At 43.8% G+C, this 124562-nt stretch overlaps 2 protein-coding genes across 2 annotated transcripts in view; both read left to right on the top strand.

The window, feature by feature from the left end:
- Window positions 1–42185, top strand: part of LOC129865329 (ras association domain-containing protein 3-like) — a 55307-nt gene extending 13122 nt beyond the window's left edge. Inside the window, exons 2-7 of the mRNA XM_055938016.1 lie at window positions 771–895; window positions 35570–35677; window positions 37236–37391; window positions 37512–37599; window positions 39188–39303; window positions 39391–42185. Coding sequence (XP_055793991.1) covers window positions 771–895; window positions 35570–35677; window positions 37236–37391; window positions 37512–37599; window positions 39188–39303; window positions 39391–39540 — 743 coding nt within the window. The 3' untranslated portion in view covers window positions 39541–42185. The remainder of the gene's footprint in view (window positions 1–770; window positions 896–35569; window positions 35678–37235; window positions 37392–37511; window positions 37600–39187; window positions 39304–39390) is intronic.
- Window positions 42186–49871: 7686 nt separating this feature from the next.
- LOC129865327 (ras-related and estrogen-regulated growth inhibitor-like) lies at window positions 49872–123846 on the top strand. The gene is made up of 5 exons (XM_055938014.1): window positions 49872–50210; window positions 54357–54521; window positions 117110–117166; window positions 120849–120922; window positions 121997–123846. Exons 2-5 carry the CDS (start codon window positions 54461–54463, stop codon window positions 122405–122407), a joined length of 603 nt encoding a protein of 200 aa, XP_055793989.1. The 5' UTR covers window positions 49872–50210; window positions 54357–54460; the 3' UTR covers window positions 122408–123846.
- Window positions 123847–124562: the final 716 nt, after the last annotated feature.

The raw sequence follows: 124562 nt of genomic DNA, 5'->3' as shown, positions 1-124562 counted from the left end.
CGTGGCGGAGTTACAGTATGCACGGGAGGAAGTTTGTGTGTCACTTGTAGACTTTTCCCAGCCTGTCAGGCAGATCCGATTGAATGTCAGCGGAACAGTTCCTGTTGTTCTTTGTCATTCCGGTGTATTATATAATGTTTACATTTTTCCTGCACTTGGAAGAGTTGGAATCGTAACGTTTGTTTCACTTGACCGAGCTGAATGTTGAGAGCTCAGATGAAAGGTGTTTGAACGGTGACTGCGAACAGGGGGTCAGTCTGAGTGTTTGCATACTGTGGACAACCTCATTTCCATCTCGTCCTCTCTCTCCAGACACAACACAACCTCACCTGGTTATTGCTGTTGCTGGAGACCCGAGCCTGGAGTCCTAGGGAACACTCCCGTAGCCGTTTGGGGTTGCGTTACAGATTAAATACGTTAGTGGCTGGGTTATACATTAGTTATTTGGTTATGGATTCAACTTGTTAGGGGTTGGCTGCGTATTTAACGTAGTACTTGTGACCTGAGTGAATCCACGGGTCTCTGTTAATGATCACGCTGCTATTGAGTCAAACACAGATGAAATACTTTAAATCCTCCTGGCAAGGAAGTGGCAAGAGTCTTCAAGAGGTGGAAGAATAAGTATGAAATGAGGGTATTTGGTGCAGTGTTAAACACTGTCCGCTCCGTTGACACACACCGAGAGGTAATGCAGGCTCTATGAGTCTGCAAGGTCAGGTCAGAGTGTGCTCTTTACAATTATTTAACAAGCTCCTCTCCTCCTGCTCCAGGGTGTAAGTATACGTGTCACCCAGAGTGTCGAGAGCGAGTGTCATTGGACTGTCACCCCGGTTGTCCTGTTGCCGTTGACACCCCCCTCAGCCAGGACCACCTTAACAACAACACACCGGCCATTGTGAGTACCCACCTTCTCTCTCACTCCCTCTGTGTGTCTGTGTTGTCTAATTAAAGGGTCAACACTTTGTTCCTTGAGATGAGTGCTGATGTTATTATATTCTGTGATGGTCACATTATGACTGTATTTCGTGTGTTTCACCACAAGGGGGCGTCAGAGTGCATAGAATGAGTATTCGCCCTGCCTGTGATTACAGTGAGGGACTGAGACGTAGTTCACCAATGTACCACCAGATGACGCTCTCTCTGTCTCTATACTGTATCTCTTGTCATAGAACTCTTGGCTGGAGTGAGTGACTGTTTGGGGGATGTGTTGCTCTCAGGGTTTTTTGGGGGGATAAATGGCTTGGCTCTGAGTACTCTGATGGTATCATACTGAAGGGTGCGTGTTTGGGATTAGCTATGTGGAGACAATGTTTTGAGACCAGCTGTCCATGTCATTCTCTATATAATAGGAAAGAGAAATGGAAAGTGGGGGATACCTAGTCAGTTGTACAACTGAATGCCTTCAATTGAAATGTGTCTTCCGCATTTAACCCAACTCCTCTGAATCAGAGAGGTGCGGGCGCGCTGCCTTAATCGACATCCACGTCTTCGGGGCCCGGGGAACAGCGGGTTAACTGCCTTGCTTAAGGGCAGAATGACAGATATTTACCTTGTCAGCTCGGGGATTCGATCCAGCAACCTTTCGGTTACTGGCCCAATGCTCTAACCACTATGCTAATAGCCCTGGAGTCATCGTGTGTTTGTGTGTGTGTGTTAGTGCGCGCATGTGTGCACATTCTAAACTACCTGGCCCTGTAGCACACCCAACAGTAACATGAGCCGGCTGCCACATATAGCAGGGGTTGTGTCGGTGGCCTCACACACATTTCTGTCCTCTGTGGTCCCAGGGGAATCCAAGGGTGTGTGTGTGGGGGGGCCCTGTCCCTAAGCCCCTGAGCCTTGGTCAACCTCATGTACGCAAGCATGCACACACACACAACTCTCGTGTGGGATGGATGGATGGATGGAATGAGTGAGGGCATTACGCCATATAGACACACCTCTGTGGATCATATTCCATCATGACACAAGGCGAGACCCAGATGCAGACACAGGAGGCAGATGGTTGGAGTCGAACAATATTTATTCATCCAATAGGGTCAGGCAAGAGAATGGTCATCGACAGGCAAAAGGGTCAAAACCAGTTCAGAGTCCAAAAGGTACCGAAGGGCAGGCAGAATCAAGGTCAGAGCAGGCAGGATGATCAGGCAGGTTGGAAAGTAGTCCAGTGTCAGTCAGGGGTCAAAACCGGGAAGACTATAAAAAAGAGAATAGCAAAAGGAGTACGGGAAAAACACGCTGGTTGACTTGACTAACCTACAAGACGAACTGGCACAGAGAGACAGGAAACACAGGGATAAATACACCGGGTAGAATAAGCGACACCTGGAGGGGGTGGAGACAATCACAAGGACAGGTGAAACAGATCAGGGCGTGACACATTCAGCATGTCAGGGATCTTCAACTCTGTCAAAAACAGTCTGGCTTCAATACTGCAGTGAAACAGTTTAGTGGTGAGATGTTAGCTCAGCAGAAAAATGGGACCAGTGCTGAACTGTGCTGCTGAGACATGCAGATGTCTGTCATTGTTGTTGTTTCACAGTGTCGTGTTTCTGTTTCTGTGTTAATCTGTGGTTGGGTGTGTGTGTGTGTTGTCTGTGTCTATGTGTGCGTGTGTGTGTGCGTGCGTGCGGCCGGGTCAGACAGCGGGAGGCATTGTTGGGTTTTGATCAACTCTCCCATGTGACTGCCCAGAACCAGAACCAGATTCCTATATTTATATGATCCTTCATTATCCTTATATAAAGTACTCTGAACCTCCCAGTAGACCGTAGCTCTATCTCTGTCCAACTCTCTGTCTCTGCTCTGTGGTCTGTGGTTCCAACTCTCCTGGAATGGACAGATAATGATATGAACCCATGAGACAGGAAATGTCTCGGTGAAGGAAATGGAATCGGAGAGAGGCTGGATGGATGGATGGATGGATCTTCTCAGCCTCTGTTATACCCAGAGGACACAGACACAGGAAGACAATGAGCTCCCTTATCCCAGTTTAGAAGAGTCTGTAATAAACTAGGAATAAAGAGGGCCTCTACAATATTACTCAGTAACTATCATGATTAATAAATTAACACCTAGTGGTACTCTGTCTGTGTCACATGCAATCACGTGCAATCTACATCTCTGTCAGCGCTAACTAAAGGTCTATACACAACAAGAGCTCACTAACTCAAACATGAACACACTAATGCAAGAAATTACACACAAAGACACCCGAGTACATAATTTGTACTGGGTAAGTTAATGTGGGATTTAGTTAGTTCATGTATAGTAAGTTTAGCTGTAGAGATAGTTGTTCTGACTGAGGGGATGTGTTTTCTGACTGAGTGACTATGCACAGTGCTGAGAGTGACCTCTGAACTAATATGACAATGTCCCCTACTGCACTCTTATAGGCTGAGCCATGCCCTCTGATAGGCTAGCTAACCAGACAGGCGGTAAATAATAGGTCTATTTCCTGTTCCTGTACGATGGGAAAGTCAAACACAGGGACCTGGGGGAAAACAGTCGTTAGGAGGAGAAGAATGTTGATGTATTCCCTCTGGGCTTCTTTGCTGCTCGTTAACCCCAAATATTAGCTTAGGAACACCTGCATAAGATGTTGAACTTTAACCTTTGACCTTTGTGATGTCACCTCTGTTAATATGTGCATTCTTCACAAACCTTCACAGAACTCTTTATCTGTGGCGGAATGATCAGGGACTCGACACCTCTCTGAGCTCTCAGACTAACGGGAGTCTCTCTTATTCCCTTCCCTCTTCTCCTCCTCATCATCGTGCGCGGGGTAATGTACAACGTCCTATAGGGTTGCTTGCGTCATGCCATAGGTATGCTATCTTACCTGCTTCAGTCAGTTTTACTTCCTTATCTTAGCTGGGCTACCTTATCTCATCGCTCCTCTTAAAAACATCCACTCTGACCTGAAGACCGACTGATTACTAAGGTTAAGCTATGGGCCAAGATGAAAGGATACCATAAGTATATGCAAGAGGGCAGGAAAAGCTCTACATTGATCGAACTAAGCTTTAGATCTCACGCTGAATGAAGATTCCTCAACAGCACACTGTGTAGCCAACAGAAATAGCCAACCGTTTCCTTAGTGACCCCTAATGTTAAATACAATTCTGTGTGGCTCAGTTGGTATATCGTGGTGCTTGTAACGCCAAGGTTGTGGGTTCAATTCCCACGGGGGACCAGTATGAAAAAAGTATGAAAATGTATGCACTCACTCACTCTCTTTATAAGAGCGTCTGATAAATTACTAAAATGTACATTTTTTGTGGAAATACCCCCTGAACACTGTCACGACTCTGTTTTTCACTTTTGCTATGTGAATCACTAAAAGGCTGCTCGTGTCACACGGCTCTCGTTATAAGATATAGGCCTACACTCCTCTGATAACAGAACCCAACCTGGTCCTGGAACCATTCTCCAACCCAGAACCCAGAACTTAGAACTCGGATACAAAATCCACTAAATCATACACTGCTCAAAAAAATAAAGGGAACACTTAAACAACACAATGTAACTCCAAGTCAATCACACTTCTGTGAAATCAAACTGTCCACTTAGGAAGCAACACTGATTGACAATAAATTTCACATGCTGTTGTGCAAATGGAATAGACAAAAGGTGGAAATTATAGGCAATTAGCAAGACACCCCCAAAAAAGGAGTGATTCTGCAGGTGGTGACCACAGACCACTTCTCAGTTCCTATGCTTCCTGGCTGATGTTTTGGTCACTTTTGAATGCTGGCGGTGCTCTCACTCTAGTGGTAGCATGAGACGGAGTCTACAACCCACACAAGTGGCTCAGGTAGTGCAGTTCATCCAGGATGGCACATCAATGCGAGCTGTGGCAAAAAGGTTTGCTGTGTCTGTCAGCGTAGTGTCCAGAACATGGAGGCGCTACCAGGAGACAGGCCAGTACATCAGGAGACGTGGAGGAGGCCGTAGGAGGGCAACAACCCAGCAGCAGGACCGCTACCTCCGCCTTTGTGCAAGGAGGTGCACTGCCAGCGCCCTGCAAAATGACCTCCAGCAGGCCACAAATGTGCATGTGTCTGCCCAAACGGTCAGAAACAGACTCCATGAGGGTGGTATGAGGGCCCGACGTCCACAGGTGGGGGTTGTGCTTACAGCCCAACACCGTGCAGGACGTTTGGCATTTGCCAGAGAACACCAAGATTGGCAAATTCGCCACTGGCGCCCTGTGCTCTTCACAGATGAAAGCAGGTTCACACTGAGCACATGAGCACATGTGACAGACGTGACAGAGTCTGGAGACGCCGTGGAGAACGTTCTGCTGCCTGCAACATCCTCCAGCATGACCGGTTTGGCGATGGGTCAGTCATGGTGTGGGGTGGCATTTCTTTGGGGGGCCGCACAGCCCTCCATGTGCTCGCCAGAGGTAGCCTGACTGCCATTAGGTACCGAGATGAGATCCTCAGAGCCCTTGTGAGACCATATGCTGACACATGCACATTTGTGGCCTGCTGGAGGTCATTTTGCAGGGCTCTGGCAGTGCACCTCCTTGCACAAAGGCGGAGGTAGCGGTCCTGCTGCTGGGTTGTTGCCCTCCTACGGCCTCCTCCACGTCTCCTGATGTACTGGCCTGTCTCCTGGTAGCGCCTCCATGCTCTGGACACTACGCTGACAGACACAGCAAACCTTTTTCCACAGCTCGCATTGATGTGCCATCCTGGATGAACTGCACTACCTGAGCCACTTGTGTGGGTTGTAGACTCCGTCTCATGCTACCACTAGAGTGAGAGCACCGCCAGCATTCAAAAGTGACCAAAACATCAGCCAGGAAGCATAGGAACTGAGAAGTGGTCTGTGGTCACCACCTGCAGAATCACCAATTTTTTGGGGGTGTCTTGCTAATTGCCTATAATTTCCACCTTTTGTCTATTCCATTTGCACAACAGCATGTGAAATTTATTGTCAATCAGTGTTGCTTCTTAAGTGGACAGTTTGATTTCACAGAAGTGTGATTGACTTGGAGTTACATTGTGATGTTTAAGTGTTCCCTTTATTTTTTTGAGCAGTGTATATTGCATAACAGCTCTGTTCTATATGATTAGTGGGCTGTAACTTCAGATCGTTTCCAAAATCACACCCGGTCCTGATTTACTGTAGATGTTGATGTTGGATTTTATTGTTACGTGGTTGTTGTGAGGGAGCGGGATCAGAGTTCAGCTCAGATTGGTTCATCATGTTACTGTTTTACAGACAGGGTGTTCCAGCTATTTCAATGGTCCCTCTCTGTGTCAAACTGGACAGATAAAGATGTACGATAACATCTTCAACACACCAGACATTCCCCAGGCTTTCCCCATACCCCAGCTACCTCTGACAGACAGCGTTTCCTCTCAGCAGACATAGCAGACATCACGGTCTGGATCCAAGAATCTTCTGGGACTCTGCAGTGAACTCTATTGAACTAGAATGTCTATCGCTACTAGTCAATATTCATTTGGTCTGCGATACGTGCTGCGATGACCACTGATGTATATATACGTGCTGCGATGACCCTTATAGTTCCAGCTTAGGTCCCCTATCATTCACAGCCCTAAGAAGTCATGTCTATAAAAGAAAACCTTATGTCCAACCACAAGACAGAGTGGCTTCTGTGCCACAATCACAATCAAAATCCCATCACGATCACAGCCTGATGACTTCCAGGTCAGCCTGTAAATACATGATGTGTTATTGTTTCTTATCTGCACCTCCTATCCCCTGTTTCCCATCGTCTCCTATCTTTCCTGCCAGTCTGTAGTGTAATCAGTGAGTCATTGTGTTGTTACCTGAGGAGGAGAGACGTCCATGTTGTTGACAGAGCCAACATCTAATCAGAGCCTGCGTCTAATCCAAGCGGGAAGAGGGATAATCTCACCTGATGTTTATGTTGCCTGTAGTGACTGTGTGTTTTAACTGTAGCGTCTCTGTGCTTCCCGCTCAGTGTCTATAGGTTGTGTTTGCGCTTCCCCCTCAATGTACAGACAGAGTGGGGACCTGATTATTCTAAGCCCTGTGCCCATCTAAGGGCCAGACAAAAGAGCCACAGTTAGTTACTGTATATGGGGCATAAGGCGTGAAGAGAGCAGGTCTATTGTGACTAAGCGAGTCCTGACCTGCCTATAGTATTATACCTGTGAGCAGCAGCTGTTCCTGTGTTGTCTGCAGCTATGAGTAGGATAAAGTTGCCCCATATACATTTATAGATCTGTGCCTATGGGCTGATCGTAGGGTAGCCAATGGTGGGGTATGAATTGGGTCGGTGTGTGTTTATGTTTACAATGCTGCCTTGAACTCTGCCCACCGTATCTACCCGTAAAAATCGCTGCCGCCTCCTCCGCTCCTCTCCAATAAGCTTCCACTGTAAATGACACACATTCATCATTGATAAAGGTATACAAACATGTACAAAATGAGTGTTGAAAGACTTGAGATTCAACTTGATTTGAGAAAAGCGAGAGCGTGTGAAGTGGATAGTGTTGATCTGGCTGTTTTGGCCACAAAGAGTGCAGAATTATGGGCAGCAGCTCAACTCCCCAAAGAGTAAGTATGTTACCCAGTATAATAGTCCCTTTGATCTCTCCAGGGTCAACGTTGGGTGCCAGGTTCTTTACCGTTTGAAGTGCAAAATGGAGGGTGGTTTGTGTAGCTCAGAAACCAGTTAAGTGAAATACAGTAGTCTGCACATAACTAAGAACTTTTTGTTGTTGCTGTTGTGAACTTGTGAAAATTAGGTAACTACAGAAGCAAAGATGGAATATATTACAGTAGCATCGTGTCTGTATCCAAGCATTCCTATGGTGTTTGCTCATGAGTGAGTGGAGCTTCTTGGCTGTCAGAGAATGTTGTGAGTTACTGTGCCTCAGAGGAAGAGAGGCAGCAGATATATTGCAACATGCACACACTCGCGCGCACACACACTCACTCCAATGCACTCAGTGCCTCAGAAGAAACACAGGAGAAGTCAAAGTTGAGTCACTCAGGCCTTATTTGGCTAAGTCAAAGGGGGTTGGGACAGGTATCCAGTACTATTGTGGTGTAATCTAACCACGTATATGGCCACAGGTGTTTAAAGTTGATCCACAGAGAAGGGGCCAGTGTGTGATCCATATACATTGCATTCGGAAAGTATTCAGACCCCTTGGCTTTTTCCAAAATGTTTACGTTACAGCCTTATTCTAAAATTGATTACAAAAAAAACTCCTCATCAATCTACACACAAAACCCCATAACGACCATGCAAAAACAGGCTTTTAGAAATGTTTGCAAATGTATTAAAAATAAACAACTGAAATATGACATTTACATAAATATTCCAACCCTTTGCTTTGGGAAAAAAAAAAGAAAAGGATAACATATTGGTTTATTTTTATGTATTTCTGTAAAAAAAACATTTTTTAACTTTTTGTGTCCTTTGACTGTTAAACTTGTGTTTGTAAGTGATTACAGCCTTGAGTCTTCTTGGGTATGACGCTACAAGCTTGGCACACCTATATTTGGAGAGTTTCTCCCATTCTTCTCTGCAGATCCTCTCAAGCTCTGTCAGGTTGAATGAGGAGCGTCGCTGCACAGCTATTTTCAGGTCTCTCCAAAGATGTTCAATCGGGTTCAAGTCCGGTCTCTGACTGTGCCGCTCAAGGACATTCAGAGACCTGTCCCGAAGCCACTCCTGTGTTGTCTTGGCTGTGTGCTTCGCGTCGTTGTCCTGTTGGAAAGTGAACCTTCACCCCAGTCTGAGGTCCTGAGCGCTCTGCAGCAGGTTTTCATAAAGGATCTCTCTGTACTTTGCTCTGTTCATCTTTCTTTCGATCCTGACTAGTCTCCCAGTCCCTGCCACTGAAAAGCATCCCCAAGCATGATGCTGCCAACACCATGCTTCACCGTAGGGATGGTGCCAGGTTTACTCCAGACGTGATGCTTGACATTCAGGCCATTCAGGCCAGAGAATCTTGTTTCTCAGGGTCTGAGAGTCCTTTAGGTGCCTTTTGACAAACTCCAAGTAGGCTGTCATGTGCCTTATACTAAGGAGTGTCTTCCGTATGGCCACTCTACCATAAAGACCTGATTGTTGGAGTGCTGCAGAGATGGTTGTCCTTCTGGAAGGTTCTCCCATCTCCACAGAGGAACTCTGGAGCTCTGTCAGAGTGACCATCGAGTTCTTGTTCACATCCCTGACCAAGGCCCTTCTCCCCCGATTGCTCAGCTCTAGGAAGAGTCTTGGTGGTTCCAAACTTCTTCTATTTAAGAATGATTTCACAGTATATGATTACACCTGTTGTATTCGGCTCATGTGACAAATAAAATTTGATATGATTTGATGGAGCCCACTGTGTTCTTGGGAACCTTCAAAGCTGCAGAATTGTTTTGATACCCTTCCCCAGATCTGTGCCTTAACACAATCCTGTCTTGGAGGTCTACGGACAATTCCTTCAACCTTATGGCTTGGATTTTGCTCTGACATGCACTGTCAACTGTGGGACCTTATATAGATATGTGTTTGCCTTTACAAATCATGTCCAATCAATTGAATTTACCACAGGTGGACTCCAATCAAGTTGTAGAAACATCACAAGGATGATCAATGGAAACAGGATGCACCTGAGCTCAACTTCGAGTCTCATAGCAAAGGGTCTGAATGCTTATGTAAATAAGCTATTTGTTTAAAATTTTTCATACATTTGCAAAAATTTCTAAAAACCTGTTTTTGCCTTGTCATTATGTGGTATTGTGTGTAGATTGACGAGGAAAATATTTATTTAATCCATTTTAGAATAAGGTTGTAATGTAACAAAATGTGGAAAAAGGGAAGGGGTCTGAATATTTTTCCGAATGCACTGTATACAGTATACTGAAACTAGCTATCCATCACTCTTATGAGTGAGCATTCCTCATCTGTGTTTTATCTCAAGCACATCATATATCATTGCTCACAGGAATATTTTTGTACTTCCTGATAATAAAATAGGGTGAATTATTACAACAATGTCGTCATTCTAGATGATAAAGGTAGGGGAACTCGGACTCCCACACTCACTGATACACCTCCTTAGCCTGAAGTAGAGAGTGTCCGTTTTCTCACAACACTCTCTCCACAGACTAGCCTTTGTGGTGGAAGTCTCATTTATGGGACGTTCCTTACGCCTCCCCGACCTCACCCACTCACCTCCTTACGCACCTACCCCTTTTACCTCACCCTCACCTCTTCTTACCCCTTCGCCTATAACTAACTAAACCTGCCGCTTGTAAACCTGCAGTGTGCTGAGAACCTTAACCCCCTGTCTGCAGAGGAATGTGGGTAATGTCTGCCAAAGGCTGTGGCTCTCAGCCAGACAGACTACAGGCCCAGTGACCGTTCACCTCTCTCTCTCTAGCCTGGCCTGCCTGACTGCTCTCTCTCTCTGTGGAGATCGGGAAGGGGGGGCGGGGTTCAAGCCGAGTGTCCATTGTTTTACACTAGGGAAGGGAGGGGGAGTGTGAGGGGGTTGGGACTGAGAATGAGTTTCCATGTGTCTGAGACATTCTCTGTGATTTCTTTTCACACACTCCCATGCACATACAGGAGCCGATCTGTTGGTTCCAAAGTCAGCACAGTACTACAGAAATACAGGCCACGGAAGCCGTAACAACTAGTGCCCATCACTCCACCTGACCAGAAGCTGTTGGATAGACAGGGTTCTAGTGGACAGTATAGTTTGTCCTTAACAGACACGTGGGCAGTTGGCTCTGTGACTGCAAGAGAACTGGACAGAGAGGCCAGCTGTATGAATCTTCTCTGGCCAGGCTGTGGTGTGGTTGGAGGGTTTGGCTGTTCCAGTGCTCCTGGGTTATTTTTAGGTCGCCTCTGCACTCTGGGTTTAAGTGAGGCCTGTCCATCCATAAAGACCCAAGAAGCCTGCTACAGTATGTGTTGGGTGTGGTCAGGATAAGGGTTGTACGCCTTATTCACTACAGATGTTACATACGTTTGACCCAGTATCTGACATTGTAACAGCCTTTCTAATGACTGGGTGGGCTAGTTAGTTGTATGATATTAGTGTGTAAAAGAACAAGCCACACAGGAGGAGCCATGTAGAAATGTACTAAGAAAAAAGCCTTAGGCAACTAAAATCCTAATAGAAATGAACTGCATGCACTTTTCATTGTGGTTGTTAAAGCATTATAGCTCTGCTCTCTGAGAATCGCAGTAATGGGTTCCATTTGTTGGCTGATGCAAGACGACTTTATCAGACACTAAAAACACCACCACTGAGTTAAAACATGAATCAAACCATATTACACATTTATAACCAAATAAACCCAGGAGCCAGCTAGCCTCTCCACAGTCAAACACCAAATGTGTTTTAAGAATGTTTATTAATACTTACACAACAGATTATCTGACACTGCATGGGGTGGTTGTCGTAACAACAGCATGAGAAGCTGCTGCTGAAATGATTACATTTTAATGACTCGCTGTGATCAACGCCAGTAGGAGAGAAAGCCAACCCACATCAGGGAATGAGAGTCAGTAGCAGAGAGGGGTTTATTCCTGGCTAGAACCCAACCCAATCTCATGTCTAACAGAGAACAAGGCTTTCATTTGGGTGTTTTTATTCAGCTTTTCTTCATCCATGCCAAACATTTACATAACTAATGTTGTCCTCATATGGTAGAGATGGACCAGAGATGGACCCCCAGGTCACTATAACCAATGCCTTGACCAGTTTGGATTGAAAGGTGAGAATGCAGTTGAACCAGAGTTCCTGCGTAGGGTTCTCGTGTCCCATTTCCTGGTTACTGATGATGTCATGTTACCCCTGGCTACAGAATCCCGTCCGAGCACATTGAGCTATGTTAGGGTGGCTCCCATAGGCCTATGCAGAGTTTAGAAAGGGGCAAGACATTTTGATTTTATATATAGGTTATATGTTATATATATAGGTTATATGTGGTTCTGGTAGATAGGCAGGGTTTTTTGACATGTACACACTTAGAGACACACAAACACACACTACCACTACTATCAAGGGTCACTGGAAATTTTAAAAGGTCGGTCTGACTGAACGCCTGATGTTCCACCCATTCATCTGGGCGTATGTCAGTCTAAAGTATTAAATGCCTTTGGTCTGCATTTTTAGTTTAGTTGGTCCTGGAGCTCGGGTAAAGCAGCATGTTGCAGGGAAGGAAAATAAGAAAGCTAGCTTCGCTGTGCTGCATGTTCATTGAGGTAAGTGGCAAGCAGATGTTATGTTGTCTCTTTAGGATGTGTGCATTTATGGATTCATATGGATTATTTGATGATGAGTGGAAGTGCTGAGCGTATAGACCTACAGTATAAAAAAAAAGAATGTCACCTTTATTTAACTAGGCAGTTAAGAACAAATTCGTATTTACAATGACGGCCTACCCTGGCCAAACCCGGACGACGCTGGGCCTATTGAGATGCAGTGCCTTAGACCGCTGCGCCACTCGGGAGTATGTCATCAAGTGCCACACTGACTAAGGAAAGAAAAGTACGAGGCAGGAGGAGATAAGCAAGCAAGAAAGAAAGAATGAAATAACTACGGGTTTCACTTCATTGGTGTGAATGTAATGGTTTATATCTACTTATTCTGATGTATTCAAACAAATCAAAGGTGGACCATGGAGAAGCCGGTGGAAAGTGTAGGTTGGGAAGAGGCGAAGGAGGTGCGATGACGCGAAAGCGCAAGAATGGCGCTACTAAGATCAGAGGTTTGTCTCCTGTGTATAGACCTTCGTTTGAGGAGTACATATTGTAGATACTTACGTCTCCTGATTACAAACCAAGTAATCTTACTTATAGGTCTTCATGTTCTCTTGAGAACCTTGAGGATCTTGAAATGGAGTCAGTCGGCAGTGGCGAGCACTCTGAAGTTGAGCCAGTCCAGGATGTAGTGGGCCTACCTGCGGCAGCAGGTGTGGCAGAGTCTTTCAACGTTTGCCCCGAGAATCCTACCAGAGATGATTTTGGACCGGTCGGAGTGAGATTTTAGAAAAGGGTTAATTCCTGCTTTTTGGGCAACCCTTACGTTGTGTCAAGCTGGGTAAAGGATAAACTGGGAATGGTTACATCTGTGAAGTGGAATTGTTTGGATTTTTTATGTATCCGCCTCCCAGAGGAAGCGGGTGCTTTAAGCCACGCAGCTCGGGGTTCAACCTGTGGTGTGCTTTGCTCTCCGGAGCAGGGCACCGCTGAAAGGGGTGATCTGTGGGGAAGTGTTGAATGTAGAGGTGGATCAAATGAAAATGAAGATTCCTAATGTTTGTGACTTCCGCCATTTGGTGAGATGTAGACCCGATGGCAAGACTGAAAATAACCTGTCTGTTTTGTTGAGCTTTGACCCAGAGTTTCTACCTGTTAAGGTTAGGTTATATTTGCTATTCTGTGAGGGCCTATGTTCCGAACCCGCTACGGTGCTTTAGGTGCCAAGGTTTTGGACATGTTGCAGCAGTATGTAGAAGGGAAATCCCACGATGTGAGAATGTGCATGAGAGCATAGTCAGAGGGAGTGTACAGTTGGGATAGAGAAAGCACTGTGTGTCAACTGTGGGGGTGCCAATGCAGCTGGGGATACAAAGCGCGCTGTGAAAGAGAGACAGGTTGAGATTGCCAGAGTTTGAGTGGGGCAGAAAGTTTCCTATGCTAAGGCAGCGAAGAGAATAGAGGATAGCCCGAGGGTGAGTGAGTTGACTGGGAGCCCCCCAGTGAGCAGGCCTGAAGAGAGAGAGCCAGAGAGGATGAGTTTAGTAAGGTTGGATTTCTTGCGGTTATAGCCATGGTGATCAACTGCACTACACTGATGGAGCAGACACGACTGAAGATAGATGTGGTAGTTGCAGTAGCAGAGAAATATTTGGTTGTGAGAGATTTTAGTGCAGAAGATCTACAGGAAGTTTTGAGAGAATGGGGTTCCATCCATCGGGCAAAAATAGTGGGATGGGGTGGTTGGTTTTTGGGAATAGTGTATAGTTGCATGGTTAGATGGTGGTGCAATTTGAATTTGTTCCATTCCTCTTTTCCCTTTTTGGGGGTGACCAAAATGTGCAATCCACTCTCCGACCTGTAAACGGCAGCAACACAGCGTCTAGTCTACCGGAAAACCACACGAAGAAGAAGAAGAGGAAGAAAGTCAAAGGTGATTTCTATAGAGGATTTTCAATGAGTTCTAGTAGGCGTGTCTTCAGAGCGGCTGACAGACAGCGGCTCCATAGTTGCTAGAGTGTGAGGATTGATCAGTAGTTGGTTGAAGAGTGAACGGAGGATTCGAGCGTTGGAAAGTGTTCTGCTTTTTGCGGTTCACAAAAACAAGTTTGCGGAAGTGTAGCCAACTTTATTTTCAAGTTGTTGCTTTGCTGCAGCCAAATTTGAAGAGATTAGGTTTCTCCTCAAATGACGTGGACTAGCACCATGAGTAGTGGCTACAGTAGTTTAGAGGAGGACTCCGAAGAGTATTTTTTCACCGCCAGAACTTCGTTCTTCAAGAAGCCTTCAGGGAAACCAACCCAGTGCAAGGTACATGGACTTTAATTTGTGCCAACGTCTCACCTGGTAGCTACTGTGTTTTGTCATATAAAGTTAACCTGTTGCTAACGCGTTAAGGAGTTACCAGTTTCGCGTGCAGTATTTCCAACGTAACCAATGGCAGGCAGGCTGGCTAGCCGTCTCATGAGCTAACTTTAGTTATCAATTATTTGTTTAGGCTAAATCCATATTGGTTTTCCCAGGCTTTATGATTTTAGATTTGAATGGAGCTAATCTGATGGTGGACAATTATAGCCGTAATCTGAGTGGCACGTGCAGCTAATGTATTTCAGAACCACTTGGGATCATACTTTGATAGGCTATTGTCAACAATTAAATTGTATAGTTGTATTTTAAACAGTGGAAGAGTTGGTTAATTGGAAAAGTGCATGCCAGAGGAGACCTTTAGCCCCTTAAAGCCCATGACATCCTGACTATGGGGTCTGGAACTCATAAATAGGTCAATTTGTGCTCATCAATACTGGTCTGTCTCCCAGACTCAAGACTCTGCATATAATGTAAGTTATTGTCCTGTCTCTCACACACAACTGCATTCACTATGTGTGTGTTGAGCTTGCAAACTCTTCTCAGCCTGACCTCTCATATTTCCATATGACCTTGACAGTCATATTCCATGCCAGGCTGCGGACAATGTGGCCCATGCAACACACACACTATGCCATGAAGGGACTTGTCCACTAAGCATAATGCTGTGTCTGCCCCCACAATTGTGTTATTGTGGGTGAAACGTCACTCAAAGGGTCTCTCATAGTAGCTCCTCTAGTTAACACTCCAGCAGCTCAAATCCCAACTCTATTAGAGGTCGACCGATTAATCGGAATGGCAGATTAATTAGGGCCGATTTCAAGTTTTCATAACAATCGGAAATCGGTAATTTTGAACGATTTAAAAAAAAATATATATTTTTTTTTACACCTTTATTTAATCTTTATTTAACTAGGCAAGTCAGTTAAGAACACATTCTTATTTTCAATAACGGCCTAGGAACAGTGGGTTAACTGCCTCGTTCAGGGGCAGAACGACAGATTTTTACCTTGTCAGCTCAGTGATTCAATCTTGCAACCTTACGTTTAACTAGTCCAAAGCTCTAACCACCTGCCTCAAGAGGAGCCCGTCTGTTACGCGAATGCAGTAAGAAGCCAAGGTAAGTTGCTAGCTAGCATTAAACGTAATCAATCATAATCACTAGTTATAATTACACATGGTTGATGATATTACTAGTTTATCTAGCGTGTCCTGCGTTGCATATAATCGATGCAGTGCGCATTCGCGAAAAAGGACTGTCGTTGCTCCAACGTGTACCTAACCATAAACATCAATGCCTTTCTTAAAATCAATACACAGAAGTATATATTTTTAAACCTGCCTATTTAGCTAAAAGAAATCCAGGTTAGCAGGCAATATTAACCAGGTGAAATTGTCACTTCTCTTGCGTTCATTGCACGCAGAGTCCGGGTATATGCAACAGTTTGGGCCCCCTGGCTCATTGCGAACTAATTTGCCAGAATTTTACGTAATTATGACATAACATTGAAGGTTGTGCAATGTAACAGGAATATTTAGACTGATGGATGCCACCCGTTAGATAAAATACGGAACGGTTCCATATTTCACTGAAAGAATAAATGTTTTGTTTTCGAGATGATAGTTTCCGGATTCGACCATATTAATGACCTAAGGCTCGTATTTCTGTGTGTTATTATGTTATAACTAAGTCTATGATTTGATAGAGCAGTCTGACTGAGCGATGGTGGGCACCAACAGGCTCATAAGCTTTCATTCAAACAGCACCTTTGTGCGTTTTGCCAGCAGCTCTTCGCAATGCTTCAAGCATTGCGCTGTTTATGACTTCAAGCCTATCAACTCCCGAGATTAAGCTCGTGTAATCGATGTGAAATGGCTAGCTAGTTAGCGGGGTGCGCGCTAATAGTGTTTCAAACGTCACTCGCGCTGAGACTTGGAGTAGTTGTTCCCTTGCTCTGCATGGGTAACGCTGCTTCGAGGGTGGCTGTTGTCGTTGTGTTCCTGGTTCGAGCCCAGGGAGGAGCGAGGAGAGGGACGGAAGCTATACTGTTACACTGGCAATACTAAAGTGCCTATAAGAACATCCAATAGTCAAAGGTATATGAAATACAAATGGTATAGAGAGAAATAGTCCTATAATAACTACAACCTAAAACTTCTTACCTGGGAATATTGAAGACTCATGTTAAAGGGAACAACCAGCTTTCATATGTTCTCATGTTCTGAGCAAGGAACTGAAACGTTAGCTTTTTTACATGGCACATATTGCACTTTTACTTTCTTCTCCAACACTTTGTTTTTGCATTATTTAAACCAAATTGAACATGTTTCATTATTTATTTGAGACTAAATTGATTTTATTGATGTGTTAAAATAAGTGTTCATTCAGTATTGTTGTAATTGTCGTTATTACAAATACATTTTAAAAATCATCCAATTAATCGGTATCGGCTTTTTTTGTCCTCCAATAATCGGTATCGGCGTTAAAAAATCATAATCGGTCGACCTCTATACTCTATGGGGTCTTCATCCAGCACCATGTGGATGGCTTAATGCCTTTTAAATGTACTGTACTTCATGGTGCCATTGGTTATGCCAATGCTACTTGTTTCAAATAGGTTTCATGGGCTTAGATACATATCCTTCCTTTCCCCCCTGACAACACCACCACCAACAAACAACAACAGTTAGGCTACCAGTTAATGATAAAGCTGAGGGGCTAGTTAGTTTCTTCCGTAGCAATGTCTCCCCTTGAGCAATGGTTTTTGTGAAGATTTAGATTCTCTGTTGGCCTTGGCCCATGTTTAACCAAGAGTGCCTGTTCATTGTGGTGTGTCTTTACACGTTGAAGTTTCAGCTTCCACATGCCTCTAGTCTTTCTGTTTACCCCTTAGCACCATGGACACTCAAAAGGCTCCGACCCTGCCTGGGCTGCTGGGAAACAGCTGCAATAGACACACACACGGCGGCATAGCTTCTGAGTGACGGGGCCTCATAACCCTCTTCAGCTAGTCTCTGTCTCCAGAGTAGCTAGCTAATACTGTGGACTACTCAGTAACTCACAGCCCTCTTTCTATATACGGGAGGAGATGACCCTAATGGGTCTGTAGTGGCGCTATGTGATAGTTATATTGATGTATAGTACGTTAATCGTAATAGTAGGTGTTTGGTCTAAGGCATTGCATCTCAGTGCTAGAGGCGTCACTACAGGCATTGGTTTTGATTCCAGGCTGTATCACAACCGGCCGTGATTGAGAGTCACATGGGGCGGCGCACAATTGGCCTTGCGTCGTCCGGGTTAAGGTTTGGTACGCCGTCATTGTAAATAAGAATTTGTTCTTAACTGACTTGCCTAGTTAAATGAATACTTAAAATAGTTGGTTTTTAGTAGAGCTGTGCAGGAGTGAGTCGGTCTGTTTCAATCTAACATGGCAGCCGTGTAGGAAGAGAGGGCTGCTGTTTGTTTCTCTACTCCAAAGTCAACAACGGCAGACGCTTACGTAAGATAATCACCATGCATTATCTCCTCTGGCAGTCTTCCTGTATACAACTCAAACTGTGGGCTGCCTCGGTCACAGAGAGGACTGTTGGTTGGGTTGAGTGGAGGACAAGTGGTGGCTGTTTGTGTGTTTAGGGTGCTCTACAACAATAATGCATTTCAGTTTGTCTCCTTGAGTGCTCTCTGTTTCCAGATGGAGAGGGTGGGAGAGAGATCTGTCCAACAGAGGGAGGGAAAAAAACTGCTTAGTGTCGGTCTTCCTCAGACATCAGAAACACTGCTCTGTCCGGACCAGAGGATGCCCCAGATTACTAGAAGGGGAGGGAATCACACCCATGGTTTCTGTGGTAGCTACAGATAAAGAAGCTGCTTTAGCCTCCCTTCCAGTCTCTGCTGCTGCTGGTGGGAAAAGGCTCCTTTTAGTTGGATCTCAGTCTCGCAGACTATATTCCCGTGAAAGTACAGGAGGGTTTTGATGGCAGTGGCAGTGCCCCCCACACATGTTCAGGGAGGCTGGGTTTGACTTGTCTATGACATTACCTGACAGCATGGTGTGCAAACGCATGTCAGGACCTTGATCAACCACACAATCCATTAACACACCCTCCCTCACGCGTCTCCCCCTCTTCCACCCCTAGTTCCTCAGCTATTGTGTTGCAGTTCCTGATTGTTCTCAGTTTTGTATCTGGTTCTCTGTTTGCTGTCACTTTCAGTTCAATTTGTGCAGCAATGTATTTTTTCTTTTTTGTGCTATCCAATTGGTAGTAACAGTCTTGTCCCATCGCTGCAATTCCCGTACTGACTCGGGAGAGGTGAATGTCGAGAGCCGTGCCTCCTCCGAAACACGACCCCGCCAAGCCGCACTGCTTCTTGACACATTGCTCGCTTAAAGCGGAAGCCAGCCGCACCAATGTGTCGGAGGAAACACCGTACACCTGGCCACTGAGTCAGCGTGCATTGCGCCTGGCCCGCCACAGGAGTCGCTAGAGCGCGATGGGACAAGGACAACCCGGCCGGCCAGCCAAACCCTCCAACTAACCCGTACGGCGCTGGGACAATTGTGCGCTGCCTCAAGGGTTTCCCGGTCGCGGCCGGCTGTGACACAGCTTGGGATCGAACCAGGATCTGTAGTGATGCTGCTAGCACTGCGACAAGTTGTGCATTATTACTAGAGCTGGGACTAACTTCCTTGCCATGTTAGTATTGTGGCAAGGAAACACAACATGAAGAGGATATATCTTTAATGAATCAGCCCTAATGTTGAAAACAAACATCATTATGTTGTCATCCAGAGTCACATTTATTTCCCAAGCAATACTTGGGAAATACAATACTCACAATACTTTACATACTGCAGGTTTTTGAAGGACCAAGGAGTTAGGTCTGCTTCGTGTTTTCATTTTTGCCATCCCAAAAATGTTGCGCTATTGGTATCGTCCTGGTCCTAATTATTACAGTATCACATTTACCACAGTTCCTCCATTTTGTCCTGCTTATCATCTTGCTGTAGGAAATGTAAACAAACATGCAAGTCCAAAGTGCATACAACAGAACTGTTCACCAGGCCTGCTCTTCCTCCTGGGCGGTACTGTGCTAGCGTTTACTTAGCACTAGCTTTCGGGGAGTGGAAAAGGTCTGAGTGAAAGAGAAGACCTCCAGGAGCCCCAGCCAATCTCTAACTCACACTAGAACCTTCAGTCTGCTGTGAGTTTACATAACGGCAGCCAGACCTCTCCAGACGCCTGTTCCAGAAGGAGAAGTGAGAACGCCTGAGAGCTTTGTCTCTGCTATTCAGGGACGGGGTGTCCGTTTTTCCAGCATACCGGTCTGTGTGTGTGAGAAGAGAGAGATGACTCCTCTGACTTGAGTCTTCAGATTTGGAGATGAAGAGAGTTTGGCAGTGGCACACCCAGCCTAGACAAAATGTAGGATCTGCTCCAGGGAGATCTCCAATAGATCTGTGTAATTAACAAGTTAAATATATATATATGTGATGTCCAAGCAGGGAGTGACTGGTGCCACTACAGTTGTACCTTCATCAACCTTACACAAAGCCTTTCTTGTCTCCTTGTGTGTGTTTCGATATGGCGTGTTAATGATAGGAGACAGAATAGCGTGACTAAGCAGTGGCAGAGGGCTCGGGGCACCACTTGAGGTACAGACTGTTTGAAGAAGAGTCCCTGAGGCTTTCATCTGTTTATGTTCACAACCTAGCCAGCCCTAAACACTGCTCCGCTCGACTCGGCTGTGTGTGCCTGCGCACCGTGTGTTTGTGTCAATGGGTGCCATGCAGGCCTGTTTCCTTCCTGCTGTTGCGAGTTTCCTTCTGCTGCAGAGAGGAGAGAATGTCAACTTTCTCTGTTTTCATACTTCAGAATAACAAAGCAAGACCCACACAGCATACTCCACCAATTCAGCCCTCGCAGCTACTGATAAAAAAAAAAAGGCTGATTTATGGACACGTGCTTCTTAGTTTAGAAATGCAAAACGGGGCCTACGTCATTTAGCCTACATACCAAACAGAGCCATGTTGGAAAAAAGACTGTGCTCCAAAGGTGGGTTTTACTGCAGGGAGTTGGCATGGGAGTAGGCTGCTTCATGATTCGTGGCCAGTCTTGCTCTCTTATGTTGCTGTCGCATGACCTGCCTGCATGTTACATAAAGCCCTTTTTATAACTGCCTGCTGCTCTAAGTGTTCTGTTCCAGAGGAAACTCAATTTGATTGTTTTTGCAATGGCCCCGGTTGCTATTGCAGTCCCCCCCCACCCCCCCCCCCCCTACACAGACACACACACACAGAGCAGGCTCCTTGATAATATGATTACCTTTCAGTCTGCCTGCGTCATGGAGCAGATGAGGTGTTTGTTAAACACTGGACCCGTGTGTGTGCTCGACTACTCGTGCATGCACAGCCACATCGGTTATGGAACGGCAGCACTTGATCAAGCTTCCAGACCTACTGAACTGTATCACCTATGGTCCTGTCCCATCGTAGCAAGACAACAGAACAGGTGGTCTATGAGAGACACACCCCTTCACTGTCTGTGAGAGAATCCCTTTTCTCTGGACAACAAACTATCATTATCCTGAATAATGCCCTGTAGAACTACTGAGGCCCAATGGTTCTTACTCATAGGTCCCAGAAGTCACCTGGCCTACAGGTGTATATTACACACTAGGAAGGGTATCCAGGTGGTCATTTAACTGATGGGAGTCGGCCACCACCCTCTCATTTCCCCTGGCTAGGGTTAGAGGTCAACTGGTACAGAGCAGAGGGTTGTGGGTCACTATCCTTGAGGATCCCTGGCTTCCACATGTTGGTTCTGGGAGCAGTTAGAGAAATTGGCTGTGGCTGTAATTACTGTACCACCATCACACACACTACGCATGGTATCTGCACACATCATTACATACTACGTACAAGCGCCACACACACCGTTGCACACTACGTGAGAGGAGAGCGAGAAAGGGAGAACATGCCAACAGCATGGAGTGAATTGGATCTCGTAGCTACTTGCTAGCTATACCCATTGACATGTGTACATTTAAATACATACAGTGTATCGGCTGCTCAATCATGTCACTTGTAGGTCCATGTAAGAGGAAGTGTAACAGGATGTCTTGGAGAGATGTGATTGAAGTTGCTTGGGCCAGAGTGTTGTGGAAACCCATTCTTTACTGTGGGCCTAATGTGTTTATTGTGTTGGTGGGTATCCCAGCACTCTCAATACACACTGGCATGGGTGTTCCAGCCCTCACAGCATACTGAACACCATTTGCCTAATTCAAATCAAATTTTATTTATCACGTGCCGAATACAATAGCGTGAAATGCTTACAAGTTCTTAACCAACAATGCAGTTTTAAGAAAATAAGTCTTAAGAAAATATTTACGCAAGTAACAATAATGAGGCTATATACAGGGGGTACTGGTATTGAGTCAATGTGTGGGGGTACAGGTTAGTCAAAGTAATATGTGGTAGTGGTGCCCTTGACTGTGGTGTTTGGCCCATGATAGTTTGTTGGTGATGTAGACAACAAGGATCTTGAAGCTCCATCTGCTCTACTAAGCCTTGTCAATATGCCCCCCTTTTCCTGTTGTCCACGGTCAGCTCCTTTGTCTTATGTTGAGGGAGAGGTTGTTGTCCTGGCACCAGCCACTGCCAGGTCTCTGACAACCTCCCTATAGGCTGTCTCATCGTTGTCGGTGATCAGGCCTACCACCGTTGTCGCCAGCAAGCGTAATGATGGTGTTGGGAGTCGTGCTTGGCCACGCAGTCGTGGGTGAACCGGGAGTACAGGAGGGGACTAAGCACACACCGGAGGGACCCCTGTGTTGTTGCCTACCCTTACCACCTGGGGGCTGCCCGTCAGGAAGTCCAGGATCCAGTTGCAGAGGGAGGTGTTTAGTCCCAGGGTCCTTAGCTTATTGATGAGCTTCGTGGGCACTGTGGGGTTGACCGCTGAGCGGTTCAATGTATAGCATTCTCACATGGGTGTTCCTTTTGTTCAGGTGGGAAAGGGCAGTGTGGAGTGCAATAGAGATTGCGTCATCTGTGGATCTGTTGGGGTGGTATGCGAATTGGAGTAGGTCTAGGGTTTCCGGGATGATGGTGTTGATGTGAGGCATGACCAGCCTTTCAAAGCACTTCATGGCTGCAGACGTGAAGTGCTACGGGGCGGTACTCATTTAGGCAGGTTACCTTTGCTTTCTTGGGCACAGGGACTAATTATGCCTATGGATTGTGACATTGTAAAACAACAGATAAAGGTACAATTACTGGTGTCTTCACTGAGCCTTGTTATTTTTCTCTGGGTTTTAGTCACCGCCCCGCTATGGCTGGCTGCTACAGTCACCGCCCCGCTATGGCTGGCTGCTACAGTCACCGCCCCGCTATGGCTGGCTGCTACAGTCACCGCCCCGCTATGGCTGGCTGCTACAGTCACCGCCCCGCTATGGCTGGCTGCTACAGTCACCGCCCCGCTATGGCTGGCTGCTACAGTCACCGCCCCGCTATGGCTGGCTGCTACAGTCACCGCCCCGCTATGGCTGGCTGCTACAGTCACCGCCCCGCTATGGCTGGCTGCTACAGTCACCGCACTGTGTGGCTATAGCTGCTGGTCTCCGCCCTGGCTAGTACTGTAGCTGTGTCTGTGATTTTAGTGAAGGATTTGTCTACGGCTCCTGTCGGCACAGTCCTCTGCATCAGCCAAGCCATTCATATCACACTCCATTGTGCCAGAGATGGGTCTGTTCAGGTTTCTATTGGTGCTTAGAGGTGACTGAGCCTCGGGGGTCTGTGACCTGTCATGTCCAAGTTGTATGGGTTTATTCAGGGTAGGAAAAGCAACCACACACCCCCGTCCCATTCCCTCAGAGAGCGTGGACAGGTTGGTAAGTGTGGCTTTGTAACCCTATAGAGCCTGTGTGCTGTGTTTCTGCACCTGGTTAGTGCCTGACTATGGTCTAAGCATGCATTAATGAGTTACACAACCCCGCTATCATTTCTATTTTGAATGGGTTTAATTCAGCACTTTTTGAACATGCTCATGGTAAAACGCGACCTCTGTGTTTCTCGGAACAGGGACGCAATAGTTGTAGTAGGCTACTGGCGCTTATCTGTCTAATGTCTCTCACGCTCACACACACAAAGACAGGCTGAGTTAATTATTGTCACAGGAGAGTAGCGTATAGTTAATGCCGGTTAGCTAGCTGCCTTTAGGCCAATATTATTAACAGACCTTCAGTTTCACTGAGAGGCTTGTCAATGTCTCAACTCTCCATACTCCAGGTTGAGAGCCTTTCATCAACGTTGATTTTAAAGTAGTGCAGTTTTGATCGTCAGAGTTTAGTCTACAGTTATAGTGTTAGCATGTTTTGACTGGCTTGGAACTGTTAGTACAGTAGCTTCTTGTTACGCTCTCTGCAGAATGGTTCCAGTCTGTCTTTGCTAAGTGCGGGTTACAGACATGATAGAGAGTGGGTCAATGCTACTCCCCATAGACTAGTTCTACAGGCTAGCTCCCTGCCGCGTCATACCTCTGTGCCAGTTTTTATGGTAGATACTGTATGAGTGTTAGTCAGACAAGTCTACTTCCTCCCCGAGTGAACCACATAGCATCACATCTGCTCCGTCTTCCCCATATTTCACATTCTGCTCTCTTGTGTGTTCTATTGTATTCCTGTCTCTTGCCACAGACACACCTGTTTTTCATCCCTCTTTGTTATCCGCATTGTGTTGGTCTATAGGAATGTTTTCCATGTTACTGTAATTAGACCTGTCTGAAGCCAAGCCTGTTTTGTCTCTGAGATGGAGATCCACTCTAGAGCGAGAAGTGGATCAGGAAGACAGAGGAACAGTGCTGGGACTAGTGCTATTTGTTACACTGTATTCCCTATGTGTCTCCTATTGCGCAATGCCATGTCATAGGCCTAGGCTACATACTATAGCGAGTGTGTATTGTGTGGGCCTCTCTCACATTAGGTTAACAACAAGCTGACCCCGCACAGTGGTTTGAGGCATGATGAATCCTCCCCAGGCAGTTAATGTGAACTGTCAATCATCCCTGTTTCCCTAGGTAACAGGCCTGTGTGTGTCTTGGGTCTGTAGTGCAGAGTCCAGGTTTCCACAGAGCCAGCTAATAAAACTCAACAGTGGAAGTCTGGGTTATTGTTGACCTGGGTTCTCAAAGGACTGGTGTCTTTCAGTGCTGTGAAATGTTCTATTGCCTCACACTCTAACATAGCTACTGAAGAACAGGGAAGTCTGCCTTTCATAATGTCACATCTCACCACGCCATGCTTACTCCCCATTGTTGAAAAATACACAGAGTTGAGTAACAGTGGCTGATCAGATGAAGAGATTGGGGAGGGTGAGGTGTGGTAAAAAGCCTGAGGAGCTGAGAGGCTTGACGAAGTAGAACAGTCTTGTTATTGGACCACAGTGATGTAATGTCTTTATTACAGGCCTAGGCTACGTGCTGCAGTAATGAAACCTGTCTGCCCAGGCAGTCGTACTCCGCACACTGATATTAAGCCTAGATTTTAGGAGTCTTAGAAAACCAACAACTGTGCTGGAACATCCTGGCAAGAAGCCACTTGGGGTTGAGGGGTGAAGAGTCTTGTGTGGTGAAGCTATACAGCCGTGTTGACGGAGGACTGTACTTGGGCTGACCCCCTTTAGTCAACTGGTCGATTTAAAAATATATATATATATTTTTTTTTAAGGGCAATAAGCTTTTGGTCGGCCACTGTTACAACAACTAAAACGTCTTGATTGACGCCTGTCTGTGGACTAATCCATTGCGGAGGCCGCGCCAATGGCTCACCAGTAGGACATTACAGTTAATTCCCATTTCATATCTACCAGGTTTGTTTGGTTACCGTCATTTTTGTTAATGCGTTCAATATATATTATTAGTCTTGTACAGTTTTCATTGTCGGGGTGGACACGTTGTTTGCAGAGCGAACAACCTAGGCTACACTTGTGAGAAACAAGTTTTGGTTTGTTTCATTCCGTTTACGAGTTATCAATATATTCATTGTTTTGTTTGGAGCGCTCTTGTTAATGTTGAGTAAGGACGCGCATCTGATTACGTGTAGAAGTAGGCCTCGGCTACCTGGCCTGCGTGCAAATGTAGGGGATCTGATCGTATTTCTGATTTGTCTTAAGCTCCATGGCTCATTAGTGGTGGTGAGTTATCAAATGAATTGTTTTTTCACCTCATACGGCAAGTAAACAAAGTCTGTTTTTACATCCATTGAGAAAGGCTGCATTGAGGAACTATTGTCAGTTTGAAAAATCTTTCCATCTCTCTCCCTCAGCTTGGGGGGGGGAAATAAAACAAAATCATGCTCTTATCCAGTGGAAACGTCATAAAATAGGCCTACCTGATTACTTCTTATCCCTTGCGCAAATAGGCTACAGATGTGTCTGTCTGGTGCTCACTGGTGTGGGATAACTCTGAGGGCCCAGAATATTTTACACAATGCTGAAAGTTTGTTAGCACCAGCTTCCTGCCTTGTTATCGGGATATATTCTACCTGCAGGCTGCAATATTTTTTTATTTTTGGGGGCTTTATGTAGTCTATTTTTACAAAGTTGGCAATAGAAGTTACTTTTAGATTCATATAATTTTCATTTAGATACAAAGACTTTATTATAAAATAAGTTACTGTAATCAAAAAGAATCGTGGTCGACCAAGAGTCGTCCTGTTCTTTCGACCAATCGATTGGTCAATGTTTAACTGTATTGTTCCATATATAGACACACACTCTGTTTGAATAAAACCAACTGCAAGTGCACTGAGCTTGTCTGTTTGATTAAATAATAAAGATCCACAAATGACTCCGAGCCCGATGGTCAAACTGTGTTTAAATGACAGCGAGTGCCTGTGACTGGTGCATGTTGTCTCGCTCTCCTCCCTACTGCAGTGAAAAGGCACCACAGCACAGCGTTTATTCCGCTGTTCTGTTACCAGAATCCCCAATTTGTTTAGAAAAAACGTTCCATTAACCCTTGCTCTCTTTACGTGAAACATGTAAGCATTGCATGCATGTGACCAATAGGGCCTGACCTATAGCCTATCAAAAGATTCTGTGAAATTGCTTCAACATTTTGCACTTGCATGAGGCTTGGCGCTCACGGAATCAGTAGGCTAATAAACAAACACTCAAACAGGCAACAGAAGCAAGCTAGGTCTTATTTCTGTAGATGTACATACAGTACCAGTCAAAAGTTTGGACCCCTTATCAAAACTGTCATCAAGGCAAAGGGTGGCTACTTTGAAGAATCTAATATAAAAACAAATCAAATTTTATAACACTCTTTTGGTTACCACATGATTCCATGTGTTCTCATAGTTTTGATGTTTTCACTATTATTCTACAGAAAATATTATTCTGTAGAAAATAGTCAAAAATAAAAACCCTTGAATGAGTAGGGCTTTTTACTGGTACTGTATATGTGGATGACTTATGATAGGCACATTTAACAGTTACACTGTTGATTATAGACCTAATTAAATTGGTTTGCGCTCTCAATTTTCTTAGACAATTAGGCTAAGCCGCATTCGCACGGGACTAGTATTACTAGAGAACGTTGGTTATGTAATTATTAACCCAAAATGCCTGTTATTCCACAGGATGATTCTGACTGGAATCGTTTTTTCCAAACTGCCCCCTCAAATTCTTTATTTTTTCCAATGTACAGGTTTTTTTTTTTTTTTTTTTTCTAGGGCAAAGATATTCAACAAGTCCAGGCGATAACAGGACTACACTGATAACTCGAGCTTGGTTCCCAAGTTTCTAAACCATACCAAACCATCATTGGTACAGTGTCGCCATAATATTTGAATTGAGGAAGTGCGATCATAATCATTAGGATATTTTAGCAATTCGCAGTAGACGTCCTAAATGCCCCCCGGCCTTCAGATGTACGCTAAACAGTGCATTTGCACTTGAGATGCGTTTTAAGGCTATGGATACAAATGTGAACTTTATCATTTCCAAACGTTTAGGTCAGTTATATGCTGCTTTGCGGCCTATTAACAGCAAGGTTTACATTAAATAGCCGTAATATTTCTTTACTGATGCATTTGGCAATATTCAAATCATACAACGTATGAACAAAAACATTCACTGTGAAAGTTGATACACATAGACCCTTCATATATAGGCTATGCTTCGTTCAATTGATCAAATCAGTTCATGTTTTCTTCCTCAAACGGCGAGCAACAGCTGTCAAACTCAGACATTTCTCTCAAAACACAGGGGATGTTTATTCGCGCGGGACTAGTATTCTCAGAGCACCTTGGAGTTTGACAAAATACAGTAGGGTATTCCTGCAGGAATTGTTACACTCCTGCCATGTACAAATTACTGACATGGCAGATTCAGATGGGACCAAAATTACTGATGTGGTGGTTTGTGCATGTGCACATAATTACATTACCCGACCACCCCCAGTAATACTAATCCTATCCGAATAGGGCTTAAGGCAAGGGCTGTTTTTTAATCTCTTCTGCCTCCGTTGCATTGTTCTCAATCCCAATATGCTGGTGAAATTTGATATTATGCACATAGCAACATAGGGAAAGGTGCCAATTCTGCAGCGCACTAAAGATTGTTTCAGAACAGCGGACAGTAACCGTATCCAACGCGGGATAAAGCACGTGTTATAAAATATGGTATAAATGTTGCACCATTATATTTCTATAATATAACCCTATACAATTTCCGTATCACAAGTCTAAGTGATGGACTTCAATGGATTAGGCCACTGAGACAGGCGTGAATCAGACAGGTGTCTTGTGCACCACGAAATTTGTTTTTCGATTGGTTGAAATAACAGACATTTGTCAGTCGATTGGTTGAAATAACAGACGACTCCTGGTCGACCAAGATTTTTGTTGTCGGGAACAGCCCTAGACGGTGGGACCAGAGGACATGGTAATACTCATCAGTTTGACAGGGAGGACCTGACTGATGTGTGGAGCACACGGATGCATGCAGACTAGAGAAACCGTGAGAGGGAGATCATCAAGAAATGGCCCACAAAAAAGCACAAGCCTAGGGTCTGTCCCTCAGTCATCGTCAATTCCCTTGGAATTGCCACGTACCTCACGATAGGATATCACGATGCTTGGGTGGTGATACGATATGTATTCCGATTCAATAGTGTGATTTTTATTTTCTTGTGCTTCACTGTTTCTAAAATATTGCTCAACATATGTCTGTGACAGAGGGACAAGCGAAAGCCGTGATGAGTTTTGATAATTCGTGGAAATAAAACTACTTAAAGCTAATTGGCTCCCTATTTTTTTTTAAAGACGGAGAACAATTAAAGAAGAACAAATACTGGATTCTGCATGTACAGCCAACTAGCCCAAAAATATTGTAATCTCATCAAAACAATATATCGTCCCCAAAAAATCCTGACATGTAACTCTCACTTTTTTCTTAGCCCCCCCCCCCCCTTCACTACCTCAGACCCCTCTCTCTCATATGTTTGACTTGGTGTGGAGCAGTAGACTAGTGCAGTAGACTACACAGGAAGCGCAGACTAGGAGAAACCGGCACATCCCAAGTTTCATATTTTACAATCTTCAGTGTTTTTATACCTCAGCTAGATAGGGGGTCTGTGGAGATTTCTATCAGCAGTGTGCTTTCCAGGCCAGCAGCCCAGGGGTCTGTGGGAAGAGTCAGCAGTTCTGCCGGGATGGTTTCCATTCCTCGTTTCTTTTTGTTCAGCCCAGAGTTTGTGTTCAGCTCAGTATTTTTTTGTTTTGTGTGTTCAGCAGAGTGTTTCAGTCCTGACCTCCTAAGTAAAGCCACTTTCAGTTATGCGAGTCCATCGACACCACAGGAGGCAGGATGGACTCGCTCACTCTGTCACCCTCTCACTCTGAGCAGGAATTCACTTCTGTTCTACCCTGTGGGACACTAAGGGATGGATCAAACTCTCCTGCTGCAGTCATTGGAGTGGTTTAGTCTTTCCTATGCTATTCTGTGTGTTTGCATGCAGTACTGTGTCAGACTCAAGTACAGTAAATAGCTGCTGGAATCCCTCCAGGTTAAAATGAATACTGTGTTTGTAGTGTGGTGTCAGGGAATTGGCTGTGGTTTAGTGGTAGTATAGGAGCTCTCCGAGGGGGATTGTACTGAATGAGGTGTATGCAGTGCTTGGTTTAAGTCTACAGAACCTGCATTAGTTGAGGAATAGCGATGTCTGTTATGCGGAGGAAAGGTGTGGCTGCTGTGGACTTCCCCTCTAAGCTGAAGAGGAAGTCTCACGCGGGGGGGGGTGTGTAGTTGCTACAGCGCAATGGCACTGATTGAGACGGTCATCACAAAATACCATAACACATGGTCATACTGCTCTTCCCATACCGAATCTTTATCTAGAACAAAATCCACGCCCATCCAGATGTAGATTAAGTTAAGTCTGGGGTGTTTAGTCTATTTTTAGCTTTTCCTATATTTTTTTAATATTTTTTGCTTGAGAAGCATGGCTGTCTGGATCTGTCCGTCTGTAAACGGATAACATGTAGGTAATCTGAATTAGTCAGTCAAACCTGTTCCTCGCCTGACTGAGAGAAGCACTGGAGAAACCAGTCTGACAACACAAAGCATAGCCTAATCTCTATTCTTAGAACACGCCACACACATTACTTCACACGTTAAGCTACACCACCTCTACTTAACCCAGCACTGAACTCATTGTAACTCTACTTACTAAGGCTTACTCTAAGCAGTCAATCCCAGAGCATCTTTACTGAACACTATCCCACGTTGCTCGGCCTACTGACTCTTCAACCTAAACTACTCCTCCTCTTTATCAGTCCTGCTCTGCTACCGCTGCCACCCCAGCTAACCTTGTCTGCCTCGGGAAAAGTTGCTTAACTGCTTACTTCAATCCGAGTACAGAGGGAGAGTTTAGGCTTGTCGTTCATTTAACAGAGTCTAATCCGACTGGCATTCCTTAACCTTGATGCTGCAGTAACTACAGTGAAGGGAGTGTAGGGGTGTGTGAGTGTAGGGTGAAGATGTAAAGAGCAGTAGGTTGAACTCTCAGGGAGAGTCTGTTCTGCGGTCTTTCTGCTCGCCCCCTTACCGGCTGCAGTGTAGTGGCCCGTGGCTATAACAAACACTGTGTGGGAGTGAGAAGGCTGTGTTTTTTTTGGGACGTTACCTCATTGGGACGTTTGTTTTGCCTTTTGCCTGTCACGCTCCGTCTCACTGGTGCTCCTCTTAACCCTCTCCTGTCTGCCCCGTCCTCATCTGTCTGTATGGACTCAAATACACTGCCTTTTACATACTCTGCCTCGTAACCCAACGTAATGATACTGATGTTAGTTTGTTCAAGACCGCGGTCATGAACTGGCTCGGTGCGGAGTCATCTGATGTAGTTGATCGTGACCTCTGCGAGGTTCTGTTTGAAATCGAGGTAATCCTATAGAGCTGGTTGGAGAGGGTGAGAAGACAATTTTTTTAGCACAGTAACCAACCCAAATCTGTTCTCTCTCTGTCACACAAACCCCCAGACTGGTCATGGCCCATGCAATAGCGGCTAGCAAGTGTTGTCATAACCAACCTCTTTCTCTGTGGCTACCCATAATCCCCTGGGTCTTACTGTGAGCCACCTGAATCAGCTGTGACCTGTTGAACCCGGTAAAGTACTTCAGGGATGACTAGCTCTATCTGCCGTGGCTACTGTGTGTGTGTGTGTAGATAAATCGTAGTCTGTCCACCATGTAGCCATCTTATGCAACGATTTTGCTATCCCTGACAATTGCAAAGTCGTAGGTCGTAAACAATTGTCGGTCGTCTTGGCGTGTTCAGTGCAACAGGGTCTACATCTGACGATTTTAAGTACAGCTACAGACGGTCGAAGGCTCAAACCAAAATTTTGCCAGTATCAGAATTCTTTTGCCTTTATCGTACAGTGCGGCTCGTAACACCAGCCAGTCTTGGTGACTGACCAATAGGAACACAACCAGCACTGATTATGCACACAATAATACCATTATTGGGAGTAGTCAGAATAATATAAAAGTTTGATTTAAAGGTTTGCATGCTGTGCAAGAAGGATTTCCCTAATAATCCTGTTTACATGACACATCTGAAATCAGGCTACCTGATGGTAAATGCACAAAATTGGCAATCTAAATACATGTTCTACCACAGGGACAATGTTATTTTGGGGTTTTGACTTCAGACATATGACGTTTGTGAAGACTGTGCATGCTTTCAGTAAAAGACAGTACGTCAGATTGTCAGCAAAGGCCTTGCGTTATCAGTGCAGAGCCACTTTCTCCTATCCATATCAAGGCTTCTGTTCGCGTTGAAGTAAGCTGTCTTGTCTGTGAAGTGCTAACCGTGCGGTTGACCTAGTAATCCTGTAGTGAGTCACTGGGCTCGACCAAGCTGCAGGTCAATGTCACCTGTTTGGGCTCATACACTGCAACCCATAGTCTCACGAACGTACTGGGTCACACCATGGGCTAGGTGGACTGGACCACCAGTTCTCACTGGCCCATCCTACTACAGCTCCACCCAGCCCGGTTCCCAGTCTGTGAAAGACAGCTGGCTGCGGCAGGAGTCTGAACCACGGCATTAGACCACATCCATTGCCAACCGTAATAGTAAGGAACTCTGTTCTGTTACTTCATGACCCTGTTGTCCTCTGTGGTAGGCAGTAAAAACAAGTCAATCAGAAGCACCTACAGAAGACCATACATAGCATGCCTTTTACTGCCTTGATGTTGACATTAAAGAGAACACTAGTAGGTCAGGAATATGCTCCCAGTCAGCCCGGTCTCCCTGAGGTAAATGCTAGGCTATTGGAACCATACCACTCCACTATCAATGTTATTGCCTTCTGTGTGTGTACAAGTTGCCACCCTGGTCTCTCGTGCAGTGTGGCCTTATAAGGTGTCCAGTGCCTGCTTGGTCTTGTCAGGATACTGAGTGGGGTTTAGGTTTGTTTTTAGTAGCAAGGAGCCTTAGAGCAGAGAAGCACTATGCCCATGTAAGAACACACAGTGTTGTCTGGACTTTAGCCCTTCAGGCACACACGGAGGATGACGTGTGTCTGCTATAACTGCATGATCCAGGGTGATATGGAGAGGAAGCTGCAGTCATGTCCATTAATAAATAATACTAACATTCAGTTATTGTTATCGACAAACTCTGAAGTCAGATCCTTCTGCTTTCTTTGAGTTTAAACTGTGTGTGTGACGGTCACAGCCTTCAGCAGAATGACTCTCTCTGGATCTGGGGAGAACATTCATCACATAACTATGACCTCCTCTCTCCCTTGGGTTGGGCCTGTCGCACTTCTGTCCTATGGAGTCGTCTGTGCTGTGGTGGACCCTTGCCTTGAGGGGGAGACCCAATAAGATAAAGGGTGTGTGAGATGCATGACGGTTGTATGCGTGTGATTCCAGTGTTTCCCCTAGATTCTTTTCCAAAATCAACTTCTAGGGCAGGGCTGTTCAACTACTAAACAAAAATATAACCGCAACATGCATCAATTTCAATGATTTTACTGAGTTACTGTTCATATAAGGAAATCAGTCAATTGAAATGCTTTCATTAGACCCTAATTTATGGATTTCACATGACTGGGCAGGGGTGCAGCCAATCAGAATGAGCTTTTCCCCTCAAAAGGGCTTTATTCCAGACAGAAATAATCCTCATCAGCTCTCCGGGTGGCTGGTCTCAGATGATCCCGCAGGAGAAGAATGTTTATTAAAAAAAAAAATTGTATTGCCTTTTTTACTAGGCAAGTCAGTTAAGAACAAATTCTTACTTACAATGACGCCCAAACCCGGACGACGTTGGGCCAATTCTGCGGCGCTCTACGGGACTCCCAATCACGGCCGGATGTGATATACAGCCTGAATTCGAACCAGGGACTGTAGTGATGCCTCTTGCACTGAGATGCAGTTAGACCGCTGTGCCACTCGGGAGCCCAAAGAAGCCGGATGTGGAGGTCCTGGGCTGGCACGGTTACACTTTGACTTACTGCCAAATTCTCTAAAACAATGTTGGAGGCGGCTTTTGGTAGAGAAAAAATCTCTGACAACAGCTCTGGTGGACATTCCTGCAGTCAGCATGCCAATTGCACACTCCCTTAAAATGGAGACTTCTGTGACATTGTTGTGACAACTGCACGTTTTAGTGGCCTTTATTGTCCCCGGCACAAGGTGCACCTGTGTAATCATGCTGTTTTAATCCGCTTCTTGATATGCCACACCTGTCGGGTGGAAAAAAGCAACGCACAACCACAAATGAAGCACTTTTCTTAAATTGAAGTGTTGCCAAAAGTAATTAGGAAAGAAGTGGTGGGTGCTCAACCAACGTGAGCCAAGGTGCAACACACATTGATGCTCACTTTTTGTTTCATTTAAACAAATATTAAAAGGTTCTAAAAGTAAATAGGTCGTTTTAAAATCATCTGAAAACTAAGCATCTCAATAAATAACAAAGATGCAGTGTGTCATTAGGTAATGCAAAATTCCAGTCTGAAGGAAGTATGCTTTGAATTAATTTCCCTCAGTCATTAGGCATGCTTTTTTGTTGTCACACTCCCTTTTAATGAGTCCTTGTGAGTCCTTGTGTGTATGAGGGAAATAGAAGGCACGTATGTGGTCATAATATTTTGTAACTTAATCCGCTAGACTTGATATGAAGAATCAACATGCCACATAGGCGCTAGAAACCACACTATAGACAACCACCATATTGCTAGAAACCACACTATAGACAACCACCATAGCGCTAGAAACCACACTATAGACAACCACCATAGTGCTAGAAACCACACTATAGACAACCACCATAGTACTAGAAACCACACTATAGACAACCACCATAGCGCTAGAAACCATACTATAGACAACCACCATAGCGCTAGAAACCATACTATAGACAACCACCATAGCGCTAGTAACCACACTATAGACAACCACCATAGCGCTAGTAACCACACTATAGACAACCACCACAGCGCTAGAAACCACACTATAGACAACCACCATAGTGCTAGAAACCACACTATAGACAACCACCATAGTGCTAGAAACCACACTATAGACAACCACCATAGTGCTAGTAACCACACTATAGACAACCACCATAGTGCTAGAAACCACACTATAGACAACCACCATAGCGCTAGAAACCACACTATAGACAACCACCATAGCGCTAGAAACCACACTATAGACAACCACCATAGCGCTAGAAACCACACTATAGACAACCACCATAGCGCTAGAAACCACACTATAGACAACCACCATAGTGCTAGAAACCACACTAGACATCCACCATAGGCGCTAGAAACCACACTATAGACAACCACCATAGGCGCTAGAAACCACACTATAGACAACCACCATAGGCGCTAGAAACCACACTATAGACAACCACCATAGCGCTAGAAACCACACTATAGACAACCACCATAGCGCTAGAAACCACACTATAGACAACCACCATAGCGCTAGAAACCACACTATAGACAACCACCATAGCGCTAGAAACCACACTATAGACAACCACCATAGCGCTAGAAACCACACTATAGACAACCACCATAGCGCTAGAAACCACACTATAGACAACCACCATAGCGCTAGAAACCACACTATAGACAACCACCATAGCGCTAGAAACCACACTATAGACAACCACCATAGCGCTAGAAACCACACTATAGACAACCACCATAGTGCTTGTCGTTTTGGAACTGAACGTCCAATATTGGCATCTATTTGGCCTTGGTCCCGCCAGTTGAATATCCCCGATCTAGGGCCTCCAAATGAAGGTCAGGACAACACTGTAGCAGGCCCAGGGCTGGAGGCCTGTCAGTGTGTATGCTCTTTGTCGATCTGTATCAGCTGATCTTACCAATCTCTTCAGGCCATAACATATGTAATAACACCACTTAACGCTCTCTGTTTCTGTCTATCAGGATGTGGAGCAGGAAAGGGAGTTACGGACTCATCTCAGCAGAGAGGAGATCCGACAGAAGGTCGAGCTGTACAACTCCTCCTCCAAGGACCACCTCAAAATGACCCTGGTAAGTGACCTCTAACCCTTAACCCAACTCCTCCATCAGACATTAGGCTACCTCAGTTTATTGTCCCTTCTGACCTAGCTTCCCACTTTTGACCCCTCATCCCTAAACGAACTTGTATGACCGTCAGGCTGAGATGGTTATCTCTGCCACGAGTGTGTGCGTGGGTCTGCCAGCCCTCAGAGCTGATCTGTAAAGGCTCATTCAGCGCTCACGTGTTGTGTGTTTATCTATCCCCTCCTGATCCACAAGAGACGTGACACACACGTTTGCTTGCTGCATGCTTCCACCGCATCTCTCCTTCCTTCCTCTGTTTACTAGGGCATGATGGTGGCACACAACACATGTTCACCAGGCTAGCTGTCTGGAACAGGCCTGTCTGAGAGAGATGTATCAAATGAATAACTGTAGCATGCTTATTTCCTTCTGGGGATGGGTCAAAGTTCGAAACCACTGTTCTTTTGATTCACATTGATGCCCATCTAGTCCATGCGCTCAGACCTGTCAGTCATCTGAAAACATGCAGTCAGGCTGGCATAATGACTCTACTGCGGTCTTGTCTTCTTTAGAATGTCTTTGTTTTCTCGCCTCTTTTTTTGTCCCTGATCTGTCCATCTATCGCAACCACAAGTCACTCTTTGTTCTTTCTCTGTAGAACCATAATGCCGTGATGGTGCATTTTAGTAGTGGCAGTCAGCTGATTTGATGCGTTTCATCTCTTCTCCTTTAATGACCTTCTCTCTTCTCTCTCACCCTTCTAAACACCAGTGGTGGAAAAAGTACCCAATTTGTCATACTTGAGTAAAAGTAAAGAAACCTTAATAGAAAATGAATCCCATAAAAGTGAGTCACCCAGTAAAATACTACTTTAGTAAAAGTCAAAAATTATTTGCTTTTAAATATACTTAAGTATCAAAATTAAAAGTATGAATCATTTCTAATTCCTTATATTATGCAAACCAGACGGCACCATATTTTGTAAAAAAGAAAAGTAAGATAGCCAGAGGCACACTCAGACATTTACAAACAAAACATGTTTAGTGAGTCTGTCAGATCAGAGGCAGTAGGGATGACCAGGGATTTTCTCTTTAGAAGTGCGTGAATTGGACCCTTTTCCTGTCCTGCTAAGCATTCAAATGTAACAAGTACTTTTGGGCGTAAGGGAAAATGTATGGAGTAAAAGTACATTCTTTTCTTTAAGAATGTAGTGAAGTAAAAGTTGTCAAATATAAATAGTAAAGTAACCCCAAAAAACGACTTAAGTAAAAATACTTTAAGGCACTACTTAAGTAACTTTACACCACTGCTAAACACTCTCTCACACACACAGTGCTGTCCCATCCACTGGGGGATGGCATGTGAAGTAATGGGCTTAAAGATGGGCCCACAAATCTGGGCTCCATCTGGTAACTAATGTTAAGCTCCCACCCACCCCATCATCTGGTCATCTCTCACACAGACATGACAGAGCTTACTGTGTGTGGTGTGCGAACATGAGTGCTTGTGTACCTGTTCTGTGTTGCCCTGCAGTATCCTAACCGGTCTCTCTCCCTCCCTGTAGAACCCCAGTGGTGTGTATACGGGGTTCATCAAGGTGCAGTTGGAGTTGAGGAGACCCGTCACAGTACGAGGAGGTGGGGGAGGAGAGGAGGCCTTCTACCTCCCCCAGGGGGCGATTAACACTCTTCACATCAGCTCCAACAACACCGTACGACAGGTGGGTCTCTCACACACACACACACACAGAGTTACGTACATCCTGTGTGCAGTGATTTGTAGAAAATGGCTATGATTATATATGAACACCGATGCTAATCTTTAACGTTGTTTCTATCAGGTGATTCAGGCCCTGTTGACCAAGTTCACCATAGCTGACAACCCTGCTAAATATGCCCTGTACAAACGCTGCCGCAGGGATGAGCATGGTAGGTGTGTGTGTGTGTGTGTGTGTGTGTGTGTGTGTGGTGTCTGTTTTTCTGGCTATAGGAGACATTGTAGTTGGTTTGTCATGCCATAGATACCAGTCTGTGTTAGCTGGCTGGATAGCATGCATGCCAGAACTGGGCTGGTGTCTGAACATAGTGTGTGTGGGTATCTGTAGGGTTTAGGGTGTGTATTTTTAGACGCCTCGCCTTCATGTTGCTGAATGCCACAGGGCTGTCCCCACACACACACCGTGTACAGCAGCAGCTGTTCTCAACCAGCCAGCCTGTGGAGAGAACTCCACAACAGGTTTCAGTACAGTTTACAGTAGCAGCCGGTGTCTTGTTCTTCTGTCCCCCCCCCACTACTGTTTTAGTTCTTCCTGTTTTAAGGCTCTGCTAGATAAGATTGAGAGGGCAACTCGCTGGTGAGGTTCAGCGTGGGCCTTCACCCGGCTCAGAGTCCGAGACCCCCAGCAGACAAGCAAAGCTGGATCAGTCCCTATACCACAGAGCAGGAGATAAGCCCATCTTACTGAAGACTAGGTGGGGGTGGGGTTAGGGGTAGAGTAGTCGGGAATAGGAGTGCAGGTAGCGAATAGGTCAGACTTCCAGCCGAGTTGCAGTGCAGTCGGTCACGGTCTGTCTAATCTCACACTGTTGTAATCCGACAGCTCTTCATTATGTCAAGGGAAATGCGCACACCCGCTATCCACGACCTCTGGGACAGCGTGACTCGAAGGCTAGCTCTGACGTGTGTGTGTGTGTGGTGTTTCCCCTTCGTTAAATGAAGAGGGGAGGTCTAGACAGTCTACTGTGGTCCAATTAAAAACACAGGGGGGTTTGTGTGTGCTGGGCTGTGTGGGGCACGGACTCAGTTCGTAATGGTTAGGATATGTAGCGTCATAAGTCTGACCCTAGATCTGTGGTTTCTGCGTGATCTATGAGGAAGGGTAAATGTATGCATGTCTATGTAACTTATGACCCATTGCGATGGTGGCGTAAACTTAAAGCCCCTGCCTGCAGCAAGAAATGAGGTCTGAATCCGGCATGGAATGCGGGTCTCTCCCAGTCCTGCTGAGATGGACGGCTAAAGTACTGTACCACCATGGCACCATCTGGTACATAGCTGTGTAGAGCTATTCCCCTTCACCAGCTGTGTTTTTAACTGGGGTGCCTGAAGGCTAGGCCTAGCAGGCAGGCGGGAGCCTCTACTGTAGAGGGACAGGCGGGAGCCTCTACTGTAGAGGGACAGGCTGAGAGCATGTGGTGGTGTCTCTGGATATGGAGCATGCAGGAGGGTTTAGCGCTGCCTGGTGACTTGACTCGCATGAAAGACTTCGGTCTCTGATCTGACAGGGCCGGTGTGGTTATTTACCCGTATGCGTGTGTATTTCTGTGTGTGCTTAATCAATGGTTGTTTTCCTTGCGCACACACCACTTTGGCCTATCCCCAGTTTCCCAAGCTCTCATTAGTGTTTTTACAGTCCCCCCCCCCCCCTGACTTGACATTGAACCCTTTTGTAGAATGAACCCTAATAAATCATGCATTATAACCACAGAATATTATTGTGTGTGTTTCCTCCTGTAGAGTACATGTGTAGGCTGTCGGAGGGAGAGCATCCGTTGTTCCTGCGTCTGCTAGCAGGTCCCAACACCGACACGCTGGGCTTTGTCCTGAGAGAACAGCAGACTGGCGAGGTCATGGTAAGACACACACTGAACTCCCACACACACACACACTAAATACACACTCGCGCTCCCTGTATTAACCATACCTCTCTCCTCTTCCAGTGGGAAGCGTTCTCCATCCCAGAGTTGGGTAACTTCCTAAGGATGCTGGAGAAGGAGGAGACTGAGCGGGTGTGTTCCGTGACGCGTCGCTACGACAACTACAGACTAAAACTGCAGGAGGCCATGAGAGCAGCTGGGGGGCCGGGGTAAATACTGCCCCTGGAGGAGAGGGGGCTGGGAACCAGAATCCAGTCTGAGGGACACTGAGGGGGAAACTGGTCCAACCTGATTCAGAAACTGGAGAGAGACAGACAGCTGGAATAAATTCCAGATTATACCTGTGGACCCTATGTGCAATACACTCGATGGACACTAGAGGGCATCAATGGTTCCACTGCATTCAGCCTGGACTTTGCATTAAGCACTCAAGACTCAAGAGACTACCTCCATGTCTTTACTGAGTAGACCTACACCCCGTGTGCCATATCCACGCTTCTGTTCACTCTCTTTTGATCCTTTTGGTTATTGCAATTTTTTATTCTTTTGGAATGACCTTTTTGAACACGTGAATGATTCAAACGCCCAAATATTTGAATCAATTTATTTTGCATTTTTATTTAATTGGTGGATGCAAGGGTTTGTACATATTGTCGTTTTTAATTTATGTGGGTGAAGCTTTGTTCTGTTTCTTTGCTGAAATAGTTTTATTGTGTTCTATGAAGGCGTGGCAGCAATCCGACCCCCATAGGGACCGACTCGTGTGCTCACTGATTTCTCTCACAGGGGTTAATGCACCGAAAACATATCGGCAACATAAAGGCTAGACTGGTTTATCATGGAAAGGACACAGTATTAGATGGACAAGATGAAATAGAAACTAGGAAAGGCAAATGATACAAACCAGAATAAGAGTGGTGTATTTAAACGGAAGGTTGTGATGGTCTTGAAAGGCGAAGCATTTTTGGTGCCGTTTGTAGAGTCTTGACAGTCACAAGCTGATTGGGGTTTAGAGGTCAGGATGGAAGTGTGACAGCTTGTGACCAGAACGACAGTGGAGTTTGAGCTGACCGCTCACCTTTGACCTCTGGACAGAGACTAGTCGTATCAGAGGAGAAGAGGTTAGTGCTGTGAGAATGGAAAGATTTTAGGAAGTTGACTAATGGTTTTAGAGGAAGTAGATAAGTAACTAAAGACTGTGTAAGAAAACAAACAAATGAAATGGATGTGACAAACACGAGTTTTTGGAGTTCCGTGTTAAGAGATTGTCTATGCCGAGAAAGTTCAGGGCCTCTGTTGGAGCCAGCGCCAGGCCGGTGGCCACAGATAACATGGTCAGGAATAGCAGCAAAGGACAACGGCTATGTTCCTGTTCCTCTGGTAGTCATTGAACATGGCTACATCTGTCCTAATCTGCTTCAGGGCTGGTAGGATAAATGCTTTTAATCAGTCTTACCAGTGTGTGAACCCTGAAGCAAAGCTGCATGTCCCATGCAGAAAGCATGACACATCAGGGAATGGATGTGCTAACAGACCAAAGAGACTAGTCCGTTTTATTGTAGAGGTGACGTCACATGGCCATGTGTTCAGTCTCCTAGACCAGGAGAAAGCGGCTAGAACCTGTTGCTTTGAAGTTCTCGCATTTTGCCTCCCTGTCCATCGCGCTCTCTCTACTGTATTTACATCTCTACCAGGGTCGTATCCATCTTCTGGTAGTTACAGGGGAGGCCATTTGAACAGAGACTGTACTTTGGAATAGATGGACAATCAATTGAATGGACAGAGCAACTAGTGAGCGCATTTTGGGCCATCAACCCTCGGCACAGTTTCAAAACACTCTGACCAAATGCAAGAATATATGTTGATTTGGCGTGTTTCAAAGCCTTGTTGTTTATCTGCCAGTACTATATGACGTTCTTTCTGATGGTACTGCGTTAGTTGCCATGTTTATCTCTATAGAAAGAGTAGTGGTGTGGTTATATAGCCCCACCTTATGAATAAATGCTGTAACTGTCCTCTCGGGCTGCCTGTTGGTGATACGATGTTGCTTATGTTTTCCTGTTCTATAACCGAAGCTATTATAACATGTTTGGATTTATTTTAGGTTTTGCCTGGTGCTCCTAGAGGCCTCTCAAATTAAGGGAACATTTTATAGCTAGAGTTTATTATAAGGGGTTACACACCCAGAACTTTAATTTACGTTTAAACACTGGGTTAAGGGAGTTAGATATGGTAAAATAATCTGTCACATTTTATATCCTAAAGCCATTATTTTCTTTGCAAGCCTTGCTAAATGGTGTTGCAAAGCACAGTGTTACATTGACAGATACCACTGGCCCTGTGTTAGCTAGTTAGAGGTCTGCACATCTCAGCGTCAGGGCTTTGAATCAGACAAGTTGAGCTTCTATCGGACCAGTTTGCGATCTACTGAAGCTTCAGGGCACTTTACCTTTTAATTCAGGGATTTTTCTTTGCCTTCTCTATTTACCAGATGCCAAGCTTCCACTATAATTCTACACAATGTTTCATAATTAGGCCTTATTGAAATGAGTGGCTTTTATGAAAGATGTAAAGGTGTTTCGAAAACGTGATGTCTATACAAGCTCCTGTATGATTTGTTAGACTGTGAAAGTTGGTTTATCTTCAATTGTATCATGTTATGGGCAGTGCTATCTGGTTAGCTTTGTTAAGTCTGGGATGTAGGAGGATGACTGCTAAAGTAACCCATAGAAATCTACTATAAAGCATGCATTATCTACACCTAATGCATATAGGCCTACTATGTGGATCTTAGGAACCAGTACTGTTGAACTTGGAAATGTATGAAAGTTTGTATAGATAAACATAAACTAGTTCGATGCATAACTGTTATTTGCCAAAGATTGCTAGCCCCCCTGTCTCTTCAGCTATGCTCTTGTAATGTTCTACGCTGCAGTGCTACATGCAGAGACTGTAAGATCTAAACCTGGAATGATTCTGCTGACGCTGTTAGTGATGGTTCAGTACCAGGTGGTGGATGAACACAGCAGCTGTGGGCTCAGCTTGGAGGAGACGGGATGGAACTGACATGTTATAATGGAAAAAAAAAGTTGCTATATTCTATTTATATTGTTGATGATGCAGATTTATTTTTGTAGGTAACTTTTTTTTCTTTTTGGGGGGATTGTTACCAAATGTGGCCTTCTCTAAAGGACTGAATTCATCTATTAAAGTTTTAAATTGTACAAAAAAGGGAACATTGGTGAATCCAATGATCTGGCCACTGAAATCAAAAATGCAGAACTAATAATGAGACCTGACTGCACTCCTATAGGCAGCTCCTGAAGTGGCAAACAGCAGTTGCTACGTAAGATGACGTCCTCGTCGATGATCTCCTCCACCTCTCCAGTACACACAGCCATACTGGGGGTAGCTCATTTAAGGTGTTGCAGTAGTACAAGGGCTGTGCAGCACAGCAGGGGCATCTGCATCAATAGGTGGGCAAGTCAGCGGTCGCCCAGGTGTATGTCACCTGTGCATAGATCTCCGGTTTCTATACCGGAATGTCTGCCTGTGTGCCAGGGGTCTCTGGAGTGAGCTTCTTCCCGTGGACTTTGGGGGCTGTGTCAAGCAGCCTCTTCATCATCCCGCGTATCTCTGAGGTCAGGTCTTTCGTGTAGGTGGCTGTGAACTCAACTTACAGTCCTGCTCTCTTCTTCCTCTGAGCCTGAATAGCATCTCGTTGACGTTATTGGGAGGGCTCTCTAGGGGCCGGGCTGGGGCAGCCCAGACAATCTTTCCCCTATTGGATACATTTAATCACTTTCAAATTAATTTACAGAGCTATAGATAAGACACCATCCATGATATCAAAATTCTAGTTTTAACAATGTTTTGAGGTTATACACTGTTTTGTTTACATCGACCTTGTTTACAAAAACGGGAGTAAAGCAAGCTTATATTTGGGGTTCTTACAGGAGAGTTAAAGGGCAACGCCAGCACTTTTCAACTTGATTTTCATTATTTACAGCACAATACCAGGGTTAACATATGTGAAATGGCACATTTCTACGTTTTGTTGGGTGGGGGGAAATAATACGGGATTTTCAAGTAGTGACATTTGCAGTGACAAGGGGAGCACAAAATTACACTCCCTTGGGCTAGAAACTTGTTGCGGGTTTTGAAAATCTTTTTTTTTTTTTTTTACTTTTAATCCTACCCCGTGTCACAAAAAAAAACATTTATTTTTTAGGACCTTTTTAAACACAGATAATAGAGCATGCTGTTTACACATACAGTATGTAGACAGGTTTGGTGCTGCAGATGACTGAGGTTGAAAAGTTGCGGAATTGCCCTATAAACTAAGCTCAGGAAGCATTTATAGGTGTATATTCTTCAAGAATCAATGGGCACATAATTCAAAAGTCCAAAAATGGATGTAGACTTGAACAAAAACATTTACGCAAAATGCAACTATTTCAAAGATTTTACTGACTTACAGTTCATATAAGGAAATCATTCAATTGAAAAGCATTCATTAGGCCCTAATCTATGGATTTCACATAACTGGGAATACAGATCTGCGTCTGTTGGTCACAGATACCTTCAAAAAAATGGTAGGGGCGTGGATCAGAAACCAGTCAGTATCTGGTGTGTGACCGCCATTTGCCTCATGCAGCGTGACACATCTTCACATAGAGTTAATCAGGCTGTTGATTGTGGCCTGTGGAATGTTTTCTCACTCCACTTCAATGGCTGTGTGAAATTGCTGGATCTTGGCGGGAACTGGAACACACTGTCGTACACGTCAATCCAGAGCATCTCAAACATGCTCAATGGGTGGCATGTCTGGTGAGTATGCAGGCCATTGAAGAACTGGGACATTTTTAGCTTCCAGGAATTGTGTACAGATCCTTGCGCCTCAGGATCTCGTCAAGGAATCAGTGCATTCAAATTACCATTGATAAAATGCAATTGTATTCATTGTCCGTAGCTTATGCCTGGCCATACCATAACCCCACCGCAACCATGGGGCACTCCGTTTTCAGCATTGACATCAGCAAGTCGCTAACCCACACAACGCAATACAGGTGGTCTGCGGTTGTGAGGCCGGTTGGACGTATTGCCAAATTCTCTAAAATGACTTATGATAGAGAAATGAACATTAAATTCTGGCAACAGCTCTGGTGGACATGTCTGCAGTGAGCATGCCAATTGCGCGCTCCCTCAACTTGAGACATCTGTGGCATTGTGTTGTGTGACAAAACTGCACATTTTAGAGTGGCCTTTTATGGTCCCCATCACAAGGTGCACCTGTGTAATGATCATGCTGTTTAATCAGCTTCTTGATATGCCACACCTGTCAGATGGATGGATTATCTTGGCAAAAGAGAAATGCTCACTAACAGGAATGCAAAAAAATGTGTGGGCCTGCGTCTAGCTGATCTTGGGTGTAATCATTAGACCAACAGTTGCAAACGAGAGTTTCTATTGGACAAATTCAGGTATGTTTATCCCCGTTTTCCCTTTGCTTCCGTTTAAGATAGTTTATTTTTTTCAACAGAATCGGCGGAATGAATACATCCCTGATCACGAGTAAACACTTCACTTTCATAGCAGCCAAGTTGCATTCCTTCTCGCATCTCTTCTGTTCTCACCTCTTCCCTTCGCGTGTGGATTTCAATGCACAATACATCAGCTGTATGTGACCAGGCGAAAATACCTTTCCAAGCCAAACCGCTACACACAGCCTACATCACTGTCACCATATTAGCTAAAGTAACGTCAAAGTCAGCATAGCTAATAGAACTAAAGTGTTAGTAAACCCGCTACAATCATGCAGTAACGTTACAGTGTACAGTAAGCAGTTACACCGGCGGGCCTCGGTGGCAATAAATTAGTAATACTAAAAGCTTACCTTGACTTGGAAGAGTTCGTGTTGTGTTGAAAAGTCATAGCCAGCAAGCTAACATAGCATCCCTCTGTTTGAGGAGGGTGTTTCAGTATGCTAAACTAGCTAGCTGCATTTGCTAGCTAAGTAAGTGAAACTGGAAAAAAAGTACAATCTCTCTCTCTCTCTTGCATCTCCTTCATTTTGGAAGAAATGGATTTGTTCAAAGCTGTTCAACTATTGTATTTTTCTTAATTTGAGTCAACTACTCACCACATGTTATACACTGCAGTGCTAGCTAGCTGAAGTTTATGCTTTCAGTACTAGATGAATTCTGTTATGCTTTGATTGGGTGGACAACATGTCAGTTCATGCTGCAAGATCTCTGATAGGCTGGAGGACATCCTCCGGCTACATCATTGTGCAACCCTACAGAGTGCTGTTGGGGCTACTGTAGACCTGTTTTAATCAATTATTTGGTGATGGGATTTATATTTAGTATAGTTACACCTAATAATGATAACTTTTTTTATGTTTTACAATTCATGAAATTCACTGAGGAGGATGGTCCTCCCCTTCCTCCTCTGAGGAGCCTCCACTGATACAAAAGTATGTGGACACCCCTTCAAATTAGTGGATTCGGCTATTTCAGCCACACTCGTTGCTGACAGGTGTATTAAATCGAGCACACAGCTGTGCAATCTCCATAGACAAACATTGGTAGTAGAAAGGCCTTACTGAAGAGCTCAATGACTTTCAACGTGGCACCGTCATATGATAACATCTTTCCAACAAGTCAGTTCGTCAAATTTCTGCCCTGCTAGAGCTGTATCGGTCAACTATAAGTGCTGTTATTGTAGAAACGTCTAGGAGTAACAACGGCTTAGCCGCGAAGTGGAAGGCCACACAAGCTCACAGAACGGAACAGCCGAGTGCTGAAGCGCGTAGAACATAAAAATCGTCTGTCCTCGGTTGCAACACTCAGTAGTGAGTTCCAAACTGCCTCATTGGGAGCTTCATGAAATGGGTTTCCATGGCCAAGCAGCCGCACACAAGCCTAAGATCACTGTGCGTAATGCCAAGCGTCGGCTGGAGTGGTGTAAAGCTCGCCACCATTGGACTCTGGAGCAGTGGAAATGTGTTCTCTGGAGTGATGACTCACGCTTCACCATCTGGCAGTCTGACCAACGAATCTGGGTTTGGTGGATGCCAGGAGAAATTTTATTTTCCCCAATTCATAGTGCCAACTGTAAAGTTTTGTGGAGGAGGAATAATGGTCTGGGGCAGTCTTTCATGGTTTGGGCTACGCCCCTTAGTTCCAGTGAAGGGAAATTTTAAAGCTACAGCATACAATGACATTCTAGTTTGGCGAAGGCTCTTTCCTGTTTCAGCATAACAATGCCCCCATGCACAAAGCGAGGTCCATAAAGAAATGGTTTGTTGAGATTGGTGTGGAAGAACTTGACTGGCCTGCACAAAACCCTGACCTCAACCCCATCAAACACCTTTGTAATGAATTGGAAAGCAGACTGCGTGCCAGGCCTAATCGGCCAACATCAGTGCCCGACCTCACTAATGCTCTTGTGGCTGAATAGAAGCAAGTCCCTGCAGTAATGTTCCAACATCTAGTGGAAAGCCTTCCCAGAAGAGTGGAGGCTGTTATTGCAGCAAAGGGGGGACCAACTTCATATCAATTCCCGTGATTTTGGAATGAGACGTTCGATGAGCGTGTGTATATATGTGAATTAATCATTCAATTTGATGTTAATACTATGTAAAGCATCTAATCATGTTGCAATATGATTATGAAATAATAGCCTAATATAGGCCTATTCAACCACAGTTGAGGAAAAAGTCAGTGGTTGTATTCGCTAAAAGTGTTTATAAAAATTGTGAATTTCAGTACCCCTCTGAAGGATTGCAGTTAGACAAACATAGATAGGCCTACAGGTAAACATTTTCAGAATAGACGAATCAATGTTGTTCCTAGCAAATCACGCGACTAGTTATCAAAACTCAAGTTGAGCATTCCTCAGCTAGGTCTACATAACCTGTTTCAAGCATTCATGACATTACCCTGAAGAAGCTACAGTGATGATGAAATATTGGTGTTTTACCCAATACATTCTTGAGAGCTTACATATAGTGTGCGACTCTCTTTATTTTGCTTTTGATAGCCTTATTTAAAGAATTTCCCATCAAACATCAAGCTACTTTACACCATTTGTATCTTTATCCTCCCTCCCCCGCTTCTCTGTACCCATACGAGCGTGCACACTGCACTCTTCCAGCAGTCAGAAGTTATTTTGAGTGATTGTTAGTAGGTCTGAGAGTAGAGTAGTACTTACTTATTGAGTCCAACTTGGTAAATTGTTTTATCACTCATTACCATGGTGAAAAAAACACAGAGGCAGATGTCAGAATCAGAATAAACTCCAATCACAGGTAAAGACTGGTTAGAGTTTAGGCATAAACTCCTAAATCTTAAGGTTAGGCATAACTCAGAAGGGTTAAGGTTTGGGATAGGCTTAAAACAAAAATCTCTTAAACAACTTCTATGGCTGGATTGAAAGATGTTTACGCCCATGCCATGCCAGTCCACAATGCCCTAGCAAAACCAAAACCTATTTGAAGATAACATCGCTGTTGCCCCTAGTGGCTGGTTTCCAAGTCATTTCCTGACGTAGTCAGACATGGATGGATGTTGAATACTGACGTGTATCATGGGTGACCTGGCTAAATTAGCTATGAATGTAAGAAATTTAAGTCAAGTTAATTTGTATTTTTTTTGCTATGATCAGATGATAGCCCACCCCCCTTTGCCCTCTCTTTGAGCAGTAGGCTATAAGCTTGCTTTCAGTGGGGTGAGTGTATTTTGCAAAAAATAAAGGCTAATAGTATACAGTGCACTCTTGCCATTCTCTCATCCAGCTTCACCTAGAATGCTTCACCTAGAATCAACAGTCTTGAAGGAGTAACCATATATACTTAGGACTTGTTGGCTGCTTTTCCTTCACTCTGCGGTCCAACTCATCCCACACCATCTCAATTGGGTTGTGGTCGAGTGATTGTGGAGGCTAGGTCATCTGATGCATCACTCCATTACTCTCCTTCTTGGTCAAATAGCCCTTATACAGCCTGGATGTGTGTTGGGTCACTGTCCTGTTGAAAAACCACTAAGCGCAAACCAGATGGGATGGCGTATTGCTGCAGAATGCTGTGGTAGCCATGCTGGTTAATTGTGCCTTGCATTTGAAATAAATCACTGACAGTCACCAGAAAAGCACCCCCACACCTCTTCTTCCATGCTTCACGGTGGGAACCACACATGGGGAGATCATCCTTTCACCTACTCTGCGTCTCACAAAGACACAGCGGTTGGAACCAAAAATCTCAAATTTGGACTCATCAGATCAAAGGACAAATTTCCACCTGGCTGTTACTTGAACTCTGTGAAGAATTTATTTGGGCTGCAATTTTTGAGGCTGGTAATTCTAATGAACTTATCCTCTGCAGCAGAGGTAACTCTGGGTCTTCCTTTCCTGTGGTGGTCCTCATGAGAGCCAGTTTCATCATAGCGCTTGATGGCTTTTGCGACAGCACACGAAGAAACTTAAAGTTCTTGACATTTTCCGAATTGACTGACCTTCATGTCTTAAAGTAACGATGGACTGTCGTTTATCTTTGCTTATTTGAGCTGTTCTTGCCATAATATGGACTTGGTCTTTTACCCAATAGGGCTATCTTCTGTATACCACCCCTACCTTGTCACAACACAACTGAATGGCTCAAACGCATTAAGAAGGAAAGAAATTCTGCAAATTAATGAGTAGGTGTGTCAACTTTTGACTGGTACTGTATATGTTAAATGTTGGCATCAGAGGCATTAGATAATTAGCTATGAATGTAAGACGTTTCTGTCAATTCTTTTTTTGGGGGGGGGGGGGCACTTTAGGCACCTGCCCCTCCAAAGGTCTGTACATGTCCCTGCTCATATGGTTCCACAGTTGTATCTGAATATAAAGCTGGAATTCTGACCAACCTTGCTCTCTGTATCGCCAGTCTGGTGGACTTTGGAGAAAACGTTCCTCTCATTCCAAACAGACTATCACTGTGTATCAGGGAATGTAAAAAAAAGATAAAATAGCCCTCTTTTTCTCACAAACTGCACAACAGATCTCAAAAGGAATGAAGGCCACCTTATTTACACATCCTTTATCAACTCTTAATGCAAAAAAAAAATGTAAGCAACGGTAACTAAGGATTCTGATTATAAGAAAACATAGGACAGGTCAACAGACATTTCCTCTCCGACCAATTTACAGCATGTGACATTTTAAATGGTCAAATACATCCAGCCTCGGTAAGATCAACCTTATCCAAATAGTGTGCACATAACCATAACATATACTTGCTGCAAAATTAGGATACAGAGAGCGAGAGAGAGAGGCTATGCTATTGCACTTTCCCACAATATCCGTCTTAAATTAGTAATCGATCATTACTTTCAGTACAATACCATGATAGATCGATTGATGATTCCAATGACATTGTAACATAATTAAATATTTGTTCACCTTTGAGTGTAGCCTACGGTGTGTTTTACTTCATTTTACTGACGGTAGAGGGCCCTAGTGTCCTCCGCTTCCATCTGCAACAGATGCAACGGTATGCAGCACGCCAATGTGCTATCAAAAACTCAAGTTCAGCAGCGCCACTCCGTGTCTTGCAGCTGACCCTCGTTTGGAGATACCTTGACAGTGCTTGTGGTTGACCACGGTTCAGACTGCTTTGATCAGAGGACAAGTAGCGGTGTCCACCTTGCGCGCCTCTCTTCAGGAACGCTGGGTCCGAATCTGTTGGATTCGAGTCGGAACGCTGGGTCCGAATCTGTTGGATTCGAGTCAAGACATCGCCTCTCCTTGTTACAAGCTGTAGAAACATTGATTAACTTTTGTTCCTCCATCGCAGCTGCTTTCAGAACAAGGATTGTTTTACATTGACCAATCGTTTGGTGAGTCAACCTTTTATTATGAGATGAAGGTTTCTTGTTTCTTGGCGTCCAAAAGTAACCTAACTGAAGTCACCTGGTTGTTCATAGGGCTACAACTGTAAAAATGGCTTAGTTAATCAGCTTAGTTTATTTTACTTCATATGTATTTCTCATTTTTCTAAAGTAATTATGCAGCCTCCCTTTCTATTTCCACATACGCGTTGGTTCCACGTCAATTGCATGTTATTGTCAACTGTAGACTAATGATGTGACACATCTCCTACCTACCTGTAGCCAACAACCATGATATAACTTTCTACGTTTTCATATTGAATAGGAACAAATAATTAAAGCACACTCTGTCACATGCGGCAGCCTAGTGATTAGTATGTTGGGCTAGTAACCCACCGAAAGGTAGCTTGTTCGAATACCTGAGCCGACAAAGTGAAAATCTGTCGCGGTGCCCTTGGGCAAGGCACTTGACCCTAATTTGATCCAGGTGCGCCATACTACTATGGCTGACCCTGTAAAACACATTTCACTGCACCTATCTGGTGTATGTGACATAAAACATCTATATACTAAAGAAAGGGCCATAAACATTGGAACAAATGCATCCCATTGTATTATCACATGCAAATATAACTGTATTTCTATTATATCTGTAGGTCTATTAAAATACTCAAGGAAAGACATTTCATGAGAGCAAGCTATACATTGTTTTTTCATACTATAAAAACATAAACAATGGAGAACTTTGTTTTGATAAGGCAAGACAGTTGTAAGCCCAATAAGGTATTTATAGTCATATTATTCCCCCCAAAAATGGGTATATCATTAATTGAAACGACTAGAAGTGTTACATACTGTGGCTTTAATGTACAAGATGGTCTAATATGTCAGTTACCCCCATCGCTTGTGCAAGCCAAGCAGTGAGAATTATCACATTGCTGCTCATTTCGCATTCATGTCATCTAAGACTTGAGCTGGCTGTGTGGAGTGTTGTGTAACAGATCTGATCTTCTCAGAGCACACACACACACACACACACTCTCTCTCAGAGCAGAGTTCAACACAGGTTTGGCAGGAGGACTGCCAAGAGGCAGCTACTGCTTTAAACCATAAGCTCAATGTGACAGATTTAAATAATGGCATTTCACATTGAGATCTTTCAATGTGTATTCTACGATGTGTCCTTCAGCTGACCATCTGGAAAAATTGGAATGTTATTTTATTATATTATTCAGGCAGGGTGCAACCTACTGAAATACACACAATTAGCGTTTAACCTTTTCAACAACTTCAACAGAAATTGAACATTGAATTACATCTTTGCTAGCGTCATTTGCCACATTGACTCGGATAAACAGTGCGTTTATGAACAGTGCACACATCAGACAGGTTTTTAGTGTCCCTTTGGAAAAGCTGTGGTTTTTAGAGGTCTTTCTTTAGCGTGTGGTCCACTATGCTCAAAGCACTCAGTCAGGTCTCCACCCAGGGTTTTGAAGCATGCAGCCTGTAATCTGCCTACTGAAGTAACTACGACACACACCACATTCACTGCGGACGCCACGTTAAATGACATAAGTGGCATTGGGGACTGGGCATGGGCACAGAGCTCTGGCTTTGGCGTGGAAAGAAAAATAAATCTGCTTATTTTGAATGTTTAGATAAGGTCTCGAGTGTACAGCCCTCAGGTGAAATCCCAGCACGTTTAATTTCTCACCCTCGCTTTTAACAGGCTTTGATGGTATTTTCTTAAGCAATGGATCTTAAAGTAGTGTAGAACACAATTCTACAGAGAGGCAATGCACCTATCGCCCATATCTTCCCTCCACTCCCATCTCTCTTCTCCTCATTGTTCTCTCACACACACCACCATACAGTATGCTCAGATCTCACTATTGCCCAAGGCTCTTTGCGGCAGGATTCGTTATTCTTTTTAAACTCCAGATGTGTTCAATTTGTCACCAAGTCTCCCCCGGCCTCGTTTCCCCCCTGACCACTTAGCAGCCACTTAACGCAATCCATCACAGGCCTTATTGAGGCTATTAATCTGGCCTCCCCTTTAGGAGACGTCATTGGATTACAGATAGGATAGTGTGGGCCGTGGGGGAACCTGTGGTACATGAAGTTGAGCCAATAAATGGCCAAGTGCCAGGGAAATGACACTGACGTTAGCAACGCGAGGGAGTGAAGTGATGGATTCCTCCTCCCCTTCTCCTCACCTTGGGTCTATTTGACAAAGGTGGGTGGGTGCTCAGAAGATGCTAACCTCACAGATGGGGAATGTTGTTTAAATGTTGCTGTTACGTTGCAATACGTGTGTCCCCAAACCGAGACAGTCGTTGGAGCCAGACGGATAGACCGGGATGTTCCAGTCTAGAACCTTCAGCTTCCCTTGGCAGGAGAGAGAAAGTTGTGAGATAGATGATGCTCATTTCTCACACAGCTCTGGAGAGAGAGAGACAGGGCTTGGCACTGCAGCCCCTAGTGCATCAGCATAGAGCTGTATAAAACCCAGAGTGGTGGTGTGGCCACAGACAGAGGTCTCCTGGCTCTCTGTTTATTGGGTCTGGATGGGGAAATGGAGGGATAGATGATGGGAGGGGAGGGATGGAGAGGATGACCTCAGCGATGTTGACTGAGGCACTCGTTTGCCACTCGAGCACCTTTGGGAGGCTAGGACAGGGCACAGATGGTGCACAATCATACCATATAAGGGCTCAATTTGAGAGGGAAGGCTAGGAGAGTGCTGTGTGACTGTACACAACAAGTCAGTGAAGGAGTGAGTGGTATTGAGGGATGGCTGTCGATGGCACCAGTGCCAGGATCTGAGAGATTGCGATTGGCTAATGGGAGGTGATTCACCGCACTTCTTGATCTCAGCCAACCTGGTGTCAAATAAACAATGGCTGTGTCTCAAATGGCACTGCATTCCATATATAGTGTACAGGGCCCATACACTCTAGTCAAAAGTGGTTTTCTATGTATGGAATAGGGTGCCATTTGCAACGCAGACCATTTCACTCCGTATATATATGGTGTACTGAGCAGCACCCATTTTCTAAATGAGGGGGGGGGGGGGGAAACATAGTGCTAGAACATCATTGGGGCTGCCAGCCCAGGACTTAGACATACATTTGCACTATGTGATAATTAAACAGTGTTTATTTCTCTAGTTGAAGAGAAAATGTGCATTCATTTCCCGTCATTCCTCATAAAAAGGTGAAGCAATGCACTATGCGTGATGTTTAGAGTTTATTTCTGTCAGTTATCTTCAGCGCCAGCAGCAACACAGCTCGGCTGGTTTCTGGCTAAACAGATTAGTGCAGAATTGACTGCTCTTTAGAGCACGGAATCATTTGCTTTATTTCTGAATGAATAATTCAGAAGACTGCCCTCCCACATATGCTCCCCCTCTCTCTCCCACACCAGCTCAGATACTAATGCAGCTGCTAACAGCCTTCCACGCAACAAAAAAAACGTATGTGACTCATATCAGTGGTGATGCTGTTGCCCGCGGTAACGCTTCTGCAGATGGGCCTCATCCATCACTTCAGTAGGTGTGAGCATGTGTGTGTGTCTGTGTGTGTCAGGGCTAAGCCATTGATAAACAGGAGTCACAGCATCCTGACACATCCACAGCTTCTCGGAGAGATTCACTCTGCCTCACCCTCCCTAGTGATATGGAGCTCGTTCATATAATAGGAGAATATCAGAATGAGGATAACCAGAAATACCTGCAACCACCTGTTCCCTTGAGCCAAAATGGCTTCCAGCGCATTGAGGGAATTTTAATTGGCACACCATTGACAGCCATTTGACAGCCTCAAAATAAATTACACCTGGGTTCTCAATACAAAGGAAACTATAGAGAACACAACACTTACACCTATTATATATTTCTTTAATGCATTTAGACACAACATATTTTTCTCAGATCCAGAGACCTCATCCCACATAAACCAGACAACCTCGAATCGCGTGCCTTTTTCCATTTTTACGACTCACTGCCTTGGAAATTGTATATCAAAGGCTTCTTGCCTGTCATTTCACATAGCTTCAGATCCCAGCAGGAAATACATCTAAGTTCATTTGTGACAAGCTGTTTCATATTAAAGCCTTAGTCCCGTATTTGATGGTTTGCTTTCCCGGACATCCCAGCTCCTGTGTCTGGAACTGAGGATGGGTGGCTGATCCCGGAACCCGCTGTGTGATCTATCGGCTCTGTGATTGGTCCGTTCTGGTTTCGGTCGCTACCTGCTGCCATGGCGAAGAGTCCCGAGATGAAGCTGGCCGTTTTCGGTAGAGCAGGAGTGGGTAAATCAGGTAGGAGGACCACTATCTGTCTGTCTGCTTGCCTCCCTGCCTGTCTATCCGCTGTACAGTATGTGTATGTGCCCAATGCCTATCTGTTGGACTGTCGACATGATTTTCAGACTGTTTACTCTCGGTCTGTCTTCCGGCTGTCTGTCTTTCCATGTTTGTGTCTTTCTATTTGTTCATCTATTGGAGTGAGTCAGTGAGATGTATGGCTTGTGGACTTATTTTTGTTAGAAGAACAGTATTTGTTTTAGTTCCCATGTTTCAGTGACGATGATACAATACACAATCTACTAAATCAACCGCTGATTGTTGTTCTGGTCTGAAGTGCCTTACTTTACCCAAGCCAATTCAACACATTCTGAGTCAGTTGAACACAACCTGGCAAAACTCTCCTGTATAGCCTAATGCACATGTCAAACGGGTCACCATATTTAGTATGCTGTTTATTATGATATCTGCAGTAGCTATACAAGATAATGAAGAGCGTATGTCTCTTGCACGGCACAAATGAAGACGGATTGCTCTCGATGGTGTTGGAAGATATTTATTTGAATGTTATCCGTGTTTAAGAAGGCCATTATGTAACACTGATGTATGTGAAGGTCAAATAAGGGACTGTTTTGGAAACTGCGGAAAGATGCCAAATGATTCCATGAAAACCCATATAGAACTGTAAGTACTGTACAGCAGGTTGTTTTGCAATGAACGTGTATTATTAGCCACTAATAGGTCATGTGGAATAAGGAATACCGCTTCTATAAAAGGGAAGTATGTTTTACAGCCCAGCCCTGTATATTGCAAGACTTCACACACATCATCCTCCTATGACAGCCAAACTCAATTGGCAGACCATGATCCGGTTACAGACCCAGTTAAGGGTCAATACGGGCCGAACAACATCTGTTTTTAAACATCATTTAGTTCTATAAAAGTAAATTATTTTTTAGAAAGCTTTAAAAAACCAAACGTAATTCTTCCCACAACCAGCACAAAACCAATGTGCCTAATATGCAGTGAGTCCGTAGCCCTTGTGAAAAGTGCCAATGTTATGACACGATAGTAATATCGATCCGATGTATCTCCTAAACACGGAGGTGAGAACCAACAAGATCAACCAACTCAAATCCCAATATGAGAGGTCCACCAAAGTCCATGTCAATTCCCTGACAGCCCAACAACATGCAATGGAGTATTCACTGAGGATAACCTGGGTTTTGGGAAAACACACAAAAAAACATTTTCTGATGCTGAGATGGTAAAATAATGCATGTGTGAAGTTGCTTACACCTTGCTTGAAGGTAACAAAAAAATTAGCTTAGGGAAAAGATCAGATCCCGCTGTCAGATTCCACAGCAATGAGAACTGAAATATTAGCTGAAGATTTGACTTCACAACTTGATCAGGCCATTCAGAATGCACCATACATTTCATTAGCTGTGGATGAATCAACAGATAACATTGATAATGCCCAGCTTCTGGTGTTTGTCAGCTTGTATACTGAAGCAAAGAGGGAATTCTGTGAGGAGCTGTTGGTCTTAAAAAATCTAGAAGCACACGCGCGGGGAGAGGATACCCATGAGACCGTCAGAGGGATGCCGACAAAAAGGGGGATAGATCTGAAGTCCGTGGTCTCATCACAACAGATGGAGCTCCAACCTTGATAGGAAAAGAGAGGGGGGCTGGTTGCACGTTTGAAAGAGGACCACCCTAAACCTGACATCTTACCATTGCATCACCCATCAATCTGTCCTGTGTGCCAGTCTGGGAAAAGAGTATTCTAAGGTCATGAAAACGATGATGAAACTGATCAGCTTTTTGAGAGCAACATCATCCCTATAACACCGCCTGCTACGAGGATTTCTGACAGAGACCAATGCCATTTTTATTATTTACTGTTGCACAACAATATCATATTGCTCAGCAAAGGCAGGGTTTTGGAATGCTTTTGTGCCATTCGGGAGGAAATCAAAGCTTTCTTATTAGAGAAAAAGAGTGACAAGGCAACTCAGTTGTCTGAGTTTTTGGAAGATGAGGAGAAGATGGTGACAGTGACTGCCGACCAGTTGTAATGTCTGTCAAAAATGCATCACACCTTAAACATTTTAATCTGCAGGGACGGGACAACAGTGTGTGATATGATAAAAGCTGTCCGGGCTTTCCAGAGGAAATTTGAGCTTTTCCAGAATGATCTCCAGGGAGAACTTGTCCACTTCCTCAATCTTCTGGTGCAAATGCAGGGAGACTAAGATGTTCCACAACCATGTTGATTTCATCCAGAAGCTAATGGATAACTTCAAGGCTTGCTTTGATGACTTCACTGTTGGAAGAGGGCTACTGCTGCTCATCCAGAACCCCACATGGAGTTGATTGAGCTGCAAGGAAATGTGGCTTTGAAGGAGCATGCTTGTGATTGTGACCCTGTCACTTTCTGGGGAAAGACGGTGCCTGCGGTTGATGTCCTTGTTCTCAAAAAACTGGTACTACATATCCTAACCATGTTTGGCTCCACATACAGCTGTAAATCAGTCTTCTCCACAATGACCTTTCTTTTAAAAAAAATACCACACCGGGCTCACCAGTGAACATCTGTACCAGTGTCTCAGAGTTGCTCTCACATCATTTGTGCCAAAGTTCAAAGCATTGGCAGGAGACAGACAGTGCAATTTCTCTCGTTGATACAAGGGCAAGGCCCAAATCATATCAAATGTATTTATATAGCCCTTCTTACATCAGCTGATATCTCACAGTGCTGTACAGAAACCCAGCCTAAAACCCCAAACAGCAAGCAATGCAGGTGTAGAAGCACGGTGGCTAGGAAAAACTCTCTAGAAAGGCCAGAAGCTAGGAAGAAACATAGAGAGGAACCAGGCAATGAGGGGTGGCCAGTCCTCTTCTGGCTATGCCGGGTGGAGATTATAACAGAACATGGCCAAGATGTTCAAATGTTCATAAATGACCAGCATGGTCAAATAACAATAATCACAGTAGTTGTCGAGGGTGCAACAAGTCAGCACCTCAGGAGTAAATGTCAGTTGGCTTTTCATAGCCGATCATTAAGAGTATCTCTACCGCTCCTGCTGTCTCTAGTGTCGTGTCTTTGGCATCATTAAACTGAAGATGAATCTTTATCAAAAATTCTCTAATTATTATCACGCGATTTAAACTGATTAAAACATGTAACTGTAATTAACTAGGACGTCGGGGCACCAAGGAAAATATTCAGATTACAAAGTTATAATTTTCCTAATATCACTTTCAGATATTTTAAGATCTGATCACTTAGTCTTCTGATTAATAAATTATTATTTACCTCACGTTAGTCTCATTCCAAACGTCGTAAATTGTTGGTTATCTGCACGAACCCAGTCTTCACTGAGTCATCCATACATCAATTGTCTTAAAAGCATTTATTTACTAACTAAGTAATTCACAGAAATGCATGAACAAACAGTAGATAGTTGCAAGGAAATGATAACTGAGTTTCCCTAGTGGGATAAACCGGTATCGCGGCTTGGTGGACAAAAAGGGAAGTGGGGGTCAACTGAGATGAGACACTACAAAGTTGATAATGATAACAATTGAAATGCTAATCCTTTGCACATGAACACTCACTCATTTGGGAATAATTGCAATCAACATATATTTACGCTCAGTGTGTCGTCGATCTCTGTTGAAAAGTTTGTTTCTCGTTGGAGAGAGTGTCCGCCCTCTGTCGTAGTTAGAATGAATAGGTCAGAGTGACATTCATCCATGTCGTTATAGAATAGATGTTTCGGCGGTTGTCGGTCTTCGCGTTCAATGATACCGAATTCTTAGCTGCAGACTAGTAATTAATATCAAAGGCTTGTTCTTATTCTGTCGGTATCGATAGTCTAAGAGTTTAACCACGTGGTATGGTTAAAAGATTCAGCCATCTACTCAAACCTTAGGTTTATGGTCTCCTTTCAAACCTTGTCCCTCTCGTTATCGAGGTAAGCTGGTCTTGTCTCAACCCTTAGCCCCCTCGAAATTGAGGTAAGCTCGATCTGGTGATAGAAAACCCGGGTGGGGGTTTTATTCGGAAGAGCAGAAAAGGGCCTGTCCCAGGACGCAAGACCATAACTGTGCTCATGGGCGGTCCTCTGATTTAGTTAAACTCCAAAGGGAATTGGAGTTTCCTTCATTAAACAGTCCAAAATCACATTACACAATTTCACAAACAGTATCATCCTCACTCATTCATCTTATACAACAATTAGATGTAAGCCTCATCAGAGGCTATTGTATAAACAGCATTATGGTAATGTGGCCGTATTGTCTCCCATGAGTTTCATAAAATTGTACCAAATGGACCAGTTCGTAGCTGGATTCTTCACCGATCTTTTATACCTTCTCCAGAACATAACTGTTCAGACCTCAAGTTCTGTGAGGTGGAAGAAATTCCTTTGTTCTCCCTATGAGAACTCACTCTCTCTATACTGTGGCCATGAGGAGATAATCTCCTCCAGGAATTTTTGACCTCTCTGACCACAGCAGCCTGGTTGTAGGAGACAGAGGGAGATTGTGCTCGCTGTACCCAAAGTCATGACACTAGAGAGTTGAAAACAGCACGTCCGGTGAACAGGTCAGGGTGAGAGTGAGTGAGTGTTTAAATCCACACAGGGCACCGGATAAGACAGGAGAAGTACTCCAGATATAACAGACTGACCGTAGCACCACAACACATAAACTACAGCAGCATAAACACTGGAGGCTGATACAGGAGGGGTCAGGAGACACTGTTGCCCCATCCGATGATACCCCCGGACAGGGCCAAACGGGCAGGATATAACCCCACCCACTTCGCCAAAGCACAGCCCCCAGAGGGATATCACCACTAGAGGGATATCTTCAACCACCAACTTACCATCCTGAGACACGGCCGAGTATAGCCCACAAAGATCTCCGCCACGGCACAACCCAAGGGGGGGGGGGGCGCCAACACAGACAGGAAGATCACGTCAGTGACTCAACCCACTCAAGTGACACACCCCTCCTAGGGACGGCATGGAAGAGCACCAGTAAGCCAGTGACTCAGCCCCTGTAATAGGGTTTGAGGCAGAGAATCCCAGTGGAGAGAGGGGAACCGGCCAGGCAGAGACAGCAAGAGCGGTTCGGTGCTCCATTGTCTTTCCGTTCACCTTCACACTCCTGGGCCACACTACGCTCAATCATATGACCTACTGAAGAGATGAGTCATCAATAAAGACTTAAAGGTTGAGACAGAGTCTGTGTCTCTCACATGGGTAGGCAGACCATTCCATAAAAATGGAGCTCTATAGGAGAAAGCCCTGCCTCCAGCTGTTTGCTTAGAAATTCTAGGGACAATTAGGAGGCCTGCGTCTTGTGACCGTAGCGTACGTGTAGGTATGTACGGCAGGGCCAAGTCGGAAAGATAGGTAGGAGCAAGCCCATGTAATGCTTTGTAGGTTAGCAGTAACACCTTGAAATCAGCCCTTGCCTTAACAGGAAGCCAGTGTAGGGAGGCTAGCACTGAAGTAATATGATCAAATTTTTGGGTTCTAGTCAGGATTCTAGCAGCCGTATTTAGCACTAACTGAGGTTTATTTAGTGCTTTAGCCGGAAAGTAGAGCATTGCAGTAGTCTAACCTAGAAGTAACAAAAGCATGGATACATTTTTCTGCATCATTTTTGGACAGAAAGTTTCTGATTTTTGCAATGTTACGTAGATGGAAAAAAGCTGTCTTTGAAACAGTCTTGATATGTTCGTCAAAAGAGAGATCAGGGTCCAGAGTAACGCCGAGGTCCTTCAGTTTTATTTGAGACGACTGTACAACCATCAAGATTAATTGTCAGATTCAACAGAAGATCTCTGTTTCTTGGGACCTAGAACAAGCATCTCTGTTTTGTCCGAGTTTAAAAGTAGAAAGTTTGCCAACATCCACTTCTTTATGTCTGAAACACAGGCTTCTAGCGAGGGAAATTTTGGGTCTTCACCATGTTTCATTGAAATGTACAGCTGTGTGTCATCCGCATAGCAGTGAAAGTTAACATTTATATTTTCGAATGACATCCCCAAGAGGTAAAATATATAGTGAAAACAATAGTGGTCCTAAAACAGAACCTTGAGGAACACCGAAATGTACAGTTGATTTGTCAGAGGACAAACCATTCAGAGACAAACTGATATCTTTCTGACAGATAAGATCTAAACCAGGCCAGAACTTGTCTGTGTAGACATTCCAAAAGAATGTGGTGATCGATGGTATCAAAAGCAGCACTAAGGTCTAGGAGCACGAGGACAGATGCAGAGCCTCGGTCTGACGCCATTAAAAGGTAATTTACCACCTTCACAAGTGCAGTCTCAGTGCTATGATGGGGTCTAAAACCAGACTGAAGCATTTGGTATACATTGGTTGTCTTCAGGAAGGCAGTGAGTTGCTGCGCAACAGCTTGTTCAATTTTTTTTTGAGAGAGCCCAGAGTGGCTCATACATGAATATTGCCCACAGTGACTTTCTGAGCATTCAGATTATTTTTGTTCAACTCTCCTTTGTTCTCCAGAAAACATGCACTTTATTTAATGTAAGTATTTTTCACCCCGCTACCGTCCAGAAGGCGAGGTCAGTACAGGTGCATCAAAGCTGGGACCGAGCGACAGAAGCTGTTTTTCAATCTCAAGGCCATCGGACTGTTAAACAGCCATCACTAACACAGTCTGCTGCCTACATACAGACTTGAAATCATTGGCCACTCCTAACAAATTAATCACTAGTCACTTTATTAATGTCACTTTAATAATGATGTTTATATCTTGCATTACTCATCCCATATGTATATACTGTATTTTATACCATCTATTGCATCTTGCCTATGCCGCTCGGTCCTTGCTCATCCGTACATATTCTTCTATCCCTTTACTTAGATTTGTGTGTACATAGCCCATCTGTAATTAGCCCATCCAACTACCTTATCCCAATACTGTTATCTATTTTATTTATTTTGCTCCTTTGCACCCCAGTATCTCTACTTGTACACTCATTTTCTGCACATCTATCAATCCAGTGTTTAATTGCTATATTGTAATTATTTCGCCACTATGGCCTATTTATTTCCTTGCCGCCATTATCCTACCTCATTTGCACACACTGTATATATACTTTTTCTATTGTATTATTGACTGTATGTTTGTTTATTCCATGTGTAACTCTGTTGTTTGTGTTGCACTGCTTTGCTTTATCTTGGCCAGATCGCAGTTGTAAATGAGAACTTGTTCTCAACTAGCCTACCTGGTTAAATAAAGGTGACATTTTTTTCCCATAAAAAATGTAGAAATACCCCGGAAGCTTATAAGAAATCCCGCTATGCCCTCCAACGAACCATCAAACAGGCAAAGCTTCAATACAGGACTAAGATCGAATCGTACTACACCGGCTCCGACACTCATCTGATGTGGTAGGGCTTGCAAACTATTACAGATTACAAAGGGAAGCACAGCCGAGAGCTGCCCAGTGACACGAGCCAACCAGACAAGCTAAATTACTTCTATGCTCGCTTCGAGGCAAGTAAAACTGAAACATGCATGAGAGCATCAGCTGTTCCGGAAGACTGTGTGATCATGCAGTCATTGATGTACTGGGCGTACATCACTGGGGCCAAGCTTCCTGCCATCCAGGACCTTTATACGAGGCGGTGTCAAAGGAAGGCCCTAAAATTTGTTAAAGACTCTAGCCACCCTAGTCAGACACTCTTTGCTACTGCACGGCAAGCGGTACCGGAGCGCCAAGTCAAGGTCCAAGAGGCTTCTAAACAGATTCTACCCCCAAGCCATAAGACTCCTGAACATCTAATCAACTGGCTACCTAGACTATATGCATCCCCCCCCCCCCCTCTCTTTTACGCTGCTGCTACTCTCTGTTATTTTCTATGCATAAGTCACTTTAATAACTCTACCCACGTATATATTACCTTGACTAACCTGTGCCCCCGCACATTGACTCTGTACCGGTACCTGTATATAGCCTCGCTATTGTTATTTTACTGCTGCTCTTTAATTATTTGTTTGTTTTATTTTCTTAAATGCATTGTTGGTTAAGGGCTTGTAAGTAAGAATTTCACTAAGGTCTACACCTGTTGTATTCGGCGCATTTGATTTATTTTATAAAACATGTTTCCTAAGTCATAGATGACTGTTTGTTATGACGCTGTACCACAGTGCCAATAAAGAATGATATCCATCCGGCCCTTTGCCACCTAGGAAATTTGTGTCAGTGGAACTGCTCAAATAGTAGTTGAGTTGCCTTGTCCTATGACATTCTTGTTGCCATTGAATTAGACATAAGATATTTACTTCTGATCATGTTGTATGACTTTCACAGAAACAGATATTCAAAACCACATGACTTTCAACACATTACTCCTAATAAATGAGAGAGAAGTACTACTCTCCAGCACAGACTGTACTGATAAAAGTCTGAGGAAAAGGATTGCTTTGGGGTGTATCAGGCACCAGTTTGTAAAACAATTTCCCTGACTCACCTACACTTGAAAGAAAATGGAGGTACGGTCAAGTGTAATGTATTACAAAAATATGGAAAATTGTGAAAAATGCACAAAATTGTTCTTGAATCTTCAACAGAAATTCTACCAAAAATAATTTACAGAGTTTACCAAATTATATTTTGAGAGGAAGCAAAACATTTAAAATTTACAAAAAGACCTGTGTGAAGGCCAACTTGCAGAAGAGGAACTTTTTGAGGCAATAAAACACCAGCACTTGACGGTATACCAGTAGAGGTATATCAGACCTTTTCTTGATGTACTCAAAGATCCATTATTAGCATGTTTTACTCTTATACAAATGGTAGACTTTCAGGTACTCAACAAGAAGTTCTGATTTTCATTACTACTAAAACAGGACCCAGGTGGTAAGTATAAAGATCCAGTCCATTTAAACAACTGGATGCCACTAACACTTCAATGTTATGATGTGAAAATCCTGGCGAAATGCATAGCACATAGAATAAAAAAGGTTTTACCAGATAATGTTCATCCTGATCCAGGTTTTTTACATGGACGATATATTGGAGATAATATACGACAATTACTTGAAACAATTGAACATTATGAAACATCGAAGATACCAGGCCTGGTCTTCATAGCAGATTTTGAAAAGGTGTTTGATAAAATACGACTAGAATTTCTATTTAAATGCCTGGATTACTTTAATTTTGTTGAATCTCTTATACAATGGGTTAAAGTTATGTACAGCAACCCTAGATGTAAATAATGGTTACTTCTCAAAGTATTGTGCTTTTAAGAGGAGGTAAACAAGGCTGTCTGTTGTCTCCATCTATTTATTATGGCCATTGAAATGCAAGCTATTAAAACTATATCCTACAAGAACATCAAGGGGTTAGAAATCCTGGGGATAAAAACAAAAGTGTCAATGTATGTCGATGACTCTAGTTTTTTTCTTAAGTCCACAATCTGGACCCCTGCACATTCTCATTGAAGATCTTGATCACTTTTCTAGCCTATCTGGATTAAAGCCTAATTATGACAAGTGTACCATATTACGTATTGGATCGTTTAAAATAGTGTTTACACTACCTCGTAGTTTACCAATAAAATGGGTGAATGGTGAAGTAGACATACTTGGTATTCAGATCTCAAAAAATATAAATAAACTTACCACAATTAATTTCAATAGAAAGTTAGCAAAAATAGATAAGATTCTGCAACCATGGAGAGGTAAATACTTGTCTATTTATGGAAAAATGACATTAAGTCTTTGGTCCTATCACAGTTTGGCACTGCCTACTCCAGATGACTATATTTTTAAATCATGAGCAAAATAAAAAAAATCATTTTATTTGGAATGCTAAGCCAAAATTAAACGGGCTATTTACATAATGAATATGAGTTTGGGGGCTAAAATGATTAAATATTAAAGCTCTCACTAAAAGCTTCACTCATACATACATAAGTTATACTTAAACCCAAAATGGTTCTCCAGTAGATTATTAAAGAAAGGCTCTTCCTTTGTTCAAAAATTGCCTTTTTGCCTTTTTATACAGGTTACAACTTCTCATTTCCGACTAATTGAAAATTAAATTTTGTTTAAATTATCTCTCCTTTCTTAAACAAGCCATACAAAGCTGGTTACAATTTCAGTTTTATCCTCCAGAAAAGATAGAACAAAAATGTTGACAGCTGCGCCATACAGGTTGCTAAATAAATGGGAAGAGATTTTAGATGTACCAATTCCATGGCATTTGGTTTATGAACTGGTACAAAAACTACACTTGATTCAACACTTTAGAGTTTTTCAATTGAAAGTATTATATATAATTCTTGCCACCAACAGAATGCTATATGTATGTATGTATGTATGTATGTATGTATGTATGTATGTATGAGGCATACAACAATCTCAGCTCTGCAGATTTTGCTGCGAAGAGACCGAATCAATAGGTCATTTATTCTGGTATTGCCCCTACAGTATGTAGCTTGTTTCTGGTCACAGGTTCAGGAATGGTAAAAAGAATCATAGCATGCACTTGAAATTAACCTTACAAATAGCAGTGTTGGGCAATTTGGAAAGCCATAGTCAGTCAATAATTAATATAATAATACTCGTAGGAAAGGTTTTCATCTTTAGCTCACAATCTGTGGATACTATACGATTTAGAAAGGAACAAAAGTATATAAAACATCATAGCACAATTGTAAAATATATGGCACATGGAGACCAAAGCAGGGTGGTCTATGGTGATAGGTGGGATGGTCTGAGGGTTGGGATTAAAGAGCTTATGTTGGTAAAGTATTATTGTTATGTGACTGCTTTATATAAAAGTACCATGTATGTAAAATGTACAGTTGAAGTCGGAAGTTTACATGCACTTATGTTGGAGTCATTAACTCCTTTTTCAACCACTCCACAATTTTCTTGTTAATAACAAACTATAGTTTTGGCAAGTCGGTTAGGGCATCTACTTTGTGCATGAAACAAGTAATTTTTCAAACAATTGTTTACAGACAGATTATTTAACTTATAATTCACTGTATCACAATTCTAGTGGGTCAGAAGTTTACATACACTAAGTTGACTGTGCCTTTAAACAGCTTGGAAAATTCCAGAAAATGATGTCATGACTTTAGAAGCTTCTGAGAGGCTAACTGACATCATTTGAGTCAATTGGAGGTGTACCTGTGGATGTATTTCAAGGCCTACCTTCAAACTCAGTGCCTCTTTGCTTGGCATCATGGGAAAATCAAAAGAAATCAGCCAAGACCTCAGGAAAAAAATAGTAGACATTCACAAGTCTGGTTCATCCTTGGGAGCAATTTCCAAACGCCTGAACGTACCACGTTCATCTGTACAAATGATAGTACGCAAGTATAAACACCATGGGACCACGCAGCCGTCATACTGCTCAGGAAGGTGACGCATTCTGTCTCCTAGAGATGAATGTACGTTGGTGTGAAAAGTGCAAATAAATCCCAGAACAACAGCAAAGGACCTTGTGAAGATGCTGGAGGAAACAGGTACAAAAGTATCTATATCCACGGTAAAACGAGTCCTATATCGACATAACCTGAAAGGCCTCTCAAAGGAAGAAGCCACTGCTCCAAAACTGCCATAAAGCCAGACTATGATTTGCAACTGCACATGGGGACAAAGGTCGTACTTTTTGGAGAAATGTCCTCTGGTCTGATGAAACAAAAATATAACTGTTTGGCCATAATGACCATTGTTATGTTTTGAGGAAAATGGGGGAGGCTTGCAAGCCGAAGAACACCATCCCAACCGTGAAGCACGGGGGTGGCAGCATCATGTTATTGGGTGCTTCGCTGCAGGAGGGACTGGTGCACTTCACAAAATAGATGGCATCATGAGGGAGGAAAATGATGTGGATATATTGAAGCAACATCTCAAGACATCAGTCAGGAAGTTAAAGCTTGGTTGCAAATGGGTCTTCCAAATGGACAATGACCCCAAGCATACTTCCAAAGTTGTGGCAAAATGGCTTAAGGTTAACAAAGTCAAGGTATTGGAGTGGCCATCACAAAGCTCTGTCCTCCAATCCTATAGAAAATGTGTGGACAGAACTGAAAAAGCGTGTGCGAGCGAGGAGGCCTATAAACCTGACTCAGTTACACCAGCTCTGTCATGAGGAATGGGCCAAAATTCACCCAACTTATTGTGGGAAGCTTGTGGAAGGCTACCCAAAACGTTTGACCCATGTTAAACAATTTAAAGGCAACGCTACCAAATACTAATTGAGTGTATGTAAACTTCTGACCCACTGGGAATGTGATGAAAGAAATAAAAGCTGAAATAAATAAGTCTCTCTACTATTATTCTGACATTTCACATTCTTAAAATAAAGTGGTGATCCTAACTGACCTAAGACAGGAAATGGTTACTGGGATTAAATGTCAGGAATTGTGAAAAACTGAGTTAAAATGTATTTGGCTAAGGTGTATGTAAACTTCCGACTTCAACTGTATGTATATGTAGCAATAAAACTAAAAGATATTTGTCCTCCGAAGAGGGTTAATAATAAAAAATTAAATAACTTGAAAGAAGAGGTCTGACTTATATGGTTCTCAGAAGTTCAGCCGTTGCAATTCTGAGACTGATGTCTTTGACTAAAGAGAGAAAATGGCAGCTGAAAATTGGTGACAGCAGCCTCCAACGTCAATTACAAGAGAAAGTTACCACCGCGTGAAATGAGTATGATGAAACATTGGCACTTGGCTAAGTGCTTTTTCTAATTTTCTGAACAATTCTGCAGATTCCGATGTCAATTATACCCCGCTATGAACCCAACTCTTCAAGCGAGTAGAGGAAGATATACTGTGCATGTTGTTTTTCAACCATGTAGGCTTACTTACATTCAGCAAGACCGGGGTTATCAGTGGATGAGGAGAGAGTTTGAGTCAGAGAGAAGGTGGGTGTGATTTGCTTTCTGAGAATTTATCGGTAGCCTGGTTAACCTGACAGAACCACTGCAGTGGTTCCCGGAAGCTAAGACCCGGAGCTTATTTGCAAATTGACACTTGCATTAAGGATTTTAGGGTTTGAGTAGAAAGTGCAGTAGCCCATTACTCTTCTGACAACCTACGCTGACACAGGCATGCACGGACACACTTGTAGCCTCTGCCCTAATTTATGCCCAAGGACAAGTAAGCCATTCCCCCTCTGAGGGGCCAAAATGTATCTCTCCTTTACAGTAGACAGAGGACTGACTATTGAATGTGTGATGGATACCATACATGTATTATTCTATTGGAAACTTTTCCCCTAAAGAGGACTCTGAAGCTTTCTATATATGTATGTATGATCTCTGTGGTTACTTGTATCTGTACAGGGTGAACTTTAAATGACTCTATGCAAAGGGATTTTATTATCCTCTCAGGAATTCTGAGTTATTTACATTGGTCTTATCCCCCACACAAGCCTTTAAATGCTGTGACACCATTTGGAGATTGAGCCTGGTAGTCAGGTTACTGTAAACTTCGTATCGTTTCATTGGTTGTTTTTTTTATTACATATTTTATAATTGAACCTTTTATTTAACTAGGCAAGTTGGTTAGGAACAAATTCTTATTTACAATGACGGATGACGCTGGGCCAATTGTGCGCCGCCCTATGGGACTCCCAATCACGTCCGGTTGTGATACAGCCTGGATTCGAACCTGTACTGTCTAGTGACGCCTCAAGCACTGAGATGCAGTGCCTTAGACCGCCGCGCCACTCGGTTCCACCTTCAGATGTTATAAATTGAATTAAATGCCTTTTGTTCTCTCTCTCTTATCCTGTATCCATTCCATGGAGGAAGGTTGTATGATCAATTCTCATCTCCTATGCATCTCTTTGTTCATGCTTTGTCTTGTAAGTTAACCTTAGGATCTATATGCCCAGAATAATGCTCTTGTTAATGTCAGCGGTGCCTTGTAACTTAAGTTTTATGCCTTGTATGTGAATCCATTCATTTCACAAAGTAATTAAGTACACTTGTATTTAGAATTCAATTTAAGTATTTCTTGATTGCCTAGTACTGTAACTTAACTATAGTCTCTTGCATATTGCTAAATCATTTTTATGAAGTCAGATAAACATTTTAATAGGTTCATTCATTGCTTAGTCTTATGAGTCACATGTGAGTCTCTTCAATAAGTTGTTCCTAACAGATTCTCGATGGGGTGCATAACATCAGATTACTCAGACCTCTTTCAGGGCTCACAAATATGGCTGTTTATGATGACGATAGTCAGGATAACATACACAGTTACGCACATCCCACAGACTATATGGATGCAGGACAATAGCATGTGAAGACATAGGTCTATTTCTCTTTTCTTCATATACATAAAAGGTAGTTTATTAGAGTTATTGCAGTAGGAGTTGGCACAAAAACATTCTGGCTTCAGTGCAAACCCGTCTCCCCCTTCCTAAAAAGGAATCTCCTTACATTGGAGTACACCGTACATCTTCTGCCTGTGTCTCCAATAGATTTTCAGACCGTCAGCATCCCCTCCCTTTTCTTCTTGGTCTCCCGGAGACAGGATGATATTAATGGGCTCTATTTCTGAAAGGGAACGGGAGTGTGACTGCATGCTAACGTTACACATGCACAATCACCGGGTTGTGGGCCAGCAGAAAACATTTACCATCATAATCAGAAGATTGGTTGGTTCAGGGAAAGGGAAGTTTCTTGGCTTGAGGAGGACAGTGTGTGTACATGTTTGTGAGACTTGGTTGGATTGGTTGGTTAAAAAAAATCTTACACACAGAGACCCGGGTTTAATAAAGAAGCAGAGTATTGTCTACCCCTGATTGGTTTGTTCAGGGAATGGCAAGGGACATTTCTTGACTTGAGAACGATGTGTTTGTGAGACTTGCTTTTGATTGGTTGGAGAGATGTCTTGATCTCCTTAGACACACATAGACCCAGGTCTAAAAAAAGCAACAGAGTATATTGACAGACTGTGTGGATAGTCTGTTCCAGCACTTCTCAGGCTTTGGTTTATTGACTCACTGGAGAGATGCTGGAGATGCTATTTGTCAAACACACACACACACTGGCACGCACACAAACTAACACACACACACACACACACACACACACTCTTGTGTGATGTGAGATGTCAGCGTGGCTCTGGCAGCGTGGTGTTTTTATTTGGGAGTCCAAATAAAGTGGAAACGAGGTTTATTAAGTGCGAAATGTGGCCCCATAGAAGGGCCAGTCTGCTAGATCCCCGAACATCCTGCCTCTCTCCCTCCATCCCTGCCTGACGGAGAAGAAAAGATAACAATAATAAAGTCTCCTGCCCGCTGCTCTCCTCTTCTCCTCTCAGCCCAGAAATACTGCTGTTTATGGTTTCCAACCCAACGCCTCAAGAAGACCATGAATCAGCTTAATGCAAGTGCCTTGTTAAAGAGATGTGTAAACAGTATTTCACGCCGAAAGGGCAAGGATGAGGAGTTGGGCCTTTTGGAAAGCAAAGAAACTGACAGGTGTTGCTTCCCCGAAGATGAACCTCCGCTACATTTCAGGTGGTTATGTTATAAACCACACAGTCAGTCTGTTGCTGAGCACTGAGTGTGTGTTATTTTGTTGTAGTCAGTTTTCTTTTAATGACATTCTGGGAACAGGACCCCCCCACAGGTCTTTAATGTTTTTATGACATGCCCTTCTAATACAAGTACATGCACACGCATTAAAACCCAAAGTTCTTTGGAGAGTATACTGGATAGAATGGCCATATGGTCTATAGCCAGCTACTCTGATAGAAGCATGCCAGCTCTGCTCAGTTGACTGAGAACAAGCAAATTGCTGTCATCAGGGAAGGCAAAAATCACCAAACAGAAGAAGACTAACTTTTCAAAATGATTATTACACGAGTAGCTTCCCGAGACAGCTAGTTTTGAAAGTAATGGCATTTGTTTCAACTTCATTCATAATCCTCCCTGAACAACCAATGCCAATTAACAGATAGCAATCCTGATTAAAATTGAGGCAGCTAATATGTGCATGTTTAGTGTTTCTCAAGGCCTGTATTTAACTATTAAAGGACACAGACATCCTCATCGATTGACAGTCATTTGAATTCAGTTAGTGAAGAATTGTTTCGGAACAGGATTAAAGGGAATGGTTATGCACTGATCTATCTCAAGTCATTTGTGATGTACTTGAAGGGTAAATCTTCTGCTTAAGTCGGATTTCTCTCAGTCATACATTGATGTCAAATGGGGAATCGAAGTGAAAGTTTCACTTCAGTGGAAGTTACGATTCACCCTATTGCTAGGGCTGTTACGGTGACCATCTTACCGCCACACTGGCTGTTACGAGTCATGAACGCAGTCAAATTCCACATGACCGTTTGGTCACGGTAACTAGGCTTCTCCAAACTCTGATGCTGCTGCTCCCATGAGCTCATGTTCCACAACCTTTCTATAGGCTGTATAGTAATGTAATTGCGTGAGAAAACAGAGTTTTGATGTGCTCTGTTAAAAAGAGGATCCCGTCAGCTTTCTATTTCTCAACTTTCCTAATATTAAGCAAATTTCATCTATGACATGTATTATTTTCTCCTGCCCCTGTTCTGAAACAGGTTCATGATAATGGTCCATTCTAAATCAAAACTCATTTAACACATATTATTTAGTATATGTAAAGACAAGATTAAATTAAGAATAGTCTGATGGGTGACATCAGCCTATCACTTGTGAATTTCTTGCCAGCGTGTGCAGTAAGGCAAGAAAAAGTGCATGCCTTTTTTTGTGCTACTTTTTCAAATCATAGTCACACTTCATGTAGCCTAGCCCATAGGCCAATATGTTGATAAGCTTTGTATTGATGGGGCTTACCTTGGGGTCATGATAGGGGCTGCACAAAAATGATTGATGTATTATAATAATTTATTATGCTTATGTAGTATTAATAAAAGGGGAAGGGCTATAAGACCCTCCCCCACTACATTTATAGGGTCCTGGACCACAGATTACCAATATATGCATTATAAGGTTTAATATTGTTCCACAGTTCTTTTCTAGTCTCTGCCTCTTATAGAAACGGTCTGAGAGATGTGAGTTATTGTAAGTCAAAACAGGGTGTCTGTGTGAGAGCCCCTCAAGGCTAAAAGAGATACATAGACACAGACCCCTGCAGGGAAGTAAATAGATAAGAGACTAGTCAGAAATACCACTAAGCCACACGTAAATGGAAAATTACTGCTGAGCCCTTAGAAAACACTGGACTATTGTTTTCTCCTGCAAGTTTGTAGAACTATGCATGGGCTTGGTCTCATGAGTAGAAGTTGTTGACGTAGGCAGTTACATAACACTAGGGGTTGACTGCAAGGACACTGCTCAAAAAAATAAAGGGAACACTTAAACAACACAATGTAACTCCAAGTCAATCACACTTCTGTGAAATCAAACTGTCCACTTAGGAAGCAACACTGATTGACAATAAATTTCACATGCTGTTGTGCAAATGGAATAGACAAAAGGTGGAAATTATAGGCAATTAGCAAGACACCCCCAATAAAGGAGTGGTTCTGCAGGTGGTGACCACAGACCACTTCTCAGTTCCTATGCTTCCTGGCTGATGTTTTGGTCACTTTTGAATGCTGGCGGTGCTTTCACTCTAGTGGTAGCATGAGACGGAGTCTACAACCCACACAAGTGGCTCAGGATGGCACATCAATGCGAGCTGTGGCAAGGTTTGCTGTGTCTGTCAGCGTAGTGTCCAGAGCATGGAGGCGCTACCAGGAGACAGGCCAGTACATCAGGAGACGTGGAGGAGGCCGTAGGAGGGCAACAACCCAGCAGCAGGACCGCTACCTCCGCCTTTGTGCAAGGAGGAGCACTGCCAGAGCCCTGCAAAATGACCTCCAGCAGGCCACAAATGTGCATGTGTCAGCATATGGTCACACAAGCGGTCTGAGGATCTCATCTCGGTACCTAATGGCAGTCAGGCTACCTCTGGCGAGCACATGGAGGGCTGTGCGGCCCCACAAAGAAATGCCACCCCACACCATGACTGACCCACCGCCAAAACGGTCATGCTGAAGTATGTTGCAGGCAGCAGAACGTTCTCCACGGCCTCTCCAGACTCTGTCACGTCTGTCACATGTGCTCATGTGCTCAGTGTGAACCTGCTTTCATCTGTGAAGAGCACAGGGCGCCAGTGGCGAATTTGCCAATCTTGGTGTTCTCTGGCAAATGCCAAACGTCCTGCACGGTGTTGGGCTGTAAGCACAACCCCCACCTGTGGACGTCGGGCCCTCATACCACCCTCATGGAGTCTGTTTCTGACGGTTTGAGCAGACACATGCACAAAAATCCAAGATGGCGTAGCAGTGTAGGCGTGTTTTGTTTCGTCCTCTTTCGTCCTCCTCCTTTGTTTCGTCCTCTTGTGTCTGTATTTTTCATATATAAATATTATTTTTTTTCTATCTCTTTTCGATTTTTAATTCGATTATACCTTCCGGTAACCTACCTCACCCAATGTGATACGGAATCGCTATTATTTTTTAACTTTGGAACACATTCAAGAACCCCCAGTAGCTAACCAGCTAATCAGCTATTTAGTCATTTTTAGCCACTGCTAGCAGCTTTTACCTTCTGCACAGACACCAGCCCTGTTATTAGCCTGGATATTACTCACCAATTTACCAGCATCGGACTGTCTCTCCACAACAACGCCGGATTCCTGCCGTAATTCCTGAGCCACTACTTCTGATCCTCACAGCTAGCTTGTAGCTAGCGCCACTGCCACGAAGCTAGCACCAGTTAGCAAACAAAATTCTACAATACCTCTTACGCCATCTGGCTTGGATTCTCTGTCGACACGGCGCCCGGCCGCGTCTGGTCTGCCGACGAATACCCCATCCGCTGTGCCCTCAACCGGCCTCCTTCTGAGCAGACCCCCTCCGTCTGAGCAGACCACCCCCGGGCTACTAACTTTAAACGCCGCGTGCTAGCGTAGTGGCGGCTTCCCTGCTCCATCTACGGCTGCCCCCTGGACACTATGATCACTTGGCTACATAGCTGATGCCTGCTGGACTGTCCATTCATTCACGGTACTCCATTCTGTTTATTTGTGTTTTATCTGTCGGCTCTGTGTTTTAACTCAGGCTCTGTGTATAGTTAATCTGACCCTCTCTGCCTAGTCATCGCCATTTTACCTGCTGTTGCTGTGTTAGCTGGCTAGCTGCTGTTATTTCACCTGTTGTTTTAGCTAGCTCTCCCAATCAAGACCTGCTATTACTTTATGCCTTACTGTATGTCTCTCTCAAATATCAATATGCCTTGTATACTGTTGTTCAGGCTAGTTATCATTGTTTTGGTTTGCAATGGAGCCCGTAGTTCCACTCCCCGTACCTCTGATACCTCCTTTGTCCCACCTCCCACACATGCGGTGACCTCACCCATTGTGACCAGCATGTCCAGAGATACAACCTCTCCTATCATTACCCAGTGCCTGGGCTTGCCTCCGCTGTACCCGTGCCCCACCATACCCGTATGCACATTACGCCCAGAATCTATTCTACCACGCCCATAAATCTGCTCCTTTTATTCCTTTTTTGGTAGCCTTTTTTTGGTAGCCTTTTTTTGGTAGCCTTTAGCCGCTAAGCCTTTAGCCGCACCCTCATCCTACTACTCCTCTGTTCCTCGGGTGATGTGGAGGTAAACCCAGGCCCTGCATGTCCCCAGGCACCCTCATTTGTTGACTTCTGTGATCGAAAAAGCCTTGGTCTCATGCATGTCAACATCAGAAGCCTCCTCCCTAAGTTTGTCTTACTCACCGCTTTAGCACACTCTGCCAACCCTGATGTCCTTGCCGTGTCTGAATCCTGGCTTAGGAAGGCCACAAAATTCTGAGATTTCCATACCCAACTATAACACTTTCCGTCAAGATAGAACTGCCAAAGGGGGAGGAGTTGCAATCTACTGCAGAGATAGCCTGCAAAGTTCTGTCATACTTTCCAGGTCTATGCCCAAACAATTCGAACTTCTAATTTTAAAAATTAATCTCTCCAGAAATAAGTCTCTCACTGTTGCCGCCTGCTACCGACCCCCCTCAGCTCCCAGCTGTGCCCTGGACACCATCTGTGAATTGATCGCCCCCCATCTAGCTTCAGAGTTTGTTCTGTTAGGTGACCTAAACTGGGATATGCTTAACACCCCGGCAGTCCTACAATCTAAGCTAGATGCCCTCAATCTCACACAAATCATCAAGGAACCCACCAGGTACAACCCTAAATCCGTAAACATGGGCACCCTAATAGACATTATCCTGACCAACTTGCCCTCCAAATACACCTCTGCTGTCTTCAATCAAGATCTCAGCGATCACTGCCTCATTGCCTGTATCCGCTACGGGATACGACCACCCCTCATCACTGTCAAACGCTCCATAAAACACTTCTGCAAGCAGGCCTTTCTAATCGACCTGGCCCGGGTACCCTGGAAGGATATTGACCTCATCCCGTCAGTTGAGGATGCCTGGTCATTCTTTAAAAGTTACTTCCTCACCATATTAGACAAGCATGCTCCGTTCAAAAAATGCAGAACTAAGAACACATATAGCCCTTGGTTCACTCCAGACCTGACTGCCCTCGACCAGCATAAAAACATCCTGTGGCGAACAGCAATAGCATCGAAGAGTCCCCGCGATATGCAACTGTTCAGGGAAGTCAGGAACCAATACACTCAGTCAGTCAGGAAAGCAAAGGCCAGCTTTTTCAAGCAGAAATTTGCATCCTGTAGCTCTAACTCCAAAAAATTATGGGATACTGTAAAATCCATGGAGAACAAGAGCACCTCCTCCCAGCTGCCCACTGCACTGAGGCTAGGTAACACGGTCACCACCGATAAATCCGTGATAATCGAAAACTTCAACAAGCATTTCTCAACGGCTGGCCATGCCTTCCTCCTGGCGACTCCAACCTTTGCCAACAGCTCCCCCCCCCGCCCCCCCGCTGCTACTCGCCCAAGCCTCCCCAGCTTCTCCTTTACCCAAATCCACATAGCAGATGTTCTGAAAGAGCTGCAAAACCTGGACCCATACAAATCAGCTGGGCTTGACAATCTGGACCCCCTATTTCTGAAACTGTCCGCCGCCATTGTCGCACCCCTTATTACCAGCCTGTTCAACCTCTCCTTCGTATCATCTGAGATCCCCAAGGTTTGGAAAGCTGCCGCGGTCATCCCCCTCTTCAAAGGGGGAGACACCCTGGACCCAAACTGTTACAGACCTATATCCATCCTGCCCTGCCTATCTAAGGTCTTCGAAAGCCAAGTCAACAAACAGATCACTGACCATCTCAAATCCCACCGTACCTTCCCCGCTGTGCAATCCGGTTTCCGAGCCGGTCACGGGTGCACCTCAGCCACGCTCAAGGTACTAAACGATATCATAACCGCCATCGATAAAAGACAGTACTGTGCAGCCGTCTTCATCGACCTGGCCAAGGCTTTCGACTCTGTCAATCACCATATTCTTATCGGCAGACTCAGTAGCCTCGGTTTTTCTAATGACTGCCTTGCCTGGTTCACCAACTACTTTGCAGACAGAGTTCAGTGTGTCAAATCGGAGGGCATGTTGTCCGGTCCTCTGGCAGTCTATGGGGGTACCACAGGGTTCAATTCTCAGGCCGACTCTTTTCTCTGTATATATCAATGATGTTGCTCTTGCTGCGGGTGATTCCCTGATCCATCCATAACTTCTTAAAATTAAGCACATTAATCTGCTTTACAACCGGTGTAGAGCCTAACTGGCATACATAGGCGGTGTGTGAGTTTCAAGTTTGGGGAAGATAATTTTATCCATAAAAATGCACCTTTTATAATAAAGCATTACATGCATAGTTGCATTTGTGGTCACTTTTGAGAGTGGTGTTTTCCCGCTAATTGATTGCATTTTGGAACATTCACACTTTAGCCTCCTGTCGTGTGCGCATTACTGCGCTTATAGTGTGAAGAAATAGCCTAATAGTTTATCAACATTTTAAGCTAAACTTTCGGCACTTTTGCATCAGCCTCATTGCTTTGAATTTTTTGTTGTTGATGCGAGTGGTTGTATTAATTTGGGGTCTTTTGCATCCCACAACTGTCCCAGAGTATGTTTTGGAATATTTATTTCTCGCACAGCACAAGCTGACCAATGGAATAGGTTAACTTTTGTACTATGGGGATAGTAGATTGACATAGGCTAGTACTGTTGCTGTTTGTTAGGCCTACTCATCTTGTTGGCTGACAAAGTAAATGTGGACAGTTCTTTTAACATCTTCAATACGTGCCTCGGAATTTGATAAGGACGCGCGCAGTTGTGTCTGTCTTCACTTGTAGCCTACTTCAGAGCTGAGATGCCTGTGAGAAGGACCCGATCATGTGAGCGGCATTGGCCAATAAGAATTGAGATATATCTTAGAGAGCCATGTGAGTGAGAGGTGCTTCGGAGCACGGCGATTGACAGCTGGGATAAGTGAATTATATATATTTTTTATTCAGCCCAAGGGCACAACGGCCACTTTGACTGAAAAAGGCATGGATTATTTAGGGGGCATTACGGCCACACAAGGGGGATGCTGCCAGGAAATTTGAGGCCCGGTGAGAATATTATCAAGGGTCTGCTTGTCAAATTGTGAATGAAAGACTGATGAAGTGTGTGCAACCTGCACAAGAAACAATGCAGAGCTCATGCCTTTCATGCAACTTTTTTCAAATCATCTTTAGTCACATCATGCAGCCTTAGAATGTTTCAAAAAATGTTAACATCTAGCCTAACGTTTGTATAAGAACTAAAGTTGGATAAATAACTCTAAATTAAGCATATAGGAGGACCTGTTTCTTTGTTAAACCTCTTAAGGGTCTGCCCCTTTTTTCAATTTTTGCCTAAAATGACATATCCAAATCTAACGGCCTGTAGCTCAGGCTCTGAAGCAAGGATATGCATATTCTTGGTTCTATTTGAAAGGAAACACTTTGAAGTTTGTGGAAATTTGAAAGGAATGTAGGAGAATATAACACAATAGATCTGGTGAAAGATAATGCAAAAGGGGAAAAAACTGTTCTTTTGTATTTTTTTGTACCATCATCTTTGAAATGCGAGAGAAAGGCCATAATGTATTATTCCAGCCCAGGCGCAATTTAGATTTTGGCCACTAGGCAGCAGTGTATGTGCAAAGTTTTAGACTGATCCAATGAACCATTGTATTTCTGTTCCAAATTGTGTCAAGACTGCCCAAATGTGCCTAATTTGTTGATTAATAACTTTTCATGTTCAAAATTGTGCACTCTTCAAACAATAGCATGGTATTCTTTCACTGTAACTACTGTAAATTGGACAGTGCAGTTAGATTAACAAGAATTTAAGCTTTCTGTCAAAATCAGATATGTCCTGGGAAATGTTCTTGTTACTTACAACCTCATGCAAATCGCATTAGCCTACGTTAGCTCAACCGTCCAGTGGAAGGGACACCGATCCCAAATAAGTTTTTAACCGCTCAACACAGAATAGCTGTATGTGTGCACTCCCTCGGAAACCAATTGGAGAAAATATCCTTTCTATTTTATTCAGATTAGTTCAATTGTATTCTTCATACTATAAAATAATGCCTCTGAATTCTAAGCAAATCTTGTCTGCTAAATGAACTAGTGCATCCCACATCCATTCATCCAAGGTGGCTTAGCAGTTCAGACGTCTTTTTCCGTATTGTCGTGTCCTGTATATATATATATATTTACACCTTTTCTTCACATATCTTTTATTTATTTTATTATCCAAGAACTCAACTACAAAAGCTTTCCTGCAAAAGCTTTCCTGCAACCCGCTTCACCAATTACAATAAGTATTACTTACCTCAATCTGAAAATCCATCGTGGAAGATAGCCAGGGGCTAATTCAGAAGCTAGCCTGAAAGCTAACCAGAAGCTACTCCGATAGCTAGCCAGAAGCTAATCTGTAGCTGCCCCGAAATTAGCCGGTTTGCTGGCTAGCGTTGGTGTTTCAGCTGCCCACGTTTTGCGGTCATCAGCTATTCCTTTAGCTCGATAATCTACCGGCACTTTTGTGCAACGCGACTCGGACCGGAGCATTCCGGGACTTTTTTTTCTCTCAGTTTCCCCGGATTCCAACCGCAGGCTCTGGACACTTGCACCTTGATTTCGCAGCTAGCTAGCTGCATACCGTGTGACTATTGGCTTACGTCGACCCCGGAGCAAACTCAAATCATGCTGGAGCTAGCCAGCTGAGGAGTTCCATCACCATCCGGACCCGTTTCTTTTGTTGCTGCTGCAGATACGGAACCCCACCGGGCCTTCACGACTGACTGCCGACGTTATCTGCCCGAGGGATTTATCCAACCGGCACCTCCGTCCCGACGTTACCTGAACGCTCATCTGAGGCCCGCTAATCGTTAGCTGTCTTATCGGCTGCTATCTGAACAAAACCCCACTACACGGAACCTACCAACGGAAACGCACGAGGTATCTACAAACAGACCTCCATCCTATGCTGCTACCGATAGCCATATACCCGGCCAGCTGTCTGGATCGCCACGACCCCAACCAACCTCTACTCACTGGACCCTTATTGATCACTCGATTAAGCATGCCTCTCCTTAATGTAAATATGCCTTGTCCATTGCTGTTCTGGTTAGTGTTTATTGGCTTATTTCACTGTAGAGATTCTAGCCCTGCTCTCTATACCATATCCAACCTCTCAGTTCCACCACCCACATATGCGATGACATCACCTGGTTTCAATGATGTTTCTAGAGACAAGATCTCTCTCATCATCACTCAATACCTAGGTTTACCTCCACTGTATTCACATCCTACCATACCTTTGTCTGTACATTATTCCTTTAAACTATTTTATCGCCCCCAGAAACTTCCTTTTACTCTCTGCTCTAGTAGCTCTAGGCGACCAATTCTCATAGCTTTTAGCCGTACCCTTATCCTACTTCTACTCTGTTCCTCTGGTGATGTAGAGGTGAATCCAGGCCCTGCAGTACCTGGCTCCACTCCTATTCCCCAGGCGCTCTCTTTTGATGACTTCTGTAACCGTAATAGCCTTGGCTTCATGCATGTTAACATTAGAAGCCTCCTCCCTAAGTTTGTTTTGTTCACTGCTTTAGCACACTCTACCAACCTGGATGTTTTAGCCGTGTCTGAATCCTGGCTTAGAAAGACCACCAAAAATTCAGACATTTTTATCCCCAATTACAATATTTTCAGACAAGATAGAACGGCCAAAGGGGGCGGTGTTGCAATCTACTGCAAAGACTGCCTGCAGAGTTCTGTTATACTATCCAGGTCTGTTCCCAAACAATTTGAACTTCTACTTTTAAAAATCCACCTCTCTAAAAACAAGTCTCTCACCGTTGCCGCCTGCTATAGACCACCCTCTGCCCCCAGCTGTGCTCTGGACACTATATGTGAACTGATTGCCCCCCATCTATCTTCAGAGCTCGTGCTGCTAGGCGACCTAAATTTGAACATGCTCAACACCCCAGCCACCCTACAATCTAAGCTTGATGCCCTCAATCTCACACAAATTATCAATGAACCTACCAGGTACCACCCCAATTCCGTAAACACGGGTACCCTCATAGATATCATCCTAACAAACTTGCCCTCCAAATACACCTCTGCTGTTTTCAACCAAGATCTCAGCGATCACTGCCTCATTGCCTGCATCCGTAATGGGTCAGCGGTCAAACGACCTCCACTCCTCACTGTCAAACGCTCCCTGAAACACTTCAGCGAGCAGGCCTTCCTAATCGACCTGGCCGGGGTATCCTGGAAGGATATTGATCTCATCCCGTCAGTAGAGGATGCCTGGTCATTTTAAAAAAATGCCTTCCTCACCATCTTGAATAAGCATGCCCCATTCAAGAAATTTAGAACCAGGAACAGATATAGCCCTTGGTTCTCTCCTGACCTGACTGCCCTTAACCAACAGAAAAACATCCTATGGCGTTCTGCATTAGCATCGAACAGCCCCCGTGATATGCAACTTTTCAGGGAAGCCAGAAACCAATATACACAGGCAGTTAGAACAGCCAAGGCTAGCTTTTTCAAGCAGAAATTTGCTTCCTGCAACACAAATTCAAAAAAGTTCTGGGACACCGTAAAGTCCATGGAGAATAAGAACACCTCCTCCCAGCTTCCAACCACTCTGAAGATAGGAAACACTGTCACCACCGACAAATCCACTATAATTGAGAATTTCAATAAGCATTTTTCTACGGCTGGCCATGCTTTCCACCTGGCTACCCCTACCCCGGACAACAGCACTGCCCTCCCCTCTGCTACTCGCCCAAGCCTTCCCCATTTCTCTTTCTCCCAAATACAGTCAGCTGATGTTCTTAATGAGCTGCAAAATCTGGACCCTTACAAATCAGCCGGGCTAGATAATCTGGACCCTTTCTTTCTAAAACTATCTGCTGAAATTGTTGCCACCCCTATTACTAGCCTCTTCAACCTCTCTTTCGTGTCGTCTGAGATCCCCAAAGATTGGAAAGCAGCTGCGGTTATCCCCCTCTTCAAAGGGGGGGACACCCTTGACCCTAACTGCTACAGACCTATATCTATCCTACCCTGCCTTTCTAAGGTCTTCGAAAGCCAAGTCAACAAACAGATTACCGACCATTTCGAATCACACCACACCTTCTCCGCTATGCAATCTGGTTTCAGAGCTGGTCATGGGTGCACCTCAGCCACGCTCAAGGTCATAAACGATATCGTAACCGCCATCGATAGGAAACAATACTGTGCAGCCGTATTCATTGACCTGGCCAAGGCTTTTGACTCTGTCAATCACCACACCCTCATTGGCAGACTCGACAGCCTTGGTTTCTCTAATGATTGCCTCGCCTGGTTCACCAACTACTTCTCTGATAGAGTTCAGTGTGTCAAATCGGAGGGTCTGTTGTCCGGGCCTCTGGCAGTCTCTATGGGGGTGCCACAGGGTTCAATTCTTGGACCGACTCTCTTCTCTGTTTACATCAATGATGTCGCTCTTGCTGCTGGTGATTCTCTGATCCACCTCTACGCAGACGACACTATTCTGTATACTTCTGGCCCTTCTTTTGACACTGTGTTAACAACCCTCCAGGCGAGCTTCAATGCCATACAACTCTCCTTCCGTGGCCTCCAACTGCTCTTAAATACAAGTAAAACCAAATGCATGCTCTTCAACCGATCGCTGCCTGCTCCTGCCCGCCTGTCCAACATCACTACTTTGGACGGCTCTGACTTAGAATATGTGGACAACTACAAATACCTAGGTGTCTGGTTAGACTGTAAACTCTCCTTCCAGACCCACATCAAACATCTCCAATCCAAAGTCAAATCTAGAATTGGCTTCCTATTCCGCAACAAAGCATCCTTTACTCATGCTGCCAAACATACCCTTGTAAAACTGACCATCCTACCAATCCTCGACTTCGGTGATGTCATTTACAAAATAGCCTCCAAAACCCTACTCAATAAATTGGATGCAGTCTATCACAGTGCCATCCGATTTGTCACCAAAGCCCCATATACTACCCACCACTGCGACCTGTACACTCTCGTTGGCTGGCCCTCGCTTCATACTCGTCGCCAAACCCACTGGTTCCAGGTCATCTACAAGACCCTGCTAGGTAAAGTCCCCCCTTATCTCAGCTCGCTGGTCACCATAGCAGCACCTACCTGTAGCACGCGCTCCAGCAGGTATATCTCTCTAGTCACTCCCAAAACCAATTCTTCCTTTGGACGCCTCTCCTTCCAGTTCTCTGCTGCCAATGACTGGAACGAACTACAAAAATCTCTGAAACTGGAAACACCTATCTCCCTCACTAGCTGTAAGCACCAGCTGTCAGAGCAGCTCATATATTACTGCACCTGTACATAACCCATCTACAATTTAGCCCACACAACTACCTCTTTACCTACTGTATTTATTTATTAATTTATTTTGCTCCTTTGCACCCCATTATTTCTGTCTCTACTTTGCACTTTCTTCCAATGCAAACCAACCATTCCAGTGTTTCTTTTTTTAAATTTTTATTTTACTTGCTGTGTTGTACTCACTTCGCCTCCATGGCCTTTTTATATTTTATTTATTTATACATATATCTGTTTGCCTTCACCTCCCTTATCGCACCTCACTTGCTCACATTGTATATAGACTTATTTTTTTTTCACTGTATTATTGACTATATGTTTGTTTTTACTCCATGTGTAACTATGTGTTGTTGTATGTGTCGAACTGCTTTGCTTTATCTTGGCCAGGTTGCAATTGTAAATGAGAACGTGTTCTCAATTTGCCTACCTGGTTAAATAAAGGTTAAATAAATAAAATAAAAAATATGGCATAGCCAGATCAGGGACAACTCAGAGTATGCTATTTTGTTCTTCTAAAAGAGACTACATTTTCTTTATATCATGTTTCTTTAAACCTGTCTAAACTAAATAATGGATTTGTGATGGTGTAGGCTATATTAAATGGATTTATTAAAATGTCAATGTTCCTATGGTCTGCATCAGTGGCTTGTAGGCTATGCGTGGAAGCCAGGAGATGCTAAATGTGTTTATATTAATTAACGGTCAATTACCATTAGACCGGCAGTTATTTGCTTGACAATCACCGGCTGACAAAATGTAATGATCGCCACAGCACTACCCATAGCTCTTTGGTATGCACTGAACAGCCCTGTGCAAGAACCTACAAGAAAGTGTAGACCGGTTGGCATGCTGTTGGCATACCCTCATTATATTGAGGATGGCACAGTGGTCCTGTGGGCATAAGCTGTGATTCATCATGGCCATTATTCCACTGCACAAGTGCACTAATTAACAATCGTTGCTGGCATTTTCATTCCTGAGATAAGATCCTTGGAGAGGCATACAAGTGTCTCTCAAAAAGACAGGCGTGGTTAGAATGTTTTGGGCAAACTTCTAAAACCGAAAGGCGAGCCAAGTTCATGCAACGTTTTCAGTGATATGTACCCCATACGTGTTGGCACGGCTACAGAATACAGTTTAATTCTGATCCATGTAATGTGTTTATGCGACTTATGCGTACAGCATGTTATCTAGGCATTTAGATTTAGAGGCTAAAAGAGATCAGAGGGTGGTTATGGGAAATGTGTGAAATTACCCATGGAACGCACTGGGAATTGGCACGCTGGTCTGTTTTATTAAATTGCGTGTTTTCCAGAACCCTGCCAAATCAAGCAAATTAGTGCATTATTTATGTCTTTGTCTGACTATCGCTTCATCATTTGACCATGTTGTCTTTATCTCACTTGGAAAACCCCTATACCCTACACAAATCATACACTGAGTGTACTAAATAATGTATCTCAATGAGTGTTGTTGCTAAAGGACTGAGATTTACAGTAGTCCTACAAATGTGACACATTGATTGACTATACCGGTAACTTGAGTTCAGACCGACATGCTGCATAAGCTTTTAGAATGTGAAAAACATTTCATAGAAGGTGCTGGTATTCTGACCCACTCACACCACTTCTGTTCTGTTGATCTACAACCAGAGTGATTTGTAGCATAGACACAACAGGGAGTAAATATTCTACAGTAGTCTATTTTCCAGACAATGGCTTAATATTCAGGTTATATGCTGTAAGGCTAGACATACAGTGCATTCTGAAAGTATTCAGTCAGACCCCTTGACTTTTTCCACATTTTGTTACATTACAGCCTTATTCTAAAATTGCTTAAATAATTGTTTTCCCTCATCAATCTACACACAAAACCCATAATGACAAAGCTAAAACAGGTTAACTTATTATGGCTGAAGGAGCAGTATTGAGTAGCTTGGATAAAAGGTGCCCATATCACACGGCCTGCTCCTCAGTCATAGTTCCTAATATTTGCATATTAGTATTGGATAGAAAACACTCTAAAGTTTCTAAAACTGTTTGAATTATGTCTGTGAGATTAACAGAACTCATATTGGCAGGCAAAATCCTGAGTTGAAATCAAAACAGGAAGTCAGAAATCTGAGCCTGTATGTATTCACCAGAGTCCCTTATGAAATCCACTTGTTATGAATGATGTTGCACTGCCTAGGGGTTCCACTAGATGTCAACCATCAATAGAAATTACAATGAGACTTCTATGATGTTGTGGGAGAGAATGATAGCAGAATCAGTCAGGTGTCCATCAAGCAGCCATTTTCTGATCATGCTTTTTTTTCATGGAAGTCACCTACGTTCCATTGCTCACGCAGACAAGAACGAATACTCCGGTTGGAACTTTATTGAATCTATATGTTAAAAACATCCTAATGATTAATTCAGTACTTAGTTTGAAATGTTTCTTCGACCGGTAATATCACATTTTGAAGTTTTTGTCCGATTATAAAGCTGACCAGAATTAGCATTTGGACATGTTTACCAAGCGCGCTAACAATTGTACATAAATAACGGATTTTTTCGAACAAAACAAACATTTATTGTGGACCTGGGATTCCTGGTGTGCTTTCTGATGTAGATCATCAAAGGTAAGGAAATATTTATCATGTATTTTCTTGTTTATGGTAACGCCATCTTTGCAGCTGTGGTATGTTACTTTTGAGCGCCGTCTCAGATTATAGCGTGCATTTCTTTTTCCGTAAAGTTTTTTGGAAATCTGACACAGCGGTTGCATTAAGGAGAGGTATATCTATAATTCAATGTGTATAACTTGTATTATCATCTATATTTATGATGAGTATTTCTGTTGAAACGATGGGCTATGCAAAGTCACTTGATGTTTTTGCAACTAGTGAATCTAGTCGCCTCAATGTAAACTCAGATTTTTTTATATAAATATGAATTTAATCAAACTAAACATGCATGTATTGTGTAACATGAAGTCCTATGAGTGTCATCTGATGAAAATAATCTAAGGTTAGTGATTCATTTTATCTCTATTCTGTTTTTTGTGAAGCTATCTTTAGCTGGAAAAAATGCCTATGCTTATTGTGGTTTTGTGGTGACCTAACATAATTGTTTGTAGTGCTTTCGCTGAAAAGCCTATTTGAAATCGTACACTTTGGTGGGATTAACAACAAGATTACCTTTAAAATGATAGAAGACACATGAATGTCTGAGGAAATTTAATTATGAGATTTCTGTTTTTTGAACTTGACGCCCTGCACTTCGATTGGCTGTTGTCATATCGGTCCCGTTACCGGGACTTCAGCCATAAGACGTTTTAAGACATTTGTGCAAATTAAAAAATATTTAATTATGACATTTACATAAGTATTCAGACTCAGTACTTTGTTGAAGCACCTTTGTCAGCGATTACAGCCTCGAGTCTTCTTGGGTATGATGCTACAAGCTTGGCACACCTGTATTTAGGGAGTTTCTCCCGTTCTTCTCTGCAGATCCTCTCAAGCTCTGTCAGGTTGGATGGGGAGCGATGCTGCTATTTTCAGGTCTCTCCAGAGATGTTCGATCGGTTCAAGTCCGGGCTCTGGCTGGGCCACTTAAGGACATTCAGAGACTAGTCTCAAAGCCACTCCTGCATTGTCTTGGCTGTGTGCTTAGGGTCGTTGTCCTGTTGGAAGGTGCACATTTGTGACCTGCTGGAGGTCATTTTGCAGGGCGCTGGCAGTGCACCTCCTTGCACAAAGGCGGAGGTAGCGGTCCTGCTGCTGGATTGTTGCCCTCCTACGGCCTCCTCCACGTCTCCTGATGTACTGGCCTGTCTCCTGGTAGCGCCTGCATGCTCTGGACACTACGCTGACAGACACAGCAAACCTTTTTGCCACAGTTCGCATTGAGGTGCCATCCTGGATGAACTGCACTACCTGAGCCACTTGTGTGGGTTGTAGACTCCGTCTCATGCTACCACTAGAGTGAGAGCACTGCCAGCATTCAAAAGTGACCAAAACATCAGCCAGGAAGCATAGGAACTGAGAAGTGGTGTGTGGTCACCACCTGCAGAATCACTCCTGTTTTGGGGGGTGTCTTGCTAATTGCCTATAATTTCCACCTTTTGTCTATTCCATTTGCACAACAGCATGTGAAATTTATTGTCAATCAGTGTTGCTTCCTAAGTGGACAGTTTGATTTCACAGAAGTGTGATTTACTTGGAGTTACATTGTGTTGTTTAAGTGTTCCCTTTATTTTTTTGAGCAGTGTATAAATTATATAGCTACTTGTTTAGCTTCATAGGTTCCTCAAGGGCTTGGGAATTGCCTGTCTGCTGGTGCAAACTCAAACAAAATGTATGACTAAATCTTAGGGAACAGGATCCTGCTATTCCTTTGGTAAGCAAGTAAAACCAATAGACTCTACTGTATGAATCGACACACTGTCAGTGTTTCTTCTGTCACCTTTTTTCCTCAGTAAGTAAAGGGACTGAGCCTGCCAGCTAACATTACCATCCAGTCATTTGTCCTGATAAGAGATTGATTTGTCGACAGCAAATAGGCCAAAGAAAAGGAGAAGTGAAGAAGAGGAGGGATGGGAAATGATTTAGTTAGACAGGCGAAATGAGGGTAGGTGGGTGTAGTCAGCCTGTTGGGTGTCATTTGTTTACAATGCTGGAGTGTTAATAAACTGAGAAGGGAAAGCTTCTGCAAGTGTGGCCAGGTGATACTGGTCTGGCACTGTGTGTGTGTGTGTGTGTGTGTGTGGTTAGGAAGATCTGATCACAATCGGATCACAATGTGTCTTTAATTGTCTACACCTGTCCATGTGAGCACAATCAGAATGTGGACAAGATCAGGACAAAGGGTTAGTATCAGGTATAAACAAGGCTTACAGTATATGTATGCTTGCCACACATTGGCACTCAATTCCAACAGCATCTCCTCCCCTCTTTCCTTCCCCCCTTCTTGCTCTCTCTCGCTGAACGTATTAAATACACCCCAGAGCATCTTTTTGTCCTCACAGCGCTTACCTCTATTTGAATTGTCAAAAGACCTTGCTTTTCTTCCGTCTAACTCAGCGTTCACACACACTTCCACTGAACCCACTCATCTAGCTCCTATTTGCCTTTCTCTCTCTCTCTGGAGCAATTGCGTCACAGAGCCGATCTCAAGAGATAGGCTCTTTGTCCATGATTTATTTATTTATCAACCTATTTATTTTTAGGCAATGCACTCTAAAATGCTCTCCCAGAATATTTGTCCATACGTACACTACCGTTGAAAAGTGTGGGGTCACTTTTTGAAATGTATTTGATTCTGGACATTTTGAGCCTGTAATCAAACCCAAAACTGCTGATGCTCCAGATACTCAACTAGTCTAAAGAAGGCCAGTTTTATTGCTTCTTTAATCAGGACAACAGTTTTCAGCTGTGCTAACATAATTGCAAAAGGGTTTTCTAATGGTCAATTAACCTTTTTAAAATGATAAACTTGGATTAGCTAACACAACGTGGCATTGGAACACAGGAGTGATGGTTTCTGATAATGGGCCTCTGTACGCCTATGTAGATATTCCATAAAAAATCATCTGTTTCCAGCTACAATAGTCTTTTACAACATTAACAATGTCCATACTGTATTTCTGATCAATTTGATATTATTTTAATGGATAAAAATAAAAGATTTTCTTTCAAAAACAAGGACATTTCTAAGTGACACCAAACTTTTGAATGGTAGTGTACGTAGGTCTTCCTACTCCTCGCCCTTGCCATGCTCGCCCCAGTTCGTCACGAGTTCTCCATGTCTCTGTCTCATGTCTCTATTTTGTTTTCCTGTGGCACCCTTTTGACAAATTGAGTGGGTTTGAATGGCTGAGTTCCTATGTGGATCTGTCCACTCTCTCAATAACACACTACACACACTAATGCTTGTCTTCAGGTGGACACTACACACTCGAATGCTACACTCTTAAAAAAAGAAAAGGGTTCCAAAAGGTTTCTACAGCTGTCCCCATAGGAGAACCCTTTTTGGTTCCAGGTAGAACTCTTTTGTGTTCCAGTTAGAACCCTCTGGGGAAAATGGTTCTACATGGAACTTGGAACCAAAAGGATTCTACCTGAAACCAAAAAGGGTTCTCCTATGGGGATAGCCAAAGAACCATTTTAGGTTCTAGATTACACTTTTAGAAAAAAAGGTGCTGTCATTAGGTAGACACACAGATCTGTTCAGGTCTATCGTCTGGATGTAGGTTTTTAGCTGATTTAATATAATACTATATGTTGCCAGGTGTTGTCCATAGCACAATGCAGAACATAAATATTTTAAGTCCTGTGAAACACAAGACAAAAATGACATGTTTATGCAATTATGTATCAACTGTAGTAGGGTTATTTTGGGCTAAACGTCTGGTTACATGTAGGAATAGTTGAGCAATAGAACACCTACTTTGTTTTTAAGTGTTCATAAATGTATATCTGAACTCAAGTATTTAAAAAAAATATATATAAACAATTCCATTCCTAGTTATCCATTCCCTGCGAAGTCATCTATTTAGTAACCTCCATGTCACAGGTAATACTCAGATTAACTCATGAGTCTCAAATATGACACAATGTCAAATCGTGTGTACTTAATCACCTGGGAGAGCCAGGGTGAATACGAGTAGATCCCCATTGTTCATTGGCCAGATTAGATATCCAATGGAGTATCAGAAACCTTAATCCCTTCCCAGAGTCCCAACCGATAATATCCCGGGTTTTGGTCCTTTGCACCCTTAGAAAAGGGAGAAATCGTACTCTCCTAAGTGTCCTACATTACGCTGCCTTAGGGGCCAGGAGTGAAAGGCTCTCTTCCCCCCCCCCCCCAATTGTTTGTGTGCTTATAAAGAGCTGGAACACGTACCAAGTTGAGCGACACTGGTCAGACCCTCCTTCGGGGGATCTCCCAGTCATTCAAAGTAAACGTGAGAGGCTTTCCTATACAGCGACCTGTTTTTAATACAATCAAAAGCAATCTATCTCCATTGACCTCCATAGTCCTTTAGGCCCATAAAGGTGTATCGAAAGGATCTGAGTTCTATTTGACTGAACAAGTGAGTAATTACACACCCATTTAAGTATATACTACAATTAGGGATGAGGTGTATCAGGTCGAATAGAGTGCATGGTTATTTTTCATGTCCCGTGGCTACATTAACATCATTCTGTGCATTTAGAGCTTCTCTAATTGGTCTACATGCTGTGATCAAACAGGAGTGATATATCCTGTGAGGTTGTGGCTTAACTCGAGATGGTTCGCTTCGAGGTAAACCCATAATCACCAGCTAATGCAGAGATAGCATGGTTTACCTTTGCCTCTTCTGTGACCTCATACTGTATATGGAAAAGTACAGAGGTAGTGTGTATCTATCTATATAGTGTATGTAGTCACTCGTACATATAAGCCATATTTTCTAGACTGGCCAGGTTCTGATTGCAGCTGATAGAGCCAAACGTTCGTCATTGACTATCCTCCCATTTGAAGAACATGCCCCAAAAAATGTCAAAAGGATCTGGCTTTCATTTGAACACTGACATTGTCCAACATGTTATAAAACATTCCTCTCCTCTCATCTGTGATCGACTATCAGTTCTGGGTTGCTGTGTCTGTCAGGTCGAGTGTGGCGCATTCGATTGGATGATTTTCTGTCCATTCCTCTGAAGGTTAGGAAGCATAGGTGTTGGTCTCCCTCTCTGAATTATACCAAGCTTTTCTTGGAAATCCAATTTGTAAAATAGTTTGAGGTGCAGTATAGTGTCCATTTGTCTGGTTGTTTTTGCTAGCTATCTAGCTTTGTTCAGTTCAAGGGATGCGAGCGGCAAATTATGTAAGCACGGCCAAAGCTTACCCACACACCATGTTTAGGCAATACTGATGCGCAAAATACGTCAGGAACGGCCGCATGCGTCAACGATTTGAATGGATGGGAAGGAAGGCATGAATACCCTGGGGACTTTGAGGTTTTGATGCAGTTTTAGCAAATTTGGGGATTTGAAGCATACTAAACATTGGATAACAAAAAAGTGTACTCAAAAAATATATATATATATATTTTTTTTGGGGCTTTTCAAAACAGCTTTTTTTTGTTAGATTATATACACACCCTGACTGCACACCACTGGTGTGTGTAAACAAACACAGCATTTACATGATGTGCCAGTTGGAGGCAAGCTGCTCACACTGGTATTTAAAGGGAGGTATTCATTTTCCCCCAGCTGCAGCTTTCAAGGGGAACATTCTGTGATTTAATGATGGTTTTAAATGAAAGGAATGATTTGCTATTCTTAGTGTTGTGATATTGCGCAGAGCTTTGGAGTAACAGAGGTCATTTATTTGTTCTGTTTTTGGAAGATGATTGGGATCAGAGTCCGGGGAAATAGCAGAGAAGGCAGTGCTTGACACAGTCAGACATACCGTAGCTCAAATTAGTAATGAACAAATTTGTGTTGTGTTTGCACTTCATAGGATTGGCACTTCTGTAAATGTTAGGTCTACTAATTAAGCATTGTATGCCATGAGAGATTAATATAATCTCTTTGGAGTTTGGATAACTGTTTGGGGCATAGCACATTGTCATTATATTTTTGGACCCATATTAGTAATAGTGTACATGTTTTTGTCACAAAACCAGGGACATGATACCCACCTAATGAGCAAATACAACTCTTGCTAGGGCCACCACAGTTAATTGGCAATAATGATTTGCAAAATAATCTGAACAAGGATCTTCTTACTAGGCCTACAGACTGTCATATTTGGCAAAGATGTAGCCTGTCATGGAAGTCAGCCATGTCTCCACCCGATGAGCCTCTTGACTTAACGAGTTCCTTTGGCGTATCAATTTTCGTTTATCTAGCAACGTCGTAGTTGATGTCCCTACAAATCTTGCTTATCAATGGATCTGGAGCGCCTTGTATCCCAGGGAACATAAACATGCCCAAGAGAGCGTCTGGCGGTGAAAGAGGCTTTTGGGAAAGCTCCCGCTGGACGCTGAGACTTGACACAGAGCCGTGACCTCGTGTTCACAGGAAGTGACCAGAATATATATATTTTGTTTTGCAGCATGGGTCGAGTCGGTCCTAACTACTGCAGTCTATGATGTTGGAAAGGCTTGCGAACTGAGCTGTCACTTTATCGCTATGTGCATCTCTGTGTGTTGCCCTTATACCCACAATTACAGTATAATTTGTCTAGCTCTATTGAATAAAGGAAAAAAAGCCTTGAGTGGCACTAATGGATCTCCAACTGCTCTTTACAATATGAAGCTCAATCCAGTTCACTACATTCACCTTGTTAAAAAGCCTGCTACATATAACTCAAGCTGCATATAAAAGAGGCAGACAGAACAGTGTTAGAAATGGAAGCAGAAACATGCAGTGTTGAATGGTAGTGTACAGGTTTGTTATTCAAAGGATAAATTAACTTGAGACCTAAGAGGCTGCGTATTCTGTACAGTTGAATTCTACATTGCATACCGTTTATTTTCTGTTAACTCGGTGACATATGCTAGCTTGCATACTGTAGTTGTAATCATGCTCGCAGTGGGCATTAAGTTTAAGGTTTTCGAGGATCAAATTGAATGAGCCCAGTCTATTTTTGCTAGAACACACTTAGACAGATCTTAAATACATCTCAGTTTTTGCTATTTTTCTCTGAAATAAGTAGTTGTAGATACGGGCAGTTTCTCAAAAATGAGAGAGTACTTTCTTCAGATCAGATCAATGGGATATTCCAACTCGACACCTACCGTCAAAGACAAATGACTGGTGAGATGGGATCGGGCGATGGGAAAACAAGTGTGTATAAAAACACACACCTCCTCCTCTGTTACTCCTCCTACTAAATAGACAGTTATTTGATTTCCACAAGCCCTGGTTCCTGTGTAGGGGAGATCTGTTGGACAACAGCAATCAATCGCCATGGTGATCGCTGTAAGCTCTATGGGGCCCGGTCCTACATGCAACCCTAGCCATAATTGATCTAGAAATCCGTTTGTCACATGAGAGGAGGGGGAATGTCACGAGGCGGCCACATGAAGTGCATGACGCATTGGACCTGTGTCGTAGCCAATAAGCTTTCTTTTTCACATTACACACAGTCATGTCCTCCGCTGTGCTAAAGAATATTTTTGTTCCCATGGTTGTGACCTCACATTTAAAATCAAATCAAATTGTATTAGTTACATGTGCCGAATACAACAGGTGTAGACCTTAGTGAAATGCTTACTTACGAGCCCCTAACCAACAATGCAGTTTAAAAAAAATATGGATAAGAATTAAAAGTAACAAGTAATTAAAGAGCAGCAGTAAAATAACAATAGCGAGACTATATACAGGGGGGTACCGGTACAGAGTCAATGTGCGAGGGCACCGGTTAGTTGAGGTAATATGTACATCTAGGTAGAGTTACAGTGACTATGCATAAATGATAACAGAGTAGCAGCAGTGTAAAAGAGGGGAGGGGGGGGGGGGGGTCAATGCAAATAGTCTGGGTAGCCATTTGATTAAGTGTTCAGGAGTCTTATGGCTTGGGGGTAGAAGCTATTTAGAAGCCCCTAGGACCTAGACTTGGCGCTGCGGTAGCGCTTGCTGTGCGGTAGCAGAGAGATCAGTCTATGATTAGGGTGGCTGGAGTCTTTGACAATTTTTAGGGTCTTCCTCTGACACCGCCTGGTATAGAGGTCCTGGATGGCAGGAAGCTTGGCCCCAGTGATGTACTAGGCCGTTCACACTACCCTCTGTAGTGTCTTGCGGTCAGAGGCCAAGCAGAATGCCATACCATTTCGAAAAGAAGGTCGACGACATCCGATCCTCGTTTGCTAAGTCAAACGCCACCGCTGGTTCTGCTCACACTGCCCTACCCTGTGCTCTGACCTCTTTCTCCCCTCTCTCTCCAGATGAAATCTCGCGTCTTGTGACGGCCGGCCGCCCAACAACCTGCCCGCTTGACCCTATCCCCTCCTCTCTTCTCCAGACCATTTCCGGAGACCTTCTCCCTTACCTCACCTCGCTCATCAACTCATCCTTGACCGCTGGCTACGTCCCTTCCGTCTTCAAGAGAGCGAGAGTTGCACACCTTCTGAAAAAAACTACACTCGATCCCTCCGATGTCAACAACTACAGACCAGTATCCCTTCTTTCTTTTCTCTCCAAAACTCTTGAACGTGCCGTCCTTGGCCAGCTCTCCTGCTATCTCTCTCAGAATGACCTTCTTGATCCAAATCAGTCAGGTTTCAAGACTAGTCACTCAACTGAGACTGCTCTTCTCTGTATCACGGAGGCGCTCCGCACTGCTAAAGCTAACTCTCTCTCCTCTGCTCTCATCCTTCTAGACCTATCGGCTGCCTTCGATACTGTGAACCATCAGATCCTCCTCTCCACCCTCTCCGAGTTGGGCATCTCCGGCGCGGCCCACGCTTGGATTGCGTCCTACCTGACAGGTCGCTCCTACCAGGTGGCGTGGCGAGAATCTGTCTCCTCACCACGCGCTCTCACCACTGGTGTCCCCCAGGGCTCTGTTCTAGGCCCTCTCCTATTCTCGCTAAACACCAAGTCACTTGGCTCTGTCATAACCTCACATGGTCTCTCCTATCATTGCTATGCAGACGACACACAATTAATCTTCTCCTTTCCCCCTTCTGATGACCAGGTGGCGAATCGCATCTCTGCATGTCTGGCAGACATATCAGTGTGGATGACGGATCACCACCTCAAGCTGAACCTCGGCAAGACGGAGCTGCTCTTCCTCCCGGGGAAGGACTGCCCGTTCCATGATCTCGCCATCACGGTTGACAACTCCATTGTGTCCTCCTCCCAGAGCGCTAAGAACCTTGGCGTGATCCTGGACAACACCCTGTCGTTCTCAACTAACATCAAGGCGGTGGCCCGTTCCTGTAGGTTCATGCTCTACAACATCCGCAGAGTACGACCCTGCCTCACACAGGAAGCGGCGCAGGTCCTAATCCAGGCACTTGTCATCTCCCGTCTGGATTACTGCAACTCGCTGTTGGCTGGGCTCCCTGCCTGTGCCATTAAACCCCTACAACTCATCCAGAACGCCGCAGCCCGTCTGGTGTTCAACCTTCCCAAGTTCTCTCACGTCACCCCGCTCCTCCGCTCTCTCCACTGGCTTCCAGTTGAAGCTCGCATCCGCTACAAGACCATGGTGCTTGCCTACGGAGCTGTGAGGGGAACGGCACCTCAGTACCTTCAGGCTCTGATCAGGCCCTACACCCAAACAAGGGCACTGCGTTCATCCACCTCTGGCCTGCTCGCCTCCCTACCACTGAGGAAGTACAGTTCCCGCTCAGCCCAGTCAAAACTGTTCGCTGCTCTGGCACCCCAATGGTGGAACAAACTCCCTCACGACGCCAGGACAGCGGAGTCAATCACCACCTTCCGGAGACACCTGAAACCCCACCTCTTCAAGGAATACCTAGGATAGGATAAAGCAATCCTTCTGCCCCCCCCCCCCCCCCAAAAGATTTAGATGCACTATTGTAAAGTGGCTGTTCCACTGGATGTCATAAGGTGAATGCACCAATTTGTAAGTCGCTCTGGATAAGAGCGTCTGCTAAATGACTTAAATGTAAATGTTAAATGTGATGCAACCAGTCAGGATGCTCTCGATGGTGCAGCTGTAGAACTTTTTGAAGATCTGAGGACCCATGCCAAATCTTTTCAGTCTCCTGAGGGGGAATAGGTTTTGTCGTGCCCTCTTCACGACTGTCTTGGTGTGCTTGGACCATGTTTGTTGGTGATGTGGACACCAAGGAACTTGAAGCTCTCAACCTGCTCCACTGCAGCCCTGTCGATGAGAATGGGGGTGTGCTCGGTCCTCTTTTTCCTGCAGTCCACAATCATCTTTTTTTCCTGTGGTCCACAATCATCTCCTTTCTCTTTGTCATGTTGAGGGAGAGGTTGTTGTCCTGTCCACAAGGCCAGGTCTCTGACCTCCTCCCTATAGGCTGTTGTCTGTGATAAGGTCTACTACTGTTTTGTCATTGGCAAACTTAATGATGGTGTTGGAGTGCCTGGCCGTGCAGTCATGAGTGAACAGGGAGTACAGGAGGGGACTGAGCATGCACCCCTGAGGGGCCCCAGTGTTGAGGGTCAGCGTGGAGGATGTGTTGTTACCTACCCTTACCACCTGGGGACGGCCCACAGGAAGTCCAGGATTCAGTTGCAGAGGGAGGTGTTTAGTCCAGGGTCCTTAGCTTAGTGATGAGCTTTGAGGGCACTATAGTGTTGAACGCTGAGCTGTAGTCAATGAATAGCATTTTCACATAGGTCTTCCTTTTGTCCAGGTGGGAAATGTCAGTGTGGAGTGCTATAGAGATTGCAGGATCTGGATCTTTTGGGGCGGTATGCAAATTGGAGTGGGTCTATGGTTTCTGGGTTAATGGTGTTGATGTGAGCCATGACCAGCCTTTCAAAGCACTTCATGGCTACAGACGTGAGTGCTACAGGTCGGTAGTCATTTAGGCAGGTTACCTTAGTGTTCTTGGGCACAGGCACAATGGTGGTCTGCTTAAAACATGTTGGTATTTGAGACTCGGACAGGGAGAGGTTGAAAATGTCAGTGAAGACACTTCCCAGTTGGTCAGCAAATGCTCGCAGTACACGTCCTGGTAATCTGTCTGGCCTTGTGAATGTTGACATGTTTAAAGGTCTTGCTCACATCAGCTGCGGAGCGTGTGATCACACAGTTGTCCGGAACAGCTGATGCCCTCATGCATGTTTCAGTGTTATTTGCCTCGAAGCGAATATAGACGTAGTTTAGCTTGTATGGTTGGCTCGTGTCACTGGGCAGCTCTCGGCTGTGCTTCCCTTTGTAGTCTAATGGTTTGCAAGCCCTGCCACATCCGACGAGTGTCAGTCGGTGTAGTACGATTCGATCTTAGTCCTGTGTTGATGCTTTGCTTGTCTGATGGTTCGTCGGAGGGCATAGTGGGATTTCTTATAAGCTTCCAAGGTAGAGTCCCGCTCCTTGAAAGCGGCAGCTCTACCCTTTAGCTCAGTGCGGATTTTGCCTGTAATCCAGGGCTTCTGGTTGGGGTATGTACGTACATTCACTGTGGGGACGACGTCATTGATGCACTTATTGATGAAACCAATGACTGATGTGGTGTACTCTTCAATGCCATCGGAGTAATCCCGGAACATATTCCAGTCTGTGCTAGCAAAACAGTCCTGTAGCTTCGCATCTGCTTCATCTGAACACCTTTTTTATTGATCTAGTCACTGGTGCTTCCTGCTTTAATTTTGCCTGTAAACAGGAATCAGGAGGATAGAATTATGGTCAGATTTGCTAAATGGAGGGCGAGGGAAATCTTTGTATACGTCTCTGTGTGTGGAGTAAAGGTGGTCCAGAGTTTTTTTCTCTCCTTTGGTTGCACATTTAACATGTTGATAGAAATGTGGTAAAACAGATTTAAGTTTCCCTGCATTAAAGTCCCCGGCTACTAGGAGTGCCGCCTCTGGGTGAGTGTTTTCTTGTTTGCTTATGATGGAATACAGCTCATTCAATGCTGTCTTAGTCCCAGCCTCTGACTGTGGTGGTATGTAAACAGCTACAAAAAATACAATTGAAAACTCTCTAGGTAGATAGTGTGGTCTACCGCTTATCATGAGATACCTCGGGCGAGCAATATCTCGAGACTTCCTTAGATATCGTGCGCCAGCTGTTATTTATAAAAATACATAGTCCGCCGCTGTTCTATCCTGCCGGTACAGCGTATAACCAGCCAGCTGTATGTTGATAGTGTCGTTGTTCAGCCACGACTCCGTGAAGCATAGGATATTACCGTTTTGAATATCCTGTTGGTAGTTTAATCTTCCATGTAGGTCATCAATTTTATTCTCCAAAGATTGCACGTTTGCTAGCAGAATGGAAGGAAGTGGGGGTTTATTCAATCGCCTACGAATTCTCAGAAGGCAGCCCGTCACTCCAGTTAATGATTTACTTCAGCTTTGATTGGATCTCAGCGCCAGGCCAGTTAATGTAAACCATGAGAAAGCAATGTCCCAAATGGACCTGCAACAAGCATGATGGCTCTGTAGTCAAAAAACATTAATAACTGAATGAAAGATTCATATCAAACAGAGGGGGGGGAAATTATTTGTAAATACACTGTGGAGGCTTAGCCTGGTAAAACCAGACTGAACACTACACTCAGGTTTAACCAGGCTAGTGTAGACTACCCACCAGACAGAGATTAGGTCTTCCTGGGAGAGAGGAACCTCACAGCATTTTTTGTGACCCTGGAAGGCAAGCTGGAATCCTGGGGCCGTGTGGTGTCTGTCTGGTGGCTCTGGCGGAATCAATAGGAGCCTGTTCAATGAATAACACTGCCACTGATCTAGAACAAGGTCTTGGGAGTTGCTAATTGCTTCTGTTTTGTTTATCAGACGGACATTCTCCCTCTGACATTATAAAGGTAATTAGTTCACCCCGAGACAAAAGGAACCTGTTGCTAATTACCTCCCATGGTTGCAATGTTGACACCGGACAGCAAATTTAAAGGTCCTCCTCTCTCTGTCTTGTGCCCGTAGAGTAATCTAGGATCAGTTTAGCCTTTTAGATCATAATGAATAAGATTACATGGACAGAGGGGACCTTATCCTCGTACTCCTGCTCTGACGCTTTGGCCCAGGTTATAAAAACTGGTAGGTAGTTTCTTTTTGATCCCTCCCTAGGTTACATGTTGAGTCAATTCTCAAACAAGTCTGGGCTTGTTTTATTGTGAAATCTGCTCTGGTCTTCTTCTTTCCCAGGGCTCAGCTATTGATCTTAACGGCAGCCCAGTTATAAACAGGCCACAGTCCTCACTCCTCAGAGGCTATTGATCTAGGAGTCAGTGTGTCAGACAGATAGTCACTAGATATTGTGTAGCAGCCGCGGAACCATTCAGACGGAGAGGATTTAAGCTCTTTTCCCTTGGCCTGTTCTAATAAAATTCAGGTTTATAAGAACTTTAAAACACTGCCTGGCCTACTGAAACGCAGCCTGGCAGGAAAAGAGTGGAGTAGCCATTGTGTTTTTGAGCCCTGCACCATGTTTTTCAGTAAGCTTGTGGCTTTAGACTAGGACTGATAAGAGACATTTACAATAACACACTCTTGCTTTTAAAGGAGCTCTAATGGAAGGAAGCACATTATCTGTAAAAGCTCTACTTTTCTAGGAATTCATCCGACGCCTTTTTGAGCATTTTGAGTCTGGTTCAATTTGAACAGCACAGACATCAGATATTGTATGTTACCTCGAACGAGGCTTCACACTCCATTGCTTGTTCTTTCCACCTGAAAAAGGCACAACTCTTTTGACCTAGATGGTCACCGGGTCATTTCAGGCGAACAAGAGAAGAAGAAAAATGCGCCGGTAGCCTAGTTGAACAGCTCTGGCTACCTGCTCTCCAAAACAACAAATGATCTTGTGCTCTGCATTGACTTTGGTCTGGGACTAATTGCTAGTTGCATGACTCTAGCTGCTGTTTGAGTTTACTTTAACCACATTAGTGGCAAAATGTGTTTCTTCCAAGCAGAACCGAAGTAAGTCAAACAAGGTATTGAAAAGCACAATTTAGTGAAGAACTACTCAATTGTGTGACCGTTGAGAGTTTTTGTGGAACATACTGTAAAAGCATTACATTGTGGCTTCACTTTTACTAATGAAGGCTTTGTAAGAAGCTTCAATATTGCTTTGTATAACACATTGCCCCAACTGATGATGCGCAGATTGTTTATTCTCTTCAATGTGATGAAACTAATAAGAGGCCAATTTAGATTGGAATGGAGAGAAAATATGTTCATAAAAATCAGGGGCGCAACTTTGATTTTAGAAGTGGGGGGGACATCATTTGTATTTATTTTATTTTTAGGGGGTAGATCAGCTTTAATCTTGCAGATAGATTGTGGATTCCATCAATGTAATTGTCTGCATAATTTCCAACCACCCATATATTTTTTGATAAATATATATTTAAAAAATATATATTTTCCTTTATTATCCACTAATGATCCCTCCCCTAATTGGAGTAAACTAATGGACAACAACACTTAGGCTTTTACTTCCAGCTTATACACACTGTATACATTTTCCGGACACAGTATATTTTACAATTAGTTATTTTTTGTTTGTTTTCAGTCCCATCCTCCACTCAACCCCTCACATCCATCTCTGAACACCATCCAGTTTTGATTTCTATTTGCAATATATTTGAACTGTGCTGTGATGTTTCACAAAAGTTCAGAATCTTTCTATCCTCATAGATTCTATATTTTTGCTAAGAGTATTATTATATTATTGATCGATTGACTGACTTTTAACTCACCCAGCAGTGCTATTTGCAGTGGGGGCCAAACTTGAAAGGGGGTCTGGGGGTCCTCCCATTTTTGGGGGCATCTAAATCCCATTTCCTCCATTTCTACACAATCTACTATGACCCTTGACCCTTCTAGCCATCTATTTCGAACAACAAAAAGTAAGCAAAAATGCCCACAGTCATCAAGCTAGGTAAGAGATTAAGTGATTTGATAAGACTGAACTTATCATGATAATTCAATAATCAATATTGTGTTGCACCTTTAACCAATAGCCTAACAAATGAACAACTCTTACAAATAAAGTACAGACTTAACTTTTAATTGTCTTTGAAATATCAAATTTCAGCCAGACCGCTCAGCCAACCCGAGCCGCCTACACGTCCGACCCCCACCAGTCTAGTCCAATAACTGATCTCTCCCCATCCTTTTTTTCAAGGGAAATGTTTGGAAAACAAAAGTTGAATGAAAGCACACATTAACACACAGAAACAGTACACCCTCCATATAATTCATATCATAGGCCTAATAGTACTGTATAGCTCTTTTCCTTTCACGGAATATAGCTGGGTCACCCCGACCTGCCCCTAGGGGTCCATGGCCCTGTAGCGCCCCAACCCAACCCAACACAACCCACTCAGCTTTAGGATCTTAGTGAAACATTCATTATTGTTTTCAGGTGTGTTAGGCCACAGCCAGAGTGACATCAGTACAGCGGACCCCAGGGCCAGGACTGTGCAGCTCAGCAGCTAGGGATTGCCTAAATAGGTATCTCCGTTGACGTGGGCATGTTTTTACTCCTTTTGTCGTACAGTATTCCATATAAGGCATCCAGACCTTATGAAAGTTGCAGAGGATACCCTTAATCTTAAAACAAATTTAGTGATACTGTGCATAACTTGACATTTCTTCCATACATTGTGTGAGGATAACTATCCTTCCAATTAATGGCAATGCATTTATTAGCCACTATAAATGCTAGGTTACACAGTTTCTTAGTTTTCATTTTTTAAATGGAACCTTTATTTAACTAGGCAAGTCAGTTAAGAACAAATTCTTATTTACAATGACGGCCTACCCCGGCCAAACCCGGACGACGCTGGGCCAATTGTGCGCCGCCCTATGGGACTCCCAATCACGGCCGGATGTCATACAGTCTGGAATCAAACCAGGGACTGTAGTGTCACCTCTTGCACTAAGATGCAGTGCCTTAGACCACTGCAACACTCGGCACTGATAAGTCTCCAGTATCAACATTTCCAAGCAAACAAAAACAGGGAGTAGGGGGAATCTGTAGACATGCTGAGATAAAAGAACATACTCTTTGCCAGAATTCAGCCATTCTTCACCACAACATATGCAAATATGTCCCCTTTTGTGCTTTACACCTCCGGCAGAATAATACAATTTCTGAGTGCATGATATTCAGTTTCACTGGCATATAGTACGTTCTATGGATGGTCTTAAACTGCAGTAATTTATGTCTGAGATTATATGAACATGACTGGGTTTTCTAACATATCTGTATCCATTCATCATCATCAATAGCATCTCCCAGGTCTTCCTCACATTTTTTTGTTTTGTGTCATCAGGAAAAGTCAACCCTTGATACAGTTTGGAAATCAACTTTGGAGGTTTGTCAGACTGCCTTACAATATAATCTGGCTTGTCCAGTGTTTGATGCACAGAGAGAATAAAGTGTTTAATCCTCAAATTCACATCACCTCTGTCACAGACTGGTCTTCCCTGGCTGCCTGATCCTGCTGAGACCCTTGTCACCATCTGATCCTCCTAAAATGAGGCATGACAAATAATTACTTTGGTGTACATTTATACATTATATTATCCAAGAATATAATAAATGGTTCAATAATTGAAAGTACCATTATTCCCAGACTGTAGCTTTAAGCTTAAGCTGCTGTCATGCAGCTACTGTAGGTCTACCCATCAATTCAAGATGGAACTTTATCATTCACTGAATATACAGCAAAATTCACCTGTGCTCCGTAGAGACTGGTATTCCTTGGCTGTCTGACCCTGCTGGGAATCATCCCACTCAAAAAAGGTAGGCTATAAAAAAAAGCTAAAGAGAAAGTGCAAGTCTCTCCAACTCTGCTCCCTTCAAACTACATCTACTATATTAATCTCTGGTAATTTAACCTATTTTTGCACATTTGATATTGCCTACAGGGTGCAAGTGAATTTCCCACGCAGACCTCTACTGTGCACCATGACAGTGAAGCCTGCAAGGTTAGAGCTGTTTATTACCGACTGATTGTGTGAAAAGTAGGGAATTATCTAGGGAAAATTAAAGATAAATAAAGTTACATTGCCATACTGACTAATACAACTCACATTACACTGAAAAAACGTCAGAATATCAATCATTTGGCCGATTTGTTTCATTGTTTATTTCAGGTCTAGTTTGATTGAGGCAAAAATAATAGCTAATGTAAGCAAACTTTTGACCAGCTCTTTCTAACGGTATATCAACCGGCGTAAGTTCATTTACTTCTAAAACAGGACAAAACAAAGGCTACAAAACATTTCCATACAAACAACTGCTGTCGGATAGTCATAATAGCTACCTCATATTGCTATCTTACAGATAACTAGAGGATAGAGCTGACCTGGCTGTGGTAGCTACTCACTTGCGTCGCTTATTCATTCACCTCAATCGGATGGGGGATGAAACATTAGCTAACTTTACATATCAGTTAGAATACTAGCTCAGAACTGCGAATAAACACTAGTTTTGTTTTTTTCTGTTAAGTTAAACAGCAGTTACCTTGCCAGCTACATCAGTCAACTAAAGAGTAGCCAGTTTCTGTTCTGCTACCTTTTTGTAACTCAGTGAAAGAGAGCAACACATAGGGGGGGATTGTCAAACTTTTCATTTTGCTTTTTGGGAGGGTTGTGTGTTTTTTTTGGGGGGGGGGGTGTACTGGGTTTTAAAACAATGGCTTGATTTACCCTGGCGCTCCAACTGACTTTGACAGTTGAACTTGAAGTGAGGAAGACATTTTCAGGCTTACCAGAGTTACTATCATAATCAACAATATAACGCTTCAGAAATTATTCAAAGTATTCAGACCGCTTCACTTTTTCCACATTTTGTTACATTACAGCCTAATTTTAAAATTGCTTAAAGATTTTTTCCCCTCAATCTACACACATACCACATAATGACAAAGCAAAGAAAGATTTTTACAAATTCTTACAAATGCATTAAAACATTTAAAACATAAATACCTTATTTAGGTAAGAATTCAGACCCTTTGCTATGAGACTCGAAATTGAGCTCAGGTGCATCCTGTTTCCATTGGTAATCCTTGAAGTTTCTACAACTTAAATTCAATTGATTGGACATGATTTGGAAAGGCACATACCTTCCAGAAGGACACCCATCTCTGCAGCACTCCGTTATGATAGAATGGCCAGATGGAAACCACTCCTCAGTGAAAGGCACATGACAACCCGCTTGGAGTTTGCCAAAAGGCACCTAAAGGACTTTCAGACCATGAGAAACAACATTCTCTGGTCTGATGAAACCAAGATTGAACTCTGGCCTGAAAGCCGAGCGTCACGCCTGGAGGAAACCAGGCACCACTCATCACCCGGCCAATACCATCCCTGCGGTGAAGTATGGGGGTGGTAGCATCATGCTGTGGGGATGCTTTTAAGCATCAGGCACTGGGAGACTAGTCAGGATCGAGGGAAAGATGAATGGGGAAAAGTACAGAGATCCTTAATGAAAACCTGCTCCAGAGTGCTCAGGAACTCAGACCAGGGTGAAGGTTCACCTTCCAACAGGACAACAGCTCTAAGCACACAGCCAAGACAATGCAGGAGTGGCTTCGGGACAAGTCTCAATGTTCTTGAGTGGCCCAGCCAGAGCCCGGACTTGAACCCGATCAAACATCTTTGGAGAGACCTGAAAATAGCTGTGCAGCGACCCTCCCCGTCCAACCTGACAGAGCTTGTGATGATCTACAGAGAAGAATGGGAGAAACTCCCCAAATACAGGTGTGCCAAGCTTGTAGTGCCATACCCAAGAAGACTCGAGGCTGTAATACTTAGGTAAATGCACTATTTCATTTTTTTCTAATACCCCATCTTTGTCATTATGGAGTATTGTTCGTAGATGGTTGAGGGGGAAAAATGATTTAATACATTTTAGAACAAAGCTGTAAGGTAACAAAATGTGTAAAAGTGAAGGGGTCTGAATACTTTCTGAATGCACTGTATATCTGTATAGCAGGCACAGTAGCCATCCGACATAAAGAAATGCATGTCGGTGTCGTAGCATGCCACCGGCATATCTCTATCTCTCTGGGGTTAGGCCTAAGCTTCTCTTCCTTTTATATATATCAAATTGTATTTGTCACATGTGCCGAATGAAGGAAAAAGGAAACCGCACACTGCTCTTGATAGTATCACCGATATTTAATAAGCTTACGAATAGGGCTCACGGCCTTCGTCAGAGCTTTTCGCATGTGCCGAATAAAACAGGTGTAGACCTTACTGTGAAATGCTTACTTACAAGCCCTTAACCAACAATGCAGTTAAGAAAATATTTACAAAATAAACACAAGTAAAACATTTTTTTTTTTAAATACAATTTTTAAAAAGTAACACAATAATGAGGCTATATACAGGGGATACCGGTACACCGAGTCAATGTGCGGGGGTACATTTTAGTCGAGGTAATTTATACATGTAGGTAGGGATAAAGTGACTATGCATAGATAATAAACAGCGAGTTGCAGCCGTGTATGTATGTATATATGTATATACTTGTCTGAGCGCGCCCAGCACCTCTTCCCAACCTTGGCTGTGGATGATGATATCATCCAGATATGCCGCTGCGTACTGCTGGTGGGGTCGAAGCACTCTGTTCATCAGCCGTTGGAATGTGGACGGGGCTCCATGGAGACCGAACGGGAGCACCTGGTACTGATACAACCTGTCTGGTGTCTCAAACGGCGTCTTCTCCTGGGAGGAGGCTGCCAACGGTACCTGCCAATAACCGTTGGTCAGGTCAAGGGTGCTGATGTACTAGGCCTTTCCCAATCGGTTGATGAGCTCGTCCACCCTCGGCATGGGATATGCGTCGAACAAGCTGATGTCCTTCACCCCCCGGAAATCGTTAGAGAAGCGGAGGCTACCGTCCGGTTTGGGCACCTGTGGTGTTCAATGAGGGTCGTGCGGCCCGGCATCTCAGAGAAGCCCGCCGTGTTCTGATTGACGAGCTCCCTGAGCTCTTGCTTCTGGGCCGGGTCGAGGTCCTCATTGCTCGGGACCTCCACTGGTACCGTTGGCGTCCTAGGTCCCGACCATAACACGGCCAAGGCTGTCCTCTCGCGCCACTTCTTCAACAGGTTCATGTGGTAAATCTGTTGGTTTCCATCTCCCCGGTTGCCATACGCGGTAATTGACTGGTCCCAGCTTCTCGATCACCTCGTATGGTCCGTGCCATGTTGCAAGGAACTTACTTTCGGCCGTGGGGATCAAGACCAACATCCTGTCTCCCACCTGGAATTCTCGGGGCTGGGTTCCCCGATTGTAGGCTTGGGCTCGTTGGGCCTTCTCCAATGTTCCCTCACGACTGGCCATATGGCTGTCATCCGCTCCCGCATCGTCTCCACGTGCTCTACCACACTGCGCAAGGCGGTCGGTTGGGCTTCCCACTCCTCCTTCGCAAGGTCCAGTAGGCCGCGTGGCCTCCTCCCATAGAGGAGTTCAAACAAGGAAAACCCAGTGGAGGATTGGGGTACTTCTCAGATTGAGAACATTAGGTGGGATAGTAGCTGGTCCCAGTTCTTCCAGTCCTGCTCGATGACCTTCCGCAGCATCTGTTTGAGCGTTTTATTAAAGCACTCGACAAGCCCATCCGTCTGCGGGTGAAAAACGGAGGTCCGGATCTGCTTGATCTGCAGGAGGGCACACGACTCTTTCATGAGGCGGGACATAAACTCCGTACCTTGGCCTGTCAGGATCTCATTTGGGATTACCACCTGGCTAAAGAGGTGGAACAGCTCCCAGGCGATTCCCTTGGACACCGACGCCCGTAGGGGAATGGCCTCGGGATACCGGGTGGCATAGTCCACTATTACCAAGATGTACCTGTATCCTCGTGCAGTCTTTACCAGGGGTCCCACTATGTCCATGGTGATGCATTCAAAGGGCACACCGATTATTGGCAGGGGGACCAGAGGGTATCGGAAGTGTGCTTTTGGGGCAGTGGATCCCGTGCCAGTGGAACCGGGCGGCGATCCGTTCACGGGTCTTCTCCATTCCCAGGTGCGCCCCCAACAGGTGGGTGTGGGCCAGCTGAAGAACGGTTCCTATGTACCGTCGGGGCAGCAACAATACCTCTCGAAGTTCCCCCTGTTGGCGCAACACCTGATACAAAAGGTTATTCTTCATTTGGAAATGGGGATATTGCCAGTCACTCACCCCCAGAAGTAGCTGTCCATCCACCGCTATGAGGTGGCCGTATCAGCTTTCAAATTCGGATCCTCCCACTGGGCCGTCCGAATTGTCCCCTCAGTTGGCCCAGTTGGTCTCGACTGGCCCCTCAAAATTGAGGAGGGGGAGGCTGGGCTCCTCTTCCAGTGGTTCCCCAGGGGGTTCGGGTTCCGGCTCCCCCTCCGTCTCCGGACCCGTAGAGTCAAGTTGGTTAACCGGTGGCTTCCGGGCCGCACAGGCGAGGGGTTGTCCCCGGCTCTCTTCTTTGGCCGGCTCGTATCTTTTTCTTCAACTCGGGCCGCAAACAGCGGACAATCCCGTCCCACTAGGAGAGGTACCGGCAGCTCTGGTACTGCACCCACCCTCATCTGGCAGCTCCCTTGTGGCGTCACAATGTTGGTCCATCCGGTGGGATACCGCTTTGTGTCACCGTGAACACAGGAAATGGTCATCTCCCTACCCCGTTCCGTCTCCTGGTTCAGCAGGCTCGTGGTTACGAGCGTAACCATGCTTCCGGAGTCTAATAGCGCTTCCGTGTCGTGTCCGTTCACCTTCATCGGGACCATGGGTGCAGTTGATTCGTGGTGCGCCCAACAGGAAGTGACATAGTTCACGGCATGAAACACCTCACCTCCAGGGCTAGCTGATGGCATCGACTCTCGAGCCGTGCAATTCCAGGCAATGTGCCCCCGGGCGCCACACTCAAAACACCTCCTTTGGTCTCCATCTACCTGGGGTCATCGGTGGCGGGTCGGCCCTACCCCCGCGTCTCTCCACGGGTTTGCGGTCCATTGGCCCTGCAACCGACACCGCCGTGGGGCTTTCCTTCCGTCCCCTTGGACGGTCGCCGACTCATCCTGGCTCCCACTCAGCAGTGCCTACGTGTTCTTTTGCATCTCCACTGCTTCCAGGAGGCCCTCCAAGGCCTAGGGTGCGCATAGACTCGTGGCCCTCTTCATGTCATGGGGTAGCGCCCGAAAGAAGCGATCCAGGACCACTTTGTCGATGCCCTGGTGACACGCAGTAGGTTGCTAATCTGGGCTCGGGGGGGGGGGGGGGGTGTCGGGTGATGTCAATTAGACATAAATACACATACACACCTACATATACATGGTACACACTTGGTACCATCGAGCATTTGGAAATTGCTCCCAAGGATGAACCAGACTTGTGGAGGTCTACAATTTATTTTCTAAGGTCTTGGCTGATTTCTTTTGATTTTCCCATGATGTAAAGCAAAGTGACACTGAGTATGAAGGTAGGCCTTGAAATACATCCACAGGTTACACCTCCAATTGACTCAAATAGCCTGTCAGAAGCTTCGAAAGCCATGACATTTTCTGGAATTTAAGCCGTTTAAAGTTAGTCAACTTAGTGTATGTAAACTTCTGACCCATTGTGATACAGTGAATAATAAGTGAAAAATCTGTCTGTAAACAATTGCTGGAAAAATTACTTGTGTCATGCACGAAGTAGATGTTCTAACCAACTTGCCAAAACTATAGTTTGTTAACAAGAAATTTGTGGAGTGGTTGAAAAATGACTCCAACCTAAGTGTATGTAAACTTCTGACTTCAACTGTATATGTGTGTGTGTGTATATGTGTGTTGGACTATTATTCTACAATGTAGAAAATAGTCAAATAAAGAAAAACCCTTTCATGAGTAGGTGTGTCCAAACTTTTGACTGGTACTATATTTCCATTGCTCGTGTTTCTTGGTCCAGGCACTTCTCTTATGGGTGTCTTTTAGTAGTGGTTTCTTTGCAGCAATTCGACCATGAAGGCCTGATTGATCATGAAGGCAGTCTCCTCTGAACAGTTGATGTTGAGATGGGTCTGTTACTTGAACTCACCGAAACTGAAAAGATATAGCTAGCTAAGAAACTCCTTTTCCATGTGGGAAAGATGGTGGATAGAGACTTGCTAGCTACATTAGCTAGCTAGCTGGGATTTTCTACAAGGAATCTGCGCTGGCTTGTCTCCCCTTGTCTGGTACATGTACCCCCGCCACACTCCCTTCTATCTCACCTCCGCGCACACTGTTGACTCTGAACTTACAATGGCTATCCCCAAGTCGTTATATTTTTCTCTGGTGCTTTATGCTATTTGCCTCATGACTCCTGCATGCTTTGTTGACTATGGTCTTGCTTGTTTACCCAACCGTGGGACAGACGGTTTGTTCCCCCACTCGGGACTTTGACTCTCTTTTGGTTACACAGAATCTTGGCCTCCCATCCTATTCTAACCACCTCTCGCTGGCTTTGTATTCATGTTATCTGATGAAATTGCTGTACAATATAATCTTGTTGCCATCTAATGCACATTCAAATGTTATAAATCAACACTGCAGAGCTCTCCTTGTCTTCTGCCTTGCCCTGATTGTATTACTGCTGATTATATCTGGAAATGTGCATGTACACCCTGGCCCATCTACTGTTGCTAGCCGCAATTCTGATTTGTGCTCTGATATCTGCTTCACTGATTACTGCTCTCGTAAAAGCCTGGGTTTTCTGCACGTTAACACTATAATAAAGGTGAAATATAAGCTTATTACCTAAAATGTATCAATTGAAGGTGTGGGTTCCCAGCTCCAATCCAGTTGTTGGTCATTACTGAGACATGGTTAAGAAAGAATGTTATGAACACTGACGTTAACCTTTCTGGTTATAAACTTTTTTGGCAAGACAGATCTTCCAAAGGTGGTGGAGTGGCAATCTTTACCAAGGAACACCTTCAGTGCTCAATTTTCTCCACCAAGTCTGTCCCCAAACAATTGTATTTGCTGGTTTTATGCATTAAACTTTCAGATAACTCTTAGTTGACTGTTGCTTGGTGTTTTTGGCCACCATCAGCACCGACTTGTACCCTAAATGCTCTAAGCTCTCTCCTGGCCCTTAAAATAAGTCTGAATTTGTACTGCTAGGTGACCTAAATTTGGACATGCTTAAACCATCTCACCAAGTCCTAAAGCAATGGGACTCCCTAAATATTTCTCAGATTATTAACAATCCCACATAAAGGCTACTCTCCTTTATGTTATCCTTACAAATAATCCTGATAGGTATCAGGCTGGGGTTTTCTGTAATGACCTTAGTGATCACTGTTTTACAGCCTGTGTTCGTAATGGCTGCTCAGTGAAACTACCTGTCCTGATTTGTCATAGACGCTTGCTAAAACTATTTAATGAGCAAGCCTTCCTTCATGACCTGGCCTCTGTAAATTGGTGTTGAATCAGTTTGATTCCCTCTGACGAAGACACTTGGACCTTTAAAAAAAATATTTTCAGTGTTATCGTTAACAAGTATGCGCCCAACTCTGTTGGGAATTGCAAAGAAAAAGCCATATCTCAGACTGGCCAATAAAAATAAAAGATTAAGATGGGCAAAAGAACAGACACTGGACAGAGGAACTCTGCCTAGAAGGCCAGCATCCCAGAGTCACCTCTTCACTGTTGAGACTGGTGTTTTGCAGGTGCCATTTAATGAAGCTGCCAGTTGAGGACTTGCGAGGTATCTGTTTCTCAAACTAGACACTCTAATGTACTTGTCCTCTTGCTCAGTTGTGCACCAGGGCCTCTCACTCCTCTTTCTATTCTGGTTAGAGCCAGTTAGCGCTGTTCTGTGAAGGGAGTAGTACACAGCGTTGTACGAGATCTTCAGTTGCTTGGCAATTTCTCACATGGAATAGCCCTCATTTCTCAGAACAAGAATAGACTGACAAGTTTCAGGTCATTTTGAGCCTGTAAACAAACCAGCTGATGCTCCAGATACTCAACTTGTCTAAAGAAGGCCAGTTTTATTGCTTCTTTAATCAGGACAACAGTTTCAGCTGCGCTAACTTAATTCCAAAAGGGTTTTCTAATGATCAAAAAGCCTTTTAAAATGATAAACTTGGATTAGCTAACAATGTGCCATTGGAACACAGGAGTGATGGTTGCTGATAACGGGCCTTTGTAGATATTCCATAAATCTGCCGTTTCTAGCATGAACAATGTCTACACTGTATTTCTAATCAATTTGATGCTATTTTAATGGTCAAAAATGTGCTTTTCTTTCAAAAAACAAGGACATTTCTAAGTGACCAAACTTTTGAATGGTAGTTTATGTATTTTTTTTTACTGACAAATCAATCAAACTGTTAGTGGCCAATTGATGAATGGAAAGAGACATCTGTTACAAAACACCAAAAAGTTTGACATTTTAAAGATTGTCAAGCCAAGATTTCAATACTGGGTAAGCCTACAAGGTAGGGAGGGATGCATTCTCTGTCGAGATTGACAGTATGGGCCTCCCGGGTGGGGCAGTGGTCGAGGGCACTGCATCGCAGTGCTAACTGCGCCACCAGAGTCTCTGGGTTCGCGCCCAGGCTCTGTCGCAGCCGGCCGCGACCGGGAGGTCCGTGGGGCGACGCACAATTGGCATAGCGTCGTCCGGGGTAGGGAGGGTTTGGCCGGTAGGGATATCCTTGTCTCATCGCGCACCAGCGACTCCTGTGGCGGGCCGGGCGCAGTGCGCGCCAACCAAGGGGGCCAGGTACACGGTGTTTCCTCCGACACATTGGTGCGGCTGGCTTCCGGGTTGGAGGCGCGCTGTGTTAAGAAGCAGTACGGCTGGTTGGGTTGTGCTTCGGAGGACGCATGGCTTTCGACCTTGGTCTCTCCCGAGCCCGTACGGGAGTTGTAGCGATGAGACAAGGTAGTAATTACTAGCGATTGGATACCACGAAAATTGGGGAGAAAATGGGATAAAAAAAAATAGTAATAAATAAAAAATAAAAAAAAATAAAAAAAAAGAGTGACAGTATATTTATTGTGGTTTTGAAAATGCAAACCATGATAATGAAGTGCCGAAGTCGGTATGCTTTGTTTATTGGTTGTGTGGTGCACTGGCACTGAAACCTGTTGGTGGAAAATTTGTTGTTTATATAATTATAAATATGGCATCAAAATGTAGAAAATCACTTTTACCCCATCATTGTCTGCAGCCGGTTCTGATCGTAGTGTAATGAAACAGGCAGGGAGAGTGAGCTCATCTGGCCCGTAGCCCTGCGTGGCATCGAATATGCCACAAAAGCTAGCTGAAGTGGCAAAGTTGATATCCACATTTATAACAATAGTTATTGTTATTTGTGGTCGTTAACATTATCATTAGTTAATTTTACGAGGGGGAAGGGTGTTCAATTTATTTTACACTACAAGGGGAGAGTCATGTGAAAATAGTATGTTTTATGTTGGGGAGGGGTGTGCATTTTTTTTTTATGACACCTTGAGTTGGACCAGCCCCTCCCCCCAGTACATTGTCCCTAACTAACCATCCATAAACATCGAAATAGAATTTTTAGGTCAAAAGAACTGACTCCTAGTTTGTTTATAAGGGGTAAATGAAACGTGTTGGCGACACTCAGCCTCAACAAAATAGCCTTTCTTCTTGTAATGACTAATTATGAGGAGAAAACAGGCCAGCTCAAGATTGATGTTTTTTCATTTTCTAAGGAAAAGGCCATTTTCCCTACTATCCCCCTTTCAAAATCAGGGGCTCTGTCGCTTGACACGAGGAAACCATTACCTTCTGAGACTCAATTGGGCCATTTAGGCCCATTTGAAGTCACTCAGGCACAAGACGGCCACAGAGAGAAGAGCATATATATCACAACCTGGGAGGGAGGCAAGTGATGCAAGGCAAGTAGATACATACAGAACAACGACCCTGTAATGCAACCTGTTGGCTATAGATGGAGTGCCTGAGTAGTTCTACATTTCCATGCAAAATTTCAAGAGACTTTGCAACTTTGGGCATTGGGTAGTGATTGAATGCCTGTTAGCGGATCGGATCTTGAATAATGTGGGCCTTTGAAACCTTTCTTCATGTACAGTACATTATGAGATCTTGTGGCTCTGTGCTGGCAGGACCACGGGTGGGTGCCCTGGCCTACAAGTTAGGCTTTTTGGGGGGCTAATGGAAAAGTTAGAGGCCCAGGCAGGGGAAAGGAAAGGAGAGGAGAAAGGAAACCATGGGACCACTGCAGAGTTCCAGGTGGAAGCGCTACCGGCAGATAGACCACACAGAGCGAGCCCCGGTTTCTCCTATTCTTAATTGGATTACACGGTGATGCACAACACTAATTTACCGGGGATAGATAACGGTATAATTAGCCACCGAGGAAGTGCAGCTGGAGCGTGTGGCCTGTTTAAGGCAAATCGGACTGCAGCCAGCCAGGTTTGGGGTTCTGCGCAGCGAGGCACTCGGTCATGAGTTTAAAAGGCACTTACAGATGGGCCTCGGTAAATGACAATTGAACCGCGAGAAAATCCACTTGCCATGTGTAGAGACCAGTAATCCCGGGTTATTGTCAGCTCGAATGTTGTCATTAAAACATTGTTTAAACAAGATGAACTCTGCACATTGGTCAACCATGCGCTGATTTCATATTTTGGCGTGACTCAGCTGATTTCATATTTTGCCGCCTAGACCACCGAGCCAGCAGCGCTGCTCACTGGAGCGAGCACCACAAACCGTGGCGCTTGCAAAACAGCTTGCGTTTAAAAAGAGCTTGCATTTTACCGCCTGCCGCAATACTCCCATTGAAGTCTGACTTAGTGGGTTTTCACCAACAACCAATTTGGCAAGAGAAGGTCCGCCCCCATTTATTTTCAATGACACAGAGGAATGTCCAGGGGATTGTGGGAAGGTGAGCGGCCTGCTAGTGGAGCGGAACTCTGCCATACTTTATGTAAATTTCAAGCAAAGTGTTGGAGCAGTTCCAAGCTTTTTAAGTGACCAGGATTCCGCAATAAAGTAGGGGACTTATTTCCATTATGGTCCCTATTTTTTTTAACGTAAATACATTTTACAATTACATAGAGACAAAAAAGGTTTAAACACAGTAGCCAGCTTTTGACATGCTTTTTAAAAGTGGTTATGGTTGGTATGGCTTTGAGTTGCTGTGGTAGTTTGTTCCACACAACAGCCCCAGTGTATAAAAATGTGTTCTTACCAGATAGCGTATTCTTTAGATGTTTTGGGCTGCTGGTGAATCATGATGTGCAGGCACAATCAAAGGGACACTGGACTAGAGCACTTGCGAGAGTCTTTAGGGTGTCTATAGCTAGGTTTCTATCCAATTGGCGACAGATTTATGTGAATATTCTAAAATATACATAAAAACAATATGCACATTTCCCCATCAGAGTTGTGTTTCCATCAAATTGACTTGTTGCGGATAAATGTCTGTGCGTGTATGCAATAAAAAGTTCCATGGGTTTCCATCGCATTTTGAACTTTTGGTGGGTCAAACGGCTACCAAGCATCAATCACCATGTCACCAGAATAAGACCCTCGATATTTATTGAAAGGAGCATCCATCAACCTCGTCACCTGCACTTTCCCCACCATTTGAAATGCATCATAATGTATTTAATCTAGCTGAATAAAATGCATTCTTTCCCATGTTATGAAAAAAACCATTTGCAACGTACTTTACTCCCATAACAAGGCTGGATGGAAACCTGGTTAATGTCCAGCCATTTTGAGAATGCGGAATTATATTTTGGACGAACATGCGCATGCCTGGCCTAAAGGAGACTTCTGGACTAGCCGAATTACACCAAAACCGTTGTGTTTATGCCACAAAAAAGCTAATACATAAAAATGTTCAGGGTATATTGAAGTGTTAGGTTCTAGGTGCGCTAGGAATAGCAGGTCTGATTGGAGAGGAGGCTAAATGCATGTTAGGCTTTCCTGAATAACTGGGCCTGCCGGGAGAATGTGGCCACATTATTATAGGTCTACTTGGGAGAATGATGATCTGCAACAGACAGCGCATCTCAGTATCAGAAGTAAAAAGGGCGTTGGGCCAGCACCGTTATTCAAATGACATTTTCACCGCAGCCTAGAGTAGAATTTTGTGCTCACTTGAAAACAATAATGCAATTATTCATTGTATTCTAGGTTAGTCTAGGTAGGATAATTGTATATTGTCCCAAAACATAATCAATAGGGGAGCTATCTGAGCTGCGTGTCTCATGTCCTCACTGTTCTTTCATTCTCCATGATGCACCAGGCCTCTCCACTGCCTATCAGCTATTCCTATTTGTTGTTGTGGATTCAATGCTTTTATGTGGGGTTTGATTGGTAGTTAGCCTATTGCAGATCTGTACAAATGACCCACTTACCAATATCACTATGAATGGTGGATAGAAGGCAGGAGAGACAGACTGGTAGGCTATATTGATCTGTGGTATAGTAAAAGTTAGTGTGCGGAAAAGCATAGTGCATAAGGGAAATACCAAAACGCCTTGATAAAGGGGAGGCGCATGCAAGCAGATGAGAAAATTTGGCTGGGATGGAAGAAATGGTATCGTAAAACCTGCAAAAGAGTGAATGTAAACCAGGGGGAAAATACACTAGCCTCCCCTGTGCACAATAAAAAAAACAGCACAACCCAAAGCAAAAAGTTTGACAATTTAAGATGTTTTTTTGTCACATACACCAGATAGCTGCATGAAATGTGTTGTTTTACAGGGTCAGCCATAGTAGTACAGCGCCACTAGAGCAAATAAGGGTAAAGTTTCGTGCTCAAAGATACATTCACAGATGTTTCACTTTGACGGGTCAGCTTTCGCTTCAACGCTCTAACCGCGTGGCTAGCTGCCTCCCTCCCCTATTTTAGACCACCCCCGTAAATGTAGAACTGTTCCTAACTTTTGACTGAGTGGACATCAACTTCGGCCATCGGCTAATCAGCTGGGTATACAGACTCAAGGTATTAGAATGTACCAGAGGCCACCAAAATAGAGCTCCTTCGGAAGTATATACTGTACTCTATACCATCTACTGCCTCTTGCCTATGCCGTTCGGCCATCGCTCATCCAAATATTTATATGTACATATTCTTATTCATTCCTAAGGTAGTTGTTGTGAAATTGTTAGATTACTTGTTAGATATTACTGCATGGTCAGAACTAGAAGCACAAGCATTTTGCTACACTCGCATTAATATCTGCTAACCATGTGTATATGACCAATAAAATTTGATTTTAAAAAACTTTTAGAACCCTGGCTACTATTTCTATTTGGCTGGCTACTCTATGTACTTGTGGAAAACACTTTTTCTTAAATGTCTCGAATACCTATTACATAGATAACATATTGAATGGAAGTAACAAGCTGTTATTATCTTCAAATCTCAACCTAATTGAATGGCAATTAGGTCTGCAGTGTCCAAAGTTATTGTATTTACTTGGAGTTACTAGACTATCAACTGAAATGTCAACTCTATAACTAACACACTCTACAACACTTATTTTATCTCTCTTAATGTCAAATAAAGGCACTACATGCACTTAAAGTATCAGATCACAATCAGCCTTTCAGTAGCCTAATAAAGAGAGAAATTCAATTGCTTAACATTTTTTGATAATAATTTATGGCACAGCTGAAGTGAGGAGTGGGATTAATCATAGGTAGAAACCTAGTCGTCCTCCGAAGCTATTTTTACCTTTTGTAAAACAACACTCTTCTAAACCACAGGGAAGTGGCTACAGTGACTACATCCAATGGGTTTCTAATTCTACAATAAGGACAGGAGGTCAAAGTTCCAATCCTGTGGCACATAGGGATATTTCATCATTTGAACTGAGACTCTACCTTTGGAATGACGATAGCGCTACACTTTTAAAAACGCTGGGTTAAAAACAACCTAATTTTGGTTATTTGGTAACCCAGCGCTGGGTAAATATTGGACAGAACACACACTGGGTTATTTTGACCCAGCAGCTAGGTATTTTATGTAATCCATAGGTTATTTTCATGAGGCATGGCTTCCAGATAGTTATTTTTGTACACCCGTGAGAGCAAATGTAATTCCTGTTCATCATGATAAATATCAACCCTGAAAATGTAAAATGTTCTTGAATATATTTTGCACATTACAAACTCAAATATACATATCACAACATTGAGATGCAATATTAGGATATGTATTATTTATCCCAACATTGGGATATGCATAGGCTCTTTAGAAACTCAAACACTTGTAACCCTCATTTAAGCCACAAAAGTGTCAGTGTTCAACCTTAACATGTGATAATACAACAGAACATATTAACATTTACTCTCACTGGTGGCCAAAAGGAACTACCTGAAACACACACCCTACTAAGACATCCCTCCAGTCTTCTGATCTGAACTGCTGGGTCATATCTCAATAACCCAGCATCAGTAACCCATCAGTTATTAAAGAAAACAACCCACTAAATGTCCTAATGCCTGCAACCCAGCAGTCGGGACATCCAAACAACCCAGCATTTTTTAGAGTGTTTTCTATTCTTTTCTATTTCTATGGGAATGACTATCATTGGATAGAATGGTCTTATGCTTTTCACGTTTATGACAACAAAGACACAACGTGAAAGAAAAGATAGGGGTAAATGGTAATTAGATATTTGGGGAACAGATGTCTGGTCTAGCAGGCTGTCTCTGAACACACACTGTATTTGAAGATGTCCAAAAATTCAGACCGCTAATACATATTTGTATTCAGATGACATGCTGCTGTATCTGTATGCACAACGTTCCTTTAAGGCTTACACGCATCTGTCTCTAATACATTCCTGCTTGTAAGTGGCTCTGATTAGATGTGCATATCAAAGCGAGGCTGTTGTCCCTTTGAACCGAATAAATTGTTGCGTAATCAGATGAGCACTCTGTGCATCTGATACTGAGTGGGGAGCGTTTTCCATCCCACCCAAACGGATTATCCCTGTCTGTCAAGACATAATCCTATCTTCATGTTTTTACTTGCTCCATATTTAAGTTGATTGATTGAATTCAATTACAGCACAGTATGTTAATACCCCTCTCTCTCTCTCCATCTCTACAGCTCTAGTGGTGAGGTTTCTGACCAGACGTTTCATCTGGGAGTATGACCCAACGCTTGGTAAGACACCCTACCTACTCCTGCTCTACTCCTGCTGTCCTAGGCAACATTGAAAACAATCTGCACAACACTAGTCTTAGTGTGTTTTGTGCAGCCAGTAAATCACTCTCCCTATGATTTTTGGTATCAAAGGCTTTATCTGACCTCAAAGGCTGTTTTGATCCAGAGATGACTGTGCTGCGTCGGTCAAAGCCTTCTATCGCTGCGAGTTATCATATCAAGGTAGCAACCGAAGTAATAATAATCACTCCCATGTGTTAGTATATTTCCCCCATATCTCCTCAACACATCATACAGATTCATTTCCTGACAATAGGCCTTTTTAGGTTAGGCCTGACCTGAGTTTCTTTTTTTTTAAGCGAAACTACATCACAAGCCTAGCCTAGTCGGTGATTTAACATGCTATGTGATTATCAGACAGGGATAGAGGCGATGACTTAAGTTTAGGGCAAGGCGAAGCGTCATTCATTCACTCCAATTGTCGGTTAATCAGGTTCATATATAGGCTAAGTGACCACAGTGACCGTGCAAGGGTAAGGTTCATATAGTAGGCCTACATCCTGTCATTGGCAGGAATATCCTATTGTGGCATGTTTTGCTGTAAGCTAGAAAAATATTGGGGTTGTTCGGTTCATGGTTCGATGGCATGCTATGTACAGAGTCAGCCTCATTAGAAGTTGAATAACACACAGATATAACGCACAGACCCAACTGTTGGCATGGTGGGAGCAGTAACATGATATAGACATTAAGCCTCATTGCATGCAGACATTTCAATGTGATGGATGCTATATATACATATACTCCTACAAATACCAATGGTCTAAAATATGCTTATAGCATGCTGTCAAACAATTAGCTGGAAAGGGAATTGGATCCGGCAGATAGAGATATATATATATATCTCTATATATATATATATATATATATATATATATATATATATATATATATATATTCTCACTGCAAGCCAAGTCTCTGATTCCCATTGACATTTTCCCCCTGAATGTGATGTACTTTTTGGTGCAGGCTCAAGTGCTTGTTATTCGAACAGCATTCAAGAGTATAACCTGGTACCCACCACAGCTTATTTCCTGACATCACACAAGGGTTGACTGAAAGATGAAGGCTTTGGGCTGCGAGAGAGAGAGAGACAGCGCTCACAGCTCTGTAAGAAACATGGACGTTGAGAATATTGAATTACAACATCAGACAGATTAATTTCATGGGGTTTCAGAACAGGGTCTGGAAGCAATTTAATCATGTTTTTGCAAACAGTACCCAGTGTGTGTGTACTGTAGGTTACACATATCCTTCGGTGGTTTATGTGAGTCCAGAGAAGTAATATGATTTTAATAACGTGCCTTGTAGTCTACTAAAATTGGTAATTTCGTCATATGATGATATAACCCCTAAAATGGAGCTCTCTGATTTAAATCAACCCCATGCTGTCAATCTCAAAACGCCTGTAATGAAATGAACAGCAATCTGTTTCGATTGACATTCAGGAAGCACTTAGTTTGCGTAGGTGTACAGTCTGCACATACAAATGGATTTGATGAAGCCATGATAGTAAGAGGAAATCTGGAGGAAATCTCTTCCACATCTTTCTCTTTACTTTGAAGAGATGCCATCAGGGGGGTGGGGTGGGGGGGGGGGGGGGGTGGGGGAGGGGAGAGCTGTGCAAAATGTAGGTGTTTTACAACAGAGTGCTTTCCATTTCATTATCATCTTGTTACATAACTCAACTGTAGGAATATGATATGTTGAAACCTTGTGTTCTTTTTTGATGTTCCCTCAATTCTGATCTGTATTATCAGAGTTTAGGAGTTAGGATTTAACCTGGGCAAGGGGGATCAAGTAAATATGATTACAAAAGACTGCTACAGTGACTAACATCAGGAAAAGCATTTTTTTGGATGAAGATACACAATTCAATATATAAATACATAAGCATACCCTTTTCCCATAGATTATATGACTATGTGGGTGAATGCCACAGGAGGTTGGTGCCACTTTAATTGGGGAGGACGGTCTCATGGTAATGGCTGGCGCGGATTCAGTGGAATGGCATCATACATCAAACACATGGTTTCCATGTGGCTCAGTTCCAGCCATTATTATGAGTCGTCCTCCCTTCAGCAGCCTCCACTGGGGAATGCATTTTCCCGCCTCTGGACCGGAGCATTGTTGTGCTTGTTGCCATGACACCAATAATTTGACAATGGCGGCAAACCCTGTTCATTGCGGCTGTCTTGTCAGGACTTTTCCCCCCACAATTAAAAAACAGTTCTACATTTCTATGCTTTTTCATATTTGGTGGTTCTCTGTTTATTGTTAAATTGTAAGCTATTTATTTATCCGACTCCACCCTGCCCAGCTAACACACGCAACCGCTAATATTATCTCTACCTTAGAATAGGAATACGAGAATTCCATTAATTGTCACTCAATGGGATGCATGTGAGCAGTGTAATTATGTAAGTTGGCTTGTCATTAATACAAAAGGTTACCTTTATGTTCATGCAAATGCCGAAAGTAGCTGTGAACAACAATTTATACCCCCCTCTGATCTAATCTTATTTACCTCATGGAATGAACTCTTACCAAGTCACTCCTCAATAAGAGGGGCAGAGGAATCTACTACAATAACTACTACCTACTAGAAATCTACTATTAATCTAATTTATTGAGGTCATATGACATTGCACAGATAGAAACAAATAGGAAAGCAGATGCTTGGCAATCCAGTGAGTGAGCAGAACAAGATTTTTTTTCTCTAAGTGGCGTAGTAGTTAAAAGTACAAACAGCTTGAGATGGGGGCTGACCTGTTGACGTTTCCAGTTAATATTCTGGTATGAGACTTTCTTTTTCAGCATTCTAAAATAACACCAACAGCAGCTAGAGGCTCCAGGTTGTTGCTGGGAAATGAGTTATTTGCTGCCAGGAAAATGACTGGGGTGTTGGCCCTCCTTAAGATCTTCAGATATGTAGGTTGGACCATTAAATCATCCCCAAACCCCCCTGTTCATGCTGTCAATACCCAAACACACATCGTAGGTGTATGTACTTGCGTGTATGTGTGTGTTCAGGTCTGCGCCTGCACGTGTGTGGATGTGGCAGCTGAAATGGGACGTCCCGTGAGACCCAGGCTACCCTCTAGCTATAGAAGGCAGCAAATCAACACCCTAGTGGTCGCGCTCGGTGACACTTCACACGCAGACACAGTGTTTTGCGTCCCAGAGGGCGCCTGGGTAGAGGCAGGGATGATGACACGCACAGCTAACACACACCCAACCAGAGCGTTCTGGTGTTACTGGCGGTTAAACTCCAGACCCCCGCCATCTCCAATAGTAGCCACCCACCATGCTTGAAAAAGCATGTTTTGAACAGGGAGATCTGAATTCCCTTTTTTAGGGTTTGAGAGTTTACACAGATTTTTTTTTAACAAGAGGCAATTCAGGTAAATTACTCCTCATCGAGGTATAACGAAGAGGGTCATAGCCAGCATTCACATCTGTATCCACCTCTCATCCTATTGGTAAAGCTGCCCTGAGGCAATTCAACTTGGTGGGGTTCATTGACCACCTAAACAACCAGGTAGGCTCAACGGTTGAGGCATGATAGACATGTCACCATCTTCTAAATGGGGTTTCCCGTTTGTCTTTTTGTTCTTTCCAGAATCAACATATCGCCATCAAGCAACCATAGACGATGAGGTTGTGACCATGGAGATCCTTGACACAGCCGGACAGGTTGGAGCTTCAGCAACTTTGCACAGAAAACATAGACGTTTGTGTAGAGAAATGTTTCTACTGTGACTGGCAATAGAATAAGAATAATTCATAGTCAATTGAATATCCCAGTTCAACCCTACTGTATAATGATGACTTATCAGAGTTTATTCACAGTAGCAGTCCTAGCTAGCGTTGCTCTATGCTGTTCTAATCCGCCATTGGGTAAACACATTATACGATAAATGTGCTGCTGCTAATCTGAGTACGTAGGTGTTCTGCCTGCTACTAATTTCCCCTGTGAAACATCGAGCCAAGTCATCCTTCTCTCATTACATTCTATTTTGAGAGTGCAGGGAGTGAGAGTTTAGGTGAGGGCCTAACCAAGCGTTGCTAGACCTGTCTTTTTCTGTCAGAGAGCCAGTGTAGAGCTGAGGTATCTTCGTTCTCTTCAAAGCTGTTAAAAGTGGTGAGAGTACATATCAATCCTTTTGATTCTTGATTCTTCTTGGACCCCGAAGGCATCTGTTTACCTCAAATCAGATAAGTTCAAAAGTCGGTCAGTTATATAGATGTCAAGTATCACTATGTTCAATGTGAGTTATGCAACAGTTATTGTAACAAATTAAGTTATTATTGCCAATAACATCTCTGGCTCATGCAAGTTTAAGACTTCATTTTTTTCATCACACGACTAGTAAGTTTTGTTACGACAGGACTGGCTGTACCGACTTGATGAAATCAGGAGCAGCTGCAGTTCAGAAGGGTAGCCGACTGTTCAAATCTGGGGGATTTAAAAAGTGTTATGTTGAGAAAGGAGAAATAAAGCATTTGAACCCATTACAAACATGTGCAGTCAATCATGTGCAGCTGAAAACATATTTTATAAAAAGCTCTTCAGTTCAGATGCCTCAATTCTCCATCACTTGTTCAATGAAGGCTTGCATAGAGTTATTGTTTCTTTGCCTTGTGGATATGCCAGACAACAAGTGGGCCTATTGGTCAACATCAAATGTCAACAGTATTCTAATTGGCTAGCTAGTTGCCGAAAGATTGTTGCTAAAAAGGTCCTCCCCTCCTGTATCTTTACCTCAGGAGGACACGCAGCAGAAGGAGAGCCACATGCGCTGGGGCGATGGCTTCGTCATTGTCTATGACATCACTGACCGGGGCAGCTTTGACGAAGTGGCTCCTTTGCGAGGCCTCCTAGAGGAAGTCAAGAAACCCAAGAATGTCCCTTTGGTTCTGGTGGGCAACAAAGCCGACTTAGACCATGCCCGACAGGTGGGCACAGAGGAGGGCGAGCGGCTGGCTGCTGAGATGGCGTGTGCCTTCTACGAGTGCTCGGCGTGCGCCGACGAGGGTGGCATGGTGGCGGAAGCATTCCATGAGCTGTGTCGCGAGTTGAGGCGCCGCAAGGTGGTCCAGGGCAAGGCCAGGCGCCGTAGCTCCACCACCCACGTCAAGCAGGCCATCAACAAGATGCTGACCAAGATCAGCAGCTAGGGGTAGCTGCTGAGCACACTCCACAAAGAGGATAAACTCAAGAACAAAGTGACTGATTTCAGGGGTTTAGATGTGTAGAAATATCATACAGCCATCCAAGCTCCTAAGGAGCACAAATATAAAATTATGAATGAACAGCGAACCTCTTCGTACTTAGTATCAATGCACAATCAATGAAGATTTGCATTGATACGAAGTGTGCCAAAAATCGCTCTCCATTCAACACTGATTCTAAAGGGGAAGGCTGTTGGCCATTATAACTCCCTCTTTGACCATGCTCCACAGCTAAGGTCAGAAGCACAAAGGGGAACATAATAATCACCTGATGGGAACTACTTTGTCCGTGAGGGAGGTGAAGATGCTTTTATTTCATAGCCAACTGGGACATTTCTGTATACTGCCAAGGAAGGGGGGAGAGAGTCCGTTATTCAGAAGTCCCAAATCTCTTAAATTCACTCTTCCTTCTTGAGCAGCATGGTGAATACCCCCGTTTTGTGTCTATAGCTCCACCAACTTTAAACAAAATATTGTCCATGAACCCACCCTTTGTTTATTAGAAATGATGGACAAACGATTTGTAGTTTCCTCTCCCTGTAGCTTGTTTGTGGGATAATGTGTTGATATGCTCTAGGCCAGTGTTTCCCATCCCTGGTCTTCCAGTACACATCCTTATTGTAAACCTAGACAAGCACACCTGGTTCCACTAATCATCAAGCCTTCAATGAGTTGCGTTAATCCAGGGCTACAACAAATGTGTACTGTACACAGGGACCGGTGTTGGGAAACACTGCTCTAGGTCAACGGATGTGTGTTCTTTGAGCAGCGTTAAAGGATTCCTGAAACAGAGTTTTCATGGTCTTAGATCATTATGTCGTCCGTTTGCAGAGCTCTGTTGACCTTAGACATATCCCGTGACACGATTGGTCAAATAAACAATTATCCACATGATAATGTCCATCAAACGATGTCTCCCCCACCCAAACCTCAACCCCCATGTCATACCAAGCATAGGACAGGGCTATAGAGATCCTATCTCAAATACGTTTTTCATCTAAAGAACCTAAAACAAGATCGAATAAGATAGAGGAGAAGGAGACCAAAGTTTTCAGTTTGTAAATCAATGAAAATACTGTTTCATGGTATCATCCATCCAGGGGAATAGTTACCATCCATCATTCCGGCTCAAATTCCAGGGACAATCTAAATGTACCTTAATTGTAAACTATGTATAATATTGCCTTTTATCATTGGTCTCAAAGGAGTGTACAGTACATAACCCAGAGGCAGACAAAATGGTCGACATGTCTCCTGTATTTTAACCAAATGCTGTTTCTTTGTTATCCAATGTACCCGACCTGTCTCTGAGTTTTGAGAATGGGGATAAAACGGACAAATTTACTGTGCAATTGTAATTAAACATTAGATACATGTATATCCAAGACGAGTTTGAAAATGTCTCTTTTCTGATTCATCTTTAACAGTATGTTGTTATGCATAAACAAATTTCATTGTTTGTTATTTTTGACAGTCTAACAACGCTGCATAATTCGTATTATGGTTTAGAGTGACGGGAAATGTCACATTTGCATAATACTTGTCAATCATAATGAAAGGTGCACTCCATGAATCAAACCACGGGGGAACCACTCTCGAAGGCTACAAGGCAAAGTGCTATTTCTGTTAACTTCTCTGGGATATGTGGGACCTTGGCCAAAAGCCAGTAAAAATGAAGTGCCAAATTCAATAAATTACTATGAAATTCAAACTTTCATGAAATCACACCAGAGACCAAATTAAAGCTACACTTGTTGTCAATCCAGCCAACTGATTTTAAAAAGGATTTATGGCGAAAAGCACACCAAACAATTATGTTAGGTCAGTACATAGCCACAGAAAAACACAGCCATTTTTCCAGCCAAAGAGAGGAGTAACAAAAAGCAGAAATGGAGATAAATGAATCACTAACCTTTGATGATCTTCATCAGATGACAGTCATAGGACTTCATGTTACACAATATATGTATGTTTTATTTATATCCAAAAATCTGAGTTAAGGCGGGACGCAACTGTCTCACTTGGCCAAAAGCCTGAGAAAATGCAGAGCGCCATATTCAAATAAATTACTATAAAAATCAAACTTTCATTAAATCACACA

Source organism: Salvelinus fontinalis, chromosome 11 (assembly GCF_029448725.1).
Source record: "Salvelinus fontinalis isolate EN_2023a chromosome 11, ASM2944872v1, whole genome shotgun sequence".
In the NCBI taxonomy this organism is placed as follows: domain Eukaryota; kingdom Metazoa; phylum Chordata; class Actinopteri; order Salmoniformes; family Salmonidae; genus Salvelinus; species Salvelinus fontinalis.
The sequence above is the reverse complement of the archived record's forward strand: the minus strand, read 5'-3'. Positions and strand labels throughout refer to the sequence as shown.

Bases quoted from the DNA above. Each gene is read 5' to 3' on its own strand.
- LOC129865327 (XM_055938014.1), top strand. From the start codon at position 54,461: ATGGCGAAGAGTCCCGAGATGAAGCTGGCCGTTTTCGGTAGAGCAGGA. The intron at 54,522-117,109 runs GTAGGAGGACCA...CCATCTCTACAG, and splicing joins AGCAGGAGTGGGTAAATCAG to CTCTAGTGGTGAGGTTTCTG. The intron at 117,167-120,848 runs GTAAGACACCCT...TGTTCTTTCCAG, and splicing joins GGAGTATGACCCAACGCTTG to AATCAACATATCGCCATCAA.